This window comes from Rana temporaria, chromosome 10 (assembly GCF_905171775.1).
Source record: "Rana temporaria chromosome 10, aRanTem1.1, whole genome shotgun sequence".
In the NCBI taxonomy this organism is placed as follows: Eukaryota; Metazoa; Chordata; class Amphibia; order Anura; family Ranidae; genus Rana; species Rana temporaria.
In genome coordinates this window covers 127,433,403-127,577,581 of record NC_053498.1, presented here as the reverse complement: position 1 = coordinate 127,577,581, position 144,179 = coordinate 127,433,403, and the positions used below count along the sequence as shown (strand labels likewise).

Genomic DNA, 144,179 nt, shown 5'->3' with positions numbered 1-144,179 from the left:
GCGTTCCTTGTATAAGCTTCCGGGACCCGAGGGCTGTTGGCTCTGATAGGCACTTCGGTACAGCCAACCAGCTGCCGTTATTCAGATGGCCGGACATGAGCGCCGACCATCTGAATAGAACAGCGGCAGCGGCGATAATAACATAGATTCGTGCAATGCATGAATCTATGTTATTAGACTCAGTGGCGGTGAGAGCCAGAGGGGGCGGCGCCCCAGCGCCCTCTATGGACGAACCGCCACTGTCTTCAACATATCGCTGCTTTGCTTCAGAGAGGCGACCAACACTTACCTGCTGGCCTGTGCATCTGTATGTGCCTTAGAGCACCATCTTCACTATAGGCAAGCCTTCCTTGACAGGTGAGGATATAAGAGTGTAAGCTAAGCTCCTATGGGGCAGATGATGTGACTGGCTCAGCACTGCAGAATATGTCAGAGCTATAGAAATGCTAAATTATAGTCTGACAGCCGTGGGACATTAGAGTGCAAGCTCCTCTGGTGCAGAAACTGAGGTGAATGGCTCAGTGTTCTATGTACTGCAGTGCAGAATATGTCAGAGCTATATACTGTAATGTATAATAATAGTATGTGACTGTGGTGGGACATTAGAGTGTAAGCTCCTCTGGTACAGAGACTGAAGTGACTGGCTCAGCGTTCTTTGTACAGCACCACGGAATATGGCAGAGCTATGGAAATGCTTGCGAATCAGGGCTCAAGTCCTGCAGGAACGCATGGGAACGGAGTTCCTGCACTTTTTTCACAGCAGGAACTCAGTTCCCTTTGTAGGACTAGAGCAGCCGAGAGCAGCCGAGCCGCCCGAGCCGATCCTTCACTAAGCGGCGATGCCCAGCTCGAGTCACTGTCATTGGCAGGCGAACCTTAGTAATCCTTTATGTTACTGGCCGCTTCCTGTATATGGATTCATCGGGTAGTGTGCGGGTATTCCGTCACTTCCTCGATGCCGCAATGTCTCCTGGGAGCTTTTGTCATTGTTCCCAGGAGACATTGCGGAGGTCTGCCGCGAGTTATCGCGGGAATTAGAAAGAACTTGCGGTTTAGTAATTATGCATATGAGCGTATTTTATTTTTTTTGGTGGGGGAGTGGATCTTGGGTGGGAGTTCCCGCACTTGACCCCTTGTCCCGGACTTGACCCCTGTTGAGAATAGCGTGAAAGTCGTGGGACATTTGATTGTAAGCTCCTCTGGTGCAGAGACTGATGTGACTGGCTCGGTGTTCTCTGTAGAACCACTATGGAATATGTCAGAGCTAAATAAATGTATAATAATAATATTGTGGGACGTTAGAGTGTAAGCTCCTCCGGTGCAGAGACTGATGCGTCTGGCTGGTGTTCTCTGTACAGTGATGAGGAATATGTCACTCACTTTGAATAATAATGTCATCTGACAGTTGCACAGATAAGCTGCACACAAATGTCTGTTTTTGTCGTCGGTAGAGTATCAGGTCTTTCTGTAGCTGGCACTGCTGATCTCTATCCTGATGAATGGGTGTCATATCTGCCATGATGGCACTGTATTATTTCACTATATGAGTGAGAGGCAATGACAGGGCAGCCTATTGGTACCCCACAATGCTGCCACTATTTGTTAAATTGTTAAAAATTATCTGAAATCAATTAGTAGGGGGCTGACGGGCCATCATAATGTCTGCTGACACATGGTAGTAATTACAAACTGCACACATTGAACCACCTGCAGCCATCACAGGGACTGTACACAGCTGACATGTGGATGCCGAGTGACACACAGGATTATACAGAGCTACAAAGCATCACATCCTACTCCGCTGACTGCCATCACACTGAGCAGCCGGGGGGAGAGAAGAGAGACATCCATGGGAGAACTGAGCAACCTCTATACATACAGAATGAGAACAGATACTGAGAATTACACCCAGCATACAGGACAAGAGAAGTGGTACTGTGCAGAGTCTATACATACAGAATACGAAGAGACACTGAGAATTACGTACAACTTACAGGACCAGGGAAGTGGTTAATGTGCAGAGTCCAGCGGCGGTCCGTCCATAGAGGGTGCTGGAGCGCCGCCCCCTCTGGCTCCGCACCGCCACTAAAAATAACATACATTCATGCATTGCATGAATGTATGTTATTGTTGCCAGCTGCCGCTGGTCTATTCAGGTGGCCGGACATTGAGCGGCGACCACCTGAATAACGGCAGCTGGTTGGCTGTGCGGAAGTGCCTATCAGAGCCAGCTGTCTAGCCTCCCTGATCAGACCTTCCTGGACAATTTGGCCTCCATCACTTCAATCTCCATTGACCAGCTGATGGCAAGGTGAAGGCTCTGGGTCTGACCGGCTCTATACATGTGATATATCTGATTACATACGCTGCTTCTTTAATGACCGATTTTTCCCTCTACAGGTGTTCTATATGCCGATTAACAACGAACAGATCGCCTCTCTGAAGAGGATTAATTTGTCCTTTACAGATTCCGAAGTCATCTCAGTCTTCCCTCATCTGAGCGCTGACACTTTGTCGCAGATCTCCAGGTACAGTGAGTGGGCGAAGACCAGCATAAGTGTGGGCACAGGGAGAACACGTCGCTCAGTCGTACAAACTGGAATATTTATTTTCCTTTTTACATGAAAACATCTCATCCCATAGCCAACGAGCGGTGAATTACACAGCGTGGGAGAGTGTGCGCGTCTGACAGTGTAGACAGATTAGGGTTGAGCGGTTGATTACACGGAATTAGGTTTTGTCAAAAACGCAATGAAAGTTCCCCTCTAATTTCACCATCCGGTTCAGCTAGGCGACATGTGCTTTGGAAAAAATGTTCCCTTAAAGCGGGAGTTCACCCATTTAAAAAAAAAAAAAAAATCTCCCCTTAGCTTCCTGCTCGTTCGGTCTAGGGGAATCGGCTATTTATATTAAAATATGTGCAGTACTTACCCGTTTTCGAGCTGCATCTTCTTCCGTCGCTTCCGGGTATGGGTCTTCGGGAGCGGGCGTTCCTTCTTGATTGACATTCTTCCGAGAGGCTTCCGACGGTCGCATCCATCGCGTCACTCGTAGCCGAAAGAAGCCGAACGTCGGTGCGGCTCTATACTGCGCCTGCGCACCGACGTTCGGCTTCTTTCGGAAAATCGTGACGCGATGGATGCGACCGTCGGAAGCCTCTCGGAAACCTGTCAATCAAGAAGGAACGCCCATTCCCGAAGCCCATACCCGGAAGCGACGGAGAGGATGCGTCTCGTAAACGGGTAAGTACTGCACATATTTTAAAATAAATAGCCGATTCCCCTAGTAATAACGAGCAGGAATCTAAGGGGGAAAAGTGCCCTCTAAGGGTGAACCCCCGCTTTAACTACTTCAGCCCCGGAAGAATTGGCTGCCCTATGACCAAGCCATTTTTTGTGATTCGGCACTGCGTCGCTTTAACTGATAATTGCGCGGTCGTGCGACGTGGCACCCAAACAAAATTGACGTAATTATTTTCCCACAAATAGAGCTTTCTTTTGGCAGTATTTGATCAGCTCTGTGGTTTTTATTTTTTGCGCTTTAAACAAAAAAAGCGAAAATTTTGAAAAAAATTCAATATTTTTTACTTTTTGCTATAATAAATATCCCAAAAAAATATATATATATTTCTTTGGTAAAAAAATCACAATAAGTGTATATTGATTGGTTTGCGCAAAAGTTATAGCGTCTACAAAATAGGGGATCGTTTTATGGCATTTTTAATATACTTTTTTTTTTTTTTTTACTTGTGTAGCGCCTGGTTATTTCCAAGTACCGGTGCTGTTGAGATTTAGAGGGCGATCAGAGTGTTAGTAGACTCTGATCCAAATTGTTATGTTCAAAACAGGGTCTCTGTCTCGGCTTGGCTGTGCTGTGGGGTCATTCTGTTGTTGCTGGGGTGATGTTCCACCCCAGGGCGATAGGTGGCAGCAGTGGAGTTGAGACTTGGGTGCTTTTTCCCAGCAGCCAATCAGGAGGGAGTTTCCTCGCTGGGCATGCTGGGAGAGGGTATTTAGACGCCATTGAGTCTGGGTCTTCTTCCAGTGTGGCACCCACCTTTAGGGTGACCACATCACGGCGCCCCGGCGTTATGGCCTACCTGGCCCGGGCGTGCGTGCCATGCGGTGTTCCTGGTTCCGGGACCATGTTGGTCTGGAGCATTTGAGCAGCGGCGGGGACCCATTAATCGACTGGGTTCCCATTCTTGAAGATCCCAAGCGGTATAGCTGTTCGGTGGAGAGTCTATCTGTGGAGAGCCAATGAGAGGCTGGCGATCCAAAAGGATTACGACAAACCACCGGGGATCAAGGTAGCCGGACACTGAAGGATTGATCACCTGTCAGTCGATACCTGGGTGAATATAAGAAGGAGATCCAGGTGCAATCCTTCAAGGCGAATTATCTCCGTAATTGTAATCTGTGAGGGCCTGTGGCAGAGGTTTCTCCCTGAGTCCATTCCAGGAGGGTCTGTGGCAGAGACTTTTCCCAGAGAAAAACGTTGAGCTATACTCCGGCTGCCAGGTCAGTGAGAGAGGCCTGTCCGGGTACACTATTCCCACTCAGGCAGGAGTGGTGCAGAAAGTGTTACATATGGGAGCAGGACTGTTTCCAAATACTATGCCTGAATCTGCTGTTCTGCTTCTTCCTTCAACTCTATCCTTTCACCACCAGTTTATTGTCTTTACCCGGCTGGGTAATAAAGAGCACAGCAAAAGACACCTGTTGCGGACATTCCTTTACTACTGCTATATGCACCATACATCCCTAGGAATTTGGAGAGCCACGAGGTTAAAGTGCCAACCAAAACAAACCAGCAGCACCTCCGGGGGTAGTGCTACATGTGGGGGCTCGTCCGGGATAGGCTGTTACCTCGAAAAACCGAATTAAGATGTTTTATTCCGCCATTAATACAAGGAATTGTCATGGTGTTGGACTGTGTCAGAAAGGAAAGAGTTAACGTCGCCACTGATGTTTGGGTGCACGTGCAGCGCAGTGACGTGTGCCTACAACGTGTGAGAAAAAGAACTCAGAGTAGGAGGAGTTACCCACCCCTGAGTGAGACGTAGGGCGAGTTTGGTGCCAAGGACAGAGTGATTGCCCGCCCACGAGAGAGAGACGTGCAACCATGTCTGTGCCACTGACGCCATTTGAAAGGCTGCGACCTCCGATGTCTGCCCCGGGAGTCAATCCGATGTCTGCTACCACTGGAGTCCCCCTGACCGATTCCGGGATCCGAATGCGGACCCAGGGGAAGTTCGTCTTGTTTCCAGCGGTAGCGTGGAGGCCTTCAGACTGTCTTTTGCCCGGTGTAAGAAATGCCGGGACTACCTGTTCCGAGTGGAACCCACAGCTGAGTCTCCCCGTGAGTATCGGGTGGATTGGATCACCGGAACGGTGACCGCCGAAAAAGAGATCCCATAGCCTGAACCCTCCTCCACGGAAGATGTTGCCGACCCTGAAACAGTGTCTGTTTCCTCCACACTGACCATGCCATTGGCTGCTACCCCGATTGTGTCACCGGAAGTAAGCGACACTGAAGACAAAAATAGTGTGTCTACTGTGAGAGTGGATACTGCAACTGAGACCGTGTGTATGATGGTGATCTCTGCCTGGTTCACCCCTGAAAAGATGGGCCCCATCAAGATCTCCCACAGCTGTGGTCGAGATCCACCTGCTATTACACATGACAAGGTCAGTACCTTTGCTGGAGAACGTGTGTGTTTGCCTGCAGAAGAGTACGACACTTCTGATATTGACTCTTCGTCTGATGTTGGGGATGATAAGTGGTTTGAGCCAGTGTAAACCCACTTTTTTTACTTTTACCTACAGGTAAGCCTATAACAAGGCTTACCTGTAGGTAAGGAGAATATCTCCTAAACCTGCACGGTTTAGGAGATATTCCCCTCGCAATGCGCCGCGGCGCATGCGCAGGGGGGATCTACGACGAAAGAACCGGCAGCCGCTGGACCTTACCGAGTTTTAAATCTCCCGCACGCACGCGCGGGAGTGACGTCATCGCCGCTCCAGCCAATCACAGCGCTGGAGCGGCGATACCCGGAAGACACGCTGAGGCAAGATGAAATCTCGCTCGGCGTGGACCAGGTAAGTTCTACACACCTCGTTCCGAGATAAGTATTTCATAATGAGCTAATATGCGATGCATATTAGCTCATTATGACTTTTGCCTTACCGTGTGTAGCAAAAAACGTCGTTTTCTAAGACGTTTTTTCATCCACGCATGCCCAGAAGCTACTTATGAAGCGAGCTTCAATGGAAAAACGTGGTGGAACGTAACCTCGCTTTGCAAGATCATTGTGAGAAAACGATGGTGTGTAGGCAACTTCGTCTTTGAAAACTGAAGTTTCAAAAACGTCGTTTTTTACTTCACAGAAAGTGTCGTTTTTTTTTATCACATAAAGTGATGGTGTGTACGCGAGTTATTGTTAATCTAGAACTCCTACTTCAATGTCTTCAGCATTCTGTCTCCCAGGGGACAGAGCAATGTATAACTAGTATTATATCTCATGTTCATACGTGTTTTGAAAGTCTAACTATGAGTTTGGACAAGTCTGCCACCCCCCTTTCCCTGCAGAATCCGAAAATGAAGCTAGCAAGGAGATGACTGCTAGATAACCAGTGCTTGTTTATGGTTTTGATCACTTTCCTGAAACAATTGGTGGCAAGAGGAATGCAGAGGGATGGGAGACTGACATGTACCTATTCCCTCTGCATTCTTCTTGCCTCCAATTGTCTCTGGGAAAGTAACCGGTCCTGGAGACACACACTAGTTTTCAAGCAGCTGTCTGGTAGTTACATGGTGGGGGGGGCGGGGGGGGGGGGGTGCCATGCCAGACCTTGTAACTAGGCTTTCAAAGCATGTAGGAACATGTGACAAAGTATACTTTCACTTGCCCCTCCCCGGGGGACAGAACGCTAAAATAATGAAAGTGAGGGTTCTTCTTTATGGTTAAAGCGGGAGTTCACCCATAAAACAATTTTTCCCCTTAGATGGATGCTCATTTTGTCTAGGGGAATCGGGTAGTTGTTTTAAAATCGAAGCTGTACTTACCGTTTTAGAGAGCAATCTTCTCCGCTGCTTCCGGGTATGGTCTTCGGGACTGGGCGTTCCTATTTTGATTGACAGGCTTCCGACGGTCGCATCCATCGCGTCACGAGTAGCCGAAAGAAGCCAAACGTCGGTGCGGCTCTATACAGCGCCTGCGCACCGACGTTCGGCTACTTTCGGAAAATCGTGACGTGATGGATGCGACCGTCGGAAGCCTGTCGGAAGACTGTCAATCAAAATAGGAACGCCCAGTCCTGAAGACCCATACCCGGAAGCGGCGGAGAAGATCGCTCTCTACAACGGTAAGTACAGCTTCGATTTTAAAACTACTGTGTTTCCCCAAAAATAAGACCTACCCCGAAAATAAGACCTAGCATTATTTTCCAGGAGGGCTGCAATATAAGCCCTACCCCGAAAATAAGCCCTAGTTTAAAATGCTTGTAAACTCCTATAATCCACTCTATTACAGTATTATATAATGTACAATGTGTGTGTTTCTGTAATATAAATGCCAGGAAGAGATCTCCGGTGGGTCACATAAGCGCAGAGTGGCGCTATAATGAAGGTATTTGGCACAATTATATTACAGAAACCACACATTGTACATTATATATAATACTGTAATAGAGTGGATTATAGGATTTTACAAGCATTTTAACTCAGTTCACACTGCGGATTCCTGTCAGGCAGGGAGGAGAGGGGGAGAGAAGGGGGAGCACATTACATGGTAAGACCTACCCTGAAAATAAGCCCTACTGTGTCTTTTATTGCCAAAATTAATATAAGACCCGGGCTTATTTTCGGGGAAACACGGTAGCAGAATCCCCTAGACAAAATGAGCATCAATCTAAGGTTAAAAAGTGTGATTTCCGGGTGAACCTCAACTTTAAAAGATAATTTTACTTTTAAAAAATAAAATAATAAATACACATTTTGTGTGCAGGTAAAAATGTGCATTTAACTTGACCACATTAGGCCCACCCCCAGGAAGCATCGCCTCCTTGCCTTATTTCTCACTTTACCTTCCACTCTGTCTTTGCTTTTCTTTCTTTTCTGTTATTCCTGAGATTTATAGTATATGGGATACTTCTCCCGTGCGATATTACAGCTGGAGTCCCTGCTACTATTTTGAAATTTAAGATACAGCGAGAAGATTGCTACAGTATGTCTCTTGTCACTCTTTTATTAGGTTATACGGCAATGCTTTATATGTGTGTATGTATTTATCACTCTCTTTTTGTTTTTGTAAGCTTGCGCCAGGGTCCTGGCTGTTTTGATGTTTCGTGTGATTTTTCTTGATTTGATTGTTAACCTTCTCACAACAATAATAAAAATGATTGAAAGCAAAATGTGCATTTACTGTTTTTTTTTTTTTTTTAAGGAGTATTTTGGAAAGCATTGCACCAGCAAACAGCAGATTGCTGGTTTCATGCAGGTCACCTGCAGACTGTCAGTGTGAGCTGTCTGTTCGTACCTCGTAGGGACAGGCACAGGGCCGGCCCTACCATGGGACCCGATGGTACCATTGTACCAGGCAGCACTTTCAGGGGGGCAGCAAATTGCCGCCCGCACGCCATCCCATTCCGCCAGCTCCGCTCTCCACTCCACTGTGGGGCTAATTGCCGCCCGACCGCTCCTCCCGTTCCGCTCTCCGCTCCACTGTGGGGTTAATTGCATGAATAGAGCCATAACAGGTCTTTTTTATACTCCTATATACATGTATAGAGCCATGATAGGTCCACTTTAGTTATCATGATATAAAATAATTGATGTTTGAGTATTTTGGTGGGCGTAATTTTTTTTTTGGGGGGGGGGGGGGGCAGCATTTCATTCTTGGTACCAGGCAGCACAATGCCTTGGGCCGGTGATCTGCCGTGCTGGTTCCAGCTATCGTGGAAGTTCCAGCGCATGCGCAAACTGATGTGCTGAGATGGTTCCCACTATCGGGAAAGTTCCTTCAAGGACTGCGCAGGTGCAAACTTGCTGACGGAAATCCCCGAACGGCGGCCGGCATCCAGGGCGACGTGGATGCGCTCGGACGGCTCGTTTCGCTCGCTCGGCCTCCTGGCTCTTTTTTTAACATCCTCCAATCCACGGGGATGTTAAAGAATGAGCCTGGATGCCGGGCGAGGTTCGGAGATTTACGTCGGGAAGTTTGCGACTGCGCAGTCTGTGAAGGAACATCCCCGTTAGGGGAACATTGAGGACAAGTCACTGGCACTGGGCAGGCAGTTTCACACTCACAGACAGTGGCGGCTGATGCTCCAAATTTTTTGTGGGGGGCGCAAACAAACTGAAAAAAAAAAAACTATCAATTGCAGCCACTGTGCCCATCAAACGCAGCTACTGTGCCCATCAAATGCAGCCACTGTGCCATCAAATGCAGCCACTGTGCCATCAAATGCCACCACTGTGCCATCAAATGCAGCCACTGTGCCCATCAAACGCAGCTACTGTGCCCATCAAACGCAGCTACTGTGCCCATCAATTGGTTCCACTGTGCCCATCAAATGCAGCCACTGTGCCATCAAATGCAGCCACTGTGCCATCAAATACTGCCACTGTGCCATCAAACGCAGCCACTGTGCCCATCAAATGCTTCCACTGTGCCCATCAAACGCAGCCACTGTGCTCATCAATTGCCACTACTGTGCCCATGAATTGCTGCTGCCAGTGTGCCCATCAATTGCCCCTACGAATTGCTGCCAATGTGCCCATCAATTGCCGCTACTTTGCCCATCAATTGTTGCCAGTGTGCATCCCCTGCCCGCCCGGCACTTGCCTGTCTCGGTGGGGCAGTGGGTCACGGCAGTGTCCTCCATGCTCCTCGATGTCTTCTCCCATCCTCTCTTCCCGTCCTTTGCTATGATTGGACGCCTGATAGGTGTCCAATCACAGCGCCTGTCGTTTCAGCAAATCATGTGACAGGTAACAGACCCGAGCACCTGATTGGCTGAGAGGCAGTTCATTGTTAGGAAAGCGAATATTCATTCAGGGGTGCCCATGCATTAAGACAGCCATTCTGACTCTCCTACAGCATGCTTCACACTTTCTTTTCAATCACTTGATGTGTGGGATGCTCTTTTTTTTTTTCCTCCAGCGTTGAGATTTTCCCATCAACATAGACAGTGCTGAAAGGAGAATCAGCAATTGTCTACTCCCGGCAGGAGGTGGGGGGGGGGGGGGGCGGGCAAGGGGAGAGGGCAGTGATTATTGATAGCAGCTATAGCAGCGATAACTGTAATAGAATCCGGCAGGCTGGTTGCACCTAAGTTGATCAATTAACTTGGTACATTCAGCATGAACTTTAACAGTTCAAATCTTGGCTGGTTCCTGCTGAACTGGCCGAGATTTGAACAGTGTATGGCCGGCCTAAGTTCCATTCTGCTTAATTCTGTGAGCCTGGGCTGGTGTGAGGGCACTCCATGGGAGAGATTAACTAAAACAGTAGACCAGTGGCGCTCCGTCCACTAGCCACTGTGCCCATCAAACGCAGCCACTGTGCCCATCAAACGCAGCCACTGTGCCAATCAATTTCTGCCAGTGCGCCCATCAATTTGTGCTAGTGTGCCCATCAATCGCCGCTACTGTGCCCCATCAGATGCTGCCAGTGTGCCCATCAATTGCCTCTACTGTGCCCCATCAGATGCTGCCCGGGTGCCCCATCAGATTCTGCCCGACACTTACCTGTCTTGCTGCGGGTCAGCAGCAGGCTCCTGCATGTCCTCCATGTCTTCTTCTGTCCTCTCTCAGGCGTCCAATCACAGCCAATCAGGTGACAGGTAACAAACCCGGCAACATGATTGGCTGAGAGGCGGATTTAGTGTTAGAATTCCCTTGCTTTTCATACACACAGCTGAGTGAACAGCGAACGCCCAGCATGGTGCCCGCTGTTCAAATTTTTGGGCCCCTGGGTGCTTCCAAAAAACACCCCTGCCATTGTAATTTAGGTGCCTGGCACCCGAAAAGGGGCCGGGCACCTGAATAGGGGGTGTCAGCGGAGACCATAGATAGATTCATGCAATGCATGAATCTATCTATGGTGATAGAATGGTGCAGGAGAGAGAGGGTGGCGCCCATGCACCCCTTATGAACGCACCGCCACTGGTCAGGACAAGTCTGGTCATTGGAGGAGAGCAGGCTGAGTTCCCAGCACAGCTAGAGAGCCAGAGCCAGTATTAATAGGAAGACAGAGGGACTGGCAGAAGCACCAAGGATTTCACATAAAGAAAGCAATACAAAGATACAAAGAGAAAAGGATACTTTCTCATACAAGTACAGCGGAACCTCGGATTATGAGCAAAATCCGTTCCAGGAGAATGTTTGTAATCCAAAGTGAGTTTCCCCATAGAAGTCAATGGAAACTAAAATAATTTGTTTCACATTGACTTCTATGGCATGCAATACCGCATGTGGATAGGAGGTGGGGGGGCGCTAGAGAGACTCGGAGACCGTTTAGCTGCATACGGAAACCCTCGGAAAGACTTGGAAACACTCGGGAACTGAGAATTTCCGAGTGTTTCAGATTTTTTCAGAACGGCTCTGATCGGCTCCGGCACCCCCGCACCTCTGACTAAATGCGGTACTGCACACCGCAGAGGCTTGAATCCTGCTTGTTTTGCGAGACTAAACTTGCAAACCGAGTCAGGATTTTTTTTTTTTAACTGCTCGTACAGGGGGTCCCCGACTTACAAACGGACTTTCCTGTTGTTTGTAATCCGGAAATGTTCGTAAGTCGGGCCACGCATGTGCAGAGCGGCAATTACGGACATTCCCGATGTTCTGTCGAATGCCGTTCTGCGCATGCGCGGGCAATTCCGGACATTTCCGATGTTTTCTGATGCTCCGTCTGGCCCCGTGTGTGCAGAACGGCAATTACGGACATTTCCGATGTTTTCCAACGTTCTGTCGAATACCGTTCTGCGCATGCGCGGCCAATTACGGACATTTCCGTAATTTTCCGATGTTTTCTGATGCTCCGTCTGGCCGCGCATGCGCAGAACGGCAGATGGTCCGCGCAGAACGGCAGAGGGTCCCTGCAGCGTCCTGTTCGTAAGTCGGGGACCCCCTGTATTGCGAAACTGTGTTACTCGCAATCCGAGGTTCCACTGTACATGGTAGAGCAGGCACATTTCAGAATATGATGTGTTGGGGTAACAAATGCTTTCATTTCCTGCCTCGTGTCTGTTTAGTTGTATTTTTTTTCTTTGCATTTTTTTGTGTATTTATATTTTCTGTTTTCTCCCCTCTATTTATATATTGAGAATCTTTCTGTTTATAAAAACATATTGATGACATCATCTGGACATATGTTCTGCAGCTTTTTTTCAGAAACCTGGAAGCCTCGCAAATAATTATAAACATGTTTATTGGCAATGGATTACATTTATACCAATTCTAGTTTTTATTTTGTTGTTCCATAAAAATCCTCTTTTATTGTTCAGTGAAAATTAACAGACTTCCAGATAAAACCTGTCTAAATAAAAAGTCCTTTCCTCTCTCCTTGCTTTGAGTGACAGGTTATTTACATATCTAGCTTGGACATGTTTATCATATGTTATGTTATGTTTATCATAATATGAGGTGATCCACAGTTCATTGTATATTACCAGGATGTGTTATGTGGGGGAGGGGTGGATTTCTCACTTTTTATACTGTGGATCACCTCATATTATGATAAACATAACATATGATTAAATATAGGTCCATGGACGTCCTCGGCTTTGTGCGGTGATATCTGAATGATGGGTGCAGCTACAGGCATCATTCAGATATCGCCGTCTTCAGCCGACGATTCTGTGCACGATAAGAACGATAAAAGTGTCAGTTACGCCGCTTGATCGTTCTTATAGGCAGCGGAAGGGGACGTCCCCCCCCCCTCCCGCCGCCATCCAGTGCTTCTCCGGGCTCTCCCGTGCCATCGGGGGCCCGGAGAGCGAATCGGCCGGCGCTGCTGGGAAGCATAGAGATGACTGGTGAGCAGATGGTCACCAGTCATCTCTATGACCGTCAGAGGCCCCGGGCGCGACCTGATGACGTCACGCCCGGTCCCCGGAAATAAACAAAGCCGCAATCGCGGCTGTCACCATGTGATCAGTGAATTTGTTTTCACCGATTTCATGCTTGTAAGCCTGGAGGAGAGATGTGGGGTCTTATTGACCCCACATCCCTCCATAAAGAGGACCTGTCACAGTAATTCCTATTACAAGGGATGTTTACATTCCTTGTAATAGGAATAAAAGTGATTAAAAAAAAAATGTAAAAAAAAGTGTAAAAATAAAGTAAAAAAAAAAACGCCCCTGTCCCGGTAGCTTGCTCGCAGAAGCGAACACTCATGCAAGTCCCACCCACATATGTAAACACTGTTCAAACCCCACATGTGAGGTATCATTGCATGCGTTAGAGTGTGTGCAACAATTCTAGCACTGGACCTACTCTGTAACTCGATAATAGTAACCTGTAAAAAAAAATTAATCGTCGCCTATGGAGATTTTTAAGTACCGAAGTTTGGCGCCATTCCATGAGTGTGCGCAATTTTAAAGCGTGACATGTTAGGTATCTATTTACTCGGCGTAACATCGTCTTTCACATTATACAAAAAAATTGGGCTAACGTTACTGTTTTGTTATATTTTAATTCATGAAACAGTTTTTTTCCCTAAAAAAAGGCGTTTAAAAAATTATTGCGCAAATACCATGCGAAAAAAGAAGTTGCAATGACCGCCATTTTATTCCCTAGGGTGTCTGCTAAAAAATATATATATAATGTTTGGGGGTTCTGATTAATTTTCTAGTAAAACATTTTTTTGGTGAAATTACTTTCACTCTTGTTTTATGCCGTATTTACTGAACCTTTTTGCTTTATGCAGTAAATACATTTTCAAGATTGCATGTGGTATTTGGAAAAACACCTAAATACCGCATGCGATGTGGTTCTGTGAATGGAGCTCATCGGAATTTTTCAGGAGATACTTTCAAAGGGAAATCATGGCATTAGGACCCTGCAGGTGCAGCAGCTGATTGTTGAAAAAAACGCTCCCATACAGATTCAGTGTGCACATGGACACAGACAAACAAAAGGTAGGAATCTGCAACAAAGTTTGTTAAAACACCTTGCATTGTACGTAGATCACCCAGAGGGGAGTTACCCTTTAAGTCATTTTATAGCTGAAAAATGGCTGAATTTAACAAAAAGTTGCCCCAGAAGAGATGTGGCCCCACAGCAACTTTGTGGGCTGCTATGTTATAGCACTGGTTTTAACCCTTTACTACTCAATTCAAAACTAGAAAAAATAAGTTTTGGCTAGAAAAACCCTTTAATGCGGAGTTCCAGACAAATTTTTATTATTTTTTTTATTAATCACAGCATTATTAATTATTATTACAAAATAAAGTATACAAGGTTCGTTTTGGATGCTGTTAAAGTGGAGGTGCACCCATTTTTTTTTTTTAAAAAAGCCAGCAGCTACAAATACTGCAGCTGCTGACTTTTAAAAAATGTACACTTACCTGTCCAGCGCGCCCGCGATGTCGGCAGCCGAGGCCGAGCAATCGCTCGTCTTGGTTGACCCCGCCGCCATCCTCGGTGAGGGAATCAGGAAGTGAAGCGCTTGCGGCTTCACTGCCCGGGTTCCCTACTGCGCATGCACGAGTAACGTGGCCAGTGTGTTTCCTAGGGGACTGCAGGGGGACAGGAAGTGGCATGACTCCCACATGAGTCTATGCCCAGAAGTGGGTACAAATACCAGTCTTAGACAGATATCTGCACCCCCTCCCCTCTGAAAGGTGCCAAACATGACACCGGATCGGGGGGGAGGGTTCCGAAAAGCGGACGTTCCATTTTTGGGTGGAAATCCGCTTTAAAATATAAATTTCACACTCTCCATTGTGTCCCTCCTGTTGTGGTCGTTGCCATCATGATTGTGGGCATCTGAAGCCCAATCGATAATTCTTCCTGGATAAACTTTGGAGAGGTGCATGCTGTACCTTTAGATCTTACGCATACGTGATTCACCGGCGTCTGTAGCGCCGATTGTTCGTAAAGTTGCCATAACAACGGGTGGCGACGGAGGGAAGTCCCGCCCCGTTGCTATGGCAACATAGATAAACACATCTCGTCGCAGAAACTGCACCTGCGGATTCACACCATCCTTCATATATTTCCATATTCCACTAGCAGGCGCCACCACCTACAACTATTTCTTATTCACACATCTCCTCACTGTGATCCGCCCTAAATCGTGTCATTTCCTGCCAGGAAATGACACGATTTTTGATCACAGACTCCTGGGAAATGATGGGAAATTATGTGTCGTCATTTCTTAGGAGCACAGGCGAGGGAGGAAGTGACCCAGGAGCGCCGTGGACCAGGAAGTGGCAGATTAGGAGGACTACATAGCAACAGGGTGATTCTGGTGAGGGAATTTTTTTTTTATAGGTTTCCAGGAGTTTGATAATGCAAAAAAAAATTCAGGGTGGAACTCCGCTTTAAAGCGGGCTTCCAACCATAATTAGTATTTTTTAAATGTATGTCCTTTCATCATGCGTTTATATAATATAAATCCGGTCACTTACTATTTTACAATCCGCCGCCGCTCCGCATAGTTATTCAAAAAAGTTTATAAAACTATGTCCACACCGTTGTCATTTTGCTTGTGGCCATTGTGAAGCCCTTGTGAAGCACTTAGGGCCAGATTCACATACATTTCCGCTACGCAGCGGCGGCGTAACGTAATCCATTTACGTTACACCGCCGCAAGTTTGCAGCGTAAGTGCCTGATTCACAAAGCACTTACCTGTAAACTTGCGGCGGTGTAACGTACATGCGCTCGGCGCAAGCCCGCCCAATTCAAATGGGGCGGGCACCATTTAAATTAAGCGCGTTCCCGGGCCGAACGTACTGCGCATGCTCCGTCGGGTAAATTACCCGACGTGCATTGCGCTAAATGACGTCGCACGGACGTCATTTGTTTAGACGTTAACGTAAATGGCATCCAGCGCCATTCAAGGACGACTTACGCAAACAACGTGATTTTTTAAATTTCGACACGGGAACGACGGCCATACTTAACATGGCTTAGAACACCTAGGGCTCAGCCCTAATTTTACGCGGCGTATCTCGACGGAAACGACGTAAAGTTAGATCGACGGGCAGCGCGGACGTTCGGGAATCGCCGTAACTAGTCATTTGCATATTCTACGCCGACCACAATGGCCTCGCCACCTAGCGGCCGGCCTAGAATTGCATCCTTAAGATCCGACGGTGTAAGTCAATTAAACCTGTCGGATCTTAGGGCTAGCTATGCGGAACTGATTCTATGAATCAGCCGCATAGTTAGGACGGGTGGATCACAGAGATACGACGGCGTATCAGGAGATACGCCGTCGTATCTCTTTTGTGAATCTGGCCCTTACTTCCTGGAAGTCTTGGATGGGAAGTGATAATTGGGTAGCGCACTGCATCCTGGGAAATGATGACACACATTTCCCAAGAGCATTAGAGGGAGATGATGTCAGGATCCTAGGTGATTCCAAAGGCAGATTTCGTGGGACTGCATAGCAACAGGCATTTCCAGATAAGTAAAAAATAAAATAAAAAATGGGCCGGATTCAAAGAGATTTGCGCATTTATTACGGAGGCGCAGGGCAACGATTTTGCCCTGCGCCCCCGCAATTTTTTTGCGCTGCCCTCGATTCACGGAGCAGAAGCTCCGTAAATTGCGCCGGCAAAATGCCTGGCGCAAGAGCGCGCAATTTAAATGATCCCGTAAGGGGCGGGAATCATTTAAATTAGGCGCGTTCCCGCCCCGATCGTAGAGCGCAAGCTCCATCGGGAAACTTTCCCAACGTGCATTGCGGCAAATGACGTCGCAAGGACGTCATTTGCTTCAAAGTGAACGTGAATGGCGTCCAGCGCAATTCACGATTCACTTACGCAGACTAGGTAAAATTCAAATTTCGCGACGCGGGAACGACGGGTATACGTAACATGGGCTGCCCCTGCTAATAGCAGGGGCAGCCTTGCGAGAAAACCGCCGTACGTAAACGTAGTAAATTGCGTACGCAGGGCTCGCGCAACGTTGTGAATCGGTGTTAGTATGCAATTTGCATACTATACGCTGAGCACAACGGGAACGCCACCTAACGGCCATCGCAAGAATGCAGCCTAAGATATGCGGGCATAAGAGCCTTATGCCGCGCAGATCTTAGGCTGCAGTCGGCGTAACGAGGTTCCTGAATCAGGAGCACTCGTTACGCCGGGGCAAGTAAGCAATTGCGCTGTGTAACCTAAGCAATTGCTTCTTGAATCCACCCCAATGTTTTTATTTTTTAGGTCTAATGAGCACAATAATGAAAAAACATTTTTGGGATGGAAACTCCACTTTAAGTTGCATGCACTAGAACAGTGGTCTCAAAGTACCGGCCCGCGGGCCATTTGCGGCCCGCGGACCAGTTATAAATGGCCCCGCAGGCAGGGTGGAAGTGGGGGGAGCTGGTGCTATCTGCTGGTGAGCCGTTGGTATTACAAGTTATTACCACCAGATGTGAGCTGGCGCCATCTGGTGGTGGCCGTTGGTATTACAAGTTAAGCATTACAAGTTAAACAGCAATTCTAATGTCATTTTACACTATTTTCACTGCCATCTTCTTCCCTCTAATTAGAACCTCCAAACATTATATATATTTTTTATCCTAACACCCTAGAGAATAAAATGGCGATCGTTGCAATACTTTCTGTTACGCCGTATTTGCGCAGCGGTCTTACAAGCGCACGTTTTTGGGAAAAAATTACACTTTTTTTTAATTAAAAAATAAGACAACAGTAAAGTTATCCCCATTTTTTTTTATATTATGAAAGATAATGTTACGCCGAGTAAATTGATACCCAACATGTCACGCTTCAAAATTGCGTCCGCTTGTGGAATGCCGACAAACTTTTTTACCCTTTAAAATCTCCATAGGTGACGTTTAAAAAAATCTACAGGTTGCATGTTTTAAGTTACAGAGGAGGTCTAGTGCTAGAATTATTGCTCTCGCTCTACCAATCGCAGCGATACCTGACATGTGTGGTTTGAACACTGTTTACATATGCGGGCGCTACTCGCGTATGCGTTTGCTTCTGCGCGCAAGCCCGTTGGGACGGGGTGCGTTTTCTGGCTCCTAACTTTTTTAGCTGGCTCCTAGATTCCAAGCAAATTTGTCAAACCCTGACTTACACCAGCGCTGGTGGTAATAATGCTTTCTCTGACACCAGTACTGTTGTTTTTGAAGTTTGAAAGTTTGCATGCGGCCCCCCATGGCATATGAAAACTTGTCTTGTGGCCCTCAGGTAATTTGAGTTTGAGACCCCTGCCCCTAGAATGTTTGAGGGCCGAATCCTGAAACCCGTGTGTACACAAACCCATAAGGAACAGAACACAAGTTTTCAGCCCACAGACCAAAAACAGCAGAAAACCTGACATTGACTTTTCAGAAATGAGATCTGACTTCTGAGAAGTGTTTGAGGTGCCTTTTGTTGTAAATATATAATTATTATTTTTTTTCAGATTCGTCCTTCTTTCTGAGCGTTTGAATTGCTTTTGCTCTGTGTCTGCTTTACTTCAAAAGCCCGCGGAACGGACCTGAATAGAAAACGATGTGCGGAAAGAGAAATATTGCAGCGGGAGGCAAGGCGTAAGCAAGGTTATTTTCAGCACAAACATACACAAGATGTCACCTCTGCTGTAACATAAAGAACTCGCTCCGCCATGACAGTCTTTATGCGATCGGTGGGATGCCCCCCTGTGACCTGGCAACGTCCTCACATCTATCCTGTGGTGGAGACACTTATTAAACAATGCAGAACCTTCATGTACCAGGAGAAAGTTTATTGTGCGCAAGTGTGGGATTTCCCGCTTTATCACAGATTAGAAGTACAGAAGAAATGATTGTAAACGGCGAGAGAGAGAATTGTTTTTTTATTCCAAAGAATATTGAAATGAAAATTGATTTTGAAAGTTCACCCACTTCACAATCAGGCCGTTTTTTGCTTTTCACCACTGTGCTTAAAGAGGAAGTAAACCCTCACAAAAAAAAAAGAAAAAACACCCTGCAAGAGAAAGGCATAATGAGCTAGTATGCATATAAACAAGGCAGACCGCTGTTCTGTCAGAGTGTAAAAAAGAGACCTTACATTGGCCTTGTTTACATTGCCCGGTCCGTGAGTTTTGGTGTGCGGCCGTCTCTTGGCAGGTTTGCTGTTGTGCCATGTTCTTTCCATTTGGTTCTGATAGATTTAATGGTACTCCTAAGCCTAGTACACACGAGAGGATTTATCCGCGGATACGGTCCACCGGACCGTTTCCGCGGACAAATCCTCTCGAGGATTTGCGAGGATTTTGATCTGATGGAGTGTACTCACCATCGGATCGAAATCCGCGCCGAAATCCCATCGCGATGACGTGTAGCGCCGTCGCCGCGATGATGACACTGCGACGCTGTCATATAAGGAATTCCACGAATGCGTCGAATCATTACGACGCATGCAGGGAATCCATTCGGACGGATTGATCCGGTGAGTCTGTACAGACCAGCGGATCAATCCGTTGGGATGGATTCAAGCGGATAGACTTTAAAGCATGTCTTCAAATTTTTATCCGCTTGAAATCCATCCCAGGGGATAAAAATCCGCGGAAACAGATGCGCTGGATTGTACACACCAGGGGATCTATCCGCTGGAGCCGGTCCGCGGATCAATTCCAGCGGATGGATCCTCTCGTGTGTACGGGGCCCTAGGGATCATTAAAGATTCAGATTTTTTTATAACCTAACTCTGACTTGTACTTCTCAACAACATTGTCCCTTACTTGCTTGGAGAGTTCCTTGGTCTTCATGGCAGTGCTTGGTTAGTGGTGCCTCTTGCTTAGGTGTTGCAGCCTCTGGGGCTTTTCAAAAAGGTGTGTATATTGTATATGTAATGACAGATCATGTGACACTTAAGCCTCATACACACGATCGGACTTGAAACAGACTTTTCTGTGGATTTTGCTCCGAAGGGCGTTGTCCGTGAACTTGGTATGCGTACACACGGCAGCCAACAAACACGAACTCAGTGACGTAATAGACGTACTACGTGGTTCTGGGCATGCGTGTTTGTACTTTGGACTTCAGTCCGATGCACTTGTGTACACACGATCGGATTAGCCGACGTAGGACATTTGTTGCCGGAAAGTTTGTCTGTTCACACAGCGAACATTTGTCCGATGAAAAAGCAAAAAAGTTTGCCCGATGGAGCGTACAAAAACAGGTCCGTCGGAGGTTTGTTGTCAAAAAGTCTAATCGTGTTTACCGGCCTTTAGATTGCACACAGGTGGACATCATTTCACTAATTATGTGACTTCTGAAGATAATTGGTTGCACCAGAGCTTTTTATGGGCTTCATAACAAAGGGGGTGAATACATACGCACATGCCAATTATCATTTCTAAAAAATTGTTTTATGTACCGTATTTATCGGCGTATACCGCACACTTTTTTGCCCTGAAAATCAGGGCAAAATCGTGGGTGCGCGGTATACGCCGATACCCGCTTTCCCGCGCCGAGTTTCAATACTGCGCCGACATATACCGAGCGCAGTACACTCGGGTATAGTCGGGCAGTCTCTGCTCCTTCCGCGCTCACGTCCTGGACGTACAGGACATCAGCGCGAGAGTTGCCGAGCCTGCCCGACAATACACGAGTGTACTGCGCTCTGTATATGTCGGCGCAGTATTCAAACTCGGCGCGGGAAACGAGTGGGGAGGACGCTGCAGAAGGACGCCGGACCCGACGAAGAGGACACCCGAAGCCGCAGACGGACGCCGTACCCGACGAGCTTGCCGCACAAGACACCAAAACTGTAAGTACAAAAATATTTTTTCCACAGGAATTTCGGGGCAACTTTAGGGGTGCGCGCTATACGCGGGAGCGCGCTATACCGCAAAAAATACAGTATGTGATTTCTGAAGGTAATTGGTTGCACCAGAGCTTTTTATGGGCTTCATAACAAAGGGGGTGAATACATACGCACATGCCAATTATGATTTTTTTATTTCTAAAAAATTGTTTTATGTATATATTTTTCTACTTTTTCTTCACCAACTTAGACTATTGTGTTCTGATCCATCACATATAATTCAGATTAAAAACACATTGAACTAAAGGCTGTAATGTAACAAAATAGGTAAAAAGTCAAGGGGGGTGAATACTTTTGCAAGGCACTGTAGAAACCCTTTTTGTTTGCTCCGCCCTCAACCAGGTAAAATTAATAGTAAGAAGCTGCAAAAGCAACAGCTGCAGATTTTTCTTCTCTTTAATTGATAGCATAGTGTCATTGTCACCTGCCAATCTACCTTTTTGCTATTTCTCAAACTAACATCGCAAGTTTCCATTTCCAAACGTAATAAATTATATGAGAACGAGCAGAGAAATAAGTGAAAGAGAGAGTGAGGCGCAATGAAGAGCCGTTATTTTATCTATAAATTGCCCCCTCCACAATCTGTAAAGTCACAGCTCCATCTAGAGGCCATAAATGTGTACAGTGCGTCGTTTTCTTTAGAACGCGCAACGTGTTGGCGTCCCGGGGTCTCCGACCTGGGCAGAGACAGATCAAGGTTCCCCTTTAAGTCCAGCCTGCATGTCCCCCAGTTGGAGAAACGTATTTTCTGCGTATTTGGTCGATTCTCGAAACTTTTAAGTGGCGGTTTAATGACTTGTTCTTCCTGCATCTCGCCGCTTCATTACCTGCCCGGCGTCATCGTGCAGCACGGATCAGCACGTCGCGCTGTCGCTCTGTAATTGCCGCGGGGATCTATGACAATAAACGTGCATCTGCCTCCGCCGGGCCCATTGTTCCCGCAAGTGATGTGCGCACAGCTGTCGGCCTAATTCAAAGTCTTCTCCGCCGCCGTAGCTGATGATCCGCGTTTTGGCGCTCATTTACAGGGCGACGGTGTCATAAAATATTTAACGTATTTTACAGCTTCCAGAATTAACATAACCCCACAGTGATCCTCCATTTTCTCTCTTTTTTTATCCCCGTAGAAAAAGCTAGTCGGGATTTTTCTGGAAAAAATAAAAATCTTCCTGATGAGACGGGACTGCCGCGCGGCTTTCCGCTTTAATGTGCAATCTTTTCTTGATTTGTGAAAAATATCAGATGATCAATATTCCCGTCTCAAAGGCACCTTCATCTGCATGAGTGTACGCCACGCCGGTAAATGCTCATTGATATGCGAGCGCGCACACTCTGACATTTGCCTGGAACCTGCAGCGCTCTGTTTGTAATGCACTTATTTAACACATCACACGCGATTATTCCTGCGAGTCGGGTAACGCGCCTGACAATTTTCAGCACAGTAATTCTAAAAAAAAAGCGCCGAGCAGTCAGACTGCATTCGCTTGATTGATACAGTTTGTTAGAGAAAAAGAAAAGGAAATAAAAAGAAAAGAGATCGTATAAACATTTTATTTATTTATTTGGACTATTTTTGTCTCTGTCTCCGTTGGGATTTATAGAGGTGGGGGGTCATCCGGGTGCAATCACTGATTTAATTGTCGCTTTGCGGCAGTAAAGTTTGGAGTGTCTCAAAGTAGACCAAGAAAAAGACCCTCCGCCTCCAAAACAATATTGGAGTAGATTCACATACCTTTTGCGGCGGCGTATCTCCAGATATGCCGCCGTAATTTGAATTCCGCGCCCGCATAGCGTTATGCCGATTCACAAAGGCAGTTACGCTAAAAAAATAGGCTTCCTCCACCAACGTAACTTGATTGCGGCGGCGTAGAATTGTGTGCAATATAACTTTGGCCGCTAGGGGCGCTTCCGTTGTTGTCGGCGTAGAATATGCTCATTTCCTAGATACGCCGATTCACAAACGTACGTGCGCCCGGCGATTCGTTTTTTTACGTCGTTTGCGTTAAGGCTTTTTCGGCGTAAGGCTGCTCCTGCTATTAGGAGGCGCAGCCAATGTTAAAGCGGTGGTTCACCCTCCTTCACCTCATTATTCCATTACTTTCGGCATCGTAGCGCGAGCTACGGTATGCCGGTCTTAAATTTTTAATCCCCGTACTCACTGTGCTATCGATGATTGAAGAATCCGACTCCCGCGGGGAATGGGCGTGCCTATGGAGAGGGAGGATGATTGACGGCCGGCTCTGGCACGTCACGCTCCCCGAAGACAGCCGGAGTAGGTCTCGGCTATTCACAGCGCCTGCGCACAGGCTATGCGCAGGCGCCGTGAATAGCCAAGCCTATTTCGGCTATTTCCGGAGAAGCGTGACGTGCCAGGGCCGGCCGTCAATCACCTTCTCTCACCATAGGAACGCCCATTCCCCGGATTCTTCAATCATCGATAGCACAGTGAGTACGGGGATTAAAAATTTAAGACCGGCATACCGTAGCTCGCGCTACGATGCCGAAAGTAATGGTCTAATAAAAAAATACATTTTTTTTTTTTTTAACAGGGTGAACCCCCGCTTTAAGTATGGACGTCGTTCCCGCTTCGAAATTTGAATTATTTACGTCATTTGCGTAAGTCGTTCGCGAATAGGGCTGGACGAAATTTACGTTCAAGTCTAAACCAATACGTCGTTACACCGTACTTGGAAGCAATGCACACTGGGATATGTACACGGACGGCGCATGTTCGTAAATCAGGTCAATCACGTCAGGTCATCACATATTACCATAAAACACGCCCCCCCCTTCCCCATTTGAATTACGCGGGCTTACGCCGGCCCCATTTACGCTACGCCGCCGCGACTTACGGAGCAAGTGCTTTGTGAATACTGCACTTGCTCCTGTAAGTTGCGGAGGCGTAGCGTAAATACACAATGCTGCACCGCCGTAACTTATAGCGTAGCTACCTGAATCTACCCCATTGTCAATCTGTACTTACACTCTCCGAGCTCCATAGTAACCCCCAACTTCCATCTCAGTCTCTAGGGGGAGCTCCATCACACAGGATCAACATAGTACTCCAGGACTGAGCGACACTCACTCATTAGGTGATCGCTGCTCAAAACTGAAAGAATGTCTGACAACGCCCCCACCAGGGGACAAATCAAAAGTACTGGTAACCTAATTATGATATACTCTATATTGTCAAAAGTATTGGGACACCTGCCTTTACACGCACCTGAACTTTAATCGTATCCCAGTCTTAGTCCGTAGAGTTCAATATTGAGATGGCCCACCCATTGCAGTTATAACAGCTTCACCTCTTCTGGGAAAACTGTCCACAAGGTTTAGGAGTGTCTATGGGAATGTTTGACCATTCTTCCAGAAGCGCATTTGTGAGGTCAGGCACCAATGTTGGACAAGAAGACCTGGCTCAAAGATGTTCTATCAGGTTGAAGTCAGGACTCTGTACAGTCTAGTCAAGTTCCTCCACCCCAGACTCGCTCATCTATGTCTTTATGGACCTTGCTTTGTGCTCTGGTTCGCAGTCATGATGGAAGGGGCCAACCCCAAACTGTTCCCACAAAGTTGGGAGCATGAAATTGTCCAAAATGTCTTGGTATGCTGATGCCCTAAGGCCCCGTACACACGGTCGGTTTGGTCCGATGAGAATGAACCGAAGTTCATTTTCATCGGACCAAACCGACCGTGTGTATAGGCTATCGGTCTGTTTTCCTTCGGTCCAAAATTTCTAAACATGCTTCAAAACCGAACCGATGGACCGCTACCCCATCGGACCAAACCGATGGTTAGTACAGAAAAGCATCGGTTCAAAACCCACGCATGCTCAGAATCAAGTCGACGCATGCTTGGAAGCATTGAACTACGTTTTTTTCAGCACGTCGTGTGTTTGAGGTCACCGCGTTCTGACCTGATCGGTTTTTGGAATGATGGTGTGTACGCACATCAGACCATCAGGCCACTTCAGCGGTGAACCGATGGAAATGGCCCGTCAGACCATTCTCATCGGTTTGGAACGACCGTGTGTACGCAGCCTCAGAACTGCACGGCACTTTACAAATTTATTTATGTCACTGGTGCCTCATCAAAGTGATGCGCTGTGTGCTGCAGTTTTGGTTGCGCTGACCTCCTAATCGAGTCACTTATTTAGAGACCTCCAATATTGCACTGTGTTATATCCAGAGAGGCAATATGCGCAACGTCACATTATACTGTGTGCATTTCCAGTCTCATCAGGTGTGAATAAACTGTCAGCTACTTAAAATGCGTTTTACAAAAAATGCTGCACTCTGCAGAACATGAACAGAGCCTCAGCCACCCTCCTGACTATATAACCAGCCTCCAAGAAGATGAGGAGAGGAAAGGGGAGAGGTTTCCGGCTGAGAATTGGGAAGAAGTATCCAGAAGAAAGCATGTGTTGCCAGCAAACCATGGAGCCACATGTAGTCCAATCATTTATTAAAGCCATCACATCACAATACTGTAGGTGCAGATGCAACATTTCAAAACCACACAGGACCCCAATGTCAACCATGTCACCCCATAACCATGTCACCCCATAACCATGTCACCCCATAACCATGTCACCCCATGCTTGGACTATTAATGGATCCAAGGTGTGCTGGTAATATAGGCTTCTCTCTGTGTTGACAAACATTAACCAGCCGGTTGTTACTGCAGGACCCTTATGCCTCGTACACACCATCGGAATTTCCAATGGAAAAAGTCAGACGGAATTTTTTCATCGGATATTCCGACCATGTATGCCCCATCGAACTTTTTCCGTTGGAAATTCAGACGGAGTTAGAAAGAGAACACGTTCCATTTTTTTTCTGAAATCCCGTTCGTCTGTATGGAACTCTAACGGAGAAAAAAAACATGCATGCTCGGAAACAATTTGACGCACGCTCGAAAGCATTGAACTTCATTTTTCTCGGCTCGTCGTAGTGTTGTACGTCACTGCGTTTTTGACGGTCGGAAGTTGGTGTGTCCGTGTGTATGCAAGACAGCTTGAATGGAATTCCGTCGGAAAAACCCGTCGGAGTTTATTCCGACAGAAACTCTGTTCGTGTGTACAGGGCATAATTCTTCAGGTTAGTGGTTATGACTAAGGCCTTATAGGCTGAAACGCGTCAACCTTTCCTATTTGCGTTTGTCTACTGTGGCTTGTCAATAAATACGTCAATTGTTTAAGAGCAACGACCGGAGTGCGGATAATTTTTTCCTCATTACTCTACGCAGCCAGGGACTGTGGATCAGGCACGCGGGAGCTCTGCTTTCCATGTGATGTATGGGTAGTAGCACTGACTTTTTTGTTTATATCCGTCAGAAAAAACAGTCAGAGTTTATTCCGACGGAAACTCTGATCGTGTGTACAGGGCATAATTCTTCAGGTTGTATCCAGGAAGGAGTGTGATGGGAATGTACTTAAAAGTACCCAGTGCCCTAAATGACAAAAAACAGAGGTAAGAGTCCATTCAATACAGTATGCCAGCTCACTTGAAATATAAGGGCCAGATTCGCGTAGAATCGCGGCGGCGTAACTTATCCTAGATAAGTTACACCGCCGCAATTTTTCATCGCAAGTGCCTGATTCACCCAACATTTGTAATGAAAACCTACGCCCGCGGCCTCCGGCGCAAGGCGGGCCAATTCAAATGGGCGTGTGCCATTTAAATTAGGCGCGCTCCCGCGCCGGACCTACTGCGCGTGCTCCGTTTTCTAACTCCCGCCATGCTTTGCGCGCCGTGACGTCATTTTTTTGAATGGCGACGTGCGTAGCGTACTTCCGTATTCCCGGACGGCTTACGCAAACTACGTGCGTAGCGTACTTCCGTATTCCCGGACGGCTTACGCAAACTACGTTGATTTTTTAATTTCGACGCGGGAACGACGACCATACTTTAGACAGCAATACACTTGCTGACTAAAGTTAAGGCACCAAAAAAAAAGTGTAACTTTGCGACGGGAAACTATACTAGCGGCGGCGTAGCGAACGCGAAAAACCGTTGTGGATCGGCCGTAACTCCTCATTTGCATACCCGACGCTGGTTTACGACGCAAACTCCCCTCAACGGCGGCCGCGGTACTGCATCCTAAGATCCGACAGTGTAAAACAATTACACCTGTCGGATCTTCTGGCTATCTATGCGTAACTGATTCTATGAATCAGTCGCATAGATAGAAACAGAGATACGAAGGCGTATCAGGAGAAACGCCGTCGTATCTCATTTGTGAATCTGGCCCTTAGTGTAGCCCCCGTGACCATATAAACCTATACAAAAAAAATTTGGGTCAAGGCATTTTCTTTTTAAAATCAATTAAAAAGCATTTGACAAGTACTGTACAAGAAAAGGTGTAATTATAAAATAACAATCAATTCCTGCCCCGGCTAATTTTATAAATACACCCGCTAGAGTAGCATTGGGTACTTATAACAACAAAAAATTGGGTCAAGGCATAGATGCCAAGACCCCAATAGTAACCACATTAATGGGGGTCCCAGGAATGCTGGGAGTGTGGCCACTGTGACATCAGGGCGGCAGAGCCTGATGAGGTCAGCGCATTTCGCCACACTGGCGTACCTCAGCTTCGTCAGGACGTGCTAGGGCAGAGTTACCCGATGCGCTAAAGCTTGAGCTTATGTGATTACTGTTTGGAGGGCTGGAAATGGTAAGAGGAAGCCGTGCAAGACCGTGATGGCAGGTGGAGTGATTCCGTTGCCTACCAGCCTGAATCACGTTATGCCATAACTAGTCTGATTCTAATGCTCTCTGGCTGCTCCATATTACGTTTTAGTGCCGCCTGTCTGAATGACTCTTTTCTATTTCTGTTGATTGCTTCCCTGCAGTGATGAGCCTCAGTTCTTTAACCAATTAATGCATGGATATGAAGTGGGGATCCCCTAATTGAATTAAGCTAATAATCTTTCCGCTAGTCGGTTGAGCACAATCTGCATAAAGTTATAGAACTTTGATGCACTGCAAGCTTTATTTGCTTTGCTGGCTTGCTTAACACTGCTATCTTTTTGTAATTTCAGAAAGACGGACTCCAAAGGACACACTTTACATATATTAATTATTGAGAGACCTTTGAGAGTCTTGTTGTTTGTGGGGCCCTTCTGATTTCCGATGCCATCGTGTTAGTGTATTGAAGAGTGAATATCAAAAGTGTGTTTTACATCTTAATCTCCTGGGTACTGTGTTTGACTTCGGAGCAATCCATTTTGGAATTGATTATCTAAGATGCCTTGGGTTGCGGTTTTCATAGAGAGGGACCACTGGCATCCGGACAATTTTTGTGACCAAGACAACATTGGGGTAGATTCAGGTAGGGGCGCGCACTGATACAGCGGCGCAGCGTATCGTCTTTACACTACGCCGCCGTAAATTACAGGAGCAAGCGCTGTATTCACGAAGCACTTGCTCTGTAATTTGCGGCGGCGTATCGTAAAAGGGGCCGGCGTAAGCACGCGTAATTCTAATGATCCAGTAGGGGGCGTGGATCATTTAAATTAGGCGCGTTCCCACGCCGAACGTACTGCGCATGCGCCGTCCCTAAAATTTCCCGACGTGCATTGCGGTAAATGACGTCGCAAGGACGTCATTGGTTTCGACGTGAACGTAAATAGCGTCCAGCGCCATTCACGGACGACTTACGCAAACGACGTAAAATTTTCAAATCGCGACGCGGGAACGACGTCCATACTTAACATTGGCTGCGCCTCCTAATAGCAGGAGCAGCCTTACGCCGAAAACGAGTTACGCAAACGACGTAAAAAACTACCGCCGGGCGCACGTACGTTTGTGAATCGGCGTAAGTATGTAATTTGCATACTCTACGCTGACAACTACGGAAGCGCCACCTAGCGGCCAGCGTGAGAATGCACCCTAAGATACGACGGCGTAAGAGACTTATGCCAGTCGTATCTTAGGCTAATGTCGGCGTATCTACCTTTCTGAATACAGAAAATAGATACGCCGGCGTAGCTTTGAATTTACGTGGCGTATCTATGGATACGCCGGCGTAAATCGTTCCTGAATCTACCCCATTGTCTTTTTAACTGGGCTATGGTGAAGGGATCATGATTTCATTTTATTTAACCTAATTTGTGGACATTTTTGTAACTTGTGTTTTTTGTATAATAATAACTGTCATTTAATATATATATATATTTTAACTGGATATACAGTACAAGACACAGGAGCCCCAATGGGGTGGTAACTGGGGTCTTGACGTCTATGCCTTGACTACATTTTTTGCTGTTATAAGTACCCAGTACCGCTGTAGGGGGTATATTTATAAAATTACCCCTACTAAAGTGCATGTACATTTGTTCTATAACCAGCAGAGAACAAACTGATTATTAGGCTTTGTAATTGTCAAATGCTTTTCATTGATTTAAAACAGAAAATACCACATTTGGTCACTAGATGGTGCAAAGTATATATAGAAAAATCGTATGATATCTAGCGGCTGATTTTTATTGATTTTAAATGGAAAAATATCGCGTTTGGCCACTAGATGGTGGTAAGTATCATAGGAAAATCCTACGATACCTAGCACTATCTAGTGGCCAAATGTAGTATCTCTCATTTGAAATCAATGAAAAACGTTCATCCAACACAGGAAAAAACCTTGAAAACATTTGATTCTTTGCAGAATTTGCACAGAACGAAAGCACGTGTACAGTAAAACCTTGGTTTGCGAGAATAATTAGTTCCAGAAACATGCTTGTAATCCAAAGCACTTGTATATCAAAGCATTTTTTTTACAGGGTATAAAAGAGAAGAGAGACACCTCTAAGTGTAGCAATAAGTTGCTGAATGTTGTACCTTCATTAACCACTTAACGCCCGCCGCACGCCTATTTACATCCACAGAATGGCACGTACAGGCAGATGGGCGTTTATATACGTCCTTGCCTTCTAGCAGGCGGCTTACCTCGGGGGGCGATCCGGGACGACGGCGCGGCTATTCGTTTATAGCCGCTCCGTCGCGATCGCTCCCCGGAGCTGAAGAACGGGGAGAGCCGTATGTAAACACGGCTTCCCTGTGCTTCACTGTGGCGGCTGCATCGATCGAGCGATCCCTTTTATAGGGAGACTCGATCGATGACGTCAGTCCTACAGCCACACCCCCCTACAGTTGTAAACACACACTAGGTGTACCCTAACTCCTACAGCGCCCCCTGTGGTTAACTTCCAAACTGCAACTGTCATTTTCACAATAAACAATGCAATTTAAATGCATTTTTTGCTGTGAAAATGACAATGGTCCCAAAAATGTGTCAAAATTGATCGCCGCCATTAGTAGTAAAAAAAAAATAAAAAAAATAAAACTATCCCCTATTTTGTAAACGCTATAAATTTTGCGCAAACCAATCGATAAACACTTATTGCGATTTTTTTTACCAAAAATAGGTAGAAGAATACGTATCGCCCTAAACTGAGGAAAAAAAAATGTATATATGTTTTTGGGGGATATTTATTATAGCAAAAAGTAAAAAATATTGCATTTTTTTCAAAATTGTCGCTCTATTTTTGTTTATAGCGCAAAAAATTAAAACCGCAGAGGTGATCAAATACCACCAAAAGAAAGCTCTATTTGTGGGGAAAAAAGGATGCCAATTTTGTTTGGGAGCCACGTCGCAAGACCGCGCAATTGTCTGTTAAAGCGACGCAGTGCCGAATCGCAAAACCTGGCCTGGGCATTTAGCTGCAAAATGGTCCGGGGCTTAAGTGGTTAATACACCCGTTATATTGGGGGCCCCTTGAATGTAACTGCCTCGTACACAGCAATGGTGGCTCTGAATGTTACCGACAGGCCGATCAGTTGGTGGAATGTGTGTTATAGCCGTAACATCTGATGGGGAGACACAGAAATGCTGATCACAGCGCAGCAGAGGAGTATGTCTGTGTGCGGTAATAAGTATCACAGTTCTGTACGCCGCCTTTCACCTCCTGGACTCACACAAAGTCCTTGTGTTCAGCTGGAGTCATTTTCAGCTTTCAGACAAAAGAGGAGACAGAAGGTGGCGGAGTGACAGACGAGGATAGAGATGGAGAAGTGACTGTGAGGGTTACTTGGTAGCGGCCTAATTTAATGCGAATAATCTGCCGGAGCTCCTTTCTGACTGACGCCAAACAGCCACGCACTTCTTCAACGCAGACGTGACTGTGAGGGCTGCAATAGGAGAGTCACATCAAAGGAATATCCTCACCGCCTGGACTCCACGTGTGGCTCCGTCCATGACTTCCACCACCTCGGCGCAAAAGCGTTCCCCCATTCACACTTTCCCATTTGCATGGATTCACAATGCCGTTGTCTTCAATAGGCCCTTTGACCATAGCTCCCAACTGTCCCTGATTTGGAGGGACTGTCCCTGATTTGGAGGGACTGTCCCTGGTTTGGAGGGACTGTCCCTGGTTTGGAGGGACTGTCCCTGGTTTGGAGGGACTGTCCCTGATTTGGAACAATGTCCCTCTTTCTTCATCATTTGTCCCTCATTTTGGTCTGATCTATATAGTTGTATATAAAATGCACTTTTTACCTATCAAATAGTGTTTCCCGGTGCTAAACCTTTCATCCAATTTCTAAATGACTGCATTTGTAAATACCAAAAGCCAAAATAAAGGAATAGTAGTGGGAAAAAGAACTTGTGGGTTTAACCAATCATTTTTTTTAAATACAATTCTCCTTTAAGGGGGGCGTGGCAAGGGGTGTGTCCTATGCCTACATACTTTTGCTAATAGGTGTCCCTCATTCCCATTTCAGAAAGTTGGGAGGTATGCCTTTGACCATAGAGGGCGCAGGAGCGCCGCCCCCTCTCGCTCCTGCACGGCCACTGAAAAACAAAACATAGATTCATGCATTGCATCAATCTATGTATTGTCGCCGCTGCCCACTATTCAGATGGCTGGCCCCCTGGAGAGCGCCGGCCATCTGAATAACGGCAGCTGGTTGGCTTTGGATAGGCTTTCCGATTACAGCCTGAGGGCTTTAATCGACTTCCAAATAGTTAACCAGGGAACGCACGGGGTGTGCGTTCCCTGGTTAACACTGACAGGCGTCTCAGCCAACCAGGTTCACCGGTTCTGGTTGGCTGAAGCGACATCGAGGGCGGGACTACTTCGAGGGATCGTGAAGGAGGATCCGAGGATGGCTGACCGAGAAAGGTAAGTGGTGCCAGGCGGGGGGGGGTAAATTTGGCAGCATTTTAGGGGCATACTGGCGGCAATTGATGGGCACAGTGGTGACAATGGCACGGCACAGTGGCTGCATTTGGCATGGCACAGTGGCGACAATGGCATGGCACAGTGGCGACAATTGATGGCACAGTGGCGTCAATTGATGGGCACAGTGGCGACAATGGCATGGCACAGTGGCTGCGTTTGGCATGGCACAGTGGTGACAATTGATGGCACAGTGGCTGCATTTGGAATGGCACAGTGGCGACAATTGATGGGCACAGTGGCGACAATGGCATGGCACAGTGGCGACAATTGATGGCACAGTGGCTGCGTTTGGCATGGCACAGTGGCGACAATTGATGTGCACAGTGGCGACAATGGCATGGCACAGTGGCAACAATTGATGGGCACAGTGGCAACAATTGATGGGCACAGTGGCGACAATGGCATAGCACAGTGGCTGAGTTTGGCATGGCACAGTGGTGACAATTGATGGGCACAGTGGCTGCGTTTGATGGCATGGCACAGTGGCTGCATTTGATGGCATGGCACAGTGGTGACAATATTATGGTACAGTGGTGACAAATTTATGGCACAGTGGCTGCGTTTGATGGCATGGCACAGTGGCTGCATTTGATGGCATGGCACAGTGGTGACAATATTATGGCACAGTGGTGACAATTGATGGCACAGTGGCTGCATTTGGAATGGCACAGTGGCGACAATTGATGGCACAGTGGCGACAATGGCATGGCACAGTGGCGACAATTGATGGCACAGTGGCTGCGTTTGGCATGGCACAGTGGCGACAATTGATGGGCACAGTGGCGACAATGGCATAGCACAGTGGCTGAGTTTGGCATGGCACAGTGGTGACAATTGATGGGCACAGTGGCTGCGTTTGATGGCATGGCACAGTGGCTGCATTTGATGGCATGGCACAGTGGTGACAATATTATGGCACAGTGGTGACAAATTTATGGCACAGTGGCTGCGTTTGATGGGCACAGTGGCAGCAATTGATGGGCACAGTGGCGGCAATTGATGGGCACAGTGAGGCTGCAATTGATTTTTTTTGCCCCCCCCCAAAAAAAAATTGAGCACCAGCCGCCACTGCCTTTGACACATGTTGGCACAACAAATAGGTACTTTCTTAGGCAGTGCATTTTGCACAGATGTGAACAAGCAGGTCTGCTCATGCCTATGCATGTGACTGTGTGTGCAGGTGTGAATTGCAGTGCAGGTCAGCACAGCTGCTCACCCACATTGCACGTGCATTTTGCAAATCTAACTGGCCCTCACGCACATGGAAATGAAAAAAAATGGCCGTAAACCTGATGCACCGCAACACGAACTTCTGTAGACCCCTGCACTGTGTTGCAATGAAAAAAAAATGTAAATTTAAGTGGGTACACTCTGCTGGGAGTATAGTGCACTGTGTAGAGTAGTAAGTTCCATGACGTCTTCCAAGCTGAAGTCATATTCCGCGTATTTTCGGAAATTTCATTTTTTCCGTTTTATTCGTTTTTTGCTTTTTCGGAAATCCGAATTTTCGAACAGTGAAAAAAGTAGAAGTAAAATAAGTAAAAAAAAAAATATTTTTTTTTAAAACATCCCCCTTCACGCCGAGCTTGCGTGCAGAAGCAAACGCATACGTGAGTAGCGTCTGCATATGAAAATGGTGTTCAAACCACACATGTGAGGTATCGCCGAGATCGTTAGAGCGAGAGCAATAATTCTAGCCCTAGTCCTCCACTGTGACTCAAAACATGCAACCTGTAGAATTTTTTAAACGTTGCCTAAGGAGATTTTTAAGGGTAGAAGTTTGTCGCCATTCCATGAGCGGGCGTAACTTTGAAGTGTGACATGTTGGGTATCAATTTACTCGGCGTAACATTATCTTTCACAATATAAAAAAAAGTTAGGCTAACTTTACTGTTTTCTTATTTTTTAAGGCAAAAAAGGTGATTTTTTTCTCAAAAAAAAATGCTCTTGTAAGACTGCGCAAATATGGTGTGACAAAAAGTATTGCAACAACCGCCATTTTATTCTCTAGGATGTTAGAAAAAAAATATATAGGGACAAATTCAGATACAATGGCTTAAGTTTAGGCGGCGTAGCGTATCTCATATACGCCACGCCGCCGTAACTTAGAGAGGCGAGTACCGTATTCACAAAGAACTTGCGCCCTAAGTTACGGCGGCGTAGCGTAAATGGGCCGGCGTAAGCCCGCCTAATTCAAAGTAGGCTGGTAGAGGGCGTGTTGTATGGAAATGAATCGTGACCCCATGTAAATGACGCGCCTAACGAACGGCGCATGCGCGCGCATGCTCAGTTTCACGTCGAATTTTCTCCCTAAGTTACGCCGGCTCAATGTTTAGTCAACGTGGACGTAACCTACGCCCATCCCCATTCACGGACGACTTACGCTAACGACGTAAAATACGACGATGTTCCGACGTTTCCGACGTCCATACCTTAACATGACTTACCCCTGCTTTATGAGGGTCGTACGCCTTATGGAAACAGCGTATTTTAATACGCCGGGCGCAAGTACGTTTGTGAATCGGCGTATCTATCTCATTTGCATTCACAAACGATTCACAAACGATTCACAAACGAGATAGATACGCCGATTGAGATAGATACGCCGATTCACAAACGTACTTGCGCCCGGCGTATTAAAATACGCTGTTTCCATAAGGCGTACGACCCTCATAAAGCAGGGGTAAGTCATGTTAAGGTATGGACGTCGGAAACGTCAGAACATCGTCGTATTTTACGTCGTTAGCGTAAGTCGTCCGTGAATGGGGATGGGCGTAGGTTACGTCCACGTTGACTAAACATTGAGCCGGCGTAACTTAGGGAGAAAATTCGACGTGAAACTGAGCATGCGCGCGCATGCGCCGTTCTGGAGATACGCCGTCATAAGTTCTTTGTGAATCTGAGCCATAATGTTTGGGGGTTCTTTTTTTTAACAAGAGAAATGTTTGAGGGTTCTAAGTCATTTTCTAGAAAAAACAAAACAAAAAAACAACTGATTGTAACTTGTAAACAACAAGTTTGAAAAATAGGGCCGGTCTTAAAGTGGTTAACCGCTTCCCTACTCACGTTTTGTTATATGACGTCCTCCGCTTCCCGGCCTCCTAGGGGGCGCACTGCGTCACTCGGGAGCCGATACGCGTGATCGGCGGCCGCAATGTCCGCCGGGCACCCGTGATTGCCTGACATAGTAGGACCATAGATCTGTGTGTGTAAACATACAGAGTCACCTCCTGTTAGAGGAGAGGAGACCGATCGTGTGTTCCCAGTACAGAGAAACACCGATCGGTCTCTTCCCCAAGTCAGACCCCCCCCTACAGTTAGAATCATAGCTCCCATCTGTCCCTGATTTCGAGGGACTGTGCCTGATTTGGAGAAATGTCCCTCTGTCCCTCTTTCTACCTCATTTTGGTCTGATCTATAGAGTTGTATATAAAATGCACTTTTTATCTATCAAAAAGTGTTTTCAAACCTTTCATCTGATTTCTAAATTGCTGCATTTGTAAATTCCAAAAGGAATAGTAGTGTTAAAAAAAAGCACTTGTGGGTTTAACCAATCTTTTTTATTTTTGTACAATTCTCCTTTAAGTGGGCGTGGCAAGGGGTGTGTCCAGGGATGGACTGGCCATTGGGACTACAGGGAGTTTCCCCGGTGGGCCGATGGCTCAGTGGGCCGGCTTCAGTGACAGCAGCCTTGGAGTTTCTCACTTCTGCCTAATCTTGTCCCATAAGGGGGGGGGCACCAAAACTAATTTTTCCCCCGGGAGAAATAATGTCTAGCTCCCCCACTGATACTGCCTATAAGAGTACCAGTACCAGCCGTTCTACTCTAATAAAGTAAAATGACTAGTGGCTAGTGAAGGGGGAGAGGGGGCTTGGGTGGCCGGGGGGGGGGGGGGTGCGGGAGTTGTCCGGCCGCTGTGGGAGAGAACTGTCAAAGTGGGCCAGTCTGGATGAAGTCCAGGGCCAAATTTTTGTCCCAGTCCAACCCTGGGTGTGTCCTATGCCTGAATACGTTTGCCGATAGGTGTCCCTCATTCCCATCTGAAAAAGTTGGGAGGTATGGTTAGAATCACTCCCTAGGTAACACATTTAACCCCTTAGTCGCCCCCCTAGTGGTTAACCCCTTCCCTGCCAGTGACATTTACACAGTAATCGGTGCATTTTTTATAGCACTGATCGCTGTATAAATGTCACTGCTCCCAAAATAGTGTCAAAAGTGTCCGATGTGTCCGCCATAATGTCGCAGTCGCGATAAAAATCGCAGATCGCCGCCATTACTAGTAAAAAAAAAAAAAATGCCATAAATCTATCCCCTATTCTGTAGGCGCTATAACGTTTCCACAAACCAATCGATAAACGCTAATTGCAATTTCTTTTAACAAAAATATGTAGAAGAATACGTATCGGCCTAAACTGAGGAATTTTTTTTTTTTTTTTTACATTGGGATATTTATTGCAAAAAGTTAAAAATATTTGTTTTTTCAAACTTGTCGCTCTTCTTTTGTTTATAGTTAAAAAAAAAAATAAAACATGCTGAGGTGATCAAATATAAAGCTCTATTTGTGGGGGGGAAATGGTAAAAATATCATATGAGTACAGCGCTGCATGACCGCGCAATTGTCGTTCAAAATGTTACAGCGCTGAAAGCTGACAATTGGCCTGGGCAGGAAGGGGGTGAATTGTGTTGAAGGGGTTAAACATTTATTTTTTTCTACGTCTCTGAGCAGCTGGAGAAAGAAAACACTCGGGTCCCGTCATTGTACTTACACTGGACTGTAGCATTATACTAGAGGTGCAGTTTGGGACTCCGGCCGCCGGGGGTCAGTGCAGATTCGGGGCGGCGCTCTATACTGCGCATAGAGCTTTCCACGTTCAGCGGCGCAGACGCACTAATCAGGAATGGCCGGCGATCACGTGACCGCTGTGACGGAAGGAGGCGGGCCGGGGGCGGAGCCACAGAGTGACAGCCGAAGGAGTCCCGGATCCTCCCTCTGCCAGGTGAGACCGGTGCTCTCGGCAGGACACCGGCTGTAGCATGAGGAGGGAGACACCCTGCTACATCCAGAGGGGCGGTCCCACAGGGATGTGACGTCAGCAGTGACAGGTGAGCTGTGTGTGGGTGTACAGGTGGGGTGTGCTGGGACTTGTAGTTCTCTGTCTCCCTGACACACCACAGGGGGCGCTCCACTCACAGTGCTTGCTGGATGTCTGTCAGTGATCCCCCTGAAAATGCTGAGTGCCTGGCTGCCCCCGGGGTCTGATCCTATGTGCCTGGGAGCAGCGTGTAGCCAGTGACTGCACAGCTTCAGATGTACATGGGGGAGGGGGGTGGGACCAGACTGGCATGGCAGCCAGGCACCTGGCATTTTCAGAATGATTATTCTCTGAAAGGGATGGGATCTATTCATACACCGGAGACAGCATGATTGGTTCCCCTGGTTACCATAGTGATCTGTGGAAAGCCCCACCCCCTTTTCTCTACCTATAGTTCAGTGGTCTCCAAACTGTGGCCTGAGAATATTCCTCCCACTGACACCAATGATGGGGCACTATTCTTCCCACTGACACCAATGACGGGACACTATTCCTCCCACTGACACCAATGATGGGACACAATTCTTCCCAATGACTGGACACTATTCCTCCTACTGACACCAATGATGGGACACTATTCCTCCCACTGACACCAATGACGGGACACTATTCCTCCCACTGACACCAATGATGGGACACTATTCCTCCCACTGACACCAATGACGGGACACTATTCCTCCCACTGACACCAATGATGGGACACTATTCCTCCCACTGACACCAATGACGGGACACTATTCCTCCTACTGACACCAATGATGGGACACTATTCCTCCCACTGACACCAATGACGGGACACTATTCCTCCCACTGACACCAATGATGGGACACTATTCCTCCCACTGACACCAATGACGGGACACTATTCCTCCCACTGACACCAATGATGGGACACTATTCCTCCTACTGACACCAATGACGGGGCACTATTCCTCCCACTGCCACTGACACCAATGACGGGGCACTATTCCTCCCACTGACACCAATGATGGGACACTATTCTTCCCACTGACACCAATGATGGGGCACTATTCCTCCCACTGACACCAATGACGGGGCACTATTCCTCCCACTGACACCAATGATGGGACACTATTCTTCCCACTGACACCAATGATGGGACACTATTCCTCCTACTGACACCAATGACGGGGCACTATTCCTCCCACTGACACCAATGATGGGACACTATTCCTCCTACTGACACCAATGACGGGGCACTATTCCTCCCACTGACACCAATGATGGGACACTATTCTTCCCACTGACACCAATGACGGGACACTATTCCTCCCACTGACACCAATGACGGGACACTATTCCTCCCACTGACACCAATGATGGGACACTATTCCTCCTACTGACACCAATGACGGGGCACTATTCCTCCCACTGCCACTGACACCAATGACGGGGCACTATTCCTCCCACTGACACCAATGATGGGACACTATTCTTCCCACTGACACCAATGATGGGGCACTATTCTTCCCACTGACACCAATGACGGGACACTATTCCTCCCACTGACACCAATGATGGGACACTATTCCTCCCACTGCCACTGACACCAATGACGGGGCACTATTCCTCCCACTGCCACTGACACCAATGACGGGGCACTATTCCTCCCACTGACACCAATGATGGGACACTATTCTTCCCACTGACACCAATGACGGGGCACTATTCCTCCCGATGACACCAATGACGGGCACTATTCCTCCCACTGACACCAATGAGGGGACACTATTCCTCCCACTGACACCAATGATGGGACACTATTCCTCCTACTGACACCAATGACGGGGCACTATTCCTCCCACTGCCACTGACACCAATGACGGGGCACTATTCCTCCCACTGACACCAATGATGGGACACTATTCTTCCCACTGACACCAATGATGGGGCACTATTCTTCCCACTGACACCAATGACGGGACACTATTCCTCCCACTGACACCAATGATGGGACACTATTCCTCCTACTGACACCAATGACGGGGCACTATTCCTCCCACTGCCACTGACACCAATGACGGGGCACTATTCCTCCCACTGACACCAATGATGGGACACTATTCTTCCCACTGACACCAATGACGGGGCACTATTCCTCCCGATGACACCAATGACGGGCACTATTCCTCCCACTGACACCAATGAGGGGACACTATTCCTCCCACTGACACCAATGACGGGACACTATTCCTCCCACTGACACCAATGACGGGACACTATTCTTCCCACTGACACCAATGACGGGACACTATTCTTCCCACTGACACCAATGATGGGACACTATTCTTCCCACTGACACCAATGATGGGTCACTATTCCTCCCACTGACACCAATGATGGGACACTATTCTTCCCACTGACACCAATGATGGGGCACTATTCCTCCCGATGACACAATGACGGGCACTATTCCTCCCACTGACACCAATGAGGGGGCACTATTCCTCCCACTGACACCAATGACGGGGCACTATTCCTCCCGATGACACCAATGACGGGCACTATTCCTCCCACTGACACCAATGATGGGGCACTATTCTTCCCACTGACACCAATGACGGGGCACTATTCCTCCCGATGACACCAATGACGGGGCACTATTCCTCCCACTGACACCAATGATGGGGCACTATTCTTCCCACTGACACCAATGAGGGGGCACTATTCCTCCCACTGACACCAATGAGGGGGCACTATTCCTCCCACTGACACCAATGACGGGGCACTATTCCTCCCGATGACACCAATGACGGGCACTATTCCTCCCACTGACACCAATGACGGGGCACTATTCCTCCCGATGACACCAATGACGGGCACTATTCCTCCCACTGATACCAATGATGGGGCACTATTCTTCCCACTGACACCAATGACGGGGCACTATTCCTCCCACTGACACCAATGACGGGACACTATTCCTCCCACTGACACCAATGACGGGGCACTATTCCTCCCACTGACACCAATGACGGGACACTATTCTTCCCACTGACACCAATGACGGGACACTATTCCTCCCACTGACACCAATGACGGGACACTATTCCTCCCACTGACACCAATGACGGGACACTATTCTTCCCACTGACACCAATGACGGGACACTATTCCTCCCACTGACGCCAATGACGGGACACTATTCTTCCCACTGACACCAATGACGGGGCACTATTCCTCCCACTGACACCAATGACGGGGCACTATTCCTCCCACTGACACCAATGACGGGACACTATTCCTCCCACTGACACCAATGACGGGGCACTATTCCTCCCACTGACACCAATGACGGGACACTATTCCTCCCACTGACACCAATGACGGGGCACTATTCTTCCCACTGACACCAATGACGGGACACTATTCCTCCCACTGACACCAATGACGGGACACTATTCCTCCCACTGACACCAATGACGGGACACTATTCCTCCCACTGACACCAATGACGGGACACTATTCTTCCCACTGACACCAATGATGGGGCACTATTCCTCCCACTGATACCAATGACGGGACACTATTCTTCCCACTGACACCAATGACGGGGCACTATTCTTCCCACTGACACCAACATCCGGCCCCCTAAAATCGGAAGGACAGTAAACTGGCCCTTTGTTTAGAAAGTTTGGAGCCCCCGGCTATAGTTGATGTTTTACCTTATCTCTGCAATCTGATTGGTTCTTTGTAGTAACCTGACTCCCTGTCCTCCCTATAGATGGCGGATGTCGTGCCGGAGGTTGTGTTGGCCCCCCCTAAGGACCCCCGGAAGGGGTGGATGTTCCTGGCTGGGGGCGCGCTGATCGTTTGGGTGATCCTGATCCACCTGCTGGTCAATGTATGGCTCCTCCTCCTCTTCTCGGCCATCATGGCGGCGGCGGGGGCCTGGCTGGGCCCTCAGTTCATCCTCGGGAGCTCCACCCCCGTCCACCTGGAACGTTTCGTCCCCCTGGAGCGGAGCGCCCGATCCGCCAACGCCGAGGAACAGCTGGACAAGGAGATCCGACTGACCATCCAGAAGATCGTCCAGGACTTTGTGTCATCCTGGTACCGCCGCCTGAGCCCAGAGACCGCCTTCGAGGATGAGGTCAGAGGGGTCATGTGGGAGCTGGGGGCGGAGCTGAAGAGGCGGCTACTTTCTGCTGACCGCGAGCAGCTGACCAGGAAGTTGCTGGTCCTGGCGGGGTGCCACCTGCAGTGCTACAAGTGGGCGAAGGCCCGGGTGGAGGGCGTGGGCGAGGAGTCGGAGAAGGAGTTGCTGCTCTGGGAAGCCTACCAGGAGCTCAGCCCGGTTCACCCGGCTCTCTCCGGCCCCGCCCAAGACGTGAACCACGCCCGCTGGCTGGTGGGGCTGTTGCTGTCGGAGCTGGTACCCAAACCCCACCTAGAAACCCGCACGGGCAGGCACTTGGTAGTGGAGCTCATCGCCTGTAACGTGGTGCTGCCGCTTGTCGGGCGCATGTCTGACCCAGACTGGATCAACATTGTTCTGACCAACATCTTCAACAAGACTCTGCTGAAAATGGAGGAGGAGAAATGTGAGAGTCCGGCTCCTCCCACCATTCCTAAAACCCTCCCACTGAGCCCGGACGCGGCTCCGCATCTTGTGCCGCCTTCTCCTCTATCTTCCCACGTCTCCCGCTTGGAGGTCGATGATAGCGTGGAGGCGGAGGCGGAGGAGGTGCTGGACGGGGGGGAGGAGTCTTGTTACTCCGTTCAGTACCTGCACCCACCCAAACCCAGCAGCCCGTTTTTCCTGTGCGAGGAATCTGAGCCCGAGTCTCCCATGTCTGATTTTGGGCGGGAAATGGAACGCCCTCTGATGAACTCCACTGAGGATCTCCTATCCGATTTTGGCCTGGACTCGCTAACGCCGGCTGACAGCCCTGGAGCCCCACCCCAAAATGAGGTCATGGGTGGTTTGTCCGAGGAAAGCTGCCCGCCCTTTCCGACAGTGACACCACCCCGTCCCGAGATCCTTGTCGAGTCCTCAGCGCTCTCATCAGAATTCACCACGACTCCGCCCAACGACAAACATTGCAGCAGTCCAATGGACTCCTCCCCTCTCATCACTTCTTCCCCCACCGCCCCCTCCCCCCTCATCACTTCTTCCCCCACCGCCCCCTCCCCCCTCATCACTTCTTCCCCCACTGTCCCCATCCATCCCTTCAGCTTCTTACCCCTCAGCAGCCCCGATGGACCTGTCCTGATCCAGAACCTGCGAATCACCGGGACCATCACTGCACGGGAGCACAGCGGGACCGGGTCACACCCCTATACCCTGTACACCATCAAGGTGAGGACTACCTCATAGTACATCACCTGCAGGATGGGCCAGGCAGCTGAGTGGTCAGAATAATGGAAACAAGAACTTGGTCAGAATGGGGGAGAAGGGCGTGCGGTCAGAATGGTGGAGAAGGGCGTGCGGTCAGAATGGGGGAGAAGGGCGTGCGGTCAGAATGGGGGAGAAGGGCGTGCGGTCAGAATAGTGGAGAAGGGCGTGCGGTCAGAATGGTGGAGAAGGGCGTGTGGTCAGAATGGTGGAGAAGGGCGTGCGGTCAGAATGGGGGAGAAGGTTGAGTGGTCCAAATAGGGGAGAAGGGCGTGCGGTCAGAATGGGGGAGAAAGAGGTCTGGTCAGAATGGGGGAGAAAGAGGTCTGGTCAGAATGGGGGAGAAGGGCGTGCGGTCAGAATGGGGAATAAAGAGGTGCGGTCAGAATGGGGGAGAAGGGCGTGCGGTCAGAATGGGGGAGAAGGGCGTGAGGTCAGAATAGGGGAGAAGGGCGTGAGGTCAGAATAGGGGAGAAGGGCGTGCAGTCAGTATGGGGGAGAAGGGCGTGCGGTGAGAATGGTGGAGAAGGGCGTGCGGTGAGAATGGTGGAGAAGGGCGTGCGGTGAGAATGGTGGAGAAGGGCGTGCGGTCAGAATGGTGGAGAAGGGCGTGCGGTCAGAATGGTGGAGAAGGGCGTGTGGTCAGAATGGTTGGGAAGGGCGTGTGGTCAGAATGGGGGAGAAGGGCGTGTGGTCAGAATGGGGGAGAAGGGCGTGTGCTCAGAATGGGGGAGAAGGGCGTGCGGTCAGAATGGGGGAGAAGGGCGTGCGGTCAGAATGGGGGAGAAGGGCGTGCGGTCAGAATGGGGGAGAAGGGCGTGCGGTCAGAATGAGGGAGAAGGGCGAGCGGTCAGAATGAGGGAGAAGAGCGTGTGGTCAGAATGGGGGAGAAGGTTGAGTGGTCCAAATAGGGGAGAAGGGCGTGCGGTCAGAATGGTGGAGAAGGGCGTGCGGTCAGAATGGTGGAGAAGGGCGTGCGGTCAGAATGGTGGAGAAGGGCGTGCGGTCAGAATGGTGGAATAGGGCGTGCGGTCTGAATGGTGGAGAAGGGCGTGCGGTCTGAATGGTGGAGAAGGGCGTGCGGTCAGAATGGGGGAGAAGGGCGTGCGGTCAGAATGGGGGAGAAGGGCGTGCGGTCAGAATGAGGGAGAAGGGCGAGTGGTCAGAATGAGGGAGAAGAGTGTGTGGTCAGAATGGGGGAGAAGGTTGAGTGGTCCAAATAGGGGAGAAGGGCGTGCGGTCAGAATGGTGGAGAAGGGCGTGCGGTCAGAATGGTGGAGAAGGGCGTGCGGTCAGAATGGTGGAGAAGGGCGTGCGGTCAGAATGGTGGAGAAGGGAGTGCGGTCAGAATGGTGGAGAAGGGCGTGCGGTCAGAATGGTGGAGAAGGGCGTGCGGTCAGAATGGTGGAGAAGGGCGTGCGGTCAGAATGGTGGAGAAGGGCGTGCGGTCAGAATGGGGGAGAAGGGCGTGCGGTCAGAATGGGGGAGAAGGGAGTGCGGTCAGAATGGGGGAGAAGGGCGTGCGGTCAGAATGGTGGAGAAGGGCGTGCGGTCAGAATGGGGGAGAAGGGCGTGCGGTCAGAATGGTGGAGAAGGGCGTGCGGTCAGAATGGTGGAGAAGGGCGTGCGGTCAGAATGGCGGAGAAGGGCGTGCGGTCAGAATGGCGGAGAAGGGCGTGCGGTCAGAATGGCGGAGAAGGGCGTGCGGTCAGAATGGCGGAGAAGGGCGTGCGGTCAGAATGGCGGAGAAGGGCGTGCGGTCAGAATGGCGGAAGAAGGGCGTGCGGTCAGAATGGCGGAGAAGGAAGTGCGGTCAGAATGGGGGAGATGGGCGTGCGGTCAGAATGGTGGAGAAGGGCGTGCGGTCAGAATGGGGGAGAAGGGCGTGCGGTCAGAATGGTGGAGAAGGGCGTGCGGTCAGAATGGTGGAGAAGGGCGTGCGGTCAGAATGGCGGAGAAGGGCGTGCGGTCAGAATGGCGGAGAAGGGCGTGCGGTCAGAATGGGGGAGAAGGGCGTGCGGTCAGAATGGCGGAGAAGGGCGTGCGGTCAGAATGGCGGAGAAGGGCGTGCGGTCAGAATGGCGGAAGAAGGGCGTGCGGTCAGAATGGCGGAGAAGGAAGTGCGGTCAGAATGGGGGAGATGGGCGTGCGGTCAGAATGGGGGAGAAGGGCGTGCGGTCAGAATGGTGGAGAAGGGCGTGCGGTCAGAATGGGGGAGAAGGGCGTGCGGTCAGAATGGGGGAGAAGGGCATGCGGTCAGAATGGTGGAGAAGGGCGTGCGGTTAGAATGGGGGAGAAGGGCGTGCGGTCATGTGGTCAGAATGGGGGAGAAGGGCGTGCGGTCATGCGGTCAGAATGGCGGAAGAAGGGCGTGCGGTCAGAATGGGGGAGAAGGGCGTGCGGTCAGAATGGGGGAGAAGGGCGTGCGGTCAGAATGGGGGAGATGGGCGTGCGGTCAGAATGGTGGAGAAGGGCGTGCGGTCAGAATGGTGGAATAGGGCGTGCGGTCTGAATGGTGGAATAGGGCGTGCGGTCTGAATGGTGGAGAAGGGCGTGCGGTCAGAATGGTGGAGAAGGGCGTGCGGTCAGAATGGTGGAGAAGGGCGTGCGGTCAGAATGGTGGAGAAGGGCGTGCGGTCAGAATGGTGGAGAAGGGCGTGCGGTCAGAATGGTACCACCTGTCTGAAAGAACCCTCGGCCTGGTAAATCGCCGGCCCTTTCAGGAGCAGAAGGGTTAAATCCAGGTTTGCAGTCGGGAATTCCTTTCTCCGCACTTGACGCCGGCTGCCCCCTTCCCATCCAGGAGAAGATTGTGTCATTATTAGAAATAGAACGAGACAAACGAGACTTAATGATTTGGAAATGTAACGTTAATGAGAAGTTGTTGTAGAGAGGAACTTCAAAGGTCCGGTAATGGTGCCGGGGATCTGGATTGGGTTCAGCACAAGCCTACAGGGGATTGGATCTTCAAAGGGAACAAGTGTAAGGCAGCCAGGCACTTAATTAGAATAAGAACAATGTGAGAGTGACACAGACAGCCCTGAGCGGATCTGATGGAATCTCCCCGATGGCCTGTAGAGTAATTATCATACAAAGTGTGTGGTCTCTCCCGGTACGAGGCCGCGGGATCAGCAATCCACGAGAGGCGCGCCGAGCGCCGAGGTTTCTACAATGACAGGCAGTTCCGAAGTGTTCTGCATGTGAGCATTTGTCCTCTAGAGAGAAATAGACGGCAACACTCCCAACGGAGGCCCCCTTTATGTATTTCACCGCGGTGTAAACTCTAATGACGCCCATAGATTATGCGATTTTCCGTTCCTGCAGCCACCAGTTGCAAGAAAGAAAATTGGGGGTGGTGGAGCAGTCTCTGCTAGGAAAACACACAGGCCCAGATTCTCAAAGGAGATACGACGGCGTATCTCCAGATACGCCGTCGTATCTCTGAGTCTGGGCGGTCGTATCTATGCGCCTGATTCATAGAATCAGTTACGCATAGATTTATATTAGATCCAACCGGCGTAAGTCTCTTACGCCGTCGGATCTTAACTGCATATTTACGCTGGCCGCTAGGGGCGTGTACACTGATTTACGCCTAGAAATATGTAAATCAGCTAGATACGCAAATTCACGAATGTACGCCCGGCCGACGCAGTACAGATACGCTGTTTACGTTAGGCTTTTACCGGCGTAAAGTTACCCCTGCTATATGGTGGCGTACCAATGTTAAGTATGGACGTCGTTCCCGCGTTGAATTTTGAAAAATTTGCGACGTTTGCGTAAGTTGTCCGTGAATGGGGCTGGACGTCATTTACATTCACGTCGAAACCAATACGTCCTTGCGGCGTACTTTGGAGCAATGCACACTGGGAAATTCCACAGGCGGTGTGAAAAACGTCAATCACGTCGGGTCACATAACATTTACATAAAACACGCCCCCCTGTTCCACATTTGAATTAGGCGGGCTTACCCCAGCCTATTTACGCTACGCCGCCGCAACTTACGGAGCAAGTGCTTTGAGAATACTGCACTTGCCCGTCTAAGTTGCGGAGGCGTAACGTAAATAGGATACGTTACGCCCGCTCAAAGATGCGCCGATCTACGTGAATCCGGGCCACAGTGATTATTGCTAGTGGCTATAATCGTATAATAAAATCCTACAGGCTGGTTGTACCCAAGTTGATCGATTGATTAACTTGGGTACAATCAGCCTGCCCATACATACACTATATTCACAAAAATATTGGGTGTGCACGGAGGAAACTAGAGGTCATCCAGTTGACAGTTCAAATCTCCGCTGGTTCAACAGGGAGCGTCCAAACTTTGAATTACACTATATTGCCAAAAGTATTGGGACGCCTACCTTTACACACACATGAACTTTAAGCCTAGGATGAGAATGCAGCAGCTACTGTAAGCGGGAAAAATTACAACCTCACTTTGCCCATTGCAGTGTACCTGAAATTCTTGACAGGCTGCGCTGCGGTCCCGTCCCGTTCCATGATAGGCGTTTTGACACTGTGTTCAGCCAATCGCAGACGTTCTTTCATTCTCAGACTCCGTTTCCCAGCAGACACTGTGTTCAGTGTTTCGCCAATCACGGACGTTCTTTCATTTTCGGACAAGAGAAGGTCTGTGATAGGCGGAACACTGAACACCGTGTCTGCTAGGAAACTGAGTCCGAGAATGAACACAGTGTCAAACGCCTATCACGGAACGGGACCAGGAGGAAGCCGCGAGTTTTAAAAAATGGACGCCCAAGGTACACCGACTCGGGTATAAGCCGAGGGGGTATTTTCAGCCCTAAAAAAAGGGCAGAAAAACTTGGCTTATACTCGAGTATATACGGCAAATGACATTGCGATGCACTAATGCACATAATGGGCTAGATTCAGGTAGCCCGCCGTAAGTTTGTGCGGGCGTAGCGTATGTTATTTACGCTACGCCGCCGCAATTTAGAGAGGCAAGTGCAGTATTCACAAAGCACTTGCTTCGTAAGTTGCGGTAGTGTAAATCTGCCGGCGTAAGTGCGCCGAATTCAAATTGAGAAGAGGTGGGCGTGTTTTATGTAAATAAAACATGACCCCACGTAAATGACGTCTCTAACGAAGTGCGCATGCTCGAAATTACGCCGCAAATCATCAATGCTTTAGACGGGAGCGTAATTTACGCAAAGCCCTATTCGCGAACGACTTGCGCAAACAAAGTAAACAACACAAAATTCGACGCTGTCCCGTCGTCCATACTTAATATTGGCCATGCCTCATATAGCAGGAGTAACGTTACGCCGGAAAAAGCCTTACGCAAACGACGTAAAAAAAATCCGCCGGACGCACGTACGTTTCTGAATCGGCGGATCCAGCTCATTTGCATATTCTACGCTGAAATTGACGGAAGCGCCACCTAGCGGCCAGCGTAAATATGCAACTAAGATACGACGGCGTAAGAGACTTACACCAGTCAGATCTTAGCCTAATTTCGGCGTATCTTGCTTTCTGAATACAGAAAAAAGATACGCCGGCGCAGCTTTGAATTTACGCGGCGTATCAATAGATACGCCAACGTAAATTCTTTATGAATCTAGCCCAATGAGTGTAGTAGTGTGAATGGGCCGGAAGGGTTCTGTATTGCTTGGTCTTTATGTGTACTTTATTGCATTCTTATAACTTATAGAAAATAAAAGGAATTGGAAGGCCTTCATCACAATGTATGGTCTGATTTTCTCATGTTAATGATAAAAATGTTACTAAACGTTTTGGATGAAGTTGGTACATGCAGCCTGTTCATTCTGTCGTCTCTCCTGCAGTATGACACAGCCCTGGACAGCCAATCGCTGGGCACCCTGCAGCCAATGGCGTATCACACTGTTAATCGGAGGTACCGGGAGTTCCTGAACTTGCAGACCCGTCTGGAGGAGCGCGCCGATCTGCGCAAGTTTGTTAAACGTGAGAAACATTTCTATGTGGTGTTTGTATAATAAAATCCATGTGTCAGTAAGGACTGCCAGGAAAACGGCGTATAGTCCTTTTATGTTCTGGATTCTATCACAGTTATAATTAAGTAGAACTAAACCCATTGACTTAAAGGGATTAGTTCACCTCTAACAAAAAAACAGCCTCGGCAGATAAAGGGTGTATGTAGATGAAATCAAACTGTGCAGCTTTCATCAAAGTTGAGTAATGTCCTTTCTATAGGTGTAAGCCATTTACGTACCTCCCGAAGTCTGGCCAAAAAACTCCATCCTAACCTGCCTTGTTGCTGGGACATTGCTAAGACACTCCCAACCGATCCCAGTATCTGCGCCGGAGGAGATCGCGACTACACATGTACAGGGAATAGAAAGGTCGCTCTTGTGATAGTGGGAGTGAGCAGTAGAGAGTGTCTTGGCATCATCCTAGCAACAAAGCAGAATGGAATGATGCCATCTCTGGGAACTGGGTACTATTAAGAAATAATGGCATCATAAACGGGTTCGGCCTTTTTCCTGTGATTCTGGAACCGCAAGCGGAATTGCCTTGGTGTGAATGTAGCCTTAGGCCCCTTTTACATTGAGGCGTTTTTCATGCGGTACAGCGCTAAAAATAGCGCTGCTATACCGCATGAAAAAAACCTGCCCTGTAGTGTTCAATGTGAAAGCCCGAAGGCTTTCACACTGAAGCGGTGCGCTAGCAGGAGCGCTCCAAAAGTCCTGCTAGCCGCATCTTTACTGCGGTATAGGAGCGGGGTGTTCACCGCTCCTATACCGCGCCTTCCCATTGAAATCAATGGGAAACCGCGGTAATACAGCGGTATTAACCCTTTTTCGGCCGCTAGCAGGGGTTAAAACCTCACCGCTAGCGCCCGAATACCGCGGTAAATACGATGGTATAGCAGCGCTAAAAATGGCGCTGCTATACCGCCACCGCAGCTCTATCCCCAATGTGAAAGCAGCCTTAGACATGGCATACCAACCATGCCATAACTGTTACAGTTGCTGCTTATCTCAATGGAACTGTAAGTCTACATTCACACCGACGGTTTAGGCCCGTGCGAATCAGATCGGCAGGAATCGGAGATTCCTACTGAGGCTAGGTGCGGCCGTCGGTCCCGTTCACTATAATGACTGGTCGCTGTGATCAACGCTGCAGAGTTCAAACATGTTCACAAGTCGGCAGTCTCTGACCATCTCTAGTATCATGAAAGAAAGGGGTAGCCCCTGGAAGCCGCACAAACAAGAGGCAAAAAAACAGCAGGCATAAGTGGCACATCTAGAGAACAATAAAGAGTAACAGCGGGCATAAGTGGCATGTCTGGGGGACCCGGCTATAAGTGGCACCTCTGGGGGACATTAAAGAGTGATAGCGTCTGGGGGACCAGGGTATAAGTGGCACCTCTGGGGGACAATAAAGGGTGACAGCGGGCATAAGTGGCACGTCTGGGAGACCATAAAGGGTGATAGCGTCTGGGGGACCAGGGTATAAGTGGCACCTCTGGGGGACAATAAAGAGTGACAGCGGGCATAAGTGGAACGTCTGGGAGACCATAAAGAGTGATAGCGTCTGGGGGACCAGGGTATAAGTGGCACATCTGGGGGACAATAAAGAGTGACAGCGGGCATAAGTGGCACATCTGGGGGACAATAAAGAGTGACAGCGGGCATAAGTGGCACGTCTGGCAGACAATAAAGAGTGACAGCGGGCATAAGTGGCATGTCTGGGAGACAATAAAGAGTGATAGCATCGGGGGGACCAGGGAATAACTGGCACCTCTGGAGGACAATAAAGAGTGACAGCGGGCATAAGTGGCACGTCTGGGGGACAGAAAAGAGTGACAGCGTCTGGGGGACCTGGCTATAAGTGGCACCTCTGGGGGACAATAAACAGTGACAGCGGGCATAAGTGGCATGTCTGGGAGACCATAAAGAGTGATAGCGTCTGGGGGACCAGGGTATAAGTGGCACCTCTGGGGGACAATAAAGAGTGACAGCGGGCATAAGTGGCACGTCTGGGAGACAAAGAGTGATAGTGTCTGGGGGACTGGGCTATAAGTGGCACCTCTGACAATAAAGTGTCATAGCGGGCATAAGTGTCTGAGAGACAATAAAGAGTGATAGCATCTGGAGGACTGGGGAATAAGTGGCACCTCTGGGGGACAATAAAGAGTGATAGCGGGCATAAGTGGCACGTCTGGGAGACAATAAAGAGTGATAGCATCTGGGGGACCAGGGTATAAGTGGAACCTCTGGGGGACAATAAAGAGTGACAGCGGGCATAAGTGTCACGTCATGGGGACAATAAAGTGTGACAGCGGGCATAAGTTGCATGTCTGGCAGACAAAGAGTGATAGTGTCTGGGGGACTGGGCTATAAGTGGCACCTCTGACAATAAAGAGTCATAGCGTGCATAAGTGGCATGTCTGAGAGACAATAAAGAGCGATAGCGTCTGGAGGACTGGGGAATAAGTGGCACCTCTGGGGTAGAATAAAGAGTGATAGTGGGCATAAGTGGTACAGCTGGGGAGATAATAAAGAGTGGCAGCGGGCATAAGTGGTACGTCTGGGGGACAATAAAGCTTGGAAGAACGTTCTGTGGAAACAAGTACACATAAGTGTTGAAAGAGGTCAGGAAGCCTCTTAATGAAATTCTATTCCCTCCTAGCTGGAGTTCAGCTTTAAGAGATCTGTAACAGATCGGAGGTTAAATTCCATCACTAAATAAGTGCTGACCATTGGTGGCACCCGACTGCTTATTTAAATGTCTCCTATTATATACTAATGTCGGGTCTCTGTCCTTGTGAATTTCAGACATTAAAGGGCCCAAGAAGTTTCTTCCAGATTTGCCATTCGGGAACATGGACAGTGACAAGGTGGAGGCACGGAAGAGTCAGCTGGAGTCTTTTCTGAGGGTAAGGGAGCATTCGCCAACCACATACCCACTACCCTGTACTTACCAGACCTTCACTCACCAGCCATGTACTAGCCTGCCCTGCCCTCAGCACCAGCATACTCGCTGCCCTGTACTTACCAGTCCATCACTCACAAGCCCTGTACTCATCTGCCCTACATTTACCAACCACATACTCACTACCCTGTACTTGCCTGCCCTGCACTCACCAACCGCATACTGCCTCCCCTGCACTTACCCGTCTTTTACTCGCCTACCCTGCACTCACCAATCGCATACTTGGTACCCTGTACGTACCAGTCCTTCACTCACCAGTCCTTCACTCACCAACCGCAAACCCACTGCCCTGTACTTGCCAGTCCTTCACTCACCATTCCTTAACTCCCCAGTTCTGTACTTACCTGCCCTGCACTCAACAACCACACATTTATAGACTCTTCGTGTTGCCTCGTGTACACCCTGGGACACAGATACCCTTATTTTCGCCGCTCCATGGCCTCCTGTTTTAAATACAGTGCATGTTCATCAGCGGCGTTACTGGCCTGAACATTTGGATTCATAGGCTATACATGCTGACTACTATCTGTTGTCCCAGCAAGCCTAAGATCATTTTAATTAGTCTTTTTTGAGCTGTGCAGTTTGCCGGGGACTTTCTAGCCCTGCAACCCACGGACTTTTCGCTTTGACCTCTATTGGCTTACCAAAGATTCCAGGTGTTGCGCTTGTAAATTCCTGCCAAAACTGCACCCCCGACGAATGCTGTCGTTTACTGTGCATCATATATGCCCTATGGATACTTCCACTGAGGACCATATGTCAGACACAAATCTGTTTCTCTGCTAAATATGCATTCCTCGTCTTCGTCCTGAAGAAGCCCCACGGCGAAACGTGCGTTGGCGACTTCTGAGGAATATACAGTGGCTACCAATAATAACAATTTTTTGTATTATTTCTGTATTTGTTTTTGTATTTATATGCTATCAAATTAAACTTTTTTAACCTACTTCCTTGGCCTCAAAGTCTGACCATCAATGTCCACTCGTTAGATATTGTTTCCCTTCTTTTATACTTTACAGATGTGGCCCATGTGAGTGCTTTCCTTACGTTTCCTCCCATTTTTTCAATTTTTCCCCTTTTTTCCTTTTATTTCCTTTTCCTTTTTCTTTCCCCCCCTTTCTTCCTTTTCCTGTTTTTCCCTCCCCTCTTTTCTCGCTCCTCATCTATTCCCTTCCTTCTTTGAATCAATATAGACTCTGGCCCAGATTCACAAAGCACTTACGCCGACGTATAACAAGTTACGCCGACGTAAGTGCAAATGTGCGCCGTCGTATCTGTGCGCCAGACCCACAAACAGATATGCGCCTAAAACCAGGCTACACCCCGCGGACGTATCTTGCTTACGCCGGCGTAGAGTGGGCGCACATTTAGGCTGGGTGCATGGTGCCGTTCCCATTGATTAGCCATTCAAACATGCAAATGAGGGAAATACGGCGATTCACGAACCTGCGTGCGCCCGACGCAGGCTACGCGAGGTGCGCGTAAGTTGTACGTCTGGGGTAAAGTTATTCCCCATAAAGGAGGTGCAACCCAGCAGCAGACATGCAAAGGTCTGCACCAGGGAACACAAGCCGGCGTATTTTACGTTGGACGTGTGTCTGGCTGGGCGTAGGTTACGTTCACGCCGTACGCAGTGATCCGGCGTAGTTTAGGCAGTTGTTCCGACGTGGTTGTGAGCAGATGCAGGGGGGTGCGTCCACGTCACGGCGCATGTGCAGTTCGTGATACGTATCTGTCTGGCGCTCGGCCCATCATTTGCATGGGGTCACGCCTTATTTGCATGGGTCACGCCCACTTCCACCTACGCCGGCGTATGCCTTCGAATCCCACTCCACGCTGGCGCAGCGTTGGGAGCACTGGCTTGCTGAATGCATTGCTTGCCTCTCTGCGCTGCGTTGGCGTAGCGTACATTGGTTACTCTACGGCGGCGTAATGTGCGCCTTGCTCTCTGTGAATCTGGGCCTCTGTACTCAGTGGCACTGCATTAACCAGCTCTGTACCTACCAGCCAGGCATTCACTGGCCCTGCACTCAATGGCATCTTACTCACTGCCAGACCCTCACTCACTGGCACGGCACCTACTACAGGGTGGGCTCTGCCATAGTTTGGTGGACTGATAGGTGGGTCACTATAGAACAGGAAAAAGATGAGGAGCCCTGGTAGATGCTCTTGGATGTCCCCAGGTTGAGGGGGAGTCAATAGTGATTGGGGAGAGTTCCTGACCTCCCTAATTCTACCATCAGGGGCCTCCCGTATGTATGACAATGCTGCTCTGTCCTATAGTGGCTCTTTCGGGGGCCTGTCACTTTGGCAAGATTTGGATAATGCTTGAAAGAGAAAGGTCTACATATAAGACGCCAGAACGCTTTATTAGATGTGTCTGCACTGACCGGTCTCCGTCAGTTCCCTTGTGCTAAGGTCACCACTGTAGACTGTGTTCTGGATCATAAGAGGACCTGGCTGCTGGACAGCCAATAGGAAGTATTCATATCACACAGGCATGGACATGGCACATAAAGCAGGATCCTGCCTCCTGGAACAGAAGAATAGAGAAGACCTGAAACGTCTTGTGACTGCGACGTTAGGTGAGTAAAGAAAGGCATTTAGATAGCAATCAGTGGTGAGTGGGGGAGGGGACAGGGGGAGCCCGGCGATCAGCTTTAATGTTACACATGCCTGGGCTTGTTTGAAAAAGCATCGCATTCAATGAACAAATCCCACGGGATCCTCTTATTTATCAAAGCTTCAGCATTATTATTCCGAAAAGAAGAACATTAACCAGCCGCAGCGTTTAGGAAGCAAATCACCATTTTGTTTGATGAAGTGTCCAAATGTAACATCTGTTGTGAACAGAACTCACAAACTGTAAATTTGTAAATGTAACAAATGCAAAACATCCAAATAAACTGCAAACGATTGCCAGAAACACGCCGTCTCCAATTTATTCACCGCAAATAACAAGCCGAGCTCCCGGCACTCTAATACATTTACCTGGAAATTAAACCCAATCATTCTGCTGTACCTCATTCTCCATTTACTGATGTTACTATTATAGGGTGATGTCAGTATTGTAGGGTGATGTCAGTATTGTAGGGTGATGTCAGTATTATAGGGTGATGTCAGTGATGTCAGTATTATAGGGTGATGTTAGTATTATAGGGTGTAGTATTATAGGGTGATGTCAGTATTATAGGGTGATGTCAGTATTATAGGGTGATGTTAGTATTATAGGGTGATGTCCGTATTATAGGGTAATGTCAGTATTATAGGGTGATGTTAGTATTATAGGGTAATGTCAGTATTATAGGGTGATGTCAGTATTGTAGGGTGATGTTAGTATTATAGGGTGATGTCCGTATTATAGGGTAATGTCAGTATTATAGGGTGATGTTAGTATTATAGGGTAATGTCAGTATTATAGGGTGATGTCAGTATTATAGGGTGATGTCAGTATTATAGGGTGATGTCAGTATTATAGGGTGATGTCAGTATTATAGGGTGATGTCAGTATTATAGGGTGATGTCAGTATTATAGGTTGGTGTCAGTATTATAGGGTGATGTCAGTATTATAGGGTGATGTCAGTATTATAGGGTGATGTCAGTATTATAGGGTGATGTCAGTATTATAGGGTGATGTCAGTATTATAGGTTGGTGTCAGTATTATAGGTTGGTGTCAGTATTATAGGGTGATGTCAGTATTATAGGGTGATGTCAGTATTATAGGGTGATGTCAGTATTATAGGTTGGTGTCAGTATTATAGGGTGGTGTCAGTATTATAGGGTGATGTTAGTATTATAGGGTGTAGTATTATAGGGTAATGTCAGTATTATAGGGTGTAGTATTATAGGGTGATGTCAGTATTATAGGGTAATGTCAGTATTATAGGGTGTAGTATTATAGGTTGGTGTCAGTATTATAGGGTGATGTCAGTATTATAGGGTAATGTCAGTATTGTAGGGTGATGTCAGTATTGTAGGGTGATGTCAGTATTGTAGGGTGATGTCAGTATTGTAGGGTGATGTCAGTATTGTAGGGTGATGTCAGTATTATAGGGTGTAGTATTATAGGGGGATGTCAGTATTATAGGGGGATGTCAGTATTATAGGGTGTAGTATTATAGGGTGTAGTATTATAGGGTGATGTCAGTAATATAGAACAATGTTAGAGGGTGTAGTATTAGAGGGCGTTGCTCCTATTTGATGTTGTTAATATTATAGGATGATGTTGGTATTATGGAGCAATGTTATAGGGTGTTAGTTTTGTTTGGTGATGTTCCTATTATTGGGCGGTGTTGGGTGTTGTTGGGCGGTGTTGGTATTGTTGGGCGGTGTTGGTATTGTTGGGTGATGTTGGGTGATGTTGGTATTGTTGGGTGATGTTGGTATTGTTGGGTGATGTTCCTATTGTTGGGTGATGTTCCTATTGTTGGGTATTGTTGGGTGATGTTGGGTATTGTTGGGTGATGTTGGTATTGTTGGGTGATGTTCCTATTGTTGGGTGATGTTCCTATTGTTGGGTATTGTTGGGTGATGTTGGGTATTGTTGGGTGATGTTGGGTATTGTTGGGTGATGTTCCTATTGTTGGGTGATGTTCCTATTGTTGGGTATTGTTGGGTGATGTTGGTATTGTTGGGTGATGTTCCTATTGTTGGGTGTTGTTGGGTATTGTTGGTATTGTTGGGTATTGTTGGTATTGTTGGGTGTTTTGGGTGATTTGGGTATTGTTGGGTGATGTTCCTATTTTTGGGTGATGTTGGTATTGAAGGTCGATGTCAGTAATATAGAGCGATGGGTGTAGTATTATAGGGTGATGCTCCTATTCTATGTTAGTATTATAGGATGGTGTTAGTATTATTGGGTGATGTTCCTATTATAGGGTGATGTCAGTATTATAGGGTGATGTCAGTATTATAGGGTGATGTCAGTATTATAGGGTGATGTCAGTATTATAGGTTGGTGTCAGTATTATAGGGTGGTGTCAGTATTATAGGGTGGTGTCAGTATTATAGGGTGGTGTCAGTATTATAGGGTGGTGTCAGTATTATAGGGTGATGTCAGTATTATAGGGTGGTGTCAGTATTATAGGGTGATGTCAGTATTATAGGTTGATGTCAGTAATATAGAGCAATGTTAGAGGGTGTTGCTCCTATTTGATGTTGTTAATATTATAGGATGATGTTAGTATTATGGAGCAATGTTATAGGGTGTTAGTATTGTTTGGTGATGTTCCTATTATTGGGTGTTGTTGGGCGGTGTTGGTATTTTTGGGTGATGTTGGGTGACGTTGGTATTGTTGGGTGACGTTGGTATTGTTGGGTGACGTTGGTATTGTTGGGTGATGTTGGTATTGTTGGGTGATGTTCCTATTGTTGGGTGATGTTCCTATTGTTGGGTGATGTTGGTATTGAAGGTCGATGTCAGTAATATAGAGCGATGGGTGTAGTATTATAGGGTGATGCTCCTATTCTATGTTAGTATTATAGGATGGTTTTAGTATTATTGGGTGATGTTCCTATTATAGAGTGCTGTTAGAATTATTGGGTGATGTTAGTATTTGAGTGATGTCAGTGTTATAGGGTGCAGTTAGCATTATAGGGTTATTAGTATTCTAGGGTGATTTTTTATTTTTTTTGCATTATAGGTCGTTGTTCTTATTATAGGTGTGTTATTGGTATTCTAGGATGTTGCTGTTAGTATTAAAGGGTAAAGGTAGCAATAGGTGTTAGTGGTGTTAGTATTATGGGGTGGTGTTTAGTATTATAGGATGTTAGCATTATATGGTGGTGTTAGTATTTAGGGTGATGTTAGTATTATAAGGATGGTGTTAGTATTATGAAGTGTATGATGTGGTGTTGGTATTATAGGATGATCTTAGTATTTTTGAGTGGCATTAGTATGATAGGATGAGGTTAGTATTATAGGGTGTTCTTAATAAATTTGAGTGGTATTAGTATGATAGGATGATTTTAGTATTTTTGGGTGGTGTTGGTATTATAGGGAAATGAAAATATTTCTGCACTGGACATGCTGTAACAATCCTATCCCCATGTGTCTTTGTACAGCAATTGTGCGCGGTGCCGGAGATCGCCAGCAGCGAGGAGGTGCAGGAGTTCCTGGCTCTGAACACTGACGCTCGGATTGCATTTGTCAAGAAGCCATTCCTGGTCTCCCGGATTGATAAGGTACCGGAACATCTTGTGATGTCCTCTTTTGTACAGAAGTCACAATCATAGGAAATTCTGCTGTACAAATATGGGTGGAGATTGTTTGTATTGCCCAACCCATGGACCACTCTAAGATATAGACAAAAATGTTATCCCCTCCTCTGATTCTGTATGATTGATTGAGTGACAGAGCTGCCTGTGATGATATCATCTGTAATTCTGTCATCTACTGTAGGCTGTCTAGTGGGCCATGTACATTGTACTGGTTGTGGCTTGTGAAGGGGTACAGACGTGCCTAGTGAAGGGATATGGGTTGATCCTAATAGAGGGTTACAGGCTGTGGCTAGTAAAGGTGAATGGCATGTGGCTAATAAAGGGGTACAGCCTGTGCCTAGTGTAGTGGCATAGGCTGGGCCTAGTGGAGGGTTACTGGCTGTGGCTAGGGAAGGGGTACGCCTTGTTGCTAGGGAAGGGGTACGGCTTGTGGCTAGGGAAGGGGTACGGCTTGTGGCTAGGGAAGGGGTACGGCTTGTGGCTAGGGAAGGGGTACGGCTTGTGGCTAGGGAAGGGGTACGGCTTGTGGCTAGGGAAGGGATACAGCTTGTGGCTAGGGAAGGGGTATGGCTTGTGGCTAGGGAATGCCTACGGCTTGTGGCTAGGCAAGGGGTATGGCTTGTGGCTAGGGAAGGAATACGGCCTGTGGCTAGGAAAGGGGTACGGCTTGTGGCTAGGGAATGCCTACGGCTTGTGGCTAGGCAAGGGGTATGGCTTGTGGCTAGGGAAGGAATACGGCTTGTGGCTAGGGAAGGGATACGGCTTGTGGCTAGGGAAGGGATACGGCCTGTGGCTAGGAAAGGGGTACGGCTTGTGGCTAGGGAAGGGATACGGCCTGTGGCTAGGAAAGGGGTACGGCTTGTGGCTAGGGAAGGGATACAGCCTGTGGCTAGGGAAGGGGTATGGCCTGTGGCTAGGGAAGGGATACGGCCTGTGGCTAGGGAAGGGATACAGCCTGTGGCTAGGGAAGGGATACAGCCTGTGGCTAGGGAAGGGATACGGCCTGTGGCTAGGGAAGGGCTACGGCCTTTGGCTAAGGAAGGGATACGGCCTGTGGCTAGGGAAGGGGTAGGGTACGGCCTGTGGCTAGTCGAGGGGTTACAGCTTGTGGCTAGTGGAGGGGTATGGCCTGTGGCTAGTGGAGGGATAAGGGCTGAGATTATTGGAGGGGTACAGGATCTGCCTAGTGGGTATAGGATGTGCCTAGTGGAGGGGTAAGGGCCGTGCTTTTGGATGGGTTCGGGATCTGCCTAGTGGAGGGGTACAGGCTGTGCCCAATGGGCGAGTCTGGGTTTGCTTAGTGGGTTTGCAAGGGCTGTACCTACTGGGCGGTTAAGAGCTCTCCTACAAATATTGGTGTGTACATTGTGAGATGTGATTATTTTATACAGGTAATGGGGAAGCTTTTGGGAAAATAATGGCAATCGGTCACAAATATAATCTTTGCCAGCAGATTCTCTGCCTTGGCCAGGAAAGAGCTTCTAGAAAAGAACGTCCTTTGCTCCAATTGTTAGCGGGCTGGTTAGGCTCACATTCTCTCCTATCTGCAGCACATTTTACTTTTGGGGAGAGCCGCCTGACTTCTCTGGGCCTGTGATGTATTTCCTGATGTCAGACGAGGCAATTGATCTGAAGGCAGAGTTATGCGGCCATGTTTGTGTCTGGATGTTGTGTACAGATAGCGGCTCCACGGCTGTCACCGGCTGTCTCTGTACACTCTGATTAGACGCATCATGATAATACACCTGAGATAGATCCGCGATATTTCAGAGTATCATCTCTGCGCTGCCTGTATTCCGATTCTCCGGGCTCTCTGCTGATTTTATCTGCTCATACATCACCTCTATTGTTGTCTCACATTTAAATAACACAAGTGCTGCCATTATTCCCCGCGCGTTGTCTGTATTCAGCATCTGTGCCGGGACTGCACGTCGGGTCACATGTCAATGTTAAAGGAACCTTACCTGTGAAAATGGCTAGACTCATTCACCCTTCTCCGAAGGGAAGCCATACTTCCCTTCACTCTCCTTTTATTCTCTACTGTGCCTCTACATCAACAGGCCTCCAAAATCGTACCTTATTGCTTTTCATTTATTTTTCAAGAATGGTAATCCTAAACTTCAGATATAAGCAGCTAAAATATTTTACACATTTTACTTGCCAAATGATTTGTAATTCTGTACATCCAGTTCTGAGATTTACACCGCTCTGCCAAATAATCCTGATTTTTCTCTGTTGCCGTTAAAGAGGAGGTCCGCCCCCCAAAAAATATAAAAATGAAAAGCCGGCATCTACACATACTGCTGGCTTTTAATAAATGTACTCTTACCTGTCCTGGAGTCCAGCGAGGTCGGCACCACAGCAGATGTTTCCATCAGCTGTCAGGTGCTGCCGCTGCCATTGTGGGTAAGGGAACCCGGCAGTGTAGCCTTACGGCTTCACGCCAGGAACCCTACTGCGGATGTGTGAGGCCCCACTCCTCTCTCCTATTGGCCCGTTGACAAGGGGAGGAGGAGGGAGCTCCATGGTGACGTCACGGGCTGTGGCGCAGGCTCCCTGAAGTGGGAACAGGATACCTGTCCCCCTCCCACCTGAAAGGTGGCAATTGTAGCACCGGAGGGGAGAGAAGACAAATGAGCGGAAGTTCCACTTTTTGGGTGGAACTCTGCTTTAAGTAACACTTAACTGCTTGCCGACCAGCCGCCTCATTTTTACGGCTCTGCTGGGCGAGATCACGTAGATCTACGTCATCTCTCCCAGCAGCCAATAGGGGTGCGGGCGCGCGCGCCCGGCGGTCGCGATCACCCGCGATCGCTCATTACAGAGCGAGAACCGGAAGCTGTGTGTGTAAACACACAGCTCCCGGTCCTGTCAGGGGAGAAATGCTGATCTTCTGTTCATACAATGTATGAACAGCGATCAGTCATTTCCCCATGTCAGTCCACCCCCCCTACAGTTAGAACACACCCAGGGAACATACTTAACCCCTTCCCTGCTCCTCGCTCTGCCAGCAGAACACAATAGCGCTGAGGGAGGGAATCCCCCCATCAACATTGACTGTGATGATGGGGGAATCAAGCATTTATAATTTCTTCAACCCATGCTTGAAGGTAAGAAAATTACATAACATATGGCCAGCTCACCTTTCCTGTGACTGGACAGTGAAAGGAGATGCGGCAGGCTCAAGAGCTCATCTCTCTGTCACTCTGCTCTCGAGTACTATAAGCACGCTATTTGTTAACACAGCATAACTGATTGGCTTCTTGTGCTGTGTGTTGCATGTTGCATGTTGTGTGTGTGTGTGTATATATGTATATGTATGTGTGTGTATGTGTGTGTATATATATATATATATATATATATATATATATATATATATATATATATATATATACATACACACACACACACACACACACACACACACACACACACACACACACACACACACACACACACACACACATATATATATATATATATATATATATATATATATATATATATATATATATATATATATATATATATATATATATATATATATATATATATATATAAAAAAATCTCAGATACACAAGACGGACAGCTCAGGTTTTCAAAAACTTTTTTTTGCTTTCGTTTTATTTTCCTTTATTTTATTCCTCTCGGCAGATTGTGGTGAACGCCATTGTTGACACATTGAAAACGGCATTTCCTCGATCAGAGCCTCAGAGCCCAACCGACGAGCTGAGTGAGAACGAGGTGGATGGGAAATCTCAAAATGATAAGAAAAGTACCAAGTGAGTATCCCAGTGCCCCCCCCCCCCCCCCCCCCCGTACAGAGCACAGAGCCGAGTGTGGTCTCATGGCTTCTCTCTTCTCGCACCAATGCTCTTAGTCTGCACACGGACCCTTTTTCAATCCTGACCGCGGTGCCCTGGACATGTGTGAACCGGTTCCATTGAGAGCCGGTCACACTTGCCTGTCATGCGAATTGGATGCAGAGAAACCCACTTCCAATTTGCATATGTGTGAACCCGGCCTTAGGAACATTTGCATTTTTAAAGTGTCAAAAAGCCCAGTCTAAAAATAATATTTTGTATCTTCATAAATAGTCCTCTAAATACCCTTTTGGATTGCAATGTGAAATTGACTATACTGTAATATATGTTAAATCTCAGTTCAGCTGACTTTCTTTATGAGGGTGGCTACACTGGCTCTACATGTTCCCACTGTACATTGGATGTAGCCACCATCCTCTGCACATTCTCACTACAGACTATTTGCTGACACATTCATGTAAAAGACCTTTTGTAATAATCTCATCCAGCCCATTCATCACTGCCCTGGCGCCTACATATAAATGCATTGCAGTATGCAAGCGCAATGAATCTTGGGAGTTGTAGTGCAAGGAGAGCATGAATACATAAAATACATGCGCTGCTCATACCTCAAAACTGGAGACGCAGAAGAAGCGCCGTGAGAACATAATCGTGATGCTGAAAAAAAGCGAATTAAACATCGTTTGCTGATTGTAATTGGAGGTGATGTTTAGGATATCATGCTGGATTGGAAGTTCATTCAATGCTGAAGGGTTTAATGACACTTTAATTTGTAGGATAAATGATCATTGGTGAAGCAAACATTGTCATTGTTGGCAGAATATTAACCACTTAAGACCTGGACCTTTATGCAGGTAAAGGACCTAGGCAGTTTTTGCGATTCGGCACTGCGTTGCTTTAACTGACAATTGCGCGGTCGTGCGACGTGGCTCCCAAACAAAATTGCCGTCCTTTTTTTCTCTCAAATAAAGCTTTATTTTGGTGGTATTTGGTCACCTCTGTGGTTTTTATTTTTTGCGCTATAAACAAAAATAGAGCGACAATTTTGAAAAAAATTCAATATTTTTTACTTTTTGCTATAATAAATATCCCCCAAAAATATATAATTATTTTTCCTCAGTTTAGGCCGAAAAAAAATCGCAATAAGCGTTTATCGATTGGTTTGAGCAAAATTTATAGCGTTTACAAAATAGGAGATAGTTTTATTGCATTTTTATAAATATATATATATATTTTTTTGTGACTGCGACATTATGGCGGACACATCGGACAATTTTGACACGTTTTTGGGACCATTGTCATTTTCACAGCAAAAAATGCTATGTTTACTGTGAAAATGACAATGGCAGTTTAGGAGTTAACCACTAGGGGCCGCTGTAAGGGTTATGTGTGACCTCATATGTTTTTCTAACTGTAGGGGGGCGGGGCTGGACGTGTGATGTCATTGATCGTGTTTCCCTATATTAGGGAACACAGAATTCGGAGATTTGGACTGCGACATTATGGCGGACACATCGGACAATTTTGACACGTTTTTGGGACCATTGTCATTTTCACAGCAAAAAATGCTATACAAATGCATTGTTTACTGTGAAAATTACAATGGCAGTTTAGGAGTTGACCACTAGGGGGCGCTGTAAGGGTTATGTGTGACCTCATATGTTTTTCTAACTGTAGGGCGGCGGGGCTGGACGTGTGATGTCATTGATCGTGTTTCCCTATATTAGGGAACACACGATTCGGAGCTTTGGACCGGGTCACGGAGCTTTGGACCGGGTCGCGTGCACGCGCCGGCGACCCCACGGCTGGGCTTAAAGGGCCACGTACAGGTACGTGGATGTGCCCAGCCGTGCCATTCTGCTGACGTATATCGGTGTGAAGAGGTCCTTAAGTGGTTAAAAGATGATCTACAATCTTAAATTGTATTTAGATGTTGATAATCGTGGCTGTGTGCAATAAAGGAGAAGTACAGCTAAATCTCATTTGGCTGTACTTCTCCTGTGGATCACGGAGTGCAGTTTGTTTTGCACTCCTGTGACCCGTTTTCAGCAGACAGTGGGCTTAAGTCCGCTGTTTGCTGATGATGTCACAGAGCCAGGCCATGCTCAGGCAAGATCGTGACAATGGAGTCTAGATCCGCCCACATGCCTGGACCAGCAACCGCCTCACCCTCTCAGCGAGCCACTGAGAGGCTGAGCCACCGCTCTCGCCCGCTCCACAACTCAGCACTCCAATGAGCGAGGAGGGGGCAGAGCAGAGAGCTGCTGACTGACAGCCACAAGCTCTCTGCTCAAAAAGCTGTGAGAACCGAGCAATCAGCAGTGTAAGATCGCTCGGCTCTCAGTGTTTAAAGAGGGGGGACAAATGCCGCATCTGACCGATGCAGCATTCACCTAGGTAAGTATGATTCTTAAATAAATAAGAAAACCCATACTTCTCTCTTTTTTTTTTTTTTTTTTTTTTTTTATCAATAACAGTTTTATTCAGAAAATTTTCCATACTTCTCTTTTAATGTATTGTAAGTCCGAAGCTGTCTATAGATGGGTTTGCTTGCCCCTTCTACGTATTGGAGGTGTCCCGCTGTGACATTGTATTCTGAGGTCCTTACAATAATGCCGGAATCCAACCAGATGCCTAACCAGTAAGGATGGGCTTGGGCGCGTTCGCAACCCCCCATGCCCAAGCCTGCCAGGAAGCTGACACTGTGCAGCTCTAATCACAGGCAGTGAGACATTTCCCGATCTGTGAAGCCGCAGATCTAACCTTGTAAAGAAGAAATCAATATACATATCTTTTCTGAAACCGATCCGACCCGAGTTGTAATCTCGGCTTCGTCGTGGTGGCGGGTGCAGAGGACACAGCCGACAACGGAAGCCCTATAGTAAGTCCCCATTCATTTTACAGCTGTTGTCAGGTGTGTCCTCTGCAGATCTTCCGCCGCTGGAGACCGGATCAGCTTCAGAAAAGGTATGTATTCTGATTTCTTCTTTACAGGGTTAGATAGGTTAGTGCAGGGTTTGACAAATTTGCTTGGAATGTAGGAGCCAGCTAAAAAAGTTAGGAGCCAGAAAACGCACCCCGTCCCGACAAGCGCGCGTGCAGAAGCGAACACATACGTGAGTAGCGCCCGCATATGTAAACGGTGTTCAAACCACACATGTGAGGTATCGCCGCGATTGGTAGAGCGAGAGCAATAATTCTAGCCCTAGTCCTCCACTGTAACTCAAAACATGCAACCTGTAGAATTTTTTAAACGTCGCCTATGAAGATTTTAAAGGGTAAAAGTTTGTTGGCATTCCACGAGCAGACGCAATTTTGAAGCGTGACCTGTTGGGTATGAATTTACTCAGCGTAACATTATCTTTCATAATATTAAAAAAAATGGGGATAACTTTACTGTTGTCTTATTTTTTAATTAAAAAAAGTGTAATTTTTTCCCAAAAAAGTGCGCTTGTAAGACCGCTGCGCAAATACGGCGTGACAGAAAGTATTGCAACGATCGCCATTTTATTCTCTAGGGTGTTAGGATAAAAAATATATATAATGTTTGGGGGTTCTAATTAGAGGGAAGAAGATGTCAGTGAAAATAGTGAAAAATAGTGAAAAATTACATTAGAATTGCTGTTTAACTTGTAATGCTTAACTTGTAATACCAACGGCCACCACCAGATGGCGCCAACTCACAAATCTGGTGGTAATAACTTGTAATACCAACGGCTCACCGCCAGATGGCGCCAACTCACAAATCTGGTGGTAATAACTTGTAATACCAACGGCTCACCGCCAGATGGCGCCAGCTCAGGACACCATTTCTAGTCGCCATGGCGACCTGGCGCCCGGGATTTGTCGAGCCCTGGGTTTAGTGTTAGATCATGGATGTCACTAGATGCAGGGATTTTAGTGTTAGGCTGGACTTACACTTTAACCAGTTGCATATAAGAAAATTGCTCATCAGGAAGTACCTGGTATGAGGGCCTGCTATAGGAGAGACATAAGGAGATACGTTACTCCCAACGATCGCAGTGAAATGGCTAAAATCTCCCAAATGTAAAACAAACCATACAAAAACCTATGCAACAAATGCAGTGCTTTGCCCAACAACACAATATTGGATATAGTGACGTGCATGAGGGCTTCTGAAATCATTGGATATTAAAGTTACCGGCTCTCTCCAGAAGTTTTTCGACCTGGCAGATGTGAAATCCCCCCCCCCCCATTGTGCCAACATGGCAGCATGTTGAGTGTCACACGCCCAGCTCTGTAATCCCCGGGAGTCCATCATTGGGCACAGCCAATATAAACGTCCCCACTGAGTTGTCATCTGTTCTCTACATGCCATATCCAATATTAGAGTCTCAAAATTCGAAGCACGAGAAGGAAAAGCACAGATTGCAACAAGACTGAAACTTGTGATGATGAATATTTTTTCCGTTTAACATCTTCCAGACAATTGTGCTGGTTGTAAACAGTGACAGAGCCTGGCCACCCGCCAGTCATTAGCCGCTGAGACCCGTTCCTGGCTCCAGGCCCAAAGCGGCACGTACGACTATACAAGAAATAAAGTGCTGTGTTCATCTGTCACTGACACAATTGAGACTCGACAACTGGAGATCTGGCGTCCTGTCAGGAGATCTCCTGAAGGCTGTGTAAGCCAAACCTCCCTGGGGTTTCATCGCACCATCGAGCTGCTGCGCTCTAATAGACTTTTGCCTTACTTATGTGTTTATTATATTCTCACCATTATCTCCGAGCGGGCTCGTCTGGTCGGCTAGAAACTCGGGCATTCGTGTTGGGGGTTCCTGGACAAGACACAATTTAGTGTGTACATCTATTTATCCATCGCTCGATCTATGTGTTTTTATATTTTTTACAGTAAATGTAACATATGTACAGGAATAGAATAAGACTGAGACAGGAGAGGCACCAGCTTTGGGTACCCTGTTGAGAAGAGCTTAATTTGCCTCCACACATTTGTCTTGGCAAAACGCCTCCAAGTCATGCAAAGCCTTTGGTCGTCTTGCATGAACCACACGTTTGAGATCTCCCCAGAGGGGCTTGATGATATTAACCACTTCCATACCAGGCACTTACGCAGCTTCCCGCCCAAGCCAATTTTCAGCTTTCAGCGCTGTCGCACTTTGAATGGCAATTGCGCGGTCATGCTACACTGTACCCAAACAAAATTGGCGTCCTTTTTTCCCCACAAATAGAGCTTTCTTTTGGCGGTATTTGATCACCTCTGCGATTTTTTTTTTTTTTTTTTTTTTTTTTGCGCAACAACTAAAAAAAGACTGAAAATTTTGAAAAAAAACCTACGTTTTTATTTTTTTCTGTTAATTTTTTTGTAAATAAGTAAGTTTTCTCTTTCAATTACGGGCACTGATATGGCGGCACTGATGGGCACCGATGAGATGGCACTGATGGACATCGATGAGGTAGTACTGACGGGCACAGATGAGGTGGCACTGATTGGCAGCGCTGGTATGCGGCACTGATGGGCACTCATGGGCTGCACTGATGGGCACTCATGGGCAGCACTGATGGGCACTCATGGGCAGCACTGATGGGCACTCATGGGCAGCACTGATGGGCACTCATGGGCGGCACTGATGGGCACTCATGGGCGGCACTTATGGGTGGCACTGATGGATACTCATGGGTGGCACAGATGGGCACTGATAGGTGGGCACTGGGCATGGATGGGCACTGTGGGGTGGCACTGATGGACACTGTGGGGTGGCACTGATGGACACTGTGGGGCGGCACCAGACTTTTTTTTTTTTTTGCCCCTTTTTTTTGCCCTTCCCTGGTCCAGGGTGGGCATCCCTGGTGGTCCAGTGTGGCGATCCGAAGGGGGGCTGCGCTGATAAACAATCAGCGCGAACCCCCCCTGTCAGGAGAGCCGCCGATCGGCTCTCCTCTACTCGCGTCTGTCAGACGCGAGTGAGGAAGAGCCATCAACGGCTCTTCCTGTTTACATCGTGATCAGCCATGATTGGACACGGCTGATCACGTGGTAAAGAGTCTCCGTGAGAGACTCTTTACCGAGATCGGTGTTGCGGGGTGTCAGACTGACACCCTGCAACAACGATCGCCGCGATGCGCGCCCCCGGGGCACGCAGCGGCTCAGAATCCTGAGGACGTCATATGACGTCCAGTCAGGATTCTACAACCACTTTGCCGCCGTCAATCTGTCATTGGCGGGCAGCAAGTGGTTAAGGTCAGGAGACTGGGATGACCACTCCAGAACCTTCACCTCTTTCTGTTGTAACCACTGAAAGTTCATCTTGGCCTTGTGCTTAAAGTGGCTGTAAACCCTTACAGACCACTTTTACCTACAGGTAAGCCTATATTTATTCTTACCTGTGGTACAAGAAATATCTCCTAAACCTAGACGGTTTAGAACAGGGGTGCCCAACCTTTTAAAGAGCGAGGGCCACTTAAGCGACTTAGTAACCAGTCGTGGGTCACAATGAATGGAGCTGGCGGGTGACAGGTCCATGTCCACCCTGCATATGCAGAGCGGACACGGACACGGCTCGCTCGACTCTATGGGCCCTCCAATCCAATCTGACCAGATGGAAGGGGAAGAATACTCCCCCCTTCTGTTTTTTTTAGTGGATCGGATTGAAGGTAGGTGGGTATATATGGCCACAAGTCCGTTTCCATCTGTGACTCAATAGAGGTGAATGGAGGGTCCAATTGGGTTGGACCAATCATGCCAAAGGAGCCTAAGGCTGCTTTCATACTGATGCGCTGTGGTTTACCTGCACTGTAGGTACAGCGCAGTGCACCTGTGGCTTTCCTGTGGGTTAGCTGCACTTTGCCATAGACTTCTAATATATCCTGCAGGTGTTGTGCATTTTCTGAAAGCGCACCAAACTCGCAGGTTATAACAGAAATCTATGGCTCAGTGCAGGTAACCCACAGGTGTTCTGTGCTGCCCCTGCAGATCAGATTGAAAGCAGCCCAGTAACCACTGCAGAACAGATATGCCCATAACTACACAGTGATTTTAGTAATAAACTTACCTTTAATAACAGTCTTTCATTCAGGTATCGCTGGCTGTTGCTGTCCCAGGCAGAGTGCATTTTGTATCAGGAAGCATCGGCTTATGCGGCTCTGTATTCCTGCTTGCTTTCTCTACTGCCATCATCCCAGAGCAGGTGGTCGCGGGCCACATCAGAGGGCTTTGTGGGCCACTGGTTGGGCACCCCTGGTTTAGGAGATATTTGCAGAAAAGACTGCACCGATGTCTACAGGGCATGCATGCCGTAGACAACAGCGCAGGCGCACTGAGCGTGCCGTTAGTGAAGGCGATCATGCTGTCTCTGGTTGCTGTTTTACTTGTGTAGGCTACACTTGTAATGCCAACGGCCACCACAAGATGGCGCCAGATCACATAAGGAAGCTTAGGCCTGCAGAAGGCCGCAAAGCCGCGGCCTCAATTACCGGCCGGTGCGGGCCCGCCGCGTACGCACGGCGGGAGAGGTGGGGGCGCACGGAGACACAGCATCCTGTGTCTCCATGCGCCCCCACCTCCCCCGCCGCAGGATCGCAGCGGCCCCACGCCGGCCAGTAATTGAGGGCGCGGCCTTCTGCAGGCCTAAGCTTCCCCGGGCGCCAGGTCACTATTTCTTGTCGCAATAGCGACCAGGCGCCTGGATTTTGTCAAGCCCTGAGTTATTAGGTTTAGGGGCAATTACTTTTTCACAGCACTGTGTGTGTATATATATGTGTGTGTGTGTGTGTGTGTGTGTGTGTGTGTGTGTGTGATTTTATTTTATTTATATATATATATATATATATATATATATATATATATATATATATATATATATATATATATATATATATATATATATATATATATATATATATATAAAATCGTGGATACTTTTTTTTTTTTTTTCCTACTTTTTTACATTTTCCTAGATTAAATTGTTGGCAGCCAAGCTGTCCTAGAGAAAGACAGCCACGTCATCACATCATAGTACATGATAGAATAATGAGGAATACAAATGATCTTCCAAAATAGATTAATGGAATGACACCAGTGGAAATAGAACTGTGACTACAACTGAATCTGATCCTATCAGGGGACAATTCTGTGAATAAATTGCAGTATTAAATCGCAGATCTGTATCGCTGCCATTACAAGCGTTATTACACCGCATGTCTACTGTAATTGAATATACCTATGGCTGAGGATTTTCAATTTCGAATCCAACAGAGAGACGGGATTGGTCTGTGGGGAGGTTGATTGAGTCATTTTATATATATATTTTTTTTTTCTTGGTTTTGTTTTAAGATGAAATGATAATGTTCTGACTGCAGAGTCTAAGCTGTTAATCAATTGAATAGCAATGGCTGCAGATTATCCTCACATTTTAGGGGAAACTCTAGTTTGTCCTCCTGGAGAGCCCCTGATATGATGGGGGGGGGGGGTTCCTGACCCCTACAGAGTCCCCTATAACAGCTGGACATGGATAAGTTCAGGCTGTCTTTAGAGGATAATGATGGGTGATCACTGATCTTACAATTGTGGATTACCACATACAAGGTGTCCCCGAGTTACGAACATCTGACCTGCGAACGACTCCTACTTGCGAACGGGAGGCTGCGTGGTCACTTTTCGACGGCGGGGACATTCGACGGAACCTTTTCGACGGCGGGGACATTCGACGGAACCTTTTCGACGGCGGGGACATTCGACGGAACCTTTTCGACGGCGGGGACATTCGACGGAACCTCGGAAAACAACGTATCTGCTGTTCTGCACATGCTGTTTCGACTTGCCAACATATTCAACTTAAAGTGGAGGTTCCACCAAAAAAATAATTTTGCTTTAAATTGTAGATTACACCTAAAAAATAAAAAAAAAGAACATTTTTTTTTTACCCACCTTGAAATGCCTGTTGCTATGCGGAAGCAAAAAATCTGCCTTCCTATCCACCTAGGATCTTGACGTCAGCTACCTCGGCTCCACAGCGCTAATACTCCTGGGAAATGTGGAGTCATTCAGCCGTGTGCCTCCCCTGTACGAGAATCTCGTTATTGCAAAGCAGTCCGACGCTCGTTGCGATGGCAACCAAACTCATAGACAGCGCGGCGCTGTAGCAGTATTGCGCATGCGCGAGATTGGGGCGGGACGGCTCTTTCGTCCGGGCGCGTCATCCCAACTAATCCAGGAAGCAACTGCTTGTGGGTTTCACTTTGCCCACAAGCAAGATGGGAAATCGCATGAAGGCTCAGGAGAAAGAAATATAAGGTATTTATTGCATATAAGTTGGCAGAACGGCGGGACTAAAAGACGTAGTATGCGGTATTCTAAAGAATTAAGGAAAGATAAATGAAAGGTCCTATTTCAAAAATGATTTCATTGACCCTCCCTGATAGTTGAAGTATTTTAGTCGTCTTCATAAAGGACAGACTTGACGGTCCTCACTTTTCACCAGAACCTTTAACAAAGTGTCTTTGCTTCCTTTAGTGCTTTTACACCAAAATAATTTTTCCTGTTGCTATGCCAAAAAGGCAGCGATCCTAATAAGATTGGAATATTTGTCACGTATATCTTAAAGGGGAGTTCCAAGCTTTTTTACTGTTTATTAAAAGTCAGCAGCTACAAAAAGTGTAGCTGCTGGATTTTTATAAACAGACACTCACCTGCTCCATGGTCCAGCTCCGCTCCGCTCCTCTCCCCCCCCCCCCCCCCCCTCTCCGGCCGGTGTTTTCATTCTAAGGCCCCTTTCATACTGGGGCAGGAGGTGCGGTGGCGGTATAGCGCCGCTAAAAATAGCGGTGCTATACCATCGGAATTGCCGAGGGATTCGGCCGCTAGCGGTGTGGTATTAACCCCCACTAGCGGCCGATAAAGGGTTAATACCGCCCGCAATGCGCCTCTGCAGAGGCGCATTGCGGGCGGTATTACTGCGGTTTCCCATTGTTTTAAATGGGAAGGAGCGGTATACATACCGCTCCAAAGATGCTGCTTGCAGGATATTTTTTTTTCTCTCTTGCCAGCGCATGGCCTCCTCCTGAAGCCCCTCGGGCTTTCACATTGAGATGGCTGGGCAGGAGTTTTTCAGGCAGTATAGCAGCGCTATTTTTAGCGCTGTACCGCCTGAAAAACTCCTCAGTGTGAAAGCGGTCTAAGTGTGGGCACCCACCCGTGACAGCTTTCGGCTTCACGGCCGGGCACTCACTGCGCGCTCTGTGATTGGTAAGGCGATCGCCTTGGACCTGTCACGTGTCCCAGGCGATCGCCTAAAGGGAGGGGCCGCTGTGGGCGATATGACGTATCGCCTAGGCGGTCCCTGGCCGGAAGGAGGAAGTGGGACAGGAAGTCCCACTCCTCCTGAAGCCCCCACTCCCCCCCCCCAAAAAAAATGACATGCCAAATGTGGCATGTAAGGGGGTGAGGAGTGGATTAAGCGGAAGTTCCACTTTTTGGTGGAACTCCGCTTTAAAGGGTCGGCCTGAATGTGATCTTTCAATTCTAGCTGCAGTCTGGAGGACCCATTGATGAGATCTTCCACCATAGTTCCCCGCTCTGTTCTCTACTGCACTGGGGTGTTCCCTTGGTCCTTGTTAAATGATAAAGTGACCTCGAAGAGCACTGGTTGGCTTTTTTTTCTAAAGGACAGCAGCTGTCTGTTGGCACCGTTCCCAGATTCCGGTGAACATTTGGAGGTGAAATCAGAAAACAAACATCACACGAGTTCTCGCGGGATTTAGATAGAACTTGTTTCTTTCTAAATCCCGTGATAACTCACGGCAGACCTCCGCAATGACAAAAGCTCCCAGGAGACATTGTGGCATCGAGAAAGTGACGGAATGCCCGCACACTAGGGTTGTCCCGATACCGATACTAGTATCGGTATCGGGACCGATTCCGAGTATTTGCGGGAGTACTTGTACTCCCGCAAATGCCCCCGATGCCTTTCCGATACTCGATTATGGATATGGGGGGGACATGGCTGGATATGGGGGGGACATGGCTGCATATGGGGGGACATGGCTGGATATGGGGGGGACATGGCTGGATATGGGGGGACATGGCTGGATATGGGGGGGACATGGCTGCATATGGGGGGGACATGGCTGGATATGGGGGGGACATGGCTGCATCTGTGGGGGGACATGGCTGGATATGGGGGGGACATGGCTGGATATGGGGGGGACATGGCTGCATCTGTGGGGGGACATGGCTGCATATATGGGGGGGACATGGCTGCATTTGGGGACACATTTAAAAAAAAAGTATCGGTACTTGTACTCGGTCCTAAAAAAGTGGTATCGGGACAACCCTACCGCACACTACCCGATGAATCCATATACAGGAAGCGGCCAGTAACATAAAGGATTACTAAGGTACAGTGGATCGAAAAAAAAACAAAAAACATGCGGTTTAGTAATTATGCATATGAGCGTATAATTTTTTTTTTCTTTTGGTGGGGGAGGGGATCTTGGGTGGGGGTTCCCACACTTTTTTCCCCAGGACTTGACCACTGTGTTGCAAGATTTGACGGGTCGCCTAATCTGATGGAACACCAGTGGCGGGGGGAAGGAGGAGGGAGCCGAGCCGCTGGCGTAATTTGCCGCAGCCCGTACTCCCGAGTGTGGGGACAGGTATACGCTCCACCCTTCCCTCCCAAAAGGTGCAAAATGTGGCACCAGAGGGGGGAGGAGACAAATAAGCTGAAGTTCCCTTTTGGGTTGAACTCCGCTTTAAACATCAAAAAATTGGCTTAGAATGTTTTATGTACTGGAAGTAATTGAGCATCAAATTGGACAAAATGCATCAGTTTCGCCACTCTTAATAAATGGCCCCTTTAATAATTGGTGACTGTGGCGCCACACGTTTATCAGTAATATGTCCGCTTCTCGCTCACTCTCAGTTGTCATTTTCCAGCTTGCTTCCCTGCTGCAGATTTTCAGCGTTTTGTTGCGCTTATTATCTCAAACAAAGTGATCAATTACCACGAATGATGTTGAAAACATTCCCCCCGCGTCTGTCCGTCTGTCTGTCCGCGGTGGAATATTCCTGGCAGGGAAGTGCATTAAGCAGCCTCTGTGCCGAGAGGATGTAATTATTCTGAATATTCTCCACATTAAATGCCTCTTATTGTCCATTATCTGCCCATTATTCAGTGGAAATGAGAACTCCCAGTAAAGTCCTTGATCTTCATACTTTACTTAAAACTAATAAAGAAAGGAAAAAAAAAATCACGTACGTGCAGAATTTAGAAAGTACATTTGTGCCCGGCGTGCGGAGATTTGTGTGCCACCAGTGCCCTCTGCTGGAGGAGACTCATCACAGCCGTCCCACAGCGCTGCTGTGTATGGCATAATGTGCGCCCGTATTCCTGGCACAAAGTACATCGGCTTGTAGAATTCGCTATGGGGTCATTCGCATATCACTCAGCTGTACTTCAAATCTGCATAACGGAAGGGTGGATACATTTTGCTCTCAATGCTGTGATTTACAGTCCTCCACGCAGAAGCAAACCTTTTAGGCCAGTAAAAAAGACAGTGGCCCAGATTCAAGAAGCACTTGCGCCCGCGCAACCATAGGTTACGCAGCGCAAGTGCTTACTTGCTCCGGTGTAACGAGTGCTCCTGATTCAGGAACCTCGTTACACCGACTGCAGGCTAAAATCTGCGCGGCATAAGGCTCTTATGCCACGCAGATTTTAGGCTGCATTCTTGCGGGGGCCGCTAGGGGGCGCTCCCATTGTGTATCAGCGTGTAGTATGCAAATTGCATACTACCACTGATTCACAAGCTTGCGCGGGCCCCCGCGCAAGCCAGGTACGGAGTTTCCGTACGGCTACTTTTAGCGCAAGGCTGCCCCTTCTAATAGTAGGGGCAGCCAATGCTAAAGTATAGCCGGCCTTCCCGCGCCGTGAAATTTGAATTTCACGGCGTTTGCGTAAGTGAAACGTGAATGGCGCTGGACGCCATTCACGTTCACTTAGAAGCAAATGACGTCCTTGCGACATCATTTGCCGCAATGCACGTCGGGAAGGTTTCCCGACGGAGCATGCGCTGTACGCTCGGCGCGGGAGCGCACCTAATTTAAATGATTCCCGCATCGATTCCCGCAATGATTTAACTTGCGCGCGCTTACGCCGGGCAAATTTGCCGGCGCGCCCTCGCAATTCACGGAGCTACTGCTCCGTGAATCGAGGGCAGCGCAAAATATTTGCGGGGGCGCAGGGCAAAATCGTTGCCCTGCTCCCCGCAAATATCGCGCAATTCTACTTGAATCTGGGCCATTATCCATATGAACAATGAAATACAGATTAACATGGACTTTAACCACTTCAGCCCCGGATCATATTGCTGGTCAATGACCGGGCCACTTTTTGCGATTCGGCACTGCGTCACTTTAACTGGCAATTGCGCGGTCGTGCGACGTGGCTCCCAAACAAAATTTGGCGTCCTTTTTTCCACCACAAATAGAGCTTTCTTTTGGTGGTATTTGATCACCTCTGCGGTTTTTAGTGCTATATACAAAAATAGAGCAACAATTTTGAAAATAATGCATATTTTTTACTTTTTGCAATAATAAATATCCCCCAAAAATATATAAAAAATATTTTTTATTCCTCGGTTTAGGCCCATATGTATTCTTCTACAATAATCGCAATAAGCGTTTATTGATTAGTTTGCGCAAAAGTTATAGCATTTACAAAATAGGGGGTAGTTTTATTAATATTTTTTTTTTTACTAGCAATGGCGGCGATCAGCGATTTTTTTTTTTTTTTTTTTTATCGGTACTGCGACATTATGGCGGACACTTCGGACACTTTTGACACATTTTTGGGACCATTGGCATTTTTATAGCGATCAGTGCTATAGAGACTTACTAAGAATTAGGCGCATAGATACAACGGCGCAACTCAGAGCTACGACGGCGTATCTGAAGATACGCCGTCGTATCTCGTTTGTGAATCTGGGCCAAAGTGTGGCCCTCTGGTGATGTCAGGGGCCACATCTGAGGCCCCTTTCAGCTCATAAGTTGACAACCACTGCTATAAATCCTCTGTACACAAAACCTAGCACTTGGGGAACCTAAACATACCTGTAGCCCTTTTACTGATGCTTGAGTTGTCAGTGGGAGATCTTCTCCAGGCTTGATATAAAGTTCTCATTGGCTGCTGGATTTGGACGGATTCACTTGTATATCTTTTTGCTGGCTGCACAGTCACAGCTATATGAAAATTGCAGGTAATCTGATATCCTGTCGGACAATAGGCAGGTAATTCTGAAGGATAATCTTTTTGGTTGGGGGTATCATGTATGATATCAATATCGGGAAAGTCCCAGTAATATTCTCTGTTTGTTGTCAGGTCTCGTCTGCGGTTCCCATCCAGTAAAATCGCCCCGGTCCTGACCTCATGTGACCTCCAGGAGAAGATCCTGTACTCCGTCCGGGAGGGCAGCACGGTGAGACCACATAGGATATATTTTGGGGGATAGTTGGTTATAAAAGGTCAAAGTTTATGATTTTCTGTTGATTATGTCTGTTTATGAAGCCACTGCAGGAGGTCATTTACCCTTCTCCCCTCTAAGGTGAAAATATATTTCAGAGAGAAGATTATAAGGACTTTCCAGCTACTTAAAGCGGAGTTCCACCCAAAAGTGGAACTTCCGCTTATCTGATCCCTCCAAAACATTTGGCACCTTTCGGGGGGGGGGGAGGGGGGAGCAGGTTCCTGATTTTGACAGATACCTTGTCCCCACTTCCTTTGGACCTTGCCGCGGTGAGTTGCGTCAGATGTTCAGTCTCCCTCCTCCTTCCCCCTGCTGCTGGGACAGTAAGAGAGCACAGCACGCTTTGTGCATTCGCCATAGAGACTTGGCTGAGAAGACACAAGACTCCACTGCCGGGTTTTCTTACTGGCAATGGCTGCGACGGCACCCGACAGCCGATGGAAACAAAGTGGAAGGTAAGAAAATTGATTCAGTCGGTGTTGATGGGGAATCCCTCCTGCAGAGCCATTGTGTTCTTCCAGGGGGGAGTGCAGGGAGCCTTCCTTGCCAGCTGAACACAATGGTCACTGCTGGTGGCTATAGCTGCTGGCAGTGATCGCATGAAAAAAAATCCAACAGGCTGGTTGTACTGAACTTGATTGATGGATCAACTACAAGCCTACCCATAGATAGATCCAATCTCAGCCTGTACTTGCTGAAGCAGCCAAGATTCGATCCATCTATGGCCAGCTTAAAGCGTTTGTAAGGGAAAAATAACATACATCTCTATACATCCTTTACCGGGTCCCCTGCCAGCGCTCCTGACTCCTCCTCTCTGTCCAATGCCCCAACGGGAAGCCGCTTCCCATGGGGGCACTTCATGTTCTCGCTCCCTAGCCCTGCTACTGCGTCCATTGACACAGACAGTGGGACTTGGCCACATCCCCTGCGCTTTTGTCGCCAGTGACGGCTGGTGCTCCATTTTTTTGCAGGGGGGGGCAGCAAACCAACACCGCCCACTCACCAGCCCTGCTCACAAGCCTGCCAGCCCCGCACTTGCCCCATAAAGGTCGTGGGTGGCTTCCCCAGGTTCTCATCCCGGCCAATTCGGTCGCTTCTCCTCCCAGCCAATCCGGTCTCGGGACCCGCTTCCTGTCCCGATTGGCTGGGAGAAGAAGCAGGACAACAATAGAGAATGGTGATTCGCTATTGTCACAAGTGGGTGGGCTCAGGGTGCAGTGCTCTGCGCCTTGAGCACAACCTTTTTGAAGCCAATTAGAATCACCGGCTCTAATCGTGCTTCAATAAAAAAAAAAAAACAGTAGAACTCTATGCGTCCGGCGCCCCCCATAGAGATCAGGGGGGCGGTGGCCCTTATGGACGCGCCACTGCTTCTCATCACCTGGAGTTCATTGACAGATGGGGAGCCAATGGCTCCATTTGCTAACAATCTGCCCAATGAGGAGGGAGACAGTGGTGTAAGCCGTTGCTGGTTGGGATCAGTCTAATCAGTCTAAGGTAAGAATAAGGGGGGCTTTAGGTATCCTGAAGCAGAAAATGCATAAAATGGCCCCAAATGCAAGTGTGTTTTTTTTTTTTTTTACCTTAATGCAGGGATATGCAATTAGCGGACCTCCAGCTGTTGCCAAACTACAAGTCCCATTAGGCATAGCGAGACTCTGACAGCATCAAGCATGACACCCAGAGGCAGAGGCATGATGGGACTTGTAGTTTGGCAACAGCTGGAGGTCCGCTAATTGCATATCTCTGCCTTAATGCATAGAATGCCGCGTAATTCAAATGGGGATGTTGGGGGCGTGTTTTATTTAAATTTGACTTGACCCCGCGTTTTTTACGTTTTTTTTGAACGTGCATTGCTCCAAATTACGTCGCAAGGGCGTATTGGATTAGACGTGAACGTAAATGACGTACAGCCGTTTTCGCGAACGACTTGCGCAAACTACGTAAAAATTTCAAAATTCGACGCGGGAACGACAGCCATACTTAACATAGGATACACCGCACATACCCCTCATATAGCATAGGTAACTTTACGCCGGAAAAAGCCGAACGCAAATGACGTAAAAAAAAAAGCGCCGGGCGGTCGTTCGTTTCTGAATCGGCGTAAATACTAATTTGCATATTCCTTGCGTAAACATACGGAAGCGCCACCTAGCGGCCAGTAGGGGTGTAACGGATCGTCACCGATCCGTGATCCGAACGGGCCACCCCGATCCGCGGAGCGCTCCGGAGCCTAGGCCTAGGAAAGTCCCCGGCTTCGGCCTAGCTCCGGAGCGGCGGCCAGTCTGCTTGCCAGAGCCCAGCGTGACACGCCTCCCCGGGGAGGTGTGTCACGCTGTGCACTGGGCTCTAGCAAGCTGAATGGGAATGTTAGCAGTGAAGCACTGGTGTGAGAGGAGGGGGGGGAAAGGGGGAAAAAAGAGCACAATAGCAATTCACAGGGGTGGATTAAAGAGGAAGCAGGTGAGGCTGTTTGGGACTTAAAGTACAATCTTGATGTTTTTACAGCAAAAAAAAAAAATATATATATATATATATATATATATATATATATATATATATATATATATATATATATATATATATATATATATATATATTTTGCTGTAAAAACATCAAGATTGTACTTTAAGTCCCAAACAGCCTCACCTGCTTCCTCTTTAATCCACCCCTGTGAATTGCTATTGTGCTCTTTTTTCGGATCAGCAAAAAAAAAAAAAAAAAAAAGGTTCCTTTTTTTAATTGGTCCAAAAAAAAAATATATTATTTTATTATATATATATATATATATATATATATATATATATATATATATATAAATTTTTTTTTTTTTGGACCAATGAAAAAACGGACCCTTTTTTTTTTTTTTTTGCTGATCCGAAAATGATCCGATCCGTGACTCCTGATCCGAGGATCGATCCGATCCGTGAGTTTTTTGATCCGTTGCACCCCTAGCGGCCAGCCTGAAAATGCAGCCTAAGATACGACGGTGTAAGACACTTACACCTGTCGGATCTTAGGGATATCTATGCGTAACTGATTCTATGAATCAGGCGCATAGATACGACCGACCGCACTCAGAGATACGGCGGCGTATCAGGAGATACGCCATCGTATCTCTTTTCTGAATCCGGCCCATTGAGCTCACATAGCGCCCATAGGTGTGTACAGAGAGATCGCACTTCTACTCTAATTCTGGCCCCTGAATAAATATACAACTCTGAAAATGAAAGTGTTAATTCCATTCTAATTTCCATTCCGCTGTGAGATAATTTTGTTTAGATTTCTTCTTTTCTGCAATTCAAAGGCCCCAAATTGCATAAACATATCATGGAAACATCCACATGTGCATTTTTAAAAGGTCATTCAACTCGGAAATGCCAAATTTCCATCTACAGTCCTGACCCTGCTGATACAAACCATGGAACCCCCTCCCCCTCCAACTGCTACATCTCATTCCCCATATTTTAAAATAAATTAAAGATCATAAAGGGATGGTGGGAACCCCTAATATTTGACCATGTTGGGTATGGATCTGGTAGATATATATTGATGATTATTCTATTATTATTAATAATCAGTCCTGTATTTTATACATTTTTTTTTTTTTTATAGACACATAAATTTATATATTTTTTATTCCTCTTTACATAATAGCCCTGAAAAAGGGGGAGCCTGTCCCCCGAAACACATTGACTGTATGTTCTTAATCAATTCAGATCTTAAAGCGAGGTGACCGTTTTTTACTTGGCATCTCATTAGGTATGGAGGCCTTTTGTATTGTTATTTTTGACCTAAGAAAATCTCAGCACTGGAGTCATATGCAAATTAGCTAGATACGCGAATTCCCGAACGTATGCGCGTCCGACGCAGTAAAGTTACGACGTTTACGTTAGGCTTTTCCCGGCGTAAAGTTTCCCCTGCTATATGAGGCGCAGCCAATGTTAAGTATGGCCGTCGTTCCCGCGTCGAAATTTGAAAAAGTTACGTCGTTTGCGTAAGTCTTCCGTGAATGGGGCTGGACGTCATTTACGTTCACGTCGAAACCAATGACGTCCTTGCGGCGTACTTTGGAGCAATGCACACTGGGAAATTCCACGGACGGCGCATGCGCCGTTCCGAAAAAATGTCAATCACGTCGGGTCACAGTAGTTTTGCATAAAACACGCCCCCCTGATCCAAATTTTGAATTAGGCCGGCTTACGCCGGCCGATTTACGCTACGCCGCCGCAACTTACGGAGCAAGTGCTTTGAGAATACAGCACTTGCCCGTGTAAGTTGCGGAGGCGTAACGTAAATCAGATATGTTACGTCCGCACAATTTTACGCGGCTGTAAGTGAATCTGCCCCATAGAGATTTAACTTTGTTTAGTTATGTTTTTAATGGGGATGGTCCTTTAAATTCCCTTCCATAAATTGCATTTTTAAAAGATGCAGATGAAAGCTGAAGGAAGAAGGAAAGAAAACTGTCATAGTCTGAGCTTTTTTTCTCGGAGAATAGATGCAAAAACACCCCCCACCCCAAATACCCACTGTCCCTTCCCCCCTATCCACCTCCGATCACCATCCCTTGTCTCTGCCCCCCTACCCTCCTCCCAGTACTGTCCCTGCCCCCTGTCTACCTCCAAGGAGCACCATCCCTTATCTCTGCCCCCTACCCTCCTCCCAGTACTGTCCCTGCCCCCTATCTACCTCCAAGGAGCACCATCCCTTATCTCTGCCCCCTACCCTCCTCCCAGTACTGTCCCTGCCCCCTATCCACCTCCAAGGAGCACCATTCCTTGTCTCTGCCCCGCTACCCTCCTCCCAGTACTGTCCCTGTCCCCAATCCACCTCTGAGGAGCACCATCCTTTTTTCTCTGCCCCCCTACCCTCCTCCCAGTACTGTCTCTCTTGGGCTGGGTTCACACTGATGCATCCCCGGGTCACAGCAGTCGTTCCCGCGTTGAATTTTAAAAATGTTATGTTGTTTGCGTAAGTCGTCCGTGAATGGGGCTGGACGTCATTTACGTTCACGTCGAAACCAATACGTCCTTGCGGCGTACTTTGGAGCAATGCACACTGGGATATGTCCACGGACGGCGCATGCGCCGTTCGTAAAAAGCGTCATTTATGTGGGGTCACACAACATTTACATAACACACGCCCACATCTTCCAAATTTGAATTAGGCGGGCTTACGCCGGCCTATTTACGCTACGCCGCCGCAACTTACGGAGCAAGTGCTTTGAGAATACTGCACTTGCCCGTCTAAGTTGCGGAGGCGTAACGTAAATAGGATTCGTTCCGCCCGCACAAAGATACGCCGATCTACGAGAATCTGGGCCTTAGAGTTTAATTTTGTGGTGAAAAGTATTTTACATATTGGGTAATGATATTTTGGAAGGCAGCCAGCAACAATAGACCCCCCCCCCAGCAATGAAATATCCCCCCAGCAACAATAGACCCCCCCACCCCAATAACAATAGTTGGCGTCTTAGGACAACCTTCCAAGATTGCGCCTCGTGCGCGAGTTCTGTCACCCGCTGTGTCCAGATGAACAGATCAGTGTACCAGGCTGCTGCCAGTACCATATTATCGCTGTGACCAATCACATCAGATCAGAAGACAATTGTACATAATGGATGGCTTCCATTCATAGCCATTTATTGTGTACTTTTGTGTTTTAATCTCTACGATTGGTCACAGGGATCACATGGTACAGACATGGCCAATCACAGCTAATCACAATAGTACACACCGAATGAATAGATTGGTTGCTTATAACCGTGATCATAGTGTGTAAAAAAAAAAAAAATAACCTCCCCAGAGTAGTACAGGGTTACTATGGTAACACTGTATTGCCCTGGTCACAGTATGTTAAAAAAATAAAATAAAAAAAGGAACAAAATATTGAAAAAAAAAATTAACAAAATTATTCAGATTATTTATTTTTTGCATAGTAGTCAGTGACCCTAATCACCGCCACACCGGTTATATGATGCTGTACTGCACTGGCGACATTATATAAAGATTTATTTATTTTCCACAAAATTACAACTTTAAAAAACTTGCCATGCCTCTTACTAATTACCTTGGACAGTCCACTTTCAAAAAGGGGTAATTTGGGGGATATTTGTACTGTCCTGGCATTTTCGGGCCTCAAGAGATGATATACATCAGGATTGATACATTTTCATATATATCTCATAGTTTGTGGACTCTATAACGTTCCTACAGACTAAATAATATACACTGATGTGGGTTATTTTCACCAAAGAAACTAATCCGAATACATTTTGGGCTAAATTCATGAAGATTATTTATTTGCAAGATGTTATAACAGTAAATTTTTTTTTTTTACTTGGTATTTTTTTGTTCATAGCACAAAAAAAAATAAAACCCCAGTGGTGATCAACCACTTAAGCCCTGGACCATTTTGTAGCTAAGGGACCAGGCCACTTTTTGCGATTCGGCACTGCGTCGCTTTAACTGACAATTGCGCGGTCGTGCGACGTGGCTCCCAAACAAAATTGACATCCTTTTTTTTCCACAAATAGAGCTCTCTATTGGTGTTATTTGATCATCTCTGCGGTTTTTATTTTTTGCGCTATAAACAAAAATAAAGCGACAATTTTGAAAAAAAAAAGCAATATTTTTTTTTCTTTTTGCTATAATAAATATCCCCAAAAAATATATATAAAAAAAAAAAAAAATTTCCCTCAGTTTAGGCCGATACGTATTCTTCTACATATTTTTGGTAAGAAAAATTGCAATAAGCATTTATTAATTGATTTGCGCAAAAGTTATAGCGTTTACAAAATAGGGGATAGTTTTATGGCATTTTTATTAATATATTTTTTTTTTTTTACAGCGATTTTTTTTCGAGATTGCGACATTATGGCGGGCACTTTTGACACTTTTTTGGGACCATTGTCATTTTTACAGCGATCAGTGCTATAAAAATGCACTGATTACTGTGAAAATGACACTGTCATTGAAGTGGTTAACCACTAGGTGGCGCTGTAGGGGTTAAGTGTGCCCTAGTGTGTGATTCTTACTGTAGGGGGCGTGGCCTGGCGTGAGACGTCACTGATTGTCGTTCCCTATGACAGGGAACAGACGATCACTGCCACTGCCACTAGGAAGAACGGGGAAAGGTTTGTTTACACTTACCTCTCCCCGTTCTTCAGCTCTGTGACCCGATCGCGGGACACCTGTGGCGGTCGGGATCCCGCGGTCACGGAGCTCAGGACCGGGTTTCCAGCGTGCCGCTGGGCTCTTAAAGGCAACGTACCTGTAAGTGCTTATGCCCAGCCGTACCGCTCTGCCGACGTATATCTTCTTGCGGCGGTCCTTAAGCGGTTAAATACCACCAAAAGGAAGCTCTATTTGTGTGCAAAAAATGTATGCAAATTTCATATGGGTGCAGTGTTGTATGACCGCACAATTGTCATTCAAATTGTGAAGAGTGGAAAATTGCATGGGCAGTATTGAAGTGGTTAAAATGCATAAGGGGTTCTTTACTGTTAGAGCAGTAAGGATGTGGAACTCCCTTCCACATCTGGTGATGTCAGTGGGCAGTATAGATAAATTACAAAACCTTTTAGATGTGTTTCTTGATGAACACAATGAACAGGGATGTTGAAAATAGTAGTGACATGAACACACACACTTCGAACTGGATGGGCTGGTGTCTTTTTTTTTTTCAAGCTTAGCGACTATGTAACTGTGAAATACCCCATGTGGCTAAAGGGATGATCCATCTATAGCGGCAAAGCCCACAACAGTGCCATCAGTCTGTGTAGGCAGTAAAGTATGCTTGTTATACTCCCTGTGGATCCGAAGGGGTTAAAACGCTGTTTGATCCTGTCTTCTCTAATCCTCCCCTTCTTTCACTGTCCCCAATCCATCTTGCCTTAGGGGCACTCTGCACATGCTCAGTTTGGTGTGTATTGCTGAAGAGTGCATGTGATCAGCACAGGGCCAATCCGCACTGTCCAGACAGAGGGTCAGGGGTCCTGCAGCCTCATTGGACAGTCAGAGGAGAATGAAAACTCCTCCTACAAGCTTTAACCAGACATATAGAGAATGCAGAGTCCTGGGTTTAGTAACACTTTAAGCCGTCATATAAGCAGGGGGACCCCGGGCACCACCTGTACTGATTCCTATCTCCCTGTGCAGGTATCCGATGTTCTGTCATTGGGCGGCATGGAGTCCTTCGTCCAGAAGCAGATAAAGATCCTGAATGAGATTTCTGCCTCTCAGGAAAAGTCAACCACATCCGGATCACCACAAGTGCCCTCCACCCTGAATGCACAGGCAGCAGGTAAGGGTGAAAACAGAATGGGGTCTTGGCTCTGACAGAATGGGGTCTTGGCTCTGACAGAATGGGGTCTTGGCTCTGACAGAATGGGGTCTTGGCTCTGACAGAATGGGGTCTTGGCTCTGACAGAAAGGGGTCTTGGCTCTGACAGAAAGGGGTCTTGGCTCTGACAGAATGGGGTCTTGGCTCTGACAGAATGGGGTCTTGGCTCTGACAGAAAGGGGTCTTGGCTCTGACAGAATGGGGTCTTGGCTTTGACAGAATGGGGTCTTGGCTTTGACAGAATGGGGTCTTGGCTCTGACAGAATGGGGTCTTGGCTCTGACAGAATGGGGTCTTGGCTGCGACAGAATGGGGTCTTGGCTTTGACAGAATGGGGTCTTGGCTCTGACAGAATGGGGTCTTGGCTCTGACAGAATGGGGTCTTGGCTGCGACAGAATGGGGTCTTGGCTGCGACAGAATGGGGTCTTGGCATTGCCATGCCTCTTACTAAATACCTTGGACTGTCTGATTTCCAAAAAGGGGTCATTTGGGGGATATTTGTACTATTCTGGCAGTTTGGGGGCTCAAGAAATTAGATAGACTGTCAGTTCCTCAGGATTAATCAATCTTCAGAAATATATATTGTATTTGGGTACCGGGTGGCATGTCCGCGCAATTGTAAGCGCTGAAAACTGAAATCGGCCTGGGCAGGAAGGGGGGTGAAAGTAAGACGTGCAATTTGTTTCATTCCGAATTCGTTTAACAAATTTCGACAAATTCATTAATTTGGAAATATACCAGTTAAATTTTTTTGAATATTCGAAAATTCGGAAATTTTAAAATTCGAAAATTGAAAAAAAAAAAAATGAAAATCTGAAATAATAACTTAAATATTACGAACTATTAAACTATAGGTATTGGAATTTCCTTTGAAATTTGGCTGTTAGTGAACGTAGCGAATATGAATTTATCCGAAGTTACAAATTATCCAAAATAACGAATGCCGCATCGAAACAAAATGGAACGAATTAATAATAATAAATAACAACAATAATAATAATAAAAACTTTTTATTATTATTTTATAATAATTAGTTCCATTCCATTTGTATAGATGCGGCATTCGTTATTTCGGATAATTCGTAACGTTGGATAAATTTGGATTCGTTACGGTCACTAACAGCCACATTTCAAAGGAAATTCCAATACCTATGATTTAATAGTTAGTAATATTTAAGTTCTTACTTAGTTATTCTTTCAAATTTTCAGGTTTTCTTTCTTATTGGATTTTCGAATTTACGAATTGCGATCATAACGAATGACACGGGGGGGGGGGGAAGCAAATGAAAGGAAAAGGGAGGAATTTTTGGGCAGTGCACATGTCTAGTGAAAGTGTCCGGTAATAAAAAACGATGGCATTGCGTGACTAATGTGTTGGGTGTGTTGCACAGGTCTGGATGGCAGTCTTTCCGCCGTGGCGCTGGAAGTGCTGTGGCTGGTGATGAGGGAACAGTGGAGCTGGCTGTGCACGGACAACATGCAGAAAGTGACCCATCTGCTGTGCGGTAGTCTCATCCAAAGGTGAGATCCCACCTGACTGTCTAGAACGGAGGTCTCCAAACTGCGGCCCGAGGGCCAGATGTGGCCCTTTGCTAGCCTTTATCCGGCCCTTGGGGCACTATTCCTCCCACTGACATGAGGCACTATTCCTCCCATTGACACCAACAAGGGGGCACTATATTATCCACTGATACCAATGATGGGATACTATTCCTCCTACTAATAGGGGGAATACTCCTCCTCCTATTGACCACCAACCCTGAGGCCATATTTGTTCTCACTGATGCCAGGCCCGTGACTTTTTCTTCCCTTGCTGGCCCCAATCCGGCCCTCCTAAAGTCTGAAGGGCAATAAAGTGTCCCTTTGTTTGTAAAGTTTGGAGACCCCCTGGTCTAGAATATGAACTCTTCTGTGGTGTCTCGCTATGCTTTCCACCACAGTCACATTCTCCTTGTAAAAAATAACAGTCTGACTGATCACTGCAGGTTGCAGCATCCTGCGCATTTCTTTGTTCATTTCATAACTGTCATTCACATTTTCACCACAAGATGGTGCTGCAAGATAAATTACCATGAGATCCGAGTGCAGACAGATTTGCTCTAGAGACCGAGGCCCAGATTCATATACATTTTCGTATCTCTCGGCGGGCGTAACGTATCTCAGATACACTACACCGCCGTAACTTAGAGCGGCATGTCCCGTATTCTCAAAGAACTTGCGCTTTAAGTTACGCCGGCGTAGTGTAACTGGGCCGGCGTAAGCCCGCCTAATTCAAATGTGGAAGTGGTGGGAGTGTTTTATGGAAATTAATCGTGACCCCACGTAATTGACGCTTTTTTCGAACGGCGCATGCGCGCGCATGCTCAGTATCACGTCGAATTTTCAAAATAAATTGTGCCCGCCTAGTCGATGTGAACGTAACTTACGTCCAGCCCCATTCACGGACGACTTATGCAAACGACGTAAAACGTGAAAAATTTGACGCTGTTCCGACGTCCATACCTAACATTGGTACGCCTCATAGAGCAGGGGTAACTTTAAGCCCAAAAAAGCCTAACGTAAACAACGTAAAAAAAAAAGCGCCAGCCCCATGTACGTTTTGAGAATCGGCGTATCTAGCTCATTACCATATTCGACGCGTGAATCGACGGAAGCGCCACCTAGCGGCCAGCGTAAATATGCAACTTGGATACGACGGTGTAAGAGACTTACGCCGGTCGGATCTAAGACAAATCTATGCGTAACTGATTCTAATGGCCCATACACACGATCCGAATATCGTACGACGGATCGTACGACTTTTTTTGCTTAATAGTCGCAAGTAAAATGAAATAGGTTATTAAAGTCACGAAAATTCTCGTAGGACCGGAAAAAATAATCGGAAGTGATGTCATGTGTTGTAATGTATTTGTATTGTATTTTCGGACGACAACTGTACTGACTAAACGAAAATCGTACGATCTGACATCGTACGAGGAAAATTTTCGTGCTTGTCCGATCGAATAATATCGGATGGACTGTCGTGATCGGCTCTCGAAAGTAGTGTACACACAATCCGAAAATCGTACGATTCTTCATCGAACGATCGTTTTCATTCGATATTCGGATCGTGTGTAAGGGCCATTAGAATCAGGCGCATAGATACGACGCCTCAAACTCAGAGTTAATGCCACTTAACGCAAACCGCCGGCATTGTACATCGGTACTTTGACGCTAAATACTGTTGTAATGGCACCAGCTAGCTGCCATAACCCTGGTATTTTCAGCAAAGGCGGTCAGTTCTCTTTAGGATAAAAGTGGTCTCTGTGGCGGATTCGCCGCAAGATCACCCTTATCGGGGGCAGGAGTGGGTCCTCCCCTCCTGCTGCACTCCAGTCGACTCTGCTCCTTACCGGAGCTGTTAGTAGCAGTGGAGGCACAAATACGGTGTCACATAAAGTATTGTGACACGTGCCATTTTATTCTCTAGGGTGTCTGAAAAAATATATATGTTTGGAGGTTCTGATCAATTTTCTACCAAAAAAAAAACAGATTTTAACTTGTAAACAGCAAGCGTCAAAAAGAGGCTTGGTCCTTAAATGGTTAAGTATCTCATATGCCCACTTTATTTCCATAAACAATTGTTTATTCACTTGCAATATGTCTTTGAGATTGCTAGAAAATGTGACGACTCCAAGAAGAGTGAATTCCTGGGCACAGCCCCTTCCTCCTCACATGTCATTACAGTCTGTACTGGCCCAGCTCCTCCACCCCTCCCAGTCTGTACTGGCCCAGCTCCTCCACCCCTCCCTTTATATAGCTTCTGGGGGAGGAGTAAAGGGGAATACTATAGAGTGACAGCTCTGAGTTGGCTGGGGCTTCTGACATCCAAGATGGCGGCACCATCAGGGCTTTGGATATCTACATAAGGGAGGTTTTAGGGTAAATAAATGTTGGACATTCCCTGTGTACTAAAAGGGGGTTTGTGCTTCTCCCTGCAGATGGCTGGAGGTTCAGGTGGACAATGTCACCTGTATGCAGCGATGGGCGTTATATCTGCGATTACTTCAACAAGCGATATGGCCCGGAGGGGCTCTGCGCACTCAGCCGCGACCGCCAAGGACACGGGCACAGAGGGATGCTGCTTATGATCAGGCCCTGCTAAGTCTCAAGGGGATTATTCCAGGTGAGTATGGGGGAGGGTAATCTACCTGCCAACGCACCCACATATCGGGGATGAGTGTGACTCCCACACAGCAGGAGCGAGATTGTGGGGTCACTGATCTGTTTTCTTTGGGCGTTCAAAGATCATTCTGGGGGTGTCCCTGATCTCTCTCTGGGGGTTTACAGATCAGTCTGGGGGTGTCACTGATCTCTTCCCTCTGGGGGTTTACAGATCGGTCTTGGGGTGTCACTGATCTCTTCCCTCTGGGGGTCTACAGATCAGTCTGGGGGTGTCACTGATCTCTCTCTGGGAGTTTACAGATCGGTCTGGGGGTGTCACTGATCTCTCTCTGGGGGTTTACAGATCGGTCTGGGGGTGTCACTGATCTCTCTCTGGGGGATTACAGATCAGTCTGGGGGTGTCAATGATCTCTTCCCTCTGGGAGTTTACAGATCAGTCTGGGGGTGTCACTGATCTCTCTCTGGGGGGTTTGCAGATCGGTCTGGGGGTGTCACTGATCTCTTCTCTCTGGGGGTTCATAGATCAGTCTGGGGGTGTCACTGATCTCTTCTCTCTGGGGGTTCATAGATCGGTCTGGGGGTGTCACTGATCTCTCTCTGGGGGGTTTGCAGATCGGTCTGGGGGTGTCACTGATCTCTTCCCTCTGGGGGTCTACAGATCAGTCTGGGGGTGTCACTGATCTCTCTCTGGGAGTTTACAGATCGGTCTGGGGGTGTCACTGATCTCTCTCTGGGGGTTTACAGATCGGTCTGGGGGGTGTCACTGATCTCTTCCCTCTGGGGGTTTACAGATCAGTCTGGGGGTGTCAATGATCTCTTCCCTCTGGGAGTTTACAGATCAGTCTGGGGGTGTCACTGATCTCTCTCTGGGGGATTACAGATCAGTCTGGGGGTGTCAATGATCTCTTCCCTCTGGGAGTTTACAGATCAGTCTGGGGGTGTCACTGATCTCTCTCTGGGGGGTTTGCAGATCGGTCTGGGGGTGTCACTGATCTCTTCTCTCTGGGGGTTCATAGATCAGTCTGGGGGTGTCACTGATCTCTTCTCTCTGGGGGTTCATAGATCGGTCTGGGGGTGTCACTGATCTCTCTCTGGGGGGTTTGCAGATCGGTCTGGGGGTGTCACTGATCTCTTCTCTCTGGGGGTTCATAGATCGGTCTGGGGGTGTCACTGATCTCTCTCTGGGGGTTTACAGATCGGTCTGGGGGTGTCACTGATCTCTTCTCTCTGGGGGTTCATAGATCGGTCTGGGGGTGTCACTGATCTCTCTCTGGGGGTTTACAGATCGGTCTGGGGGTGTCACTGATCTCTTCTCTCTGGGGGTTCATAGATCGGTCTGGGGGTGTCACTGATCTCTTCTCTCTGGGGGTTCATAGATCGGTCTGGGGGTGTCACTGATCTCTCTCTGGGGGTTTACAGATCGGTCTGGGGGTGTCACTGATCTCTCTCTGGGGGGTTTGCAGATCGGTCTGGGGGTGTCACTGATCTCTTCTCTCTGGGGGTTCATAGATCGGTCTGGGGGTGTCACTGATCTCTTCTCTCTGGGGGTTCATAGATCAGTCTGGGGGTGCCACTGATCTCTCTCTGGGGGGTTTGCAGATCGGTCTGGGGGTGTCACTGATCTCTTCTCTCTGGGGGTTCATAGATCGGTCTGGGGGTGTCACTGATCTCTCTCTGGGGGTTTACAGATCGGTCTGGGGGTGTCACTGATCTCTTCTCTCTGGGGGTTCATAGATCAGTCTGGGGGTGTCACTGATCTCTCTCTGGGGGTTTACAGATCGGTCTGGGGGTGTCACTGATCTCTTCTCTCTGGGGGTTCATAGATCAGTCTGGGGGTGCCACTGATCTCTCTCTGGGGGGTTTGCAGATCGGTCTGGGGGTGTCACTGATCTCTTCTCTCTGGGGGTTCATAGATCAGTCTGGGGGTGCCACTGATCTCTCTCTGGGGGTTCATAGATCAGTCTGGGGGTGTCACTGACCTCTTCTCTCTGGGGGCTCACAGATCAGTCTGGGGGTGTCACTGATCTCTCTCTGGGGGTGTCACAGACCTCTTCTCTCTGGGGGTTCATAGATCAGTCTGGGGGTGTCACTGATCTCTTCTCTCTGGGGGTGTCACTGATCTATCTGATTGTTTACAGATCTGGTCCAGGAGATGCTGGGAGCCCAGAAGTATCATCAGGCATGGAAGTCTATCCTGGATTCACTCCAGCACCCTCCAATTAACAGGTAAGTGCCCCAGTCAGTGTATGACATCATTGTCCACATTCCAAAGGGGAAAACAATGACTTATTATAGGAAGTAAAAATAGGGAGGAGCTACAATCACCTGTGCACCAATACATTTGTGATATAAATGTAACTCCTCCGCTGTCTTCAATAATTGGGCAAATAATGAAGATTTTTATATTGTGTCTGGCGGGGCTAAGGGGAGAGAGCGGGGAGGAGGAGGAGAAGGCAGAGGAGGAGGGGGAGGGGAATTGCGTTAAGGCGGGGAGGGTTTAGTAATTCTGTGCTGAACAGATTTGGTGAATGTTACCACCAGAGATGGAGATGTGTGCACGGTACATAAACAGGTATGGGCAGGGCGGGAAGGGTTATTCACTAGTTATGGTAAAGATTGGATGTTTGTCACTGACAGTCACATCTGCGGACCTCCATCTTGTATCTCTGATCAACTTAAAGGGAAACTAAAGTTGTGTTAAAAAATATCAAAGGAAAAGATCCACAAGCTGCACATCATGAAGCAGACCCATGTGCATGAAGTGAGCTGAATGGCTGCCTCAGCCTGGACTCCAGCCAGGCCACGCCCCCAACGTGTTTCACTCTGGAGCTTAATCATGGGGCGTGTTGGGGGCGTAGCCTGGCTGGAGTCCAGGCTGAGGCTGCCATTCAACCCGGGGCTGTACAGAGCTCTGTGTCATGACATGGAATGTGAGTGTGGTGACCCCGGGTGAATCTCAGAGTTTTACAATGCCTCATGGGACATGTAGTTCCCAAACAGCTGGAGGGTCGTAGTTTGGAGTACCCTGATCTAGAGGGATGCGGTGTTCCTCAGTATTGTACTGGGTGTGATTATAGAAAAGCTAAGAGCTGGTACTGAACACTCGCTTTGAGAGGTTTCTGCAGTCAGGGACTCTGTTCTGTCTGTACCCATAACAAACACTGTCTGTCTCTTCAGGCATTTGCTGTACTGCATATGGGACATCCTCCTGGAGAGTCTGACCGCCGCACCAGCCTCATAGAAGACTTCATCCAGTACAGACCAGAGGGTGAACCATCATCAGATCCTGCAGCTGGAAGGACTAGATTGTGTCCTGGGTAAATGACGGTTAATCACCTTCCTCACGTCGCCCTCTAGTGGTGGGGGAGATTGCAGGGTCAACTGCACTCCTTCGTCACCTGCTCTCTCCAGGCACCCTATGGTGGGAAGCTTTGAATGTTCAACATTTTATTTTGATTGTAAAAAAGAATTCACATGTCCACTAGTCATTGTTTGCTTGTAGATGTTATGTATTGTACATGAAATGTGCACAGGCTTTGTTTGTATATAGCGCACAGATCACACTGAGGTGTCGTGTATTTCTTCACCTGTATGGACAACACAGATCTTAATATGTGGGGCGGATCTGCCCTCTGAAATGCAGCATGGAAGTCTGTACACTGGAAGACGACAGCAGAAAAGATATGAGACATGAGCTCTGTACAGCCCCGGGGTCACCACACTCACATTCCATGTCATGACACAGAGCTCTGTACACCCCCGGTGTCACCACACTCACATTCCATGTCATGACACAGAGCTCTGTGCAGCCCGGGGGTCACCACACTCACATTCCATGTCATGATACAGAGCTCTGTACACCCCCGGGGTCACCACACTCACATTCCATGTCATGACACAGAGCTCTGTACAGCCCGGGGGTCACCACACTCACATTCCATGTCATGACACAGAGCTCTGTACAGCCCCGGGGTCACCACACTCACATTTCATATCATGACACAGAGCTCTGTACAGCCCCGGGGTCACCACACTCACATTTCATATCATGACACAGAGCTCTGTACAGCCCCGGGGTCCCCACACTCACATTTCATGTCATGACACAGAGCTCTGTACAGCCCCGGGGTCACCACACTGACATTTCATGTCATGATACAGAGCTCTGTACAGCCCTGGGGTCCCCACACTCACATCTCATGTAATGACACAGAGCTCTGTACACCCCCGGGGTCCCCACACTCACATTCTATGTCATGACACAGAGCTCTGTACAGCCCGGGGTCCCCACACTCACATTTCATGTCATGACACAGAGCTCTGTACAGCCCGGGGTCCCCACACTCACATTCCATGTCATGACACAGAGCTCTGTACAGCCCGGGGTCCCCACACTCACATTCCATGTCATGACACAGAGCTCTGTACAGCCCCGGGGTCACCACACTCACATTCCATGTCATGACACAGAGCTCTGTACAGCCCCGGGGTCACCACACTCACATTCCATGTCATGACACAGAGCACTGTACAGCCCCGGGGTCACCACACTCACATTTCATGTCATGACACAGAGCTCTGTACAGCCCCGGGGTCACCACACTCACATTCCATGTCATGACACAGAGCTCTGTACAGCCCCGGGGTCACCACACTCACATTCCATGTCATGACACAGAGCACTGTACAGCCCTGGGGTCACCACACTCACATTTCATGTCATGACACCGAGTTCTGTACAGCACCGGGGTCCCCACACTCACATTCCATGTCACTCCCCAGTCATGATACAACTCTGAGCAGTGCAGTGATGGGAGACACGGAGCTCTGTACAGCACTAGGAGCCACCACACTCACATTCCATGTCACACATAGAACTATATGTACGATGTTACTGTTTCCTGCTTGGTATTGTGCAGGTACCAGCTGCTGTATTGTGTTAAAATTCATTTGTTTTATTATTTATTATTATTAATATCTGTCTGGTTTTACTTCTTATTTTAATTAGTAAATTATGATCAACCTGCAGTCCCTGTTTCCATTTCTTTCTTCCCACTATGAGAAGCTCACAGTGTGCAGTGAAATCGGAGTAAGTCATTTGAATACAGGAGAGGAGTTGGATGTGCAGCACCGACGGGAAGGCTGGAGGTCAGATTTTCAGATATTTAACAATCAGTATATTATTTTCTGGTGTCTGAAACTGGAACAGCGTCGGAGTTTCGGCTTCAGTTTTCAGTAGATTTGCTCAAATATTGACTTTTCACACACGAGAAATGAAAGGGTCACTTGGTGAATCGAGCCCTAAACCTGATTCCATGACTATAACCCCCAATATCCTGAGCCTGACCTTCAGATACCACCACAGACCTCCGTAATATCACAATGATCTGGGATAAATGTCATGATAAGACAGCTCCAGGGCCTGTTTACACTGCGCCGCGTTCTCAGCGCCGGCGGCGGTTGTTCGGAAACCAGAGGGCCGTCAGCTGTCTATCATCCACCCAACTCCATTCTGAGCCGGAACGGTAAATGTCAGGGCGCTCTCTCCCAGGATTAGCGTGTTGTTTCTCCACTCCTCTCCTTTTGTCTCCTGTCTTCATTTCCCGTCTGTTGACTCTTTGGGAACATTTAATAATCTCCCCCCCTCCAGTCCATCGGAGCCCGGGGGCTTTTCTCTAGGGCCCCTTCTGCAAACAAACTCTTCACCTCCCTTTTACTTCTACAAATATTGAGAGAGTTCTGCTAAGTAACTGGAGCTGGATTAAGACGTTTAATAAGTGGAGTAATCCTTTACATAGACGGAGGATTAGAGTGCAGGCAAATGAAAGGCTTAGCGGCAAGGAAAGCGACGATTCACTCTCCGCCTCTTGTGAAGACGAGACGATAAATTGTGTGGCGGCTCAGGACGGCTGTTGTCTAAGATTTCCACCACTACACCCTATGAAGGCCTAAAGGAGTCCCCTATTCTTCCTGGAACGATCTTCTTCCCACCTATGACCACCCCAACAGTGGAGATGTCTCTATTTGGGTAATAAACATGCACTTCTTACTGTATACATAAACATGCACTTCTTACTGTATACATAAACATGCACTTCTTACTGTATACATAAACATGCACTTCTTACTGTATACATAAACATGCACTTCTTACTGTATACATAAACATGCACTTCTTACTGTATACATAAACATGCACTTCTTACTGTATACATAAACAGGGTTTGACAAATTTGCTTGGAATCTAGGAGCCAGCTAAAAAAGTTAGGAGCCAGAAAACGCGCCCCCAAGTCCAGACGAGCTTGCGCGCAGAAGCGAACACATACGTCAGCAGCGCCTGCATATGTAAACGGTGTTCAAACCACACATGAGGTATCGCCGCGATCGTTAGAGCAAGAACAATAATTCTAGCACTAGACCTTGGGGTAGATTCAGATAGATTAGCAGATCTTTAGATCCGCGTAATCTATCCGATTTACAAGTTTTTGAGGCTAGTGCTGTATTCAGAAAGCACTTACCTCAAAACTTGCGGCGGCGTATCGTAAATCCCCCGGCGGAATTCAAATTCCGCGGCTAGGGGGCGTCTACAATTTAAATTAGGCGCGTCCCCGCGCCGATCCGACAGCGCATGCGCCGTCCGCGATTTTTCCCAGCGTGCATTGCTCCAAATGACGTCGCTAGGACGTCATTGGTTTCGGCATGAGCGTAACTTGCGTCCGGCCGTATTCTGAATCGACTTATGCAAACGACGTAAAAATTCAAAACTCGGCGCGGGAACGACGGCCATACTTAACATAGGATACCCCTTACATAGCAGGGGTAACTATACGCCGGAAAAAGCCGAAAGGAGGGGACGTAAAAAAAAAAGCGACGGGCGGGCGTTCGTTTCTGAATCGGTGGAACTCCTCATTTGCATATTCGTCGCGTACAAAAAACGTAACGCCACCTAGCGGCCAGCGGGAGATTGCAGCCTAAGATCCGACGGTGTAAGTCACTTACACCTGTCGGATCTTAGCGAGATCTATGCGGAACCTGATTCTATGAATCAGCCGCATAGATCCGACCGACGGAACTCAGAGATACGACGGCGTATCAGGAGATACGCCGTCGTATCTCTATCTGAATCCGGGCCCTTCTCTGTAACTCAAAACATGCAACCTGTAGATTTTTTTTTAAACGTCGCCTATGGAGATTTTAAAGGGTAAAAGTTTGTCGGCATTCCACGAGCAGACGCAATTTTGAAGCGTGACATGTTGGGTATCAATTTACTCGGCGTAACATTATCTTTCACAATTTAAAAAAAAATTGGGATAACTTTACTGTTGTCTTATTTTTTAATCTACAAAAAGTGTATTTTTTTCCCAAAAAAGTGCGCTTGTAAGACCGCTGCGCAAATACGGCGTGACAGAAAGTATTGCAACGTTTGCCATTTTATTCTCTAGGGTGTTAGAATAAAAAATATATATAATGTTTGGGGGTTCTAATTAGAGGGAAGGAGATGGCAGTGAAAATAGTGAAAAATTACATTAGAATTGCTGTTTAACTTGTAATACCAACGGCCACCACCAGATGGCGCCAGCTCACAGAAGGAAGAGCTTGGGACTTCACAAGGCCGCAAAGCCGCGGCCTCAATTACTGGCCATCGCGGGTTGCATGGCGGGGGAGGTGGGGGGGCACGGAGACACAAGATCCTGTGCCTCCGTGCGCCCCCACCTCCCCCGCCACGGCCGGTAATTCAGGCCGCGGCCTTATAGGCCGCAAAGCCGCGGCCTCAATTACCGGCGGGTGCGGGCGCCAGGTCACAATTTCTTGTTGCAATTGCGCTCGGATATTGTCGACCCCTGTACATAAATATCCATTTTTAACCACTTCAATACCGGGCATTTTCACCCCCTTGCTGCCCAGGCCAAATTTTCAGTTCTCAGCGCTGTAACATTTTGAATGGCAATTTCGCGGTCATGCAACACTCATTTCGGTAAAGTGTTGCATGACCACACAATTGTCATTCAAATTTTTTTTTCTCCAAAAACAGCTTTCTTTTGGTGGTATTTGATCACCTCTGTGGTTTTTATTTTTTTGTGCTATAAACAAAAATAGAGCGCCAAGTTTGAAAAAAAAAGCAATATTTTTTACTGTTTGCTATTATAAAAAAATTAAATTCCTTTTTCTTTTCCTCAGTTTAGGCCGATACGTATTCTTCTACATATTTGTGGTAAAAAATCGCAATAAGCGTATATTGATTGGTTTGCGCAAAAGTTATGGCGTCTACAAAATAGGGGATAGATTTATGGCACAAGCAGTGGCGATGCTTCCATAAAGAGCGCATGTGCCACCCCCCTAAATCTATCCATGGCCGCTGTAGACACCCCCCTATTCAGGAGTCTGACCCCTTTCTGGACGCCAGGCGCCTAAATTCCAGCAGTGAGGGGGTGTTTTTTTTTAAGCACCTGATTAGAGCCCCAGGCTCTAATAGGCTTAAAAAAAGGTGGGCTCGGAGCACAGAGCACTGCGCTAATTATTTGCTTTTCTAACACTGAACTGCCTCTCAGCCAATCAGGGTGCGCGGGTCACAGGAAGTCCCACTCAGTCCATACTAACTGTATGGAGGACTGTGTGACTGGGGAAACACACAGATCCATCTTCCTGCATAGCAGTAAGCCAGGATTTGTCCCCTGTCAGAACGGAGATCTGCCTTGTTGAGCCCAGGTTCTGCGGGATTGAAATTGTGTGAATTCAGCCAAACTTGCACAAGTTTATTCCCGCATGTCAGTCTGACGATTTTTCAGAGACATCTGTGCAGTTTCCTGCACAGATGTCTATTGAATTCCTATCTGAAATCGCCAAAAGAAGTACAGAAACGACTTTTGGAAAATCAGTGTGGCGTCGCACCAATTCGGACGGTTCCATTGTGGGCAATAGCCGCCGATTTGACATGTCAAATCTCATCAATGTGAACCAGAGCTTACACAAGCAGATCCCCGTTCTATCACTGCGGGGAACGATCGCAGGTGGCCGGCGGACATTGAGCCCCGCTGGCCAATGGAAGGGCGCGCGCCCACAAAAGCGAGTTCCCAAGCTGACATACACCTACGGCGATTTGCAGGATCGTACCACCTTGCCGCAGTATAATGATGGCGGCTGGTCGGCAAGTGGTTAAAGCGAATAGCTCAACACCAAGCTCTTAAAGCGGTTGTAAACCCGCGATAAATATATATATATTTTTTTCACCTGCAAGGCAAAAGGCTTAATGAGCTAGTATGCACCGCATATTAGCTCATTATGAAATACTTACCTCGGAACGAGGTGAAGAGAACTTACCTGGTCCACGCCGAGCGAGATGTCATTTAGACTCGGCGTGTCTTCCAGGTATCGCCGCTCCAGCGCTGTGACTGGCTGGAGCGGCGATGACGCGGGAGACTTCAATTCGGCAAGGTCCGGCGACTGCCGGTCCTTTAGCCGAGGATCCCCGCTGCGCATGCGCCGCTGCAATCAGCGCGCTTTGCGGGGGGAATATCTCCTAAACCGTACAGGTTTAGGAGATATTCTTTATACCTACAGGTAAGCCATATTATAGGCCCTTATTATAGGCCCTTATTATAGGCTTACCTGTAGGTAAAAGTCATAAAGTGGGGTTTACAACCACTTTAAGTGGGATACGCGGTATAAGAGAATCGGGCGAACTTTCATCTGATTTTTCTCGATGTTTCACAGAAAATCAGAACCGATGAACGGAAATTTTAAACTTCTCACGAAAATCCTATGGGCTTTTTTTTTTTATCGTTTATGATCATGCGTAGTTTTTCTTTTCTGATTTTTCTTGTACGAAATCGGTACACAGTAAGTGAAAATCGTTCGTTCTGTTCCCATATGAGAAGAATTGTGGAGTTTGTCCCTTTGGGAATTTTCTTACCAAAATTCGGAATCGGCTGTGGAAAGTTGTGTACACACCAGGGGCAGTACGTCCATAAGGCGCGCATGGGCGCTGCCCCCTCTCTCCTGGCACCGCTCTATCATCATAGATAGAGTCATGCATTTCATGAATCTATGGTCGCCGCTGACACTCCCTATTCAGGTGTCCGGCCTCTTTTTGGGCGCCGGGCACCTGAATTACAGCGGTGGGGTGTTTTTTTGGAAGCAACTGATTAGAGCCGTAGAACAGCGGGCGCCATGATGGGTGCTCGCTGTTCACTCAGCATTGTGTTAGCAAAGCAAAGGAATTCGCTTTGCCAAAACTGAACCGCCTCTCAGCCAATCAGGTGCTCGGGTCTGTTACCTGTCACCTGATTGGCTGAAATGTCAGGCGCTGTGATTGGATGCCTGATAGAACGGAAGAAGACATTGAGTCTGGAGCATGCAGGACACAGCCGCTTACCTTACAGGTAAGTGCCAGGAGATGCACACTGGCAGCATTTGATGGGGCACAGTAGGGGCTATTGATGGGCACACTGACAGCATTTGATGAGGCACAGTAGTGGCAATTGATGGGCACACTGGAAGCAATTGATGGGTACAGTAGCTGTGTTTGATGGCACAGTGGCTGCATTTGATGGCACAGTGGCTGCATTTGATGGGACACAGTGGCTGCATTTGATGGGGCACAGTGGCTGCATTTGATGGGGCACAGTGGCTGCATTTGATGGGCACAGTGGCTGCGTTTGATGGCACAGTGGCTGCGTTTGATGGCACAGTGGCTGCACTTGATGGGCACAGCGGCTGCGTTTTATGGGTACAGTGGCTACGTTTGATGGCACAGTGGCTGCGCTTGATGGCACAGTGGCAGCAATTGATGTCACAGTTTGTTTGCGCCCCCCAAAACATTTTGAGCATCAGCCGTCTCTGGTACAGACTATACAACAATTGCATGAAAATTCTTTGAACGTAAATGTTTGCCGGATTTTCTTATATTATTTTATCATATGAGGACGGCTCCTGACAGGTCCTCTTTATGTCAGTCCGGCTGGGCTGTCTTCCTCTTCACACCTCCGACCTTCACAGGCCGAGACCTTGCCAGTTGCTCGGGAAACCAGAGAAGGTCTAAGCGGCGAGATCTTCTAACCGGCGAGACGGAATCACGCTGAACTCTCGCCCACCATGATTACATTTAATCAGCGGAAGCTTTTCAGGCTGAAATTCACCGTCACGGCTTTAATTCTCTTCCCTCCACTTCATTTACCTACATGGGGGACGGAACGGAGCCGCCATTGTCTGGCTCTGCGGCATGACATTGGGGAGATGAGGGTGTGGGATAGATGGGGGGTGGGGGTGTACACAGCGCTGTAATAAGCAGGAAAGGAGTACTTGTTATGGAGTGCGGATAATCCACAATCACCGAGAACAAAGCGCCGGGAGAGTGACGGGACCACCGCACAGAACCGAGGAGCGGGACCTCCGCTTAGTGGGGGGATGAAGGACGCTTTGATGTTATTGTGTGGCAATCAGCGAAGACGATGAATAAAATAATCCTCGTCAGCCTCTTGTCCTCTCCGGAGACTCGGCCATCTCACCTTCTTCTCACCCATCACATTGTACATCCACTATATAGGAGGGGGGGAGGGGCTCCTCATGGGAAATATCCATTCTGACACAATGGCCTTTCTACAAAGCAATTTCTACCTTTCCATAAAGGTGACCAGGAAGGGACCCCATCCCCCCCCCCCCCCGCTCTCGCCATCTTCCGTGGCTCGCCCAGGGCTCTCCCATCCCACCAGGAGGCCCAGGCGACCAGCCGGCACGTCCACCGTCTGACCCAAGACTCGAACGAAGCTGAAATCGACTTTGATTGGGTCTTGGATCTAGTAACCTGGGAGCGATGTCATGACATCACTTAACTACTTGCCGCCCGCGCTAGAGCCGAAAAAACGGCTACATCTCAGACCTTCATTGCCACAAGGGCGTCCATGGATGTTCTCCCATGCATGAGCAGCCTGCACGTCCCTACGAGTTGCGCTCTGTGAGGACCAAGTCTATGAGTCTTGGCTGATCACAGATCAGAGTAAGGGGCCGATCCCGGTAATAACGCGCGACTTTGAAACGCTCAGGTGTGAATGCAGCCTGAGGCCGGGTTCACACTTGTCCTACAAACGCTCCGACATTGGGAGCTCATGTCGCATGACGTGTGAAAATCAATGTTTCCCTATGAGAACCGTCTTAACTGGTCCGACACAAGTCTGTCCGACTTTGAAAATGCTCCCTGTACTACTTTGGTCCGACTTTGATCCTACTTCAGGCCCATTGATTATCATTGAAGTCGGATCAAAGTAGGACCCTTGTCCTTACCATCCAACTTTTGACATCCCACATTGTGATTACAACAAAAGGAATTGATCTCACTCTGGGATTGTTTTGATTGGTCAAAAAACAAGTCAGACTATCACAAAGTCGGATCAAAGTAGTATCCCGTTCATGAAAGTCGGATGGATGTAGGACCAATGTAGGATCAATGTCGCAGAGCAAAGTAGGATGAAAGTCATACTGCTGTCGTGTAGTATAGTGTGAACCCAGCCTCAAGCCTTGTACACACGGTTCGATTGTTAGAAGGGGATTGTCTGTTGACAGACCGTTGTCCTAAAATCTGACCGTTAGTACGCTCCTTCTGACAATTGTTGTCCAACTTTCTGCCAACAAATGTTGGATGACATGCTAGTAAATTTTCGGCAGACAGTTGAACTGTCTGTTGTCTGATTTTCTGATGGTAAGTACACAAATCCATCACACAAAAGTCAAAAAGTACAAACACGCATGTTGAGAATCAATGCTCACCAAACACGAAATTAGCAGAAGGAGCCCAAAGGATGGCGCTCAAGAGCTGAAATTCCTTGCAGTACATCACTGCACACGCCCTTAAGACAAAAATCAGACGCTCGGTTGGCCAACAATCATATGGTGTGTACGAGGCTTTAGAGTCTGCAAAAGACTTGAGACCTGGGTGGAGGTTCACCTTCCAGCAGGACAACAACCCTAAACATACAGCCAGAGCTACAATGGAATGGTTTAGATCAGGGGTCTCCAAACTTTTCAACACAAGGGCCACATTGTAGATTTTACAAGTTTTCGGGGGCCGAATAAAAAAAATCAGTTATGTATAAAATATCATCGGTGTCCCCATCAGCCGTGTCCCAATCAACAGCATCCTCATCAGCAGTGTCCCCATTAGTGGTGTCCCCATCAGCAATGTCCCCATGTCCCTATCAGCGGTGTCCCCATCAACAGCATCCCCATCATTGCTGATGGGGACACTGCTGATGGGTACACCAATGATGAGGACGCCGCTGATGGGGTCACCGGTGTCCCCATCAGTGGTGTCCCCATCAGCAGTGACCCCATGTCCCCATCAACAGCATCCCCATCAGCAGTGTCCCCATCAACAGCATCCCTATCAGCAGTGTCCCCATCAGCGGTGTCCCCATCAGTGGTGTCCCCATCAACAGCGTCCCTATCAGCAGTGTCCCCATCATTGTTGATGGGGACGCCGCTGATGGGGATGCCGGTGTCCCTATCAGCAGTGACCCCATGTCCCCATCAGTGGTGTCCCCATCAACAGCATCCGCATCATTGCTGATGGGGACACCGCTGATGTGTCCCCATTAGCGGTGTCCCCATCAGAGGTGTCCCCATCTCCCCTGTAGTGTGCTTATCAGTGTTGTGCAACACAATAACATGATCAGCCTCTTACCTCTGTACTAGATGACTTGTGGTCTTCTGCAGCTACTGTCTCTGAGGCGCGGCACCTCCCCTCTTCCCGCCCGCTGTTTGAAGTTACGAGCCTTCCACGAGTGACGTCACAGGCACGGCACCTCCCCTCTTCCAGCCCACTGTTTGAAGTTACGAGCCTTAGACGAGAAGACAACACAGGCGCGGCACCTCCCCTCTTCCCGCCCACTGTTTGAAGTTACGAGCCTTAGACGAGAAGACAACACAGGCGCGGCACCTCCCCTCTTCCCGACCGCTGTTTGAAATAACGATCCTTCCACGAGTGTAGCGGCGGGCAGGAAGAGGGGAGGTGCTGTGCCTGTGACGTCACTTGTAAGATCACAACTTCAAACAGCGGGCGGGAAGAGGGGGGGTGCCGCGCCTCGGCTTTTCTTGTTTTAAAAAAAAAAATGGCGTGGCAGCATGGGCGGCTTTTTTACACTGCGGCCTGCAGGCCGGATAAAACACACAAGCGGGCCGGGGTTTGGAGACTCCTGGTTTAGATCAAAGCAAAAGTTATAGCGTCTACAAAATAGGGGATAGTTTTATGGCATTTTTATAAAAAAAAAATTACTAGTAATGGCGGCGATCAGCGATTTTTATCTGCAACATTATGGCGGACACATCGGACACCTTTGACACCATTTTGGGACCATTGCCATTTACACAGCGATCAGTGCTATAAAAATGCACTGATTACTGTGAAAATGACACTGGCAGTGAAGAGGTTAACCCTTTAGGGGGCGCTGAAGGAGTTAAGTGTGCCCTGATTTGTGTTTCTTAATGTGGGGGGGGGGGTGTGGCTGGACGTGTGACATCACTGATCGGCGTTCCCTATGACAGGGAACAGACGATCAGTGACACTCTCACTAGGAATAATGGAGAAAGATTTGTTTACACTCACCTCTCCTCGTTCTTCAGCTCTGTGACCTGATTGCAGGACACCGGCGGCGATCGGGTCCACGGGCGCGGTCACGGAACTCAGGACCGGGTCGCGAGCGTGCGACCCACAGCTGGGCTTTTAAAGGCGATGTACGTGCTTATGCATAGCTGCTCTGCCGACGTATATCGGCGTTAGGCGGTCCTTAAGTGGTTAAACAGAAAGTAAAAAATATATTTTTTTCCAAAAATGTTAACCTTTTATTCGTTTATGACGCAAAAAATAAAAAACGCAGATGTAATCAAATACCACCAAAAGAAAGCTCTAGTTTTGGGAGAGAAAAAAATATATAGATTTCGTATGGGTACAGCGTGGCATGACCGCGAAATTAGAGTAACGCCGTGCCGAATATAAAAAAATGGCCCGGTCATGAAGGAGGTAGAATCTTCCGGAGCTTAAGTGGTTAATTGGATAACTGGACGTCCGTTTCTGGATTTATCTGGCATCACGGGGAAGGTTTTGTGTCCTGATGGATATGATGTGGAAGGCGCACAGGTCTTATAATGAAGAGAATATAATAGACAACCTGACTGATAGACTGGAGGGGGATTAGATATACACACAGCGGGGGAGGGGAAGTGTGAAATAAGATTAAAGGGACAAGGCATTTCCATGGCGGAGGGCTGGGTGGTCTCTTGTTAAAGTCCCCGGCGGGGTTATGCCAATGTAATAATTGCGATCAGTTAGGGGGTCATCCACCGCTGGGACGATCGCTGTCTCACTTGAGTGCGCCATGTGAAAGGCCGGTGGAGAGGACGTGGAGGGGCCGGCGGCTCTCAGAGGAGAGTGTGTGGGAAGAGATAATCCATTTATGAGGCTTTGTATTGTCCTTGTCATAGTGCTGACACTGAATAATGGCACTTTACACTCTGATGTCACTCACCAACCATCGGGGGGCGCTATGCCTTCTACCAATAGGAAGCATCACTATAGAGTGGCCCGGATTCAGAGAGCAATTGCGCCTGCGTAACCATAGTTACGCAGCGCAATTGCTTACTTGCTCCGGCGTTACGAGTGCTCCTGATTCAGGAACATCGTAACGCCGACTGCAGCCTAAAATCTGCGTGGCGTAAGGCTCTTATGCCACGCAGATTTTAGGCTGCATTCTTGCGATGACCGCTAGGGGGGCGCTCCCATTGTGCTCAGTGTATAGTATGCAAATTGCATACTAACACCGATTCACAATGTTGCGCGGGCCCTGCGTACGCAAGTTACGGAGTTTCCGTACGGCGTCTTTAGCGTAAGGCTGCCCCTTCTAATAGTAGGGGCAGCCAATGCTAAAGTATACCCACCGTTCCCGCGTCGTGAAATTTGAATTTCACGTCGTTTGCGTAAGTGATTCGTGAATGGCGCTGGACGCCATTCACGTTCACTTTGAAGCAAATGATGTCCTTGCGACGTCATTTGCCGCAATGCACGTCGGGAAAGTTTCCCAACAGCGCATGCGCTTTACAATCGGCGCGGGAACGCGCCTGATTTAAATGATTCCCGCCCCCTGCGGGATCATTTAAATTGCGCGCGCTTACGCCGGGCAATTTTGCCGGCGCGCCCTCGCAATTTACAGAGCTACTGCTCCGTGAATCGAGGGCAGCGGCGCAAATTTGCGGGGGCGCAGGGAAAAATCGTTGCCCTGTGCCTCCGTAATTTATGCGCAAATCTTACTGAATCCGGGCCACTGTAACTTTCCAGGCAATCATTACTTCTACAAGATGAACACTACATTGTATCAAATCATTCCAAAATATTTATTTATACAAAAGTAATACAATCAATAAAAAGAATCTTCTGATACCCCAAAATGTCAGGACGAGTCCCCTGTCATCTCTCGTGTAGTACAGTAAATCCCAGTCTGCAGACTTATTGCACGGTTTATTAAAGGGGTGGTTCCCCTAAAAATAAACTTTTGACATTGCATTTAGCAAATTAATTACAATTAGAATCGGCTTGTTTTATTTAAAAAATACCTCCGTACGTATCGTTTCCTATATTCGGTCCCACCGCCACTTCCGGGTACGATGCAGGCGGTGGGCATTCCTAATTGATGGACAGGCATCCGACCGACGCATCCATCGCGTCACGAGATGCCGAAAAAAGCCGAACGTCGGTGCGGCTCTATACGGCGCATGCGCACCGACGTTCTGCTTTTTCCGGCATCTCGTGACGCGGCTTACGCGACGGGGGGAGCTCGTTTTTGGGCAAAACGTCAATCAACAGCCTGTGAGGAACGCCCACTCCCGCGTATAATATTAAGAGCATTATTCGTGATGGAATGTGGGGGAGCAGTGGAATAAAAAAAAGTTGTTTTTAAGGGGGAACCACCGCTTTAAATAGCAGAAATGGCCGCTTGTCATATACAAACATTTTTATATTTCCATCCGGCCAGATAAGTACGTTTACTAAAGATTCCACCTTCACTGCAGCGATCCCTGTACTGTAGCATTGCAGAATATCGACTGGCCTGCACAGACTCCTGACCTCAACCCAACAGAACACCTTCGGGATGAATTAGAGCGGAGACTGTGAGCCAGGATTTCTCGTCCAACATCAGTGCCTGACCTCACAAATGCGCTTCTGGAAGAATGGTCAAACATTCCCATAGACACTCCTAAACCTTGTGGACAGCCTTCCCAGAAGAGTTGAAGCTGTTATAGCTGAAAAGGTGGGGAAACTCAATATTGAACCCTACAGACTAAGACCCCATACACACTATTCGATTTTCTGCAGATTTTTGTCTTTAGATTTAACAAAACCATATAATATGATGTCAAACCTTAGGAGTTTCAATTTATCTGCAATCAGAAAGGCCCTTACACTACACGGTTTTAAACTACACGGCATAAAATCTAATAGAGTGTATGGGGTCTAAGACTGGGATGCCATTAAAGTCCATGTGCTTGTAAAGTAGTGGTTCTCAATCTGGGGGTCGGGACCCCCTCAGGGGTCGAATGATGATTTGCCAGGGGTCACCGTATCCTGGGCTGCTCCTGAAGCCCGCACCACTCTCCCAGCCTTTTTGGGGCCACCAAGCAGGGCTATCACCAGAGCCTGTGGCCGCCCGGCTGTTCCTGGAGCCCGCAGCCACCCACTCAGCCTCTTCACAGGCACCCATTCAGTTTGCCGCATGGCCGGGGGGCAGAGACTAGAGGTCAGCTGACTGGTGAGGAATGTGAAGTGGGAGGGGCTGGAGGAGACCCCATCTCCTGATTGCGGCATAGGTGTCACTGCTACGAGACACCACAAATTCGGAGACACAGTGAGCAACACTACCTGTGATTAGAGTTGCCATTAAAAGGACTCAGGTAGTGCTAAATGTCTGTGGGTTAGGGGTGCAAATTACTTGTCTTGCCTTGGGTGCTGACAACCCACGCTACGAAAATAAGTGTACTGTTAGCAGTCCCCACAACTTGGGAAATTTTACCAAGGGGTCACAGCACTAGAAGGTTGAGAACCACTGGTGTAAAGGCAGGCGTCCCAATACTTTTGGTAATATAGTGTAGGTCAATGTTGTTAATTCATGTAATTATTTCAAAAGACCACATGAGGGCGCTCCTCACCAAGATATCTGAAGACTGCGCTGTCACAACATCTCCACCAGGGGGCACTGTTGTACTATATTTGGCAATAGTTTGTGTGCATTTCCAGTGGCACAATAGTTTGTCCTTCAGTTTGATCCTTTCTGTGCACATGCTGATATATTTAAAGCAGTTGTATACCCACAAAACAAAAAACTGTAAGGCAAAGGCATAATGAGCTAGTATGCAACGCAGACTTGCCAGGCTTCACAAGTTTGTTGTACAATTGCAGCAAGTCCGCATTGCATGACTCCAGATCAACTTTCTTTGCAAACTTTCTGCAAGTCTGCTGCAAGGTCTGGTTCAGTTATGTGGTGCAATAGTCATCCCACCACATCTTTGCTGCCTCAACTAGAACTTGTGCTTCAAGTGCTCTGCGAGTGTACAATTTGGCAGTGAAAATGTACAGCAAGTTAACAAAACTTACAATTCAACACTGCCACAAATTTACGGCAAGTTATCCTTGCTATCTGGGTAATGATCATCAATTTCATATGTAGGTTGAAACACAGTCATTAACTGAAACAGTGTAGGAGGCTTAAAACTGGGTGAGGAACAGCCAAACTCTGCTACTAAAGTGAAGTTGAGGATGAGAGTTTCATGTCACAGGACATACACCATAGCAAGACTGCGCACAGCAACAAGACACAAGGTAGTTATACTGCACCAGGCAAAGATATCAAAGCAGACCGGGATTTCAAGATGTTCAAGCACAAAGAAATGGGCAGCACTGTGGACCATAGACGCATTGGTTGGCCAAGGAAACTTAATGCAACAGATGAAAGCATGGGCATCCGCTGAAATTTTTTCGGGGGGGCGGGGGCGCGCTTCGGCAGCAGTGATACACAGTCGCATTTTACCCTTTCTTTGACCGCTAGCGGAGGTTAAAAGCCCCCCCCCCCCAGGTTAAAATTTAAAAACACCCCACTGTGCCCCCTGCATCTTTAAATATCTATTTGTCACTACTGTGTACCCCCTCTCCACAATGGCACCTCTGGACCCCTTTGCATTACACAGCACCTCACAGCTCTAGACCCCTTTACATTACACAGCACCTCACAGCTCTGGACCTCTTTACATTACACAGCACCTCACAGCTCTGGACCCCTTTACATTACACAGCACCCTGCATCACTGGACCCCTTTACATTACACAACACCCTGCATCACTGGACCCCTTTACATTACACGGCACCCCACAGCTCTGGACCTCTTTACATTACACAGCACCCTGCATCACTGCCCCCTTTAAATTACACATCAGAAAATAGTCTAGTGTTACCTGTGGCAACAGATGTTGGAACAAACAAAGCACAGGCCTGGTAAACTATATAAAACGGCACTCCCCTCCCTCTGTCCTCTGGCCAGTTCGGCCCTGCTCCTGGCAAACGACCCCCCTTGCCCTATGGAGCGGACGACCATGGATGAAAGACACGTCAACATCCCTTCAACATCGGAAGATGTCCAGCGATGCCATTATCACAGAAATGTGGGACCCGGGTACACCCATCTACTGAGAAGTCTGTAGCTTTGTTGTAGTGCTGAAAAAAACACGTTTTTTTTTCATGCTGAAAAATGATCATGTGTACGCGGCATAAGAATTTCCGTTCGTACTTTGCACCATTAGTGGGCTGCAGCAACAGTCGATTTTTGGGCGGCCATCACATTTTAATAATCCAACATGTTGGATATTTTTTTTTTTATTAATTAACGATTTTCTAATCAATGATGGGAGAATCGTGCGAGAAATGTAATCAAAAAAGAAATGCGCATGTGCAAGAAAAGAAAATTCCCGGAAGAAAACGAAGGTTCCCGGAAAGAAAAGAAGACTCCCAGACACAAAAATTCTTTTCTGTAGGAACATGGGGTGAAATTGAAGGTTCGGTCGAAGTTCGAAATCAATGGTGGCACCATAAGATCACAAAACGCACAAATTTTCTGATTTTCAAAAGAAAGTTCTTTCTAAATTCGACACGTGTATGGCCAGCATTATATAGGAGGATAGGAGGATATTTAATATACTTATCAATATAGCTTATGATTATATTCCATTATTTGTCCCTCCCTCTAAGTTAGATCACCTACAGGGGGGATTAATGAGGAAGAGTGTGGGTTCAACACTGGTACATGTCCATCTGCGGTGCCAAATACGGGAGACTTTGTGTGGAACAGTGGGGGCCCATTTCTAAGTTACATCAGTGTCCCGGTGGGACGCGGGGTATCTCTCCGTGACGTGCCTGCCGCCATTGGCCAAACGGTGGATTACATTGATGACTGTGTCTCTTGGTATGTTAGGTTATATATGCCAAATATCTTTCCATTATTAAAAATTAAGTAATGTTTCAAAATGTATTCCCTAGTATATGTTTCTGACTGATATGTATTTTTTAGAACATTGTGATTCCTATGTGATAAGTTTCCCTGATGAAGGGACGTGTCCTGTTCCGAAACACGTTGAGCCTCTTGGATCACCACATGGAAACCAAACACAGTTCATCATATATGATGTTTTTAATGGTTTGGTGATAATACATGCCGCAATTGTTTATGTATATACATGTTTTCTTAATAAAATTATACAAGTTCAAAACAATGCTTGGATTGTTGCCGTTAACCACTTCAATACTGGCCCATTGTAATATGACGTCCACAGATGGGATCTCCCATCCTGGGTGGACGTCATATGACGTCCTAGGCTTTGTGGGGGGGATATCTGAATGATGCCTGCAGCTAGAGGCATCATTCAGATATCCTTCTCTTCTGCCTGCGATTCTGTGCAACATAAGAATGATCATAGCGGCGGTTCCACCGCTTGATCGTTCTTATAGGCGCCATCCGGTGCTTCTCCGGGCTCTCCCGTGGCCATCGGGGGCCCGGAGAAAGAATCATCCGGCGCTCGCAGGAAGCATAGAGATGACTGGTGACCAGATGGTCACCAGTCATCTCTATGACCCTCGGAGGACCCGGGCGCGATGTGATGACGTCACGCCCGGGTCCCCGTATGTAAACAAAGTGTAAAAAAATAAATAAATATGTAAAGAAAAATAAAAAAAATTAAAACGCCCCTGTCCCCAGTAGCTCGCGCGCAGAAGCGAACGCACACACAAGTCCCGCCGACATATGTAAACGCCGTTTAAACCACATATGTGAGGTATCGCCGCGTGCGTTAGAGTGCCAGCAACAATTATAGCACTAGATCTCCTCTGTAAATCTAAACTGGTAACCTGTAAAAAAAATTAAAGCATTGCCTATGGAGATTTTTAAGTACCGAAGTTTGGCACCATTCCATGAGTGTGCGCAATTTTATAGCTTGACATGTTAGGTATCTATTTACTCGGTGTAACATCATCTTTCATATTTTACAAAAAACATTGGGCTAACTTTACTGTTTTGTTATTTTTTTAATTCATGAAACAATTTTTTTCCAAAAAAAAGGCTTTGAAAAATGATTGCGCAAATACCGTGCAAGATAAAACGTTGCAATGACCGTCGTTTTATTCCCTAGGGTGTCTGCTAAAAAAGCATATATAATGTTTTGGGTTCAGCGTAATTTTCTAGCAAAAGAATGATGATTTGTACATGTAGAAGAGAAGTGCCAGAATAGGCCCGGTATTGAGGTGTGTATAAAAGCCCGGTATTGAAGTGGTTAAAGTCCCAATAGTACTGGGGGGGGGGGGGGGTACTCTTTTTTTCTATAGAGTTATACAGTAGGGATGATCTGGTTGCTCCCACAGCTCTATGGTATGCATCCTTGTACACACGATCGGATTTTCCGTCGGAAAATTTGAGAACCAGCTCTCAATCTTTTGTTGGAAGAAATTCCGACAGCAAAAGTCCGATGGAGGATACAAGGTGGGAATTTGTGTTCAAAAGCTCACATCGGACTTTTCGTGTGTACGGGGCATTACAAAGTGATTTGCTACATGTTGAATTTTTAGAAAAGCGTAACATGGTCAGCCTTGCCAAAAATAAATGCACATCAAAAAGGTCAAATATTTTAATCTTTTTGTAGAGTAATAATTGATTTGTCATGTTAAAAAAGGAGTTCCACCCTAAAAATTGACCTCCGCTTAACCCACTCCTGGCCCCCTTACATGCCACATTTGGCATGTAATTTTTTTGGGGGGGGGAGTGGGGGCTTCAGGAGAAGGGGACTTCCTGTCCCACTTCCTCCTTCCGCCGAGGGGCTGCAAAGGCGATACGTCATATCGCCTTTTGGCAGCCCCTCCCTGTAGGCAATCGCCTAGGACACGTGACAGGTCCTAGGCGATCGCCTGTCCAATCAAACAGCGCAGCGCCGTGCCGCTCGCGCATGCGCAGTGGGTGCCCGGCCGTGAAGCCGAAAGCTGTCACGGCCGGGTGCCCACAGTGACAATGAAGATGCCGGCCAGGGAGGGGGGAGAGGAGTGGAGCCCCGGCCGGCGCGTCGCTGGAACGTGGAGCAGGTAAGTGTCAGTTTATTAAAAGCCAGCAGCTACACTTTTTGTAGCTGCTGACTTTTAATAAACGTAAAAAATGGGTGGAAAACCCCTTTAAATATATTTTTAACAAGTTTTCTCAATGACATAAGTTTATGTATTTTTTGGGGGATGAAACCTTTTACAACTTCCTTTCCTGTAGGGATAAGTAAAATAGAACATTTCTGTATTGATTATGACGCATTTGACATGGCCTTGGAATAAGGACTACATTTATTATAAGTACAGTATAAATATATTTGTTTGTATATAAATATTTATATTCACTTTTTTTGTTACTGTTTTATACACTGTTCTATTTAATAAACTTTATTTATTGTTGTCTTTTGATAACTTTGCATGTTTTAATTTTCATATATTTGTACATTTATGAGAGAGAGAGAGAGAGAGAGAGAGAGAGAGAGAGAGAGAGAGAGAGAGAAGATATATAAATGTGTGTATATATATATATATGCGACAATTTTGAAAAAAATGCAATATTCTTTTACTTTACTGTAGGGGGGATGGGCTGTGTGTGACACGACAGTGATCACCGCTTCCGAATACAGGACGCTGTGATCACTGTCCTGTCACTAGGAAGACTGGGCAAATGCTTGTTTACATCAGCATTTCCCCGCTCTTCCTCTCCGTGACACGATCGCGGGTATGCCTGCGGACATCGAGTTTGCGGGACCCGCGGTCGAAGTCACGGAGCTCGCGTCGGGCGCCCACAATGCCGTTTCTTAAAGGTGATGTATATATACGACCTTTTGCCTGTCCGTGCCATGCTGCAGACGTATATCTGCGTGCGGTGGTCGGCAAGCAGTTAAATAATGATTTAATACAATGTAGCGTTCATGTTGTAGAAGTAGCAATTGCCTGGAAAGTTAAAATGGGCCAGATTCACAGAAGACATACGACGGCGTATCTCCTGATACGCTGTCGTATCTCTTGATACGCCGTCGTATCTCTGTGATCCGCCCGTCCTAACTATGCGACTGATTCATAGAATCAGTTACGCATAGATAGCCCTAAGATCCGACAGGTGTAATTGACTTACACCGTCGGATCTTAGGATGCAATTCTATGCCGGGCCGCTAGGTGGCGATTCCATAGCGGTCGGCGTAGAATATGCAAATGACTAGTTACGGCGACCCACGAAGATCTGCACGTTCTTTTTTTTTTAATAAAAAATAAAAACCGCAAGGGTTGATCAAATACCACCAAAATAAATCTCTATTTGTGGGGGGAAAAAGGACGTAAATTTTGTTTGGGAGCCACGCCGCACGACCGCGCAATTGTCAGTTAAAGCGACGCAGTGCCGAATCGCAAAAAGCAGCCAGGTCTTTGGCCAGCAAAATGGCCCGGGGTTAAACAAACAAAATAAAAACGAGACTTTAGACAGCGATTGGAGGGGAGAGGGGAGGGGTGGTATTAACTATCATTGAGATCACCCCAGGGATAGGTCCTAAAGTGACAGCTCCCTCCCAGCTTGCAGCCACCAATGTTACTGCTATGTAATGACGGTCTCAATTCAATGGGCTAGATTCAGAAAGAATTTACGCCGGCGTATCTATTGATACGCCGCGTAAATTCAAATCTGCGCCGGCGTATCTTCTTCCTGTATTCAGAAAGCAAGATACGCCAAAATTAGGCTAAGATCCGACTGGCGTAAGCCTCTTACGCCGTCGTATCTTAGGGTGCATATTTACGCTGGCCGCTAGGTGGCGCTGCCGTCGATTTCAGTGTAGAATATGCAAATGAGCTGGATACGCCGATTCAGAAACGTATGTGCGCCTGTCAGTATTTTTTTACGTCGTTTGCGTAAGGCTTTTTTCGGCAGGTTACTCCTGCTATATGAGGCATAGCCAATGTTAAGTATGGACGTCGTTCCCGCGTCAAATTTTTTAAATTTTACGTTGTTTGCGTAAGTCGTTCGCGAATAGGGCTTTGCGTAAATTACGTTCACGCCGAAAACATTGACTATTTGCATCGTGATTAGGAGCATGCGCACTGGGATACCATCATTTACGTGGGGTCATGTTTTATTTACATAAAACACGCCCACCTCTTGACAATTTTAATTCGGCGCGCTTACGCCGGCAGATTTACGCTACGCCGCCGCAACTTACGGAGCAAGTGCTTTGTGAATATTGCACTTGCCCGTCTAAGTTGCGGAGGCGTAGCGTAAATAGGATACGCTACGCCCGCACAAACTTGCGTCCCCCTACGTGAATCTAGCCCAATGTCGTTAAGTAATGTAATTATTTTTAAGGACCACATGAGGACACTCTTCGCCAAGATATCTGAAGACTGCGCTGTCACAAGGCCTCCAACAGGGGCCATGGTTGCCCCATTTTTTGGCAATTTGAAGCAATGGTGCAGCACGATACATTAACTCTTTCTTGTCATTTCTTTCTTTATGTATCTCCAGTGACAGTCACAAAAGTTTGTCCTTCAGTTTAACCACTTGCTTACTGGGCACATATACCCCTTCCTGCCCAGGTGAAATTTCAGCTTTCGGCACTGCGTCGCTTTAACTAACAATTGCGCGGTCGTGCGACGTGGCTCCCAAATAAAATTGACGTCCTTTTTTCCCCACAAATAGAGCTTTCTTTTGGTGGTATTTGATCGCCTGTGCGGTTTTTATTTTTTGCGCTATAAACAAAAAAGTGCGACAATTTTGAAAAAAATACAATATTTTTTACTTGTTGCTATAATAAATATCCCAATTTAAAAAAACAAAAACAATTTTTTTTCTCAGTTTAGGCCGATACGTATTCTTCTACATATTTTTGGTAAAAAAAAAAAAAAATTGAAATAAGCGACTGGTTTGCGTAAAGGTTATAGCGCCTACAAAATAGGGGACAGAATTATTATTTTTTATTATTTTATTTTTCTACTAGAAATGGCGGCGATCTGCGATTTTTATCGGGACTGCGACGTTATGGCGGACACATCGGACACTTTTGACACATTTTTGGCGCCATTCACATTTATACTGAGATCAGTGTTATAAATATGCACTAATTACAGTATAAATGTGACTGGCATTGAAGGGGTTAACACTAGGGGGTGAGGAAGGGGTTAAATGTGTATACTGCTTAGTGTTCTAACTGTAGGTGGGGGAGGGGGGGTGACTGGGGGGGTAACCGATCTGTGTCCCTATGTACAAGGGACACAGATCGGTCTCCTCTCCAGAGACAGCACCGCTGTCTCTGTGTAAAACGGCAATGAGAGATGATCTCATATGTTTACAAATGAGATCATCTCTCATTGGCCGCACAGATCGCATCGCAAACGGCCACTCTGATTGGCCGTTCGCGGCGATCTGTGATTGGCTGTGTCCAAGAGACACGGCCAGCACAGCAGTTCCCCGCTGCGCGCTCTGGAGCACGAGCGGGAAACGCGCAAAGGGGCGGACGTCAATTGACGTCCACTTGGATTTTGGGATCCGCAATGTAGCCGTCATTTGACTATAGCGCGGATCCCAAGAGGTTAATTCCTGCTCAGGCTGATAGCTATAGGTGTAAAGTGTTTCCAGATTATTAGGTATAAGATTTAGTAAATATACAATATATAAAATTCACCCCTCTCCATTACCCCCCCTCCCCCATAAATTTGGCAAAAGTTTGCCATTTTTGAAAAATGCATTATGAAGCGTACACACGACCGTTTTTCGCGATGTGAAAAATGTTTTTTTTTTTAGGTCATTAAAAACGACCGTGTGTGGGCTCCAGGGCATTTTTCGCGACGTTAAAAATGGGCATTAAAAATTTAGAACATGCTCTAAATTTTCGCGTTGTTTTCTAACGTTGTCGTTTGTAACGTCGTAAAAAATGGTCGTGTGTGGGCTTTAACGACGTGAAAATAACAAGCATGCTCAGAAGCAAGTTATGAGACAGGAGCGCTCGTTCTGGTAAAACTAGCGTTCGTAATGGAGATAGCACATTCGTCACGCTGTAACAGACAGAAAAGCACGAAAACTGAAAAGCGAGAATCAGCAAAAGCAGCCCCAAGGGTGGCGTCATCCGAATGGAATTTCCCCTTTATAGTGCCGTCGTACGTGTTGTACGTCACCGCGCTTTGCTAGAGCATTTTTTTTTCACGATTGTGTGTAGGCAAGGCAGGCTTAACAAGAATCGGGTTGAAAAAAAACGTTGTTTTTTCTAGACCATTAAAAATAGAAAAAAATGTGAAAAAAGTAAAATCAACAGTGCTTAAATAACAATCAGACACAGAAAAAGGAAAACCACTAAGGAAAAAAAAAAAATAACACCCTTTAACCACTGCAGCCCCTGAAGGATTTACCCGGCCATTTTTTGCAACACGGCACTGCGTTGCTTTAACTGACAATTGCGCGGTCGTGCGACGCTATTCCCAAACAAAATTGATGTCCTTTTTCTTCCCCACAAATAGAGCTTTCTTTTGATCACCACTGCGGTTTTTATTTTTTGCGCTATAAAAAAAAAAAAGAGCGTCAATTTTGAAAAAAAAACAACAATATTTTTTACTTTCTGCTATGAAAAAATATATATAAAAAACAAAATGTATTCATTAATTTAGTTCAATATATATTCTGCGACATAATTTTTGGTAAAAAAATAAATAAATCACAATAAGCGTATATTGATTGGTTTGCGCAAAAGTTATAGCGTCTACAAAATAGGGGATAGATTTATGGACTTTTTTTATGTTTTTACTGGTAATGGCATCAATCTGCGATTTTTAGCGGGATTGCGACATTGCGGCAGACAAATTTGACCCCAAGTGACACTTTTTTGGGGGAACAGTGACATTATTACATTGATCGGTGCTATAAAAAGACACTGATCAATGTATAAATGTATGAGTGGGCCAACTCAATATTGTACCCTACAGACTAATAGCCAGATTCACGTAGGCGGGCGCAACGTTAGGCAGGCGTAGCGTATGGCATATACGCTACGCCGCCGTAAGTTAGAGAGACAAGTGCTGTATTCACAAAGCACTTGCCTCTTAAGTTACGGCGGCGTAGCGTAAATGGGGCCGGCGTAAGCGCGCCTAATTCAAATGAGGATGAGGGGGCGTGTTTTATGTAAATGGGTGGTGACCCGACGTGATTGACGTTTTTTTTACGAACGGCGCATGCGCCGTCCGTGTACATATCCCAGTGTGCATTGCTCCAAAGTACGCCACAAGGACGTATTGGTTTCAACGTGAACGTAAATTACGTCCAGCCCCATTCACGGACGACGTAAAATTTTCAAATTTCGACGCGAGAACAGCGGCCATACTTAACATTGACTAGGCCAGCTATTTGTTCGACTAACTTTACGCCGGAAAAAGCCATACGTAAACAACGTAAAAAAAATGCGCCGGGCGCACTTACGTTCGTGAATCGGCGTATCTAGTTATTTACATATTCTACGCCGAACTCAACGGAAGCGCCACCTAGCGGCCAGCGGAAAAATTGCACCCTAAGATACGACGGCTTAGAAAACTTACGCCGCTCGTATCTTAGCCTAATTTAAGTGTATCTGGTGTAACCCAACCTGAATCCAGCTATAAGACTGGGATGCCATTAAAGTTCTAGGGCCAGATCCACAAAGCACTTACCTAGAAATTTTCGGCTGTGTAACTTAAATTTCGCCGGCGCAAGACGTTCCTCTTCAAATGGGGGCGATTCCCATTTAAATTAGGCGCGCTCCCGCGCCGGTCGTACTTCGCATGCTCGTGACGTCATTTTCCCGACGTGCATAGCGCGAAATTACGTTACGCTGAGCTTTGTGGATCGCGACGGGTCAATAAAGTTGCGTCGGGAAAAAAAAAAGATACGGCGGAAAAAAAAATGTAAAACAAAAAAAAAAACGCGTTGCTGGACAGAAGGGTCTGCTTTTACAAGGTGTAAACAGTTTACACTTTGTAAAAGCAGCCCTAATTTTACGGTTGCAAACTAAAACTTACGGAGAAAAAACGAAGCGTAAAAGCTTTGTGGATCTCCGTAAGTGCTAATTTGCATACCCGAGGCGGCATTTCGACGCGAAATGCCCCCAGCGGCGGATGCGGTACTGCATCCTAAGATCCGGCAGTGTAAGTCCCTTACACATGTCGGATCTTCTGCCTATCTATTGGAAACGGATTCTGTGGATCAGTTCCAAAGATAGAAACAGGGATACGACGGCGTATCCCTTTTGAGGATCTGGCCCCAAGTGCGTATAAAGGCAGGTGTCCCAATACTTTTGGTAATATAGCATATATATATATATATATATATATATATATATAAAAAATGTGTAGACCCCTCCAGGACCCCTCTGACCATCTGTTGTGCAAAATCTCCATACACCTCACAGTGTGTATTCCCTTCCATGTTCCACATTGAACCCATTCTGCCATCACGCCAATATTTAATGCCATTGCAGCTCTATAAACACAGCGGGGCGGCAGAGAAGGATCAGTGATCGGCAGCCGGAACGTATACACAGCCGCCATCCTTTCATCTCATCACGCCCAACGCAGGAGGGAAAATGATTCCAATAACCTGGAATCAAACAAACCCACCCAAAGTGCCCCAGAGAGAAAGGTCCCAATGTAAATATTTGTTGGCACCGGGCACATTCCATATGTGAGAAGGGATGGAATTGGGGAATATCGGATAAAGTCTCGCTATGGTTTATTTGTAGATTTCATGTGACGGATATTTTCACTCCACAAAATATTGTTATCGCAGAAAATGAAATTTACTGAAGAATTCCCTGAGCTGGAGACAAACCCGACCCGAAAAATCCCATCTGTCTAGGAAAGAGTCAAAGGAGGAGCGAGCGCTGGAAACTCTATTAACGTATAGAAAGTCTCTTCACCAGAAGAGCTTACACTCTAATGTCCCCCGCAGTCACACACTAATATTAATATTATACATTTATATATCTCTGACAAACAGTGGCAGCTGGTGCTCGAATTTTTTTTTTTGGGGGGGGGGGGGCGCAAACGTAAAAAAAAAAAAAAAATTGCAGCCTCACTGTGCCCATCAAATGTAGCCACTGTGGCATCAATTGTCACCACTGTGCCATGCCATCAAACGCAGCCACTGTGCCATAAATTATCACCACTGTGCTATGCCATCAAATGCAGTCACTATGCCATCAATTGTCACCACTGTGCCATGCCATCAAATGCAGTCACTATGCCATCAATTGTCACCACTGTGCCATGCCATCAAACGCAGTCACTGTGCCATGCCATCAAACGCAGTAACTGTGCCATGCCATCAAACGCAGTCACTGTGCCATGCCATCAAACGCAGTCGCTGTGCCATGCCATCAAACGCAGTCGCTGTGCCATGCCAAACGCAGTCGCTGTGCCATGCCATCAAACACAGCCACTGTGCCATCAATTGTCACCACTGTGCCATGCCATCAAACGCAGCCACTGTGCCCCTCAATTGTCACCACTGTGCCAATTGTCAACACTATGCCCCTCAATTGTCGCCACTGTGCCAATTGTCACCACTGTGCCCTTTAATTGTCGCCACTGTGCCCATTGTCACTACTGTGCCCATTGATGCCACTGTGCCCATTGATGCCACTGTGCCCATTGTTGCCACTGTGCATGTCACTGTGCCCTTTAATTGTTGCCACTGTGCCCATTGTCACTACTGTGCCCATTAATGCCACTGTGCCCTTTGTCGCCTCTGTGCCCTGTAAAATGCACTTACCTTAATCCTTCGACGTCCCTCGATGTCTTCTTCTCCCGCCTTGGTGACGCTTCAGCCAATCAGGTTACCGATAACCAGAATCGGCGAACCTGATTGGCTGAGACGACCGTCATTCTTATCCAAGGAACGCACCCCGCACGTTCCCTGGATAAGACATACGGGAGACGAGGGCTCTGGCTCTGATAGGCACTTCCGCACAGCCAACCAGCTGCCGTTATTCAGGTGGTCGGCGCTCAATGTCCGGCCACCTTGAATAGACCAGCGGCAGGTGGCAATAATAACATACATTCATGCAATGCATGAATGTATGTTATTTTCAGTGGCGCTGCGGAGCCAGAGGGGGCGGCGCTCCAGCGCCCTCTCTGGACGGACTGCCGCTGCTAACAAATTCCATAGTGCTGAACACTGTAGCAGTTTCATCAGTCTCTGCACCAGAGGAGCTTACAATCTAATATCCCACCACATTATATATATATATATAGCTCTGACATATTCTGTTGTGCTGTACAGAGAACCTTGTCGCAGTCTCATCGCTCTCTTCCCATGTAATTCTCTTGCCATACAAAGAGATGTGAGATTCTGACGGTGACATATTTCATCCTCAGATGTTGCAGATCATCATTCATTGAGGGGCACATACATGATCAGCCTCCATGGGGCTGTAGATGAGTCCAGTGTTGTCGGCTCACAATGTGGCCCGTTGTGTTGCTGTTGGCGTTTGCGTGGGATCGCAGCGCTAATTGCTGTCATTACCCAGTCACTGGCTCTTTTATAATACGCTGCCACTGGTGACCCCGACTACAATTCCTCCATGTCTGCTGAGGCCGAAGGTCCAGGCAGAAGTGTGCAGCGCTGACTGTCCTCCCACCTCTGACCTTTCCTAGAGAGCGGAGGGCGCTCGCTCTACCCATTACACAATGCCTCTGCCATTCTATGCGCCCGTATTGCAGAATTTAGAGACATGGGGGAATATTTATAGTCATACGGGGGAAGGATAGAAAACTATTGTGCATGGGGCACCTTTTATATCCAAGGAGCTTTGATCAACATTGCCCATCCATATCAGAGGGCAGCCAGGTGTGGAGGCTCCATACAGCCAATCTAAGTACTGATTGGTAAAACATGGCGGCTCGTTCTGGGTTTCGGGGGGAAGAGACCCGGCAGGAAAGCTAGCAATCAAGATGGGTTTATAACCCGCCTGAATAATTGTTTCGGTTTGGTGGCAGCGCAGGTGTACCCACTGTTTTTGTGCAGTTTCTCATAGACTTGCTATCAGATTTCGCATGTTTGGTACGTTTTCTGAAAGCACATCAGAAGGTGCTGCATCTTTGATGCGCTTTTTAGAAAACTCACCAAAAACGCACAATCTAATAGAAAGTCTATGGGAAAGCACACGATAACTGCACTAGAACCGCGGGTACATCTATGCTGCTGCCAGCATTGTCAAAACGGCCTTACTCTATAGAGCGGTTGGCCAACAGACATCCGACCATTGGCTTGGGATCGCCCTTTTTCAGCTATTGGGAAATGAAATACTTTCTTAACCACTTACCAACCGCCCTATAGACGATATACATCTACAAGGCGGTTGCTTAACTCTGGGAGGACGTCCTCTGGACCCGGCGGTCACGGACATTCCCGTGTGTGCGCCCCAGAGGGCGTGCGGGAGTGCGATTCTGGGAGGACGTCCATGGACCCGGCGCATCACGGATCACGGTAAATCGCAGCTGATGGCGGCAGTTTACCACGTGATCGCTCCATCCAATGACGGAGCGATCACTAGTAAACAAACCAGCGTCATGTGATGACGCCGGTTCCTCCCTCCCCTCTCTGTACCGAACGGTACAGTGTGAGAGGAGAGGGGGGGGGAGAGAGCGGATGCAGCACGAGTGCTGTGGGCTGGATCTGTGACACATGCAGTCACAGATCCAGCCAGCCATCCATTCATCCCTGCTCAGCCATCCCTGCCCCATACTGTGCAATACACAATACCAATACCCCACAATACTCTGCAATACCCCACACTACTCTGCAATACCCCACACTACTCTGCAATACCCCACACTACTCTGCAATACCCCACACTACTCTGCAATACCCCACACTACTCTGCAATACCCCACACTACTCTGCAATACCCCACAATACTCTGCAATACCCCACACTACTCTGCAATACCCCACAATACTCTGCAATACCCCACACTACTCTGCAATACCCCACACTACTCTGCAATACCCCACAATACTCTGCAATACCCCACACTACTCTGCAATACCCCACACTACTCTGCAATACCCCACACTACTCTGCAATACCCCACACTACTCTGCAATACCCCACACTACTCTGCAATACCCCACAATACTCTGCAATACCCCACACTACTCTGCAATACCCCACAATACTCTGCAATACCCCACAATACTCTGCAATACCCCACAATACTCTGCAATACTCTGCAATACCCCACACTACTTTGCAATACCCCACACTACTCTGCAATACCCCACAATACCCTGCAACGTCGCCTATGGGGATTTTTAAGTAGCAAAGTTTGGCGCCATTCCACGAGCGTGTGCAATTTTGAAGGGTGACATGTTGGGTATCTATTTACTCGGCGTAACTTCATCTTTCACATTTATGCAAAAGAATGAAGAAAAAATACTAAATCTGCGAAATTTTATAACAGAAACAAAGAAAAAGTATTTTTTCTCTTATAGCGCAAAAAATAAAAAAAAACAACGGTGATTAAATACCACCAAAAGAAAGCTCTATTTGTGTGAAAAAAAGGACGAAAATTTTCATTTGGGTACATTGTTGTATGACTGAGTAATTGTCATTCAAATTGTGAGAGCACCGAAAGCTGAAAATTGGTCTGATTATTAAGGGGGTTTACGTGCCCAGTGATCAAGTGGTTAAAGAATGACACATTTTTTTTTACGTTTTGGATGGTGTGGAGAGGGATTAGAACCCCTGTATTTTTGTTGCTGTCTGCGGCCCTAGATCAGGGGTCTCAAACTGCCTCAAGTCCCATGAGGCATTGCAAGGCTGACAGTTACAAACAGGACTCCCACTGGCAGAGGCACGATGGCACTTGATGGCACAGCTGGAGGGCCGCCAGTTAGAGACCTCTGCCCTAGATTTACCCTCTCTATTTCTCCTGGTGACTATCACTGAGAGTGAAAGTGAAAGAAATTCCCAAATTTTGGGTTGTCACCAGAACCGAATAGAAGGGGAATCTTCCAATGTTCTGGTGGCAACCAGGGATTCCCTCACTTAAGATTTCTTTGCAGAAGAGTTTAAGCGATTCTTATGCCGCGTACACACGATGGGATTTTCTGTCAGAAAAACCTTGGATAGTTTTTCCGTTGGAATTCCGCTCGAGCTTGGCTTGCATACACACATTCACACAAAAGTTCTCTGAACTATCGTCTGTCAAGAACGCGGTGACGTATAACACTACGAAAAACCGAGAAAATTAAGTTCAATGCTTCCGAGCATGCGTCGAATTGTTTCCGAGCATGCGTCGGAATTTTGCATGTCAGAATTGCTACAGACGATTGGATTTTTCGATAGGAATTTTTTCCGTCGGAAAATTTGAGAACCAGCTCTCAATCTTTTGTTGGCGGAAATTCCGACAGCAAAAGTCCGGTGGAGCCTACACACGGTCAGAATTTCCATTCACAAGCTCGCATTGGACTTTTGCTGTCAGATAGCCGGATTCAGGTAGGGGCGTGTATCTTTAAGGCGGTGCAGCGTATCATATTTACGCTACGCCGCCTTAAGTCAGAGAGGCAAGTACTGTATTCACAAAGTACTTGCCTCCTAACTTACGGCGGCGTAGCGTAAATGGGGCCGGCGTAAGCGCGCCTAATTCAAATGAGGATGAGGGGGGCGTGTTTTATGTTAATGGGGGGTGACCCGACGTGATTGACGTTTTTTACGAACGGCGCATGCGCCGTCCGTGTACATATCCCAGTGTGCATTGCTCCAAAGTACGCCGCAAGGACGTATTGGTTTCGACGTGAACGTAAATTACGTCCAGCCCTATTCACGGACGACTAACGCAAACGACGTAAAATTTTCAAATTTCGGCGCGGGAACGACGGCCATACTTAACATTGACTATGCCTCCTAGGGGGCAGCTTTATCTTTACGGAAGCGCCACCTAGCGGCCAGCCTAAAAATTACACTTTAAGATACGACGGCGTAGGAGACTTACGCCGCTCGCATCTTAGCCTAATTTAAGCTTATCTGGTTTCCAGAATACGCTTAAATTAACGCCAGCGTAGATTCAGAGTTACGACGGCGTATCTACTGATACATCGGCGTAACTCTCTATGAATCTGGCTAAGAATTTCCGATCGTGTGCACGGGGCATTAAAGGTGTGATGTGGTTGCATGTTACATACGTACACATGTGCACCCTGTGCTGTGTTTGCCTTTGAGGGTGTGTGCAGGGCAGCATTTTTATTTTTTTTAATACATATAATTATAATATAATTTATTTATTTATTTATTTATTTAACTTTATTGCTATCAAAAGCCGGTTAACAAACCCCCATGTGATAGCACTGGATAGGTGAGAGGTACTATTTATGGAGACACTGGGGGTCTAATAGATATACCCCAGTACAGGGTTTGACAAATTTGCTTGGAATCGAGGAGCCAGCTAAAAAAGTTAGGAGCCAGAAAACACGCCCCGTCCCGACGAGCTTGCGCGCAGAAGTGAACACATACGTGAGCAGCGCCCGCATATGTAAATGGTGTTCAAACCACACATGTGAGGTATCGCCGCGATTGGTAGAGCGAGAGCAATAATTCTAGCCCTAGTCCTCCTCTGTAACTCAAAACATGCAACCTGTAGATTTTTTTTAAACGTTGCCTATGAAGATTTTAAAGGGTAAAAGTTTGTCGGCATTCCACGAGCGGACGCAATTTTGGAGCGTGACATGTTGGGTATGAATTTACTCGGCGTAACATTATCTTTCATGATATTAAAAAAAATGGGGATAACTTTACTGTTGTCGTATTTTTTAATAAAAAAAGTGAATTTTTTTCCCAAAAAAGTGCGCTTGTAAGACCGCTGCGCAAATACGGCGTGACAGAAAGTATTGCAACGATCGCCATTTTATTCTCTAGGGTGTTAGGATAAACAGAGGGAAGGGTTCTAATTAGAGGGAAGAAGATGGCAGTGAAAAATAGTGAAAAATTACATTAGAATGGCTGTTTAACTTGTAATGCTTAACTTGTAATACCAACGGCCACCACCAGATGGCGCCAGCTCACACATCTGGTGGTAATAACTTGTAATACCAACGGCTCACCACCAGATGCCCACCTTCCAAGCCAAGTCGCCAGGACACCATTTCTAGTCGCCATGGCGACCTGGCGCCCGGGATTTGTCGAGCCCTGCCCCAGTACCTGTACTGTATATGAAACTGTATGCCAGTACCAGCATATGCCTGTATAGAGCCATTTATGTCAATGGGTGACCTGGTCTACCTGAGTTTTTCATTATGTGGCCTCCTACATCCATGAGACCTTCAAGTCTTAAAATTCTTTAAGAAAACGAAATGGCCCCAGGCTGCCTGCATGTCATCTTTAGTAACTGGAAAATGAATTGTGTCCATTTCTCTATCTTGGTTTATGACCCCTGACGTACATTAGATATGATAAGCGCAGTCTAAAGCTGCTGTCCTAGGCAAATGCCCAGATGGCCTGACCAATGATCCGGGCCTCACCATCTATCACGGGCGGCAGGTCCCTATGGGGAATCCATCCACACTGTTAATTATTTTAGGAATGCAGAAAACATGAAATACTCATTCCAGAACTGGGTTTACATTCATTCCTTTACATCTGACATTCCCAAAACATTTATGCTGCAGAAAATACATAAAACATTTGGAGGCAAATCACTGTCAGGAAGTTTGTATGTATCTGCTGAGCCCCCAATGACCCGCGTCGCAGCTGTGCGGCAGATTGTGGAATTCACACTGGAAGAACGTAAGTCTATCGTATGAGGAGGCCGCGTGTTGTGTCTTCCTGTGTACAGGCAATGAGATCTATAAAGAGGACCGGTCTTCACACACAACCAGCTATTTAGAGGCTGAACCAATACTTATAGCAACCTTTTTCAACCCAGATCCTGTTTGGGTTTCCTTTGGGGTGCTCCTAGCACAATACCCAGTTTGCCCTGGATCAGCCTCATGAGTTGCCATGGTGCAGGTGGGCCGTTCGCCAGCACCATAACAACCAATGAAGATGTAGGGCTAGGGTGTCATTCATTTCTATGGTGATAACTCACCTACTCTACATCATGGCAGCTCATGCATCTGATCCAAGGCAGGCAGCATGCAAGAGAAAAGGGGACTGTGTGATTGGGGGGCACTGTGATGGGGGAATCCTATGGTGATGGGGGAACTCTGATGTGATGGGAGGACTGACTCAAGTCCTCTGACATGAAGGGGTGACTCTGATGTGATGGGGAACCTCTGAAATGAAGAGGTGACTCTGATGTGATGGGGAACCTCTGACATGAAGAGGTGACTCTGATGTGATGGGGAACCTCTGACATGAAGGGGTGACTCTGATGTGATGGGGAACCTCTGACATGAAGGGGTGACTCTGATGTGATGGGGAACCTCTGACATGAAGGGGTGACTCTGACGTGATGGGGAACCTCTGACATGAAGGGGTGACTCTGATGTGATGGGGAACCTCTGACATGAAGGGGTGACTCTGATGTGATGGGGAACCTCTGACATGAAGGGGTGACTCTGACGTGATGGGGAACCTCTGACATGAAGGGGTGACTCTGATGTGATGGGGAACCTCTGACATGAAGGGGTGTCTCAAGTGATGGCGAGGGCACTAATATGAAGAGGTGACTCTGATAAGAAGGGTGGTCTCTGACATGAAGGGGTGACTCTGATGTGATGGGGGAATCTCTGACATGAAGGGGTGACTCTGATGTGATGGGGAACCTCTGACATGAAGGGGTGACTCTGATGTGATGGGGAAACCTCTGACATGAAGGGGTGACTCTGATGTGATGGGGAACCTCTCACATGAAGGGGTGACTCTGATATGATGGTAGGCTCTGACATGAAGGGGTGACTCTGATATGATGGAAGGCTCTGACATGAAGGGGTGACTCTGATATGATGGTAGGCTCTGACATGAAGGGGTGACTCTGATGTGATGGGGAACCTCTGACACGAAGGGGTGACTCTGATGTGATGGGGGAATCCTATGGTGATGGGGGAACTCTGATGTGATGGGAGGACTGACTCATGTCCTCAGACATGAAGGGGTGACTCTGATGTGATGGGGAACCTCTGACACGAAGGGGTGACTCTGATGTGATGGGGAACCTCTGACATGAAGGGGTGACTCTGATGTGATGGGGAACCTCTGACATGAGGGGGTGACTCTGATGTGATGGGGAACCTCTGACATGAAGGGGTGACTCTGATGTGATGGGGAACTTCTGACATGAAGGGGTGACTCTGATGTGATGGGGAACCTCTGACATGAAGGGGCGACTCTGATGTGATGGGGAACCTCTGACATGAAGGGGCGACTCTGAAGTGATGGGGAACCTCTGACATGAAGGGGTGACTCTGATGTGATGGGGAACCTCTGACATGAAGGGGCGACTCTGATGTGATGGGGAACCTCTGACATGAAGGGGTGACTCTGATGTGATGGGGAACCTCTGACATGAAGGGGTGACTCTGATGTGATGGGGAACCTCTGACATGAAGGGGCGACTCTGATGTGATGGGGAACCTCTGACATGAAGGGGTGACTCTGATGTGATGGGGAACCTCTGACATGAAGGGGTGACTCTGATGTGATGGGGAACCTCTGACATGAAGAGGTGACTCTGATGTGATGGGGAACCTCTGACATGAAGAGGTGACTCTGATGTGATGGGGAACCTCTGACATGAAGGGGTGACTCTGAAGTGATGGCGAGGGCACTAATATGAAGAGGTGACTCTGATAAGAAGGGTGGTCTCTGACATGAAGGGGTGACTCTGATGCGATGGGGAACCTCTGACATGAAAGGGTCACTATAAAGTTATGGAGGGCCACCGACACGAAGAGGGGACTCTAAAGTGAAGGGTGGCCTCTGACATAAAAGAGTGACCCCGATGTTATGGGGAGCCTCTGACATAAAAGAGTGACCCCGATGTTATGGGGAGCCTCTGACATAAAAGAGTGACCCCGATGTTATGGGGAGCCTCTGACATAAAAGAGGGACCCTGATGTTATGGAGACCCTCTGACATGAAGGGGTGACTCTGAAGTTATGGGCGTCAACGACATGAAGACTTGACTGATTTGATAGGAAACCTCTGAAATGAATAGGTGACTCTGATGTGAAAGGTGGTCTCTGACGTCCTTTGCGGCATACTTTGGAGCAATGCACACTGGGAAATTCCACGGACGGCGCATGCGCCGTTCAGGAAAAACGTCAATCACGTCGGGTCACAGTACATTTACATAAAACACACCCCCCAGATCCAAATTTGAATTAGGGGGGCTTGCGCCGGCCGATTTACGATACGCCGCCGCAACTTACCGAGCAAGTGCTTTGAGAACACAGCACTGGCCCGTCTAAGTTGTGGAGGCGTAACGTAAAGCGGATACGTTACGCCCGCACAAAATTACACCGCTGGACGAGAATCTGGCCCACAAAGTTTACATTTTTGTCTTAAAGAGTATTGACTTCACTAAAATGGTGAATTTTGCCAAATTTCCCAACGTTTGCCTAAATTCCAGCAAAACAAAGGCCCAGATTCTGAAAGGACTTACGACGGTGCAGCGCCATGTACGCCGTCGTAGGTCCGAATCCGAGCCGTCGTATCTATGCGCTTGATTCTTAGAATCAGTTACGCATAGATTTCTATTACATCCAACCAGCGTAAGTCTCTTACGCTGTCGGTTCGTAACTGCATTTTTACTCTGGCCACTAGGGGCGTGTACGCTGATTTGCGCGTCGAAATATGTAAATCAGCTAGATACGCGAATTCACGAACGTACGCCCGTCCGACGCAGTACAGATACGCCGTTTACGTTAGGCTTTTCCCCGCGTAAAGTTGCCCCTGCTATATGAGGCGCAGCCAATGTTAAGTATGGCCGTCGTTCCCGCGACAAAATTTGAAAGATTTACGTCGTTTGCGTAAGTCGTTTGTGAATGGGGCTGGACGTCATTTACGTACACGTCGAAACCAAAACGTCCTTGCGGCGTACTTTGACGCAATGCACATTGGGATATTCCACGAATGGCGCATGCGCCGTAAGTGCAAAACGTCAATCACATCGGGTCACAGAACATTAACATAAAACACGCCCCCCTGTTCCACATTTGAATTAGGCGGGCTTACGCTGGCCGATTTACGCTACGCCGCCGCAACTTACGGAGCAAGTACTTTGAGAATACAGCACTTGCCCGTCTAAGTTGCGGAGACGTTGCATACGTTACGCCGCCGCAAAGATACGCCGCTGTTGTGCGAGGATCTGGCCCAAAGTCTCTCACTTTCACTCATCTCTAACCATAAGATTCTCTCATTAGGGACTTGTCATGAACAACCGGGGCAATGACCTTTTACCATAATGCCGCGTACACACGACCGTTTTTCATGACGAGAAAAATGCAATTTAAGTCGTGTGTGGGCTCCAGAGCATTTTTCTCAACGAGAAAAATGGGCGTTAAAAATTTAGAACATGCTCTATTTATTCTTGTCGTTTTTTCATATTGTGTAAACCGGTCGTGTGTACGCTTTAACAAGGGGGGAAAAAACGCGCATGCTCAGAAGCAAGTTATGAGTTGGGGAAATTAGCATAAGCAGCCCAAAGGGTGACGCCATTCGAATGGAACTTCCCATTTATAGTGCCGTCGTACGTGTTGTACGTCACCGCGCTTTGCTAAAGCATTTTTTTTTGCACGATTGTGTGTATGCAAGGCAGGCTTGAAAGGAATCACGTCGAGAAAAACATTGTTTTTTTCCATGACACGAATAACGGTCGTGTGTACACGGCATTAGTACTGGAACTTCCACCACTCCCAGAGAGAACAGAGGCTTCAAGTGCACATAATGGAGATCCCCTTGAGGCTGCATTCACACCTGAGCGTAGGTCGTTCGGACGGTTTTTCCGGTGTTTTTTTCCGGCGTTTTGTCGCGCGTATTTATGCGTATTTGCCCGTTTGCATACAGCGTCGTCCGACGTTTTTGTACTTCGACGTTTTTTTATTTTAGCCAATAGGAAAAATTATCATCTTTTCATCGCTTGTTGCTATGTTGGTAGATTTGTTTTATCTTCTGCCTGGGTGAAAAGTTCTATTGATTAAAGCGACAAAACGCCCGTAGCAAACGCTCGTTGTCACGCTAGTCGCTTGAATCGAGCGTTTCCATTACTTTCTATGGGAAATGGAAACGCTCAAAAACGCCCAAACCGCCCGATTTGCGCGACAAAAACGGTCCGGAACTTGTTTGAGCTTGAGGCGTTCGGCGTCAGGCGTTTTGGAGTGAACCATCTCCATAGGGAATCATGTATTTTTTCCCCTCTAGCGTTTTTGAGTGTTGCGCTTCAGGCGACAAAACGCTCAGGTGTGAATGCAGCCGTAAAGCGGAGGTCCACACAAAAATGGAACCTCCGCTTTTCGGAATCCTCCCCCCTCCGGTGTCACATTTGGCGCCTTTCAGGGGGGAGTGGGGGTGCAAATACCTGTATAATACAGGTATTTGCACCCACTTACGGGCATAGGGGGTTATGCCACTTGCCGCCCCCCCCCCCCCCACTGTCTTCTGGGAGACACACAGTTCCCAGAAGACAGCAGGAACCATTTTGATTGCGCTGCACGACTTGCGCAGTAGGGAATCGGGAAGTGACTTCCTGATTCCCTTACCGAAGATGGCAGCGGCAGCATCCGAGGACCGAGGGACAGGTCGGCCTTGGGTGCCGACATCGCAGGCGCGCTGGACAGGTAAGTGTCCATATTTTAAAAGTCAGCAGCTGCAGTATTTGTAGCTACTGGGCCGGATTCAGATAGGTTAGCGGATCTTTAGATCCGCGTAACCTATCTGATTTACGATCCGCCGCCGCCGCAAGTTTTTGAGGCGAGTGCTTAATTCAGAAAGCACTTACCTCAAAACTTGCGGCGGCGTATCGTAAAATCTACCGACTGAATTCAAATTCCGCGGCTAGGGGGAGTGTACTATTCAAATCAGGCGTGTCCCCGCGCCGATCAAACAGCGCATGCGCAGTCCGGAAATTTTCCCAGCGTGCATTGCTCCAAGTGACGTCGCAAGGACGTCATTGGTTTCGACGTTTACGTAAATTACGTCCGGCCGTATTCGCGAACGACTTACGCAAACAACGTAAAAAATTCAAAACTCGGCGCGGGAACGACGGCCATACTTAACATAGGATACGCCGCACTTACCCCTGCTATAGCAGGGGTAACTTTCCGCCGGAAAAAGCTGAACGCAAACGACGTAAAAAAAAAGCGCCGGGCGGTCGTTCGTTTCTGAATCGGCGTAAATGCTCATTAGCATATTTGACGCGTAAAAGACACGGAAGCGCCACCTAGCGGCCGGCCTGGAATTGCAGCCTAAGATCCGACGGTGTAAGTCACTTACACCTGTCGGATCAAAGGCCCCGTACACACGAGAGGATCGATCCGCTGAAATTGATCCGCGGATCGGTTTCAGCGGATAGATCCGCTGGTGTGTACGATCCAGCGGATATTTATGCTAAGAAATCTATCCGCTGGAATCGGCTCCAGCGGATCGATCTGGTGGTCTGTACAGATTCACCGGATCGATCCGTCCGAACCCATCCCTCGCATGCGTCGTAATGATTCGACGCATGCGTGGAATTCCTTATATGACAGCGTCGCGTCATCATCGCGACGACGGCGCAACACGTCATCGCGATGGGAATTCGGCGCGGATTTTGATCTGATGGTGTGTACACTCCATCAGATTAAAATCCGCAGAGGATTTATCCGCGGAAACGGTCCGGAGGGATATCTATGCGTAACTGATTCTATAAATCAGTCGCATAGATACGACCGGCCGGCCTTAGAGATACGACGGCGTAACAGGAGATACGCCGTCGTATCTCCTATCTGAATCTGGCCCACTAACTATTAAAAAAGAAATAAATTTGGCGGACCTCCGCTTTAAGTAGAGCGGACTCTCTTCGCTGTGCTGGAAACCGTTATAGAATTGAAATGCTGACATCATCATGCGCTGTGAGATGGAGGAGAGACGCCGTTATCTATGATCCCTCATAGGGAAAGAACGAGACCCTCACAATCCCAGGCTGAATAATCTCTGGTATTATGGAATTAGTCAAATGTTATTTCAGCTTTACAGAATAATATGAGTTCCTCCTCCCGGGACACAACCGAGAGAAAATGAGAAACATTTCTTTATCTGAATTGTGAGAGGTTACGCGGCATACGGAGCTCGCTGTGTTATTGTCATGTAGTAATGTGTACTTTACACCAGTCTTGGTACCACAAGAGCTTACACTTTAATGCCCCCCTATAGTCCCACGCTATTATTATACATTTATATACTTCTTCAGACTTACTCTGCAGTGCTGTATAGAGAATCGTGTGAGTTATTCACATCAGTCTCTGTACCAAAGGAGCTTACACTTTAATGTCCGCACCACAGTCACACACTATTATTAACCACTTCCATACCGGGCACTTACGCACCTTCCCGCCCAAGCCAATTTTCAGCTTTCAGCGCTGTCGCACTTTGAATGGCAATTGCGCGTTCATGCTACACTGTACCCAAACAAAATTGGCGTCCTTTTTTCCCCACAAATAGAGCTTTCTTTTGGTGGTATTTGATCACCTCTGCGATTTTTTTTGCGCAACAACTAAAAAAAGACTGAAAATTTTGAAAAAAAAATTACGTTTTTATTTTTTTCTGTTAATTTTTTTGTAAATAAGTACGTTTTCTCTTTTAATTACGGGCACTGATATGGCGGCACTGATGGGCACCGATGAGATGGCACTGATGGACATCGATGAGGTAGTACTGACGGGCACAGATGAGGTGGCACTGATTGGCGGCGCTGGTATGCGGCACTGATGGGCACTCATAGGCGGCACTGATGGGCACACATAGGCGGCACTGATGGGCACACATAGGCAGCACTGATGGGCACTCATGGGTGGCACTGATGGGCACTCATAGGCTGCACAGATGGGCACTCATAGGCGGCACAGATGGGTGGCACTGATGGATACTTATGGGTTGCACAGATGGGCACTGATAGGTGGGCACTGGGCATGGATGGACACTGTGGGGCGGCACTGATGGACACTGTGGTGCGGCACTGATTTACCCATGTTGCCAGTCAGTGCCCATTTGTGGGCACTGATTGGCATCTTTTTTATTTTTTAATGCTTTTTTTTTTTTTCCGGACTTTTTTTTTTTTTGCCCTTCCCTGGTGGTCCAGTGTGGTGATCCGAGGGGGGGCTGCGCTGATAAACAAGCGCGAACCCCCCCCCCCCCGTCAGGAGAGCAGCCGATCGGCTCTCCTCTACTCGCGTCTGTCAGACGCAAGTGAGGAAGAGCCGTCAACGGCTCTTCCTGTTTACATCGTGATCAGCCGTGATTGGACACGGCTGATCACGTGGTAAAGAGCCTCCGTGAGAGACTCTTTACCTTGATCGGTGTTGCGGGGTGTCAGACTGACACCCTGCAACAACGATCGCCGCGATGCGCCCTCAGGATTCTACAATTCTTCATATGACGTCCTCAGGATTCTACAACCACTTTGCCAACGTCAATCTGTCATTGGCGGGCGGCAAGTGGTTAATATTATACATTTATAAAGCTCTGACGTACCCCGCAGTCCAGTACAGGGAACAATGAGCCAGTCTCTGCACCAGGGAAACCGATAGCTGGATTCAGAGACAGTTACGCCGGCGTATCAGTAGATACGCTGTCGTAACTCTGAATCTACGCCGTCGTAACTCTGAATCTACGCCGTCGTAAATTGAAGCGTATTCTGGAAACCAGATACGCTTAAATTAGGCTAAGATACGAGCGGCGTAAGTCTCCTACGCCGTCGTATCTTAGGGTGCAATATTTACGCTGGCCACTAGGTGGCGCTTCTGTTGAGTTCGGTGTAGAATATGCAAATGACTACATACGCCGATTCAGAAACGTACGTGCGCCCGGCGCATTTTTTTTTACGCCGCTTACATAAGGCTTTTTCCGGCGTAAAGTTAGTCGAACAAATAGCTGGCCTAGCCAATGTTAAGTATGTCCGTCGTTCCCGCGTCGAAATTTGAAAATTTTACGTCGTTTGCGCTAAGTCGTCCGTGAATGGGGCTGGGCATAATTTACGTTCACGTAGAAACCAATACGTCCTTGCGGCGTACTTTGGAGCAATGCACACTGGGATATGTCCACGAACGGCGCATGCCCCGTTCGTTACAAACGTCAATCACGTCGGGTCACGAGTCATTTACATAAAACACGCCCTCCTGTTACTCATTTGAATTAGGCGCGCTTAGGCCGGCCCATTTACGCTACGCCGCCGTAACTTAGGAGGCAAGTGCTTTGGGAATACAGCACTTGCCTCTCTGACTTATGGCGGCATAGCGTATATGCGATATGCTACTCTGCCTCAAAATTAAGCCAGTGTATCTGAATCTGGCTATTACACTCTAAAGGCCTCCCACAGTCACACACTATTTTTAGTATATAGCTCCGACAAATTCCATAGTGTTGTACAACGATCACTGAGCCAGTCACATCGACCGCTGCACCAGAGGAGCTTCTCCACCAGGTGGTGCTGTTTTGCGAGGTGCTGTTGGCTCAGTCTGCTTTAGTCTCAGCTGAGGCTTTTCTCAGGCAAGCATGAACCATGTTGGGGAAGACGAATGAGGAGGCTCCCCAGATAGGGTGACCACATTTCCAAACTACCATTCAAGGACACCCCCCTTCCCCAACGAATCACAGCACATTGATTGGAGAAATCATAAATCCCGCCTCTTGTGTCCAATGACAGGCAGGGGGCGGGGACTGTGCTCCTCCATGCATTCCCGGCCAGGACTAGGGTGACCACGTGTCCCGGATTGCCTTCATTTTGCAGGTCTGTCCCGGGCACCTTCATTCCAGGACAATACAGTGTCCGGGAATGAAACTGACACAGCCAACCCCCTGGGCCAATCTGATGCCCCCAAAAAAGGCCACCACATCACCGCTTTACTCACTGGGGTAGATTCAGGTACTGCTGCGCACTTCTTACGGAGGCGCAGCGTTACGTTTTTATGCTACGCCTCCGTAAATTACTTGCGCTACGCTTGATTCAGGAAGCAGTAGCTCCGTAATTTGCGGAAGGCGCTCCGTAAAAATGGCCGGCGTAAGCACACGTAATTTAAATGATCTCGTAGGGGGCGTGGATCATTTAAATTAGGCGCGTTCCCGCGCCGAACGTAGTGCGCATGCTCCGTCGGGAAACTTTCCTGACGTGCATTGCGGCAAATGACGTCGCAAGGACGTCATTTGCTTTAACGTGAACGTAAATGGCGTCCAGCGCCATTCACGATTCACTTACGCAAACAACGTAATTTTCAAACATCACGACGCGGGAACGACGGGTATACTTAGCATTGGCTGCCCCTGCTAATAGCAGGAGCAGCCTTACGCGGAACGCAAACGACGTAAAATGCGTACGCAGGGCGCGCGTAGGGTTGTGAATCGGCGTGAGTATGCAATTTGCATACTCTACGCTGACCACTACAGGAACGCCACCTAGCGGCCATCGTAAGAATGCAGCCTACGATACGACGGCATAAGAGCCTTATTCTTATCTATCTTAGGCTGCAGTCGGCGTAACGAGCTTTCTGAATACAGAAAAGTCGTTACGCCGGCGCAACTAAGCAATTGCGCTGCGTAACTATGGATACGCAGACGCAATTGCTTACTGAATCCACCCCAGTGACAGTACTTGTCCTGACCGGGAATGCCTGGAGGAGCACAATCCCGCCCCCTGCTTGTGATTGGAGAAATCATAAATCTCGCCTCTTGTGTCCAATCACTGTGCTGTGATTCGTTACAGCGCAAGCTGATTTTTGGGAAGGTGGGGTGTCCCTGAATGGTAGTTTGGAAATGTGGTCACCCTACTGCAGCTGCAGGCATCAACCCTGTATCGTTTTTTAGAGCTGGCGATTGGCTTTCCAGTGATAACCGATGTGGCTAAAAGCTGCTCGATTGTTATCCCGGAGGAGCGGGAGGGGACACTCCCCCCTCCCGCCGCCTCTGCCGCTTTTACCAGGCCTCCCGTCCCACCGGTAAACCTGATTCACGATGTGCCACCTCCAGCGCCTAGAGAGGGACTGGCAGGAAGCCGTAAGCGGCTTCCTGCCAGTCTCCTGAATGTAAACATGGAAGTGACATCACAACGTCACTTCCGGTTTACTCGGCTGTTTTCGCCGATCTGAATACGTTGAAGTGTAAAGGAGGGATTGGGGGTCTTTTAGACCCCCGATCCCTCCATAAAGAGTACCTGTCACCGCCTATTACTGTCACAAGGGATGTTTACATTCCTCCTGACAGCAATAAAAGTGATCAATTGTTTTTTTTAAACAATATAATAACGTAAAAATAAATAAGATAAAAAACAATTTAAAGCGCCCCTGTCCCCGCGAGCTTGCGCAGCAAAGAAAACGCATACCAAAGTCACGCCCGCATATGTAAACTGTGTTCAAATCACGCCGCGATCGTCAGAGCGAGAGCAATAATTCTAGCACTAGACCTCCTCTGTAACTCTAACCTGGTAACCATAAAAAAAAATTCAAGTGTCGCCTATGGAGATTTTTAGGTATCGTAGTTTGTCCCCATTCCACGAGTGCGCGCAATTATAAAGGTTTTTTTTAATTCATGAAAGTGTATTTTTTCCCAAAAAGTTGCGTTTAAAACACTGCTGCACAAATACCGTGTGACATAAAATATTGCAACAATAAAATATTGCAACAATCGCCATTTTATTCTCTAGATTCTCTGCTGAGTGACTGACGCGGCCCTGTGAGCCAATGTTTAACCACTTCTCATCCCGCCTAATGTCAAATGACGTCCACAAGGTGGCTCTGCCATCCTGGGTGGATGTCGTATGACACAGGTGTCAAACACAAGACCCGTGGGCCGAATTCCAGGCCATTTCATGTGGCCCTCACACCTCTCCTGCTACTGCAGGAGAGCTCCAGCCCTCCTCTGGTCCTCCTCCAGACCCTTACTTTCTGCTTTCAAGCAATGCATTCAGCTTCTTCCCAGCAGCAGCTTGTGGGGTGGCTCTTGTAATCTAATGTAAGGGGAAGGCATAGGCGTGCACGTCTGGGCACACCCTAATCACCTTGGGGTAGATTCAGAGAGAATTTACGCCGGCGTATCCATAGATGCGCCGCGTAAATTCAAATCTGCGCCGGCGTATCTTCTTTCTGTATTCAGAAAGCAAGATACGCCGACATTAGCCTAAGATCCGACTGGCATGAGTCTCTTACGCCGTCGTATCTTAGGGTGCATTCTCACGCTGGCCGATAGGTGGCGCTCCCGTCGTTTTCAGCGTAGAGTATGCAAATTACCTAGTTACGCCGATTCACAAACGTACGTGCGCCCGGCGGTAGTTTTTTACGTCGTTTGCGTAAGGCTTTTTCGGCGTAACGTTGCTCCTGCTATTAGGTGGCGCAGCCAATGTTAAGTATGGACGTCGTTCCCGCTTCGAAATTTTAATTTTTTGCGTCGTTTGCGTAAGTCGTTTGCGAATAGGGCTGGACGTAATTTACGTTCACGTCGAAACCAATGACGTCCTTGCGACGTTATTTGAAGCAATGCACACTGGGATATATACACGGACGCAGGTCATCACATATTAGCGTCAGGTCATCACATATTAGCATAAAACACGCCCCCCCTTCCACATTTGAATTACGCGGCCTTACGCCGGCCCCATTTACGCTACGCCGCCGCAACTAACGGAGCAAGTGCTTTGTGAATACAGCACTTGCTCCTGTAAGTATTAAGGCGTAGCGTAAATACGATACGCTGCGCCGCCGTAACATAAAGCGCAGCTATCTGAATCTACCCCCTTGTTTGCCGCAGATGCCCCCTATTTAGACCAATGATATTTCACCTAAAAAAATGAATAAATAAATACAATTATAAAAAATAGTAAAAAATAATAATAAAATATATAAATATATATAATATAATAATAATAAAAAAATGTAATTGTAAAAAATAATAAAATAGTAAAAACTACAGACACCGTCCACTGCCCCATGGACACCAAACTATGCCCTACTGACATAATGGGGCTCCAAAAAAAATTTGGAAAAAAATTATTTAAAAAATTTAATTATAAATAATAATAATTAAAACAAATGGTAAAATATAAAAAAAAAAAATGTATTGTAAAAATAATAAAAATATATATATATATAATGTTCGGGGGTTCTATGTAATTTTCTAGCAAAAAATATGGATTTTAACTTATAAACACCAAATGTCAGAAATAGGCTTAGTCGTGAACGGGTTAAACCCTATAAATAGCAAACATCACAACAATCTACACACAAATAAATAAAAATCCTTTGCCGTGAAAAGACCATTTGTTTTTCAGCTATATGTATAAATAGATAAAACACAGATCTGGCCCCGTAAATTGTTCTCTCCCTATGCAGATGCCTTCCCATGACCTGTCAGTACAGAAGGGGAGCTCAGCACGGTACATCTGGTCTGAAGCTCACAGAAGGTTTTCGTGTCTTTGGCGGCAATCTGTGAAGAATCAGCCACTTTCTCCTGATTTGTATTGATGCCTCTTATTTCTTTTAGCCTAAATGTTCCCGTTTCTCACCCAGCCTTACTTCTTCATCAGAGGGAATTGATGGGTGAGAGCTGATTGATCTGTGTGATTACTCTGGATTAGATCTATGGATAATATATCACACATTCCAGTATGGGGCTCGGAATGGATGAGGAGCTCAGTCCCGCCAGCTTGGATTTCGTGATATTTTCTGCGTATTTTCACCACACACATTGACGTCACATTTTTTATGTTGGATTTTTTCCTACATTCTATATGATGTGTTATAACCTCTTATAGACTAAGTGTAATTTATTATGTAGAGGATGAATGCTTGAAAAATGTGTACCTCCCCATACTGCAGACCAATGGATTATCACATAAAAACTTCACTTGAAAAATATCCAAAGTGCCCCTCGATGCAATTCCCAGCTTTCTATTCTTCCTTGAGACTAGTGATGGGCTGAACATACTTAGGATTATAAAATCAAACATAGCCAATTTATTAAAAGGATAAGTTCACCTTTTATGAAAAATAAATAAATGCTTTTTACAGGTGAAAAAAATTCGAATTTTTGTGTTGTTCATTCAGTCATTCATTCACATAACTCTGTGACAGGGGCGGATCCATGGGGGGGGCAACAGGGAAATTGCCCCCTCCGAGAATGGGGGTGAGAGCGGGCGGCTCTGCAGGTTACACTGCGGGCAGCTCCGCGAGTCCGCGGGCGTGCAGTTCCACGGGTGAGATAGCGGGTGCTCGGTCGGTGAGTGGGCGGGTGAGAGAGGGGGGATAGCTGGGGGGCTCGGTGTGTGAGCGCTGCTGGCCAATCAGGGAGCCGGCAGGCATGGGACCAGAGAGATGACATCATCTCCTGGTGCCAGCCCTGCATCCTTGCAGTTCCGCCCTCACTGTGCAGCCGTGGGCAGCAGAGAGATTACATCATCGCTCTGCTGCCTGACTTTGGGACAGAGCACCTTAGCAGGAAAGTGACACAGCAGATGACAATCTGCAAGTGTACTGGGAACACTCGGCTCCCAGTACACAGCCGGAGTCAATCAGCAGGCGTAGCGTGACTCGCGCATGCGCCGTAGGGAACCGGGCAGTGAAGCCGGAGCGCTTCACTTCCTGGTTCCCTCACCGAGGATGGCGGGGGGCAGCAGAGTGACGAGCGATCGCTCATCCTCTGCTGCGGACGGCGCTGGACTCCAGGACAGGTAAGTGTCCTAATATTAAAAGTCAGCAGCTGCAGTATTTGTAGCTACTGGCTTTTAATATTTTTTTTTCAGCGGAGCTCCACTTTAATATCTTAGCCAATCAGCTTATCTCTTTTGTGATGCATGCATTCCTGAATCTTTTTAGATTCAGTTGAGGAGGAGACTGAGTCAGGTCTTGTGACTGAGGGAGTGGACTGGGAGTAAGTACAGGACTTATTAGAAATTAAGCAAGATACACCCCCTCAAAATGGCGTACAGGGGCGGAGGCTACAGCCGCGTGTTGAAAACTAAACTAAAATACATTGCGGTCATTCATAATGTATTTACGAAAGTACGAATGCTTTCGAAGCACGGTAGGAGGCTATAGTCGCGTGTTGAAAATTAACGAGATTGTGAATGACCACAATGGGGCAGATCCACAGAGCGAGTACGCCGGCGTACTTTTAAATTTCCTGCGTCGTATCGTTGTTTTGAATCCTCAAAACAAGATACGACGGCTTCTGGGTTAGATCCGACAGGTGTACGTCTTTGTACTCCTTCGGATCTAAGATGCAATTCTTCGGCGTCCGCTGGGTGGCGTTCACGTCGTTTTCCGCGTCGGGTATGCAAATTAGCTATTTCCGACGATCCACGAACGTACGAGCGGCCGTCGCATTTTTTTACGTCGTCTGTAGTCGAAAATTATTATCTAACAAAATTACGAATTTCGAACCAAAGAAAATAAATTAGACAGAATTACAAATCATTCAGTATCAACGAAAATAAAACTGTTACGAAAATACGAACGAGTCCGAATATGAAAACTTGCGTCTTACAAAATTACAAATCTTTACGAATCTACGGAAACGAGACCAAACGAACCGAAATTAAACAAATTTTTTTGAGATGATGTGTCCCTTGTACATAGGGACACCAATTGGTCACCTCCCCTAGTCAGTCCCCTCCCCCTACAGTTAGAATCACTCCCTAGGGAACACATTTAACCCTTTGATCGCCCCCTAGTGTTAACCCCTTCCCTGCCAGTCACATTTATAAGCCTCGTACACATGTACAGGTATCCCGGCGGATTTTTTACCGCTGGGAAACCCGAGGGGAAAGCCGAGAACCTCCTTGGTCAGTCTTTCCCCCTACAGACGAGAGGTTTTCCCGACAGGAAAACTGCGATGGAGCTTTTGGTCGGGAATCCCGGCCGTGTGTATGCTCCATCGCAGTTATTCCCATTGGAAAACTGACAAAAAATGCTGGGCAAAAAAAAAAGAGAGCTTTGCTAACACTGAAGGTGTAGGAACAATCATCCCTGAGAAGATGTACAGAGCAGTGTAGGGACTATCATCCCTGAGAAGATGTACAGAGCAGTGTAGGGACTATCATCCCTGAGAAGATGTATAGAGCAGTGTAGGGACTATCATCTCTGAGAAGATGTACAGAGCAGTGTAGGGACTATCATCCCTGAGAAGATGTACAGAGCAGTGTAGGGACTATCATCCCTGAGAAGATGTACAGAGCAGTGTAGGGACTATCATTTCTGAGAAGATGTACAGAGCAGTGTAGGGACTATCATCCCTGAGAAGATGTACAGAGCAGTGTAGGGACTATCATCCCTGAGAAGATGTATAGAGCAGTGTAGGGACTATCATCTCTGAGAGATGTACAGAGCAGTGTAGGGACTATCATCCCTGAGAAGATGTACAGAGCAGTGTAGGGACTATCATCCTGAGAAGATGTACAGAGCAGTGTAGGGACTATCATCTCTGAGAAGGTGTACAGAGCAGTGTAGGGACTATCATCTCTGAGAAGATGTACAGAGCAGTGTAGGGACTATCATCCCTGAGAAGATGTACAGAGCAGTGTAGGGACTATCATCTCTGAGAAGATGTATAGAGCAGTGTAGGGACTATCATCTCTGAGAAGGTGTACAGAGCAGTGTAGGGACTATCATCTCTGAGAAGGTGTACAGAGCAGTGTAGGGACTATCATCTCTGAGAAGGTGTACAGAGCAGTGTAGGGACTATCATCTCTGAGAAGATGTACAGAGCAGTGTAGGGACTATCATCCCTGAGAAGATGTACAGAGCAGTGTAGGGACTATCATCCCTGAGAAGATGTATAGAGCAGTGTAGGGACTATCATCTCTGAGAAGATGTACAGAGCAGTGTAGGGACTATCATCTCTGAGAAGGTGTACAGAGCAGTGTAGGGACTATAATCTCTGAGAAGATGTACAGAGCAGTGTAGGGACTATCATCCCTGAGAAGATGTACAGAGCAGTGTAGGGACTATCATCCCTGAGAAGATGTATAGAGCAGTGTAGGGACTATCATCTCTGAGAAGATGTACAGAGCAGTGTAGGGACTATCATCCCTGAGAAGATGTACAGAGCAGTGTAGGGACTATCATCCCTGAGAAGATGTACAGAGCAGTGTAGGGACTATCATCTCTGAGAAGGTGTACAGAGCAGTGTAGGGACTATCATCTCTGAGAAGATGTACAGAGCAGTGTAGGGACTATCATCTCTGAGAAGATGTACAGAGCAGTGTAGGGACTATCATCCCTGAGAAGATGTACAGAGCAGTGTAGGGACTATCATCCCCAAATTCTAACTGAAATGGACGATGATGTGAGAACGATCCTTCAAGAGCCTAAGACCTGACGGATGGAGGCCACATGGATACATCTCGGGGACAAGACTTCGGCCAGCACAATGTCTTAGGTAGATTCAGGTAGAGTTAGGCCGGCTTATCAGTAGATAAGTCGACCTAACTCAGAATCTACTCCGACCTATGTTTAAGTGTATTCTCAAACAGAGATACGCTTAAACATATCTAAGATACGACGGCTTGCGCCGTCCTATCTTAGATTGCAATATTTTGGATGGCCGCTAGGTGGAGCTTCCATTGCGGTCGGCGTAGAATATGTAAATGAGTTGTTACGCCGATTCACGAATTTCCCCCTGGCCGCCGCAGTCGTTTTACGCCGTTTCCGTAAGGCATTTACAGGCCTAAAGTTATTCCATCTATTCGGTGGAATAACAATGTTAAAGTATGGCCACCGTTTCCGCCGCGAGATTCCAATTTTTTACGTTGTTTGCGTAAGTCGTCCGCGAATCGGGATTTACGTCGTTTACGTCCACGTCGAAATCAATAGGCCCGTGCGGTGTACTTAACCGCAATGCACACTGGGAAATGTAGTCGACTTGGCGCATGCGCAGTGAAAAAAACCCGTCAAAAACGTGAGGTCAAGCCTCATTACCATCAAACACGCCCCCCTTCAAGTCATTTGAATTCGGCGCTCCTTACGCCCGCCTGCTTTAGGCTACGCCGCCGTATATTAGCAGGCAAGTACATTGAGAATCATGTACTTGCCTCGCTAACTTACGGCAGCGTAGCTTAAATTCCTTAAGCTACGCCGCCGCAATGTTACGGCGATCTTACTGAATCTACCCAAATGTCTGATATTCTCATTGAAGTGTGAGGAATGCTGACAATTTTTATGTATTGTGATCTATAATCAGACAGGTTCTCTTTAGCTGTCCCTTTAATGTACAGAAGTGAAGTTTGATGGTCTCGCGCTTGGAACAAGCCGATGGTTTTCTGTCCAGGTTCTATGTACATCCATTCCATGGATGGAAACGTCATGTGTTGCCTTTCGTCGGTGTGGTGAACACGCGGCTCTGTATGTTATTTCTGCGCGGATCTACAAGCGTCCAATAAGTGAGTCGTGTTTGGGAGTCATCAGACTGGAACTGCGTCCTACAAGAATCGCATTCCCGCTTCTGACCGGCCTTCATTACATCATAAATGTAACTGCCAATTCACAGGTCATCATCGGAGCGACGGCCCAATTACTGTGCAGCCGAGCGAGACGCCGTTCTGGAACTGACAGTTTATGATTCTTTTCATCGCTGCTATAAGAATGACTATCAGCAGATCATCCGTGTAACCGATATTCCAAATACTTCATAGCTCCACCAATCAGATTCTTCTAAAAGGAAGGTGAAGGGTAATGACACCAACAGTGGCGGCTGGTGCTTAACATTTTTGGGGGGCACAAACAAACTAAAAAAAAAAAAACACCAATTGCAGCCTCACCATGCCCATCAAACGCAACTACTGTGCCCATCAATTGCAGCCACTGTGCCCATCAAACGCAGCCACTGTGCCCATCAAACGCAGCCACTGTGCCCATCAATTGTCGCCACTGTGTCATGCCATCAATTGTCGCCACTGTGCCATCAATTGTCGCCACTGTGCCATGCCATCAATCGTTGCCACTGTGTCATGCCATCAATGGTCGCCACTGTGCCATCAATTGTCGCCACTGTGCCATGCCATCAAATGCAGCCACTGTGCCGTCAATTGTCGCCACTGTGCCATCAATTGTCGCCACTGTGCCATGCCAAACGCAGCCACTGTGCCCATCAATTGTCACCACTGTGCCATGCCATCAAACGCAGCCACTGTGCCATCAATTGTCGCCACTGTGCCCATCAATTATTCGCCACTGTGCCCATCAATTTTTCGCCACTGTGCCATGCCATCAATTGTCGCCACTGTGCCATGCCATCAATCGTTGCCACTGCGTCATGCCATCAATTGTCGCCACTGTGCCATGCCATCAAACGCAGCCACTGAGCTGTCAATTGTCACCACTGTGCCCATCAATTGTCGCCACTGTGCCATGCCAAACGCAAGCCACTGTGCCCATCAATTGTCGCCACTGTGCCATGCCATCAAATGCAGCCACTGTGCCCATCAATTGTCACCACTGTGCCATGCCATTAAACGCAGCCACTGTGCCATCAATTGTCGCCACTGTGCCCATCAATTATTCGCCACTGTGCCCATCAATTTTTCGCCACTGTGCCATGCCATCAATTGTCGCCACTGTGCCCATCAATTGTCACCACTGTGCCATGCCATCAAACACAGCCACTGTGCCATCAATTGTTGCCACTGTGCCCATCAATTGTCGCCACTGTGCCATGCCATTAATTGTCGCCACTGTGCCTATCAATTGTTGCCACTGTGCCATGCCATTAATTGTCGCCACTGTGCCCATCAATTGTCGCCAC

At 47.4% G+C, this 144,179-nt stretch overlaps 1 protein-coding gene across 1 annotated transcript; it reads left to right on the top strand.

Moving 5' to 3' along the window:
* Positions 1 to 37,157: 37,157 nt before the first annotated feature.
* Positions 37,158 to 93,713, top strand: SNX19 (sorting nexin 19). Its single transcript, XM_040326245.1, has 12 exons — positions 37,158 to 37,343; positions 41,079 to 42,656; positions 48,497 to 48,635; positions 51,473 to 51,573; positions 57,695 to 57,814; positions 61,505 to 61,632; positions 76,032 to 76,128; positions 84,339 to 84,483; positions 85,913 to 86,042; positions 88,502 to 88,686; positions 90,824 to 90,911; positions 91,863 to 93,713. Exons 2-12 carry the CDS (start codon positions 41,079 to 41,081, stop codon positions 91,924 to 91,926), a joined length of 2,775 nt encoding a protein of 924 aa, XP_040182179.1. The 5' UTR covers positions 37,158 to 37,343; the 3' UTR covers positions 91,927 to 93,713.
* Positions 93,714 to 144,179: the final 50,466 nt, after the last annotated feature.

What these genes read in the sequence shown, in the direction of transcription:
- SNX19 (XM_040326245.1), top strand. Translation starts at nt 41,079, where the DNA reads ATGGCGGATGTCGTGCCGGAGGTTGTGTTGGCCCCCCCTAAGGACCCC. An exon ending in AGCTGGAGTCTTTTCTGAGG is followed by an intron (nt 51,574 to 57,694) that starts GTAAGGGAGCAT and finishes GTCTTTGTACAG; the next exon opens with CAATTGTGCGCGGTGCCGGA. An exon ending in CCGTCCGGGAGGGCAGCACG is followed by an intron (nt 76,129 to 84,338) that starts GTGAGACCACAT and finishes CTCCCTGTGCAG; the next exon opens with GTATCCGATGTTCTGTCATT.